Source organism: Mus musculus, chromosome 4, assembly GCF_000001635.26.
Source record: "Mus musculus strain C57BL/6J chromosome 4, GRCm38.p6 C57BL/6J".
In the NCBI taxonomy this organism is placed as follows: Eukaryota; Metazoa; Chordata; class Mammalia; order Rodentia; family Muridae; genus Mus; species Mus musculus.
The window spans coordinates 154835834-154974778 of NC_000070.6; the positions used below are offsets into that span (position 1 = coordinate 154835834).

The window sequence follows — 138945 nt, forward strand, 5'->3', positions numbered from 1 at the left end:
CTGCCCCTGTTCCCATGAGGCCAGGCACAGCCTCAGATACAAACCTATCACCACAGAGGAGTGGTCAGATGGTCAGAACTATTCTCATGGGTTGTTTAAGGGATGTCACTATGGAGCAGGGCTGACTCCTGCTCAGACATCCTAGATCCCCAACAAAGCAGGGTGTCTAGGGTAACTCATGGGTCCTATGTAGTGAACAGGGCTGAAATTCTGGTCACCACTAACTAGATTCGAGTCAGTCACAGCAGAAATCCTTTGGACCAGAGAGACTAAAGCCTTGCGATTGGTTCCCATGTCCGGATTCTGAAACTTGGACTCCCTACTCAACTCCAGCAGTCTGGATTTGTTTACCACAGTATCAGAGGTGTAAACACAATATAGAAGACACAGCGTGGACAGGTGGGTTCCAGCACCCAGGCATGCTGCTCTCAAATGGGAGTTACAGTCACAGCCCAATCCTAACCAGGAGATGGGCCATCTGGCCAGTGCCTGCATCCCCTCAGGCTCCATACACCCAGGCAGGGCACAGGGGACATATCAGGGCTAATGTAATTGCCATAGTCAGTGCCCCTCTGTGCCCCAGGCCCTTCCAACAGCCCCACAGGACAGCCCACTCCATTACAGAGCTCGCCTAATTAGGGTAATTAAAATGAAAGTAATCAAAGTAACATAATAGGAAATTTCTTAATAAGCCCTCACCACTGCCGACTGCAAGTTTTGTGCCTTTGTGAATGTCAAGGAGCTGAAGCGAAGGTGGGCTGTACAGGAAATCGAGCCTTGCTGGCTGCACCCACCTTGCTCCCTCAGACCCAGGCTCTCTATATCACAGCTCCATAGAGGGGTGTGTGCAGACTGTATCCCTGGAAGCTATCCCACCCACCCCCAGCAGCCTTGTATCCAGTCCCCAGGGCCCCCAGAGGAGCCAGTGCTCACCCATACCTGTACACTTTGGTGAGGCGAGTTGGGAGGGGCCGCCCAAAGCAGACCCCTCTGCAGTCATATGAAGCTGATTACCCAGCATGCCCTGTAGGGCAGCTGACAAAGCATGGACTGATTCTCAGGCCACAGCCTCTACTTCCTCCTTCTAAAACTGAACCGTATGCCCCCTCCTCAGTCTAGACCTAGCCATCCTCATCAAAGGGCTGGTAGAGCCAGGGCAACCCAGGAAACAGGCTGTGAGCACAGAACTAGATCCTAGCCTACTTGCCCAGTGGGGCCAAGGACTTGGGGCAAATTAGAAGACCATAGGACCCGCAGCGTGGACAGGGGCTGCAGGAAGGGGAGCGAGACCAGGCGTGGTATGGGGTGAAGAATCATCACCCTGTCCAAGGTTGAGTTCTGGGACTCAGAGACAAAGACTGAAACTGTGGGGCAGGGGCTAGCACAAAGCATGGGACAGTTCACCCAAAACCCAGGCACTGTACACTCCTGAGCCTCCCTCCTCCGAGACTTAGATTCTCTCCTCCAAGGCTGCCCCATGAAGCCCAGCGAAACCTTGCCTCCTTCCCTTGCCCTCCCCACTGCCTGAGCAGGTCTGGCCACTAGAGGGCATAGCTGAGCAGCCAGGCAGCTTTGGGATGTTGACACTCTCCCTGGAAACTGGCCTTGCCTGTTCTGTGTCTACTGTGTTGGGCCTGTGTCTCTAAAGGCCCAGAGCCCCTGGGGATGACCAGCAGCTTCACCCACCACCCCCAACCTGGGGCCTAATAAGGAATTTGAGTCATCAGAACCTTCCCATGTCCAGAGCCTTCCCATGTCCAGACCTGGCTGGTTCGGCTTGTGAGTGTGAGCAGGGTATTGCATGTGTATATGTGTCTGTCACGGAGGACTTGTTGGGGCCAAGAGTAGTTAACCTGGGGTCAGATGGCAGGGTTAGAAGACAGACTTGTTCTAGAGTCTTTCTCTGAGCTGATTATGGGTTGTTTGTGCTCCCCACCATGGGTTGTCTGGTAGTGCTCTCCAGTGTGGGTGGTCTGGTAGTGCTCCCCACCATAGGTTATCTGGTAGTGCTCCCCACCATGGGTTGTCTGGTTGTGCTCCCCAACATGGGTTGTCTGGCAGTGCTCTCCAGTGTGGGTTGTCTGGTAGTGCTCCCCACCATGGGTTGTCTGGTTGTGCTCCCCACCATGGGTTGTCTGGTAGTGCTCCCCACCATGGGTTGTCTGGTAGTGCTCCCCACCATGGGTTGTCTGGTAGTGCTCTCCAGTGTGGGTTGTCTGGTAGTGCTCTCCAGTGTGGGTTGTCTGGTAGTGCTCCCCACCATGGGTTGTCTGGTAGTGCTCCCCACCATGGGTTGTCTGGTAGTGCTCTCCACCATGGGTTGTCTGGTAGTGCTCCCCATCATGGGTTGTCTGGTAGTGCTCTCCAGTGTGGGTGGTCTGGTTGTGCTCCCCACCATGGGTTGTCTGGTAGTGCTCCCCACCATGGGTTGTCTGGTAGTGCTCCCCACCATAGGTTGTCTGGTAGTGCTCTCCACCCTGCTCCAGACCTGGCAGGCACTTCTTGACCTTAACCCTCAGCCTGCATCACCCAGGCATGAGCAGGTGGGGGTGTAGTGCTGGGTTGGAGTTCTGAGACACTTTTTTCCTGGAGGTAGATGGAGCCAGGTGTTCTAGAGCCTGCCCTGACCCCTGATCTCTTAAGCATTCAGTTCTCCCCCCACCCCCCAACTTGAACACCAAAACCCTCTTAGGCTGACCTGAGTAGGCGGGGTCCCATCCCACTCGACAGGGAAGGAAACCAAGGCTCAAGAGAAAAGTAACTTGAAACCCAACAGGTTCTAGCAGAGCCCACGCCCAGCTATGGAGACTGCCTGCTGAGAGAGTGCCACTAATATCTCTTCAGTGGCCAGGTCTCAGGTTCCACACAGCAGGGTCTGCACAGATTCTGAGGACTCCGGGGCCATGCTCAAGCTGAACGTGACAACTCAGACACTAACTTCAATTCCCTTCCTGCAGGTACCCAGGAAGACCGAACATGAGCCAGTGGGGACTGAGACCGTGATGTCAGCTCAGGAGCTCGTGGCCTGCCTCTGCCAGGAGGGGGACAAGCACCTGGCCCTGGAGGAGCTTCCCTTAGCCACAGCCTTCTATCTGGCCGCCTTCAGCTGCCATGCGCCTTCAGCCGTGCGGCATGTACGGGCTCTCCTGGCTGAGTCGCCAGGGGCACCTGTGGTGGCCACCCTGGAGTCCTGGTGTTGTGGGGACAGCCAAATCCCTGCTATCCACTGGGATGGCATGACGGTGGTCTCCCTGACTGGGCCACTGGCCTCTGCCTTCCTCGGTGCCATTTGCCCGGATCACCCTGCCACTGTCCTGTACCTTTTGGCTGGCCTGCTGGCCCAAGGACGTCATGTGGAAGTGGTGCAGCGCTGTAACACTCTGCTGGATGCACACTCCAAGCAGGCCCTGGAGCTTCAGCTGACACGTGCCCTGGCCTGGGTTCTGTCTGTGGACCAGGCCAGAGAGGGCATAGCTGCCTATCTTCAGAACTTTGCCTCCAGCGCAGCCCGGACAGTGGCCTTCATTCGTAGCCACCAGCAGCCCTACCTCCCCAGGTTGCTTGGCAGCCTCCAGAACTACCTCTCAGGACACCCGAAAACCAGTGCCAGCCAGCAAGAGACCAACTGCCGGGGACTACTGGAGGCCCTGGATCCCAGAGGCAGCTGGATGGGTGCCATGTCACCGGAAGCTCTGCTTCGCAGAGGCCGGTTTGAGGATTGCAGGGCGGCATGTAGCCGGGACCTTCAGCCTGACTCAACAGGGAGTAGACCCCAAGGTAGGAGAGTGACTCACAAGTCACATTCTCCAACAGCCACTCCAGCCACAGCTAAAACCTGCCTATGGTGGGACCAGAGCTAGGTCTGGGACTAGGGTTGGGGCGGGGCTGGGGCGGAGCTGGGGCGGAGCTGGGGACACCACAGTGAAAAGACAGAGCAAACAAAAGTCTTGCCCTACTAAATGCAAGGCGCAAATCTGGCTGTCAGTCAGGGAAGGCTTCCCAGGATAGGTGGTTTTTCAGAGTCCACGCATAAGAAACCATATACCAATGCCCTTGGGAAGAAAGCTTGAAATGTCCTTGCCACCAAATAGTCACGGTAGTTGAAGGGAAAGAGGTGGCCCCAGGCCAGGGCCTGGAAGTGTCTGGATCTTACTCTTAAAACCACAAGAGCGTTTTCAAACTGATGTGAGCGTGTTTCTTCCGCTGTCATGTATGGACTGTGAATCGGGAGCCAGAAGGGGGCTAGACCTGCTGGGACCTAGAAGGCCTGGGGGGAGACTGAGGGAGTGGGAAAGCAGAGACTGGAGGAACAGGACAGGAGCTGGAAAGGTTGGGAGGCTAAGAAACAAAGAGGAGGCTGGGAAGCTGGAGGGATGGTCCAGACTGGAGCCATCTATCAAGGGTCCTTGTACTCTCACCAGGAGACCATGGCCTTTACCTGGGAGGAAGCGTTGCAGTGTGAGAGCCCACTGAATCATTTGTAGCAGGACTGTGGACATAGTTAACTAACGGAGGACGGCGAGTGATTTAAAGAGTTAGCCTTGAAGACTTGACTGCAGAGGGGTTGGCTGGGGCAGTAACCCAGTGCTACCTGCTTCCTCTTACAATAGCAAAACACCTAAGATAACCATAAAGAGAAGGTTCCTTTCTGTTTGCCGGGTTTTGTGGACTTCAGTCTGTGGTCAGCTGTCCAGAGGGTCTCACAGGGCACCAAGGGGCCAGTACACAAAGCTCCTTTGTTGAGTTGTGGTAAGAGAGACAAAGTATCTGTTGAGTGGCAGGGTTCCCAGGGACCTGGACACCAGCAAGGTAAAAGGAGGAATCAGCTGGAGAGAACTGGAAAGTCCCAGGTCTTGACTCTGATACATCAGGCAGGCAAAAGTGCATTACATCATCATACAGGACAGCCAGGCAGGCAAAAGTGCATTACATCATATAGGACAGTAGGCAGGCAAAAGTGCATTACATCATCATACAGGACAGCCAGGCAGGCAAAAGTGCATTACATCATACAGGACAGCCAGGCAGGCAAAAGTGCATTACATCATCATACAAGACAGGCAGGAAGGCAAAAGTGCATTACATCATCATACAGGACAGCCAGGCAGGCAAAAGTGCATTACATCATACAGGACAGCCAGGCAGGCAAAAGTGCATTACATCATACAGGACAGCCAGGCAGGCAAAAGTGCATTACATCATATAGGACAGCCAGGCAGGCAAAAGTGCATTACATCATACAGGACAGCCAGGCAGGCAAAAGTGCATTACATCATACAGGACAGCCAGGCAGGCAAAAGTGCATTACATCATCATACAGGACAGGCAGGCAGGCAAAAGTGCATTACATCATCATACAGGACAGCCAGGCAGGCAAAAGTGCATTACATCATACAGGACAGCCAGGCAGGCAAAAGTGCATTACATCATCATACAGGACAGGCAGGCAGGCAGAAGTGCATTACATCATCATACAGGACAGCCAGGCAGGCAAAAGTGCATTACATCATACAGGACAGCCAGGCAGGCAAAAGTGCATTACATCATACAGGACAGCCAGGCAGGCAAAAGTGCATTACATCATACAGGACAGCCAGGCAGGCAAAAGTGCATTACATCATCATACAGGACAGGCAGGCAGGCAAAAGTGCATTACATCATACAGGACAGCCAGGCAGGCAAAAGTGCATTACATCATACAGGACAGCCGGGCAGGCAAAAGTGCATTACATCATACAGGACAGCCAGGCAGGCAAAAGTGCATTACATCATACAGGACAGCCAGGCAGGCAAAAGTGCATTACATCATACAGGACAGCCAGGCAGACAAAAGTGCATTACATCATACAGGACAGGCAGGCAGGCAAAAGTGCATTACATCATACAGGACAGCCAGGCAGGCAAAAGTGCGTTACATCATCATACAGGACAGGCAGGCAGGCAAAAGTGCATTACATCATACAGGACAGCCAGGCAGGCAAAAGTGCATTACATCATACAGGACAGCCAGGCAGGCAAAAGTGCATTACATCATACAGGACAGGCAGGCAGGCAAAAGTGCGTTACATCATACAGGACAGCCAGGCAGGCAAAAGTGCATTACGTCATCATACCGGACAGCCAGGCAGGCAAAAGTGCATTACATCATACAGGACAGCCAGGCAGGCAAAAGTGCATTACATCATACAGGACAGGCAGGCAGGCAAAAGTGCATTACATCATACAGGACAGCCAGGCAGGCAAAAGTGCATTACATCATACAGGACAGCCAGGCAGGCAAAAGTGCGTTACATCATACAGGACAGCCAGGCAGGCAAAAGTGCATTACATCATCATACAGGACAGCCAGGCAGGCAAAAGTGCATTACATCATCATAAAGGACAGGCAGGCAGGCAAAAGTGCATTACATCATACAGGACAGCCAGGCAGGCAAAAGTGCGTTACATCATACAGGACAGCCAGGCAGGCAAAAGTGCGTTACATCATACAGGACAGCCAGGCAGGCAAAAGTGCGTTACATCATACAGGACAGCCAGGCAGGCAAAAGTGCGTTACATCATACAGGACAGCCAGGCAGGCAAAAGTGCGTTACATCATACAGGACAGCCAGGCAGGCAAAAGTGCATTACATCATACAGGACAGCCATGCAGGCAAAAGTGCATTACATCATACAGGACAGCCAGGCAGGCAAAAGTGCATTACATCATACAGGACAGCCAGGCAGGCAAAAGTGCATTACATCATACAGGACAGCCAGGCAGGCAAAAGTGCATTACATCATCATACAGGACAGGCAGGCAGGCAAAAGTGCATTACATCATCATACAGGACAGCCAGGCAGGCAAAAGTGCATTACATCATACAGGACAGCCAGGCAGGCAAAAGTGCATTACATCATCATACAGGACAGGCAGGCAGGCAAAAGTGCATTACATCATCATACAGGACAGCCAGGCAGGCAAAAGTGCATTACATCATACAGGACAGCCAGGCAGGCAAAAGTGCATTACATCATACAGGACAGCCAGGCAGGCAAAAGTGCATTACATCATACAGGACAGCCAGGCAGGCAAAAGTGCATTACATCATCATACAGGACAGGCAGGCAGGCAAAAGTGCATTACATCATACAGGACAGCCAGGCAGGCAAAAGTGCATTACATCATACAGGACAGCCGGGCAGGCAAAAGTGCATTACATCATACAGGACAGCCAGGCAGGCAAAAGTGCATTACATCATACAGGACAGCCAGGCAGGCAAAAGTGCATTACATCATACAGGAGAGCCAGGCAGACAAAAGTGCATTACATCATACAGGACAGGCAGGCAGGCAAAAGTGCATTACATCATACAGGACAGCCAGGCAGGCAAAAGTGCGTTACATCATCATACAGGACAGGCAGGCAGGCAAAAGTGCATTACATCATACAGGACAGCCAGGCAGGCAAAAGTGCATTACATCATACAGGACAGCCAGGCAGGCAAAAGTGCATTACATCATACAGGACAGCCAGGCAGGCAAAAGTGCATTACATCATACAGGACAGGCAGGCAGGCAAAAGTGCGTTACATCATACAGGACAGCCAGGCAGGCAAAAGTGCATTACATCATCATACCGGACAGCCAGGCAGGCAAAAGTGCATTACATCATACAGGACAGCCAGGCAGGCAAAAGTGCGTTACATCATACAGGACAGCCAGGCAGGCAAAAGTGCATTACATCATACAGGACAGCCAGGCAGGCAAAAGTGCATTACATCATACAGGACAGCCAGGCAGGCAAAAGTGCATTACATCATACAGGACAGCCAGGCAGGCAAAAGTGCATTACATCATCATACAGGACAGCCAGGCAGGCAAAAGTGCATTACATCATCATACAGGACAGGCAGGCAGGCAAAAGTGCATTACATCATACAGGACAGCCAGGCAGGCTAAAGTGCGTTACATCATACAGGACAGCCAGGCAGGCAAAAGTGCGTTACATCATACAGGACAGCCAGGCAGGCAAAAGTGCGTTACATCATACAGGACAGCCAGGCAGGCAAAAGTGCGTTACATCATACAGGACAGCCAGGCAGGCAAAAGTGCGTTACATCATACAGGACAGCCAGGCAGGCAAAAGTGCATTACATCATACAGGACAGCCAGGCAGGCAAAAGTGCATTACATCATACAGGACAGCCAGGCAGGCAAAAGTGCATTACATCATACAGGACAGCCAGGCAGGCAAAAGTGCATTACATCATCATACAAGACAGGCAGGAAGGCAAAAGTGCATTACATCATCATACAGGACAGCCAGGCAGGCAAAAGTGCATTACATCATACAGGACAGCCAGGCAGGCAAAAGTGCATTACATCATACAGGACAGCCAGGCAGGCAAAAGTGCATTACATCATACAGGACAGCCAGGCAGGCAAAAGTGCATTACATCATCATACAGGACAGGCAGGCAGGCAAAAGTGCATTACATCATACAGGACAGCCAGGCAGGCAAAAGTGCATTACATCATACAGGACAGCCGGGCAGGCAAAAGTGCATTACATCATACAGGACAGCCAGGCAGGCAAAAGTGCATTACATCATACAGGACAGCCAGGCAGGCAAAAGTGCATTACATCATACAGGACAGCCAGGCAGACAAAAGTGCATTACATCATACAGGACAGGCAGGCAGGCAAAAGTGCATTACATCATACAGGACAGCCAGGCAGGCAAAAGTGCGTTACATCATCATACAGGACAGGCAGGCAGGCAAAAGTGCATTACATCATACAGGACAGCCAGGCAGGCAAAAGTGCATTACATCATACAGGACAGCCAGGCAGGCAAAAGTGCATTACATCATACAGGACAGGCAGGCAGGCAAAAGTGCGTTACATCATACAGGACAGCCAGGCAGGCAAAAGTGCATTACATCATCATACCGGACAGCCAGGCAGGCAAAAGTGCATTACATCATACAGGACAGCCAGGCAGGCAAAAGTGCATTACATCATACAGGACAGGCAGGCAGGCAAAAGTGCATTACATCATACAGGACAGCCAGGCAGGCAAAAGTGCATTACATCATACAGGACAGCCAGGCAGGCAAAAGTGCGTTACATCATACAGGACAGCCAGGCAGGCAAAAGTGCATTACATCATCATACAGGACAGCCAGGCAGGCAAAAGTGCATTACATCATCATAAAGGACAGGCAGGCAGGCAAAAGTGCATTACATCATACAGGACAGCCAGGCAGGCAAAAGTGCGTTACATCATACAGGACAGCCAGGCAGGCAAAAGTGCGTTACATCATACAGGACAGCCAGGCAGGCAAAAGTGCGTTACATCATACAGGACAGCCAGGCAGGCAAAAGTGCGTTACATCATACAGGACAGCCAGGCAGGCAAAAGTGCGTTACATCATACAGGACAGCCAGGCAGGCAAAAGTGCATTACATCATACAGGACAGCCATGCAGGCAAAAGTGCATTACATCATACAGGACAGCCAGGCAGGCAAAAGTGCATTACATCATACAGGACAGCCAGGCAGGCAAAAGTGCATTACATCATACAGGACAGCCAGGCAGGCAAAAGTGCATTACATCATCATACAGGACAGGCAGGCAGGCAAAAGTGCATTACATCATCATACAGGACAGCCAGGCAGGCAAAAGTGCATTACATCATACAGGACAGCCAGGCAGGCAAAAGTGCATTACATCATCATACAGGACAGGCAGGCAGGCAAAAGTGCATTACATCATCATACAGGACAGCCAGGCAGGCAAAAGTGCATTACATCATACAGGACAGCCAGGCAGGCAAAAGTGCATTACATCATACAGGACAGCCAGGCAGGCAAAAGTGCATTACATCATACAGGACAGCCAGGCAGGCAAAAGTGCATTACATCATCATACAGGACAGGCAGGCAGGCAAAAGTGCATTACATCATACAGGACAGCCAGGCAGGCAAAAGTGCATTACATCATACAGGACAGCCGGGCAGGCAAAAGTGCATTACATCATACAGGACAGCCGGGAAGGCAAAAGTGCATTACATCATACAGGACAGCCGGGCAGGCAAAAGTGCATTACATCATACAGGACAGCCAGGCAGACAAAAGTGCATTACATCATACAGGACAGGCAGGCAGGCAAAAGTGCATTACATCATACAGGACAGCCAGGCAGGCAAAAGTGCGTTACATCATCATACAGGACAGGCAGGCAGGCAAAAGTGCATTACATCATACAGGACAGCCAGGCAGGCAAAAGTGCATTACATCATACAGGACAGCCAGGCAGGCAAAAGTGCATTACATCATACAGGACAGCCAGGCAGGCAAAAGTGTGTTACATCATACAGGACAGCCAGGCAGGCAAAAGTGCGTTACATCATACAGGACAGCCAGGCAGGCAAAAGTGCATTACATCATCATACCGGACAGCCAGGCAGGCAAAAGTGCATTACATCATACAGGACAGCCAGGCAGGCAAAAGTGCGTTACATCATACAGGACAGCCAGGCAGGCAAAAGTGCATTACATCATACAGGACAGCCAGGCAGGCAAAAGTGCATTACATCATACAGGACAGCCAGGCAGGCAAAAGTGCGTTACATCATACAGGACAGCCAGGCAGGCAAAAGTGCATTACATCATCATACAGGACAGCCAGGCAGGCAAAAGTGCATTACATCATCATACAGGACAGGCAGGCAGGCAAAAGTGCATTACATCATACAGGACAGCTAGGCAGGCAAAAGTGCGTTACATCATACAGGACAGCCAGGCAGGCAAAAGTGCGTTACATCATACAGGACAGCCAGGCAGGCAAAAGTGCGTTACATCATACAGGACAACCAGGCAGGCAAAAGTGCGTTACATCATACAGGACAGCCAGGCAGGCAAAAGTGCATTACATCATACAGGACAGCCAGGCAGGCAAAAGTGCATTACATCATACAGGACAGCCAGGCAGGCAAAAGTGCATTACATCATACAGGACAGCCAGGCAGGCAAAAGTGCATTACATCATACAGGACAGCCAGGCAGGCAAAAGTGCATTACATCATACAGGACAGGCAGGCAGGCAAAAGTGCATTACATCATCATACCGGACAGGCAGGCAGGCAAAAGTGCATTACATCATCATACAGGACAACCAGGCAGGCAAAAGTGCATTACATCATACAGGACAGCCAGGCAGGCAAAAGTGCATTACATCATCATACAGGACAGGCAGGCAGGCAAAAGTGCATTACATCATCATACAGGACAGCCAGGCAGGCAAAAGTGCATTACATCATACAGGACAGCCAGGCAGGCAAAAGTGCGTTACATCATCATACAGGACAGGCAGGCAGGCAAAAGTGCATTACATCATACAGGACAGCCAGGCAGGCAAAAGTGCATTACATCATACAGGACAGCCAGGCAGGCAAAAGTGCATTACATCATACAGGACAGCCAGGCAGGCAAAAGTGTGTTACATCATACAGGACAGCCAGGCAGGCAAAAGTGCGTTACATCATACAGGACAGCCAGGCAGGCAAAAGTGCATTACATCATCATACCGGACAGCCAGGCAGGCAAAAGTGCATTACATCATACAGGACAGCCAGGCAGGCAAAAGTGCGTTACATCATACAGGACAGCCAGGCAGGCAAAAGTGCATTACATCATACAGGACAGCCAGGCAGGCAAAAGTGCATTACATCATACAGGACAGCCAGGCAGGCAAAAGTGCGTTACATCATACAGGACAGCCAGGCAGGCAAAAGTGCATTACATCATCATACAGGACAGCCAGGCAGGCAAAAGTGCATTACATCATCATACAGGACAGGCAGGCAGGCAAAAGTGCATTACATCATACAGGACAGCTAGGCAGGCAAAAGTGCGTTACATCATACAGGACAGCCAGGCAGGCAAAAGTGCGTTACATCATACAGGACAGCCAGGCAGGCAAAAGTGCGTTACATCATACAGGACAACCAGGCAGGCAAAAGTGCGTTACATCATACAGGACAGCCAGGCAGGCAAAAGTGCATTACATCATACAGGACAGCCAGGCAGGCAAAAGTGCATTACATCATACAGGACAGCCAGGCAGGCAAAAGTGCATTACATCATACAGGACAGCCAGGCAGGCAAAAGTGCATTACATCATACAGGACAGCCAGGCAGGCAAAAGTGCATTACATCATACAGGACAGGCAGGCAGGCAAAAGTGCATTACATCATCATACCGGACAGGCAGGCAGGCAAAAGTGCATTACATCATCATACAGGACAACCAGGCAGGCAAAAGTGCATTACATCATACAGGACAGCCAGGCAGGCAAAAGTGCATTACATCATCATACAGGACAGGCAGGCAGGCAAAAGTGCATTACATCATCATACAGGACAGCCAGGCAGGCAAAAGTGCATTACATCATACAGGACAGCCAGGCAGGCAAAAGTGCATTACATCATACAGGACAGCCAGGCAGGCAAAAGTGCATTACATCATACAGGACAGCCAGGCAGGCAAAAGTGCATTACATCATCATACAGGACAGGCAGGCAGGCAAAAGTGCATTACATCATACAGGACAGCCAGGCAGGCAAAAGTGCATTACATCATACAGGACAGCCGGGCAGGCAAAAGTGCATTACATCATACAGGACAGCCAGGCAGGCAAAAGTGCATTACATCATACAGGACAGCCAGGCAGGCAAAAGTGCATTACATCATACAGGAGAGCCAGGCAGACAAAAGTGCATTACATCATACAGGACAGGCAGGCAGGCAAAAGTGCATTACATCATACAGGACAGCCAGGCAGGCAAAAGTGCGTTACATCATCATACAGGACAGGCAGGCAGGCAAAAGTGCATTACATCATACAGGACAGCCAGGCAGGCAAAAGTGCATTACATCATACAGGACAGCCAGGCAGGCAAAAGTGCATTACATCATACAGGACAGCCAGGCAGGCAAAAGTGCATTACATCATACAGGACAGGCAGGCAGGCAAAAGTGCGTTACATCATACAGGACAGCCAGGCAGGCAAAAGTGCATTACATCATCATACCGGACAGCCAGGCAGGCAAAAGTGCATTACATCATACAGGACAGCCAGGCAGGCAAAAGTGCGTTACATCATACAGGACAGCCAGGCAGGCAAAAGTGCATTACATCATACAGGACAGCCAGGCAGGCAAAAGTGCATTACATCATACAGGACAGCCAGGCAGGCAAAAGTGCATTACATCATACAGGACAGCCAGGCAGGCAAAAGTGCATTACATCATCATACAGGACAGCCAGGCAGGCAAAAGTGCATTACATCATCATACAAGACAGGCAGGCAGGCAAAAGTGCATTACATCATACAGGACAGCCAGGCAGGCTAAAGTGCGTTACATCATACAGGACAGCCAGGCAGGCAAAAGTGCGTTACATCATACAGGACAGCCAGGCAGGCAAAAGTGCGTTACATCATACAGGACAGCCAGGCAGGCAAAAGTGCGTTACATCATACAGGACAGCCAGGCAGGCAAAAGTGCGTTACATCATACAGGACAGCCAGGCAGGCAAAAGTGCGTTACATCATACAGGACAGCCAGGCAGGCAAAAGTGCATTACATCATACAGGACAGCCAGGCAGGCAAAAGTGCATTACATCATACAGGACAGCCAGGCAGGCAAAAGTGCATTACATCATCATACAGGACAGGCAGGCAGGCAAAAGTGCATTACATCATCATACAGGACAGCCAGGCAGGCAAAAGTGCATTACATCATACAAGACAGCCAGGCAGGCAAAAGTGCATTACATCATCATACAGGACAGGCAGGCAGGCAAAAGTGCATTACATCATCTTACAGGACAGCCAGGCAGGCAAAAGTGCATTACATCATACAGGACAGCCAGGCAGGCAAAAGTGCATTACATCATCATACAGGACAGGCAGGCAGGCAAAAGTGCATTACATCATACAGGACAGCCAGGCAGGCAAAAGTGCGTTACATCATACAGGACAGCCGGGCAGGCAAAAGTGCATTACATCATACAGGACAGCCGGGAAGGCAAAAGTGCATTACATCATACAGGACAGCCAGGCAGGCAAAAGTGCATTACATCATACAGGACAGCCAGGCAGACAAAAGTGCATTACATCATACAGGACAGGCAGGCAGGCAAAAGTGCATTACATCATACAGGACAGCCAGGCAGGCAAAAGTGCGTTACATCATACAGGACAGCCGGGCAGGCAAAAGTGCATTACATCATACAGGACAGCCGGGAAGGCAAAAGTGCATTACATCATACAGGACAGCCAGGCAGGCAAAAGTGCATTACATCATACAGGACAGCCAGGCAGACAAAAGTGCATTACATCATACAGGACAGGCAGGCAGGCAAAAGTGCATTACATCATACAGGACAGCCAGGCAGGCAAAAGTGCGTTACATCATCATACAGGACAGGCAGGCAGGCAAAAGTGCATTACATCATACAGGACAGCCAGGCAGGCAAAAGTGCATTACATCATACAGGACAGCCAGGCAGGCAAAAGTGCATTACATCATACAGGACAGCCAGGCAGGCAAAAGTGCATTACATCATACAGGACAGGCAGGCAGGCAAAAGTGCGTTACATCATACAGGACAGCCAGGCAGGCAAAAGTGCATTACATCATCATACCGGACAGCCAGGCAGGCAAAAGTGCATTACATCATACAGGACAGCCAGGCAGGCAAAAGTGCGTTACATCATACAGGACAGCCAGGCAGGCAAAAGTGCATTACATCATACAGGACAGCCAGGCAGGCAAAAGTGCATTACATCATACAGGACAGCCAGGCAGGCAAAAGTGCGTTACATCATACAGGACAGGCAGGCAGGCAAAAGTGCATTACATCATCATACAGGACAGCCAGGCAGGCAAAAGTGCATTACATCATCATACAGGACAGGCAGGCAGGCAAAAGTGCATTACATCATACAGGACAGCCAGGCAGGCAAAAGTGCGTTACATCATACTGGACAGCCAGGCAGGCAAAAGTGCGTTACATCATACAGGACAGCCAGGCAGGCAAAAGTGCGTTACATCATACAGGACAGCCAGGCAGGCAAAAGTGTGTTACATCATACAGGACAGCCAGGCAGGCAAAAGTGCATTACATCAAACAGGACAGCCAGGCAGGCAAAAGTGCATTACATCATCATACAGGACAGGCAGGCAGGCAAAAGTGCATTACATCATCATACAGGACAGCCAGGCAGGCAAAAGTGCATTACATCATACAGGACAGCCAGGCAGGCAAAAGTGCATTACATCATACAGGACAGCCAGGCAGGCAAAAGTGCATTACATCATACAGGACAGCCAGGCAGGCAAAAGTGCATTACATCATCATACAGGACAGGCAGGCAGGCAAAAGTGCATTACATCATACAGGACAGCCAGGCAGGCAAAAGTGCATTACATCATACAGGACAGCCGGGCAGGCAAAAGTGCATTACATCATACAGGACAGCCAGGCAGGCAAAAGTGCATTACATCATACAGGACAGCCAGGCAGGCAAAAGTGCATTACCTCATACAGGACAGCCAGGCAGACAAAAGTGCATTACATCATACAGGACAGGCAGGCAGGCAAAAGTGCATTACATCATACAGGACAGCCAGGCAGGCAAAAGTGCGTTACATCATCATACAGGACAGGCAGGCAGGCAAAAGTGCATTACATCATACAGGACAGCCAGGCAGGCAAAAGTGCATTACATCATACAGGACAGCCAGGCAGGCAAAAGTGCATTACATCATACAGGACAGCCAGGCAGGCAAAAGTGCATTACATCATACAGGACAGGCAGGCAGGCAAAAGTGCGTTACATCATACAGGACAGCCAGGCAGGCAAAAGTGCATTACATCATCATACCGGACAGCCAGGCAGGCAAAAGTGCATTACATCATACAGGACAGCCAGGCAGGCAAAAGTGCGTTACATCATACAGGACAGCCAGGCAGGCAAAAGTGCATTACATCATACAGGACAGCCAGGCAGGCAAAAGTGCATTACATCATACAGGACAGCCAGGCAGGCAAAAGTGCGTTACATCATACAGGACAGCCAGGCAGGCAAAAGTGCATTACATCATCATACAGGACAGCCAGGCAGGCAAAAGTGCATTACATCATCATACAGGACAGGCAGGCAGGCAAAAGTGCATTACATCATACAGGACAGCCAGGCAGGCAAAAGTGCGTTACATCATACAGGACAGCCAGGCAGGCAAAAGTGCATTACATCATACAGGACAGCCAGGCAGGCAAAAGTGCGTTACATCATACAGGACAGCCAGGCAGGCAAAAGTGCATTACATCATACAGGACAGCCAGGCAGGCAAAAGTGCATTACATCATACAGGACAGCCAGGCAGGCAAAAGTGCATTACATCATACAGGACAGGCAGGCAGGCAAAAGTGCGTTACATCATACAGGACAGCCAGGCAGGCAAAAGTGCATTACATCATCATATAGGACAGCCAGGCAGGCAAAAGTGCATTACATCATACAGGACAGCCAGGCAGGCAAAAGTGCGTTACATCATACAGGACAGCCAGGCAGGCAAAAGTGCATTACATCATATAGGACAGCCAGGCAGGCAAAAGTGCGTTACATCATACAGGACAGCCAGGCAGGCAAAAGTGCATTACATCATATAGGACAGCCAGGCAGGCAAAAGTGCATTACATCATCATACAGGACAGCCAGGCAGGCAAAAGTGCATTACATCATCATATAGGACAGCCAGGCAGGCAAAAGTGCATTACACCATATAGGACAGCCAGGCAGGCAAAAGTGCATTACATCATCATATAGGACAGCCAGGCAGGCAAAAGTGCATTATATCATCATATAGGACAGCCAGGCAGGCAAAAGTGCATTACATCATCATATAGGACATCCAGGCAGGCAAAAGTGCATTACATCATATAGGACAGCTGAGCAGGGAAAAGTGCATTACATCATCATATAAGACAGCTGGGCAGGCAAAAGTGCATTACATCATACAGGACAGCTGGGCAGGCAAAAGTGCATTACATCATCATATAGGACAGCCAGGCAGGCAAAAGTGCATTACATCATCATATAGGACAGCTGGGCAGGGTGGTGCGCACCTTTAGGCCCAAGGCTTGGGAGGCAGAGGCAGGCATATCTCAGAGTTTGAGGCTATCCTGGTCTACAGAATGAGTGCCAGGACATCCAGAGCTGCATGTAGAAACCCCATCTCCCTCAAAATTAATAATAATAAATATTTTTAAAAGATACAGAGTTGGGGCTAAGTATTTTTTAATATACAAAAGTAGGGGCTGGAGAGATGGCTCAGCAGTTAAGAGGTCCTGAGTTCAATTTCCAGCAACCACATGGTTGCTCACAACCATCTATAACTGGATCTGATGCATTCCTGGTATGTCTGAAAACAGTTATAGCGTACTCGTATAAATAAAATAAATAAATATATTTATTTATTTTTAAAAGACACAAAAGTAGAGACAATGAGAAAATGTAATACATTTTATAAAATTAAATTTTGTTTTGTTTTGTTGTTTTTCGAGACAGGGTTTCTCTGCATAACCCTGGCTGTCCTGGAACTCACTTTGTAGACCAGGCTGGCCTCAAACTCAGAAATCTGCCTGCCTCTGCCTTCTGATAAAATTAAAATTTTAAAGTTTTTCCCACACACCTGTACAAAGATGAAAGGACAATTCTCAGAGAGGAGAATGTTTTTAAAACATACAATGGCAGAAAATACAACCATATGCAAAGTATTTGTGGAATTCCCACATATCAGCAAGGCAAATGAATAAAGGAAGTGGGGAGAAAGCTTTTCCCCAAAGAGAAAACACAGATAGCGAGCAAAAAACGTGGGAAATCGTCATCACCATGGTAACGCGATGGAGGCAAATTAACACAATGGAAAAGTATTTCCTTTGGACACAGCCGATTGGAAAGAAAATTAGTGAACCCCAGAAAAAAAATGAAAATTAAAACGGTGAGATAGCACTTTAGAAGACCCAGGCTGTCAAAACTGCTAAGGCTAACAGCAGATCTGGTCCTGGGAAAGATCAGCTGATCTGACAGGGCATCTGCCTCTCAGGCAACAACCTCCTAATTTGGACAAAATACCAAAAGCCAGTGCCTGAAAGTGTTGGATGGTCACTGCCTGAATGCATAAAACTGGGGCTACATGAGGTGAGACTGCAGGTTGGAGATTTTTCTTCTGTACAGTCATGTGTACAGTTGAAAGTCATGGTTTTCCTGGCTTGAGAAGATGTCAGAGTGTTCGGGGCTGAATAAAGTGAGAAGCTGGGAAGCAAAGTCCGGAACGGTTACAGAAGGGATGACTCCAAAATCTAAACATAAACCTATGGCTGACTGCTGGACTAACACAGACAGGAGAAACAAGGTGGTCTGTGTAAAGCATCAGGTGGCAGCTTCAGGAACTAAAAAGAGAATTTGCTTCTGAAGACAGAATTTGAAGTTTGAGTCTAGACAACGCTCACTTTGTAGACCAGGCTGGCCTCGAACTCATAAATCCGCCTGCCCCTGCCTCCCGAGTGCTGGGATTAAAGGCGTGCGCCACCGGTTACTATGATAAAGTTCAGCCCTCACCTGAAGCACAGAACTAAATCCAGAGTCTTTATGAAGCACCGCTCAAATGTCTGGGGTACAATATTATAAGTACCAGCTGGGATATATAACTCAGTGGCTAAGTGTTTGCCTAACATGTGCACAGAGCGGGGTTTGCTATCCAGCACCACCACCACCCCAAAATGGAAATTAGCTGAGAAGTAAAATAATAATGAAAAAAGTCAGCGTTGTAGAGGTTGGAGAAGAGCCAGCAAAATTTAAAATAAAATAGAGATTCTGTGATATGCAAAACTGAAGAAAAATGGCTACAGCCTTACTGGCTTGCGGGGACATTAAGAAATGTATTGTGTGGCTGTATTCTTGAACAGAGACATGGGTGTGACGTCAGCAGTTGCTGGGGGCCTCTGCTGCTTCCGGGGCAGACCTTTGGTTCACGTTTTGTGTCCACCCTTGGCTTCTGCCACCAGGACTGGGCAGGGAACACTGGTGGTGGTGGGTTTCTCAACCAGTCTGTGCAAACCGGTTACTTGTTGATGCGCTGGCCTCGGGGATGTGGCAGTGTGCTCCCCACACCCATCCTCAGACCCTGGGGAGTGTCCATAACTGTAACTCTCCACTTAACAATGTGGAGGGGGCAGACACCTAGTCCACCCACTCTTCGGGTAAGGACTTCAGATAACTGAAGCGCCTCCTTTCTGGACCCTCTAACTGTCTCTGTTTCCTACAGACAAGTGCTGAGTTCCAAGAAGGCAAAACAGCAAAAACGTCCAGGAATGGTGACCCTTAAAAGTCAGAGTCGGAACCCCAGCTTCACAGAATGGGCTGGGTGGGGCTACATCCCTGAAAAGGAAACTAAAGCCCATCACTAAAAGTCAGGGCAGAAAGGAATAGAAATAAACTTCCATTTGAGCTGAGAGGTGATGCCTACAAGAGTCACTCTGAGGGAGCAATGCTGGGTGGCACCGGGAGCTGCTGGCTGTGGTGCTGGCACAAGTCCTGTAGCATCACTCTCTGGGTGCCCATGGGCTCGGAGTCATCCTTGTGGTTCTCTGGAGCCCTGGATTCTAGCAGACTTTGGGGAGATGCCCTGAGCTGACATAGCGAGCTGTAGGAAGTCAGGCTCACACCTGTTTCTGTCCCTAGGTGAGCACCTGGCGGCCCTGCTGATCACCCGAGCGGCCGCCACCTTCTTCCAGGATGGACCAGCTGGGGACATGCTGCGGGACCTACAGGAGGCCTTCTGCGAGAGCCCCGCCGGCGCACGGAAGCAGTTCCAGGCCCTGCTGTCCGCGGAGGACCGCGAACGCCTGCAGGCACAGGCGCAGGAGGCCGCGGGCCTGGGCTTTGCCCGCTTCCTGGAGGCTGTGCGAAGCCGCGAGCTGCGCCGGGATGCGGACCGCGAGCTCTTGGTTCCCGTGACGCGCGCGCTCCGCGTCCTGCTTCGCGTGGCACCTGCCCGACGGCGACCAGCGCTGGGCATCCGCCTGGCCGAGTGCCTGCTGCTGGCCGGGGACGTGGCGGGGGCTCGCGCGCAGTGTGAGCGCCTCCTCCGTCCCAGGCGTCCGGGGGAGCGCGCGGGGGACCGCACCGGAGAGCACGCGCCGCTGCTAGCGCTGCGCGGCTTCTGCGCGCTGCACGCGGGCGATGCGCGGCGCGCGCGCGAGGACTTCCAGGCCGTGGTGGAGCGCGCGGCGCCACACGCGGGAGGCTGCGTGCGCGCGCTGTGCGGCCGAGGGCTGCTACGCGTGCTGGCGGGTAGCGCCTTCCTGGGCGCGCTGGACTATGTCACCGCCTGCCGGCTGCGACCAGAGGAGGCGCTGCTGATCGCCAAGGCCTACGTGCCCTGGAACCAGCGAGGGCTGCTGCTGACCGTGCTGCGGGAGGAGGGCCGCAAGATGCTGCTGCGCTCGCCGAGCTACGCGGGGAAGGCTGCGCAGGCGCAGGAGGGGTGAGAACCTGCGCCGCGCCGGAGGTGGGGAAGCTAGCAAGGAAAGTCTGATATTTGCGCTGGGATCCGCTAGATGGCTTCCCTATGCCAAGTTCGGGATCTGGATCCAGGGCTGAGATCTCAGGATCCCCGGTCTCAGAAAGTAGTGCCCTGCGGGCGTTCTCCGCTTAAAGTTAGGAACAAGCTGGAGGTGTTGGCTCACACCTGCAATACCAGCACTTGGGAGATTGGTACAGGAGGACAGCCTGAGCTCCACAGTGAATTGCAGGCCAACCTGGGCTACATACAGAGTGAGACTTTGTCTCAAAAACACAAAATGCAAACAAACCAGAAAGTCAAAATCGAAAGGGGCAGGGAGCAGGAGAAATGGCTTAACAGTTAAGCGTGAGTGCTGATAGCCTAGTTTCCAGCAGCCTGCCTTAGGTAGCTCACCTCAGCCTATAACTCCAGCTTCAGAGGAATTCCATGCCTCTGGCCTTCAAGGGCACTTGCCCTCATATACGTACATACTCACACATGCTCTCACACACAATGTTTAAAATAATTTTCTTGTTTTATTTTTTTAATTTTTTTATTTGCTGGACTGTATGTGTATCACGTGTGTGCAGTGCCAGCAAAAGCCAGAAGAGGGCGTCAGCTCTTGGGAATTACAATTGCGGTCACCAGGTGGATGCTGGGAATCGAACCCCAGTCTTCTGGGAAAGTGCTTTTAACCACTGAGGCGCCTCTCTGCCCTCTCCCCACCACTACCACACACACTTTTTCCTTTTTAAATGGAAAAAAACAAAATCCTTGAACATTAGTTCCCTGCCGTATATAGTTCTGGTTGTTTCTTTTTGTGCATAATGTCTCAAAATGCAGAGTTTTTGCTGAAGCTGAAGCTCGTCCCACCTGCAGTAGATAATGAGTTTTAAGTTTCTCTTTGTTGCTAAATGCATTTGTGACACCTTGTCTCCACAACTCTTTGTCTTAAAGGGGGGACAGGTGTAGCTCTGGCTCAGTGGGCAGCTCCAAGGAAGGGTCTTTGATTTCAATTGCTGCCTCCCCTCCCCTCCCAGACACACGTAACACACTGCTGCCTGGTGTGTGCACCTCCAGCTGCCTAGCCCTCCCCCACCACTGTCAGTCCACACCCCACACCTCCCCATGAGCTTCCTCTGCCCTGGTGTGAATTGCTATTATGTTTCTTTGTGATGAACCCAGCAAAGCTAAACCATGGATTCTTGTGTTTACAAAAAAAGGAAACCGAGGTGGAGTCTGCTGGGGTCCTCAGGCAGATTTGGTGCCTACTTCTGTGTAGTGTCTGCCCCACGGGATGGTAGGGGGAGCAGGGGGAGAGAGTGAAGGAACAGGTTAGGAACCTGGACAGAGGTGATGTGATGGTCCCTCTGCAGCTCAGTGGGAAAGGGGCTACCCAGACTATAGGCATGGATGGGAACAAGGTTCACCTGAGGCCTGGCCTCAGTGGAGGGGATGTAGAAAAAGGCCTGTCCCACACTGAGCCCCCCTCTTCATAGGGATGCCTATGGTGTTTACCAGCTGGCCACGCTGTTAATTGGGATGGATGCAGAGGACGAGACTTCCTGCCTCTTGGCGGCTGATGCCCTGTACCGCTTGGGCCGTCTGGATGATGCTCACAAATCCCTGCTGGTGGCTCTTTCCCAGAGGCCCCAGGCAGCCCCTGTGCTGGTGCGGCTGGCCCTACTTCAGCTGCGGAGGGGCTTCTGCTATGATGCCAACCAGGTGAGTTTGCCTAGGTGGACTGGTGCAGGGAGGAATGCACACAACATTGCAGGGGACACTATGTATCCTGTGGCCCCAGATACATGTGGCCTTGTGGAAAAGGTAGGACCCCCTTCACCACCTGTGTCCAGCCCTTGCCTCTCAGCTTCCTCATCTGTGCCTGCTTTTGTAAATTGTCTAGGGAATTGGCTGAGGTCCCTGGGACCTGGGAGGTTCCTGCTTACACTAGTTGCTTCTGATTTGCTTTGGCTGTGGTATAATGGAAAGTGCTTCATAGACTGAGTCCTTACTCAATCCTCCCAGATAAGCTGGACTTGAACATAACTTAGCCTGGGACAGAAGCATGGGTTTCACAAGACCCCTGACCCTGCTTGCCAGCCTCTGAGAACCCTCCCCTGGAATGGGGAGTTTAGAACCCGACTTAGGTGTAGTAGGGCTGTTTTCACTGAAGTCCTGTTTCTGGGGGATTTCGGGCCTCAAAGTCTGGGCTGAAGGACCAGCCAGCCTCTTTGTTCTGCTCTGCCCTAGCTGGAATCTTGATTCCCAGGGCAGACAGGTGGGCTGAAAGATCACCCTGGAACAACCAATCCTTTTCTATCAGGGATGGGAGTCTACACCAGGCCCATGGGAAACAATGTTTCATCTCCCAGACTGAAGTCATGGAGGGAGGAGATTGTGTCTGCCTGAGAACACCTGGCTAGAGCCTGTAAGACCCTTGGCTCTTGGTCTACACCTTCTGAGTTCTTGTCACATGCTGTTCTGAAGGTCCCTTGCACAGGCTTGTTGTTCGAGCCTTCCTTGGATCAGCATGTTGGAGTGGGGTCTCCACCCAGGGGACTCAGGGAAAGGAGAGTCCCACCCAACCTGGTCACTTTGCAGAGTGAGCTTTTGCTCTGCCCAGCGCTTCCTTGCTCCCCTCATCCCTGTCCTTGTTGGAGGAGGCACAGTAGATGGAGACAAACACACCTTCAAAGGCTTAAGTGGCTGGGGCTGCAATTCATGGAAAACCTTCTAGGGCTCAGAATAAACTCCAGGCTTGTAGAAACAGAGTCAGGCATGGATAGGAAGAAAAGGGGGCGGGCCCGTGAAGAGGACCGCAATGACTCTGATCTCACATCCACAGCTAGTAAAGAAGGTAGCCCAGTCTGGAGACACTGCCTGCCTCCAGCACATGCTGGACATCTTCCATCATGAGGACCTGCAGCTGCTGCAAGACCACTGCCATACACGGGCATTAAGCATTCTGCGGGCTCGGCCAGGTGGGTCAGACAGCGAGGCCCACACCAGGGAAGCCATCGCCTATCTCTCTTTGGCCATCTTTGCTGCAGGTAGGAACCCTCATCAGCCTCAGAGGTCCAATCCTGTGCCAGGTGCATGGGGCACGTGGGATTTGTGAACAAGCTTGCTTCAAAATATCCTGCACCCTGGAGCCTCCAGGGTGTGGACAAGATGGGACCATTCACCAAGAGTACCTAGTACTGGAACCCCTGGCTGTCCATAAACATACCAAGGCTTCAGAAGGGCCTGGGCTAACTGAGACACTGCCCTGCCCCTAGACTGCCCTCCACTGCATGCTCCATGCTGAGGTGTAGGCCAGACCTTGGCTCCCCTGAACCTTTCACAGTAGTGATAGTTTCTGTATGGTCACACCTGCCCTCCATACATTGCCAAGCCATCCCATCTGGGTTGCATCAGGCCTGCCCTGGGTGTGCTGGAGTGACTCAATGTGTGAGTGCCATGGTGCACATACAAGTCCCTGGGCAGTGACCTGGCCAGGGCTGGGGGTAGTGTGATCATGCAGATTGTGGTGACTTGCACTGGCATCTCTCTACTGCTCCTCCTCAGAGTAAGTGGAAGAGAGCCCATGGGAGGGAAGTGGTTAGTGAACTGATTCCTGAGTTCACTGTGTGGGTCCCCGGGGGAACACCATACAGTTGTACAGAAGGACTCTGGTGGAAGCATTCTGTTTGGTAGTCAAGCTGTGCCTGACCACATTTTCTTCCTTCAGAGTTCCTTCCCAGAGTTCACTGGGAACTGCAGCCCACTTTGAGCCTCATACTGTACCTACTCTGTGCTTCTAGCCTGGCCTAACATGTCCTACTCAACCCCTGCCTGCTCCCCCCAAAACAGTCATAGACTTTCCTTGAACACCCCAACTGTCTGCCAGTACTCCCAGGCGTCACCTGTCCTGGTTGGGTTTCTCTTGCCCTGTGGCCATTAACCCTGGCTACCTGGCTCTGGCTCTGTCCCCAGTGGGGTGGTTGCTCCCCAGGGTGGACCTTGTGTCCCCATGCCCACCAAGGTTGAGCACTAGATGGGACCCAGGACAAGAGAGCCAGCCAAACCTGTGCCTGACCACATTTTCTTCCTTCAGGGAGTGGAGGCAGTGAGTCCCTCCTCGTCCGAGCCCGCTGTTACGGGCTCCTGGGTCAGAAGAAGACAGCCATGTTTGATTTCAACGCCATACTTCGGGAGGAACCAGGAAATGTGAAAGCTCTGTGTGGACGAGCTCTCGTGCATCTGGCCCTGGACCAGCTGCAGGTGCCAGCCCATCCTCCCCACCTGGGGCTGGGCAAGCAGGAGTGAGGGAGACCATGGTGCTGCCCTCCTCCTCTCCTGAAGGAGGGTGAGCAAGATCAGGCCTTCCAGCCCTCAGGGTGTACATTGGGACTCCATGTTCTCCCACCCTCCACCCCGCTACAAGCACTTGCAGGGATCAAAAGCCACATTCCCACAGATCCACCTTTGAGTAATCCCGCCTTCCATGCTCCAATACCTCAGTGTGTGTGGATAGATGTGCAAGCCCTGGGGGCAGCTAGTGGATCTTAAATAATTCCACAGTGAATGTGGGTGGTGGGTAGGCCATGGATAGTCGGAGCAGAGAAGGTGGAAAGCTGGGTGGGACCGACTTTCTGAGTCTCCGGGGAGGGAATGGTCCCTCCCACTCCGACACTCTGGGCTCTCCTTCCTTGCAGGAAGCTGTGGATGACATGGTCTCCGCCCTGAAGCTTGACCCGGGCACTGTTATCCCAGAGATTCTCTCCCTGAAGACAGAAGTTCAGTTGCCCCTCACCCAGGGCCTGTACACGCGCTGCCGGGTCCTCCTGAACCAGTGTCTGCACACTGGGGTGCCCCTCAGGGAAGAGGACACTCAAGGCCTCCTTGCCATGGGGAAGGCACTGATTAGAATAAATGCTACACAGCCCAGTTGGCGCCTGCTTCTCACAGACATCCTTACAGGACTGGGTGTGTGTAAGGGCAGGGGACATGGGTCTCTGTGCCACATTCCCAACCCTTAGTGTTTCTCCCTGTGAAGTGGAGAAGGAACTCTGGACTATGGCTTCTAACACCCCAAATCCTCCAACCCCTGTGGGGCCTGTAGAATGGCAACTCTGGATTTCTGTTTGTTTGTTTCGCTGGTTGATATCAGGGTATATTTTTTGAGACGGGGTTTCTCTGTGTAGCTTTGGCTGTCTTGAAACTTGCTCTGTAGACCAGTCTGGCCTCAAACTTAGAAAATCACCTGTCCCTGCCTCCTGAATGCTGGGGTTAAAGGTGTGTCCTACCACTGCCTGGGTTTACCCTCTGGTTTTTCAAGTCACATCCCTCTGCTGGCAGAGGGAAGACCCCAAGAAGGATTTGTACATCCACTTGTGCCATGTGGGTCTCTGACGCCCTTGTTTGAAGGGCTCTCTGTAACCTTCCTTTGCCCTCCAAAGAATTCAGGGGGGCTGCCTCTCAGCTCTGCTATTACCTGAGCTAAGTCTGCACCCATCAACTGGACTCCACCCAAGACAGAGTAGGGGTCATCAGAGTAGCTCCCTGGAGCTAGATGCCTGCCTTCCTGGGCATGCCTCCATCCCAGCCACACCTACACTCATTGAACATCTTTCCCTGCTCCCCACAGGCAAGTATCAGGAGGCCGGCACCCATTTGCAAGAAGCGCTACACCTCACCCCATCATCAGAGGCTGCCCAGGCCCGGCAAGGCTTGCTCCAGCTTAAAAAAGGAGATGTGTCAGCTGCTGTCCATGGCTTGCAGTGCCTGGCAGAGAGAGATACTCAGGACCTCGGCTTCCTGTTATGCCTCCTTGACTCCCCAGAGCGGCAGAGTCTTGTGCAGGTATATATTAGTCCACAAGCCCTATGCTGACCTTGCCCCAGCACCAGGAGCCCCAGATCCACACTCACCCCAGGCTGCCCTTCCCTTCTTGCTGCCCTTCCCTTCTTGATGCCCTTCCCTTCTTGATGCCCTTCCCTTCTTGATGCCCTTCCCTTCTTGATGCCCTTCCCTTCTTGATGCCCTTCCCTTCTTGATGCCCTTCCCTTCTTGCTGCTAGCCGGCTTTCTTGGGTTTGGGATGAGGTAGAGTAAGAAGCCCGGACCTGGCCAAGGAAGATCTCTGGAAATACTATCCCTGCTTCTTTGCTGTGCATGCAAGCCACGGGTAACTGGGGCTGAGGAACCTTGTCCTGGTACAAGGCCCACCCCAGGACCCAGATCAGGGCATATAGGTCCTGTTGTGTTTTATAAAAAGAAAGAAAGAACCCGGATATGTTTATAGAGGCACGGTACTGGTGGAAGGGGGTACCTCTGGGGGCCCATGCGGAGACATCCCTTCCTCCTGAGGTACCAGCCATATGATGGGTATAGTATGAAACAGAGTTTATTTAGGAGATGGGGAGGGAAATTGAGGAGAGAGAAAGAGAGAGAGAGAGAGAGAGAGAGAGAGAGAAAGAGAGAGAGAGAGAGAGAGACCATGAAGACATGGAGGGGGGAGGGGAATGGAGACAGAAGGGACAGAGAAGGGAAGAGAGTAAGAGAGTGAGGAGGGGCAAACAGCTCTCTTTATACTGAGTCGGACACACCTGTATGTTGCCAGGTGTCTTAGTTAGGGTTTTACTGCTGTGAACAAACACCCTGACCAAGGCAACTTTTTTTTTTTAATGTGAGTACACTGTTGCTGTCTTCAGATATGCCAGAATAGGTCTTCTGATCCTATTTACAGATGGTTGTGAGCCACCATGTGGTTGCTGGGAATTGAACTCAGGACCTCTGAAAGGCAACCTCGTAAAAGACATTTAATTGGGGCAGACTTATAGATTCAGAGGTTCAGTCCATTATCATCAAGGCAGGAACATGGCAGCATCCAGGCAGGATCTACATCATCATCTGAAGGCTGCTAGCAGAATACTGGCTTCTAGACAGCTAGGATGAGGGTCTTCAAGTCCACCACCACAGTGACACACCTACTCCAACAGGGCCACACCTTCTAATAGTGCCACTCCCTGGGCCGAGCATATACAAACCATTATACCAGGTAACTGTGGGGTGGAGCCTAGAAGGAATGCTAACAAGTCCAGGCTTTAGGCCTTGGGGTCAGAGGGAACCAAGTCAAGAGTTGACATGGGGCAAGACAAGTGTCCTCCAAATGCCTTCCTCTGTCAATTGTTCTGAGTTCTGCCAGTCAAGTGACATGGAAAAGGGCCTATCAGAGAGTGGCTGAAACAGGAGTGTCAGCTGAACCGTGTTGAATGCTTCCCAAAGCAAAGGACCTGCTGCCTGGGAAAGGCAAACAGGACTGTGATGCTGGCTGGAGTTGAACCGAGGGGAATGTCTAGGCTGTAGGTTATGAACTCTATAGAATAGAGTTCTGTGATAGAGTTCTAAGGATTAAAGCCTCCAAGAAGGGAGGGCCAGGGACATGGCTTGTGAGCTAAGAGAAAGGAGTAAGATAAAGTGTCCAAACATCCAGGGAAGATGGGCAAGAGTCTCCAAGTTTACACAGGTTCAGGACCTGGGGAGTCCTGAGTGGGGCTAGGGTTGTCTTTGAGGTCCTGGTGCCAGATAGGAGTCCCAGAACTAGAGTGGGGTGGGGAAGTGAGATCCTGAAACTTCAAAACGGTCGGGAGGGGAATCCTGATCCCAAAGCTCTAGGACTGGAGAACCCTGAGTTCCTGAGGTCGGGGAGGGGGCAGTCCTGGAACTAAAGCAGGGAATGGGAACTTGAGGTGGAGCGCTTGGGAGGTTCCTGAGCTCCAAGAAGAGAATCAGGAAAACACTGGCGAAATCCAAAGGCCTAGGGGGTCTTAGACACCAGGGGCTGGATTTGGCAAGGCAGCTTTCGGTTGCCCAGCAACAGGGGCCAACCCGGAAGTGACCTTTCTGGCTTCCTGCCACGAGGCAGTCTCACTACCCGCCTCTCCTTATGCACTGCGCCTGCGTATGCAGGGCTGTTGCCCCTCCCCGAGCTGGGCGGAGCGGGGCGCGGAGCTTGAGAGGCTGAGTTTTGTGTTTTAAGCTTTTTTTTTTTTTTTTTAAGCTTTTGAATCCCTTCTATCTGTATCCAGCAGCCACGTGGACCATGCAGCAAGGAGGGCAAGAGGCTCTGGCAGGGTCACACAGCAGGGAACAAGAAAAGCGGGTGCTCATGTGCGAGCCTTCAGTCTAGTGTCGGGAGATGGCACTGCAATCCATGCTGGAAAGCAGGTCCTCTCCCTATAGGCCCCCAGAACCCTTCAGCCCTCCTAGCAAAAACATCTGTGGTGTTTATCCCCTATAGGAGTGACTCGGCCCGGGATGCTCGGAGCTTTACCTGCCTCTGAAGGCTTTAGAGTTTATGGTGTTGTATGCTGTGAGACTGGATGCAGTTAAAAGGGGGAGGGAGGGACCCAGAGGCCCATCTCAGGTTCTGTGGAACCGTTGTAGGTTATTGAGCAGAGGAGGAATTCTGTGAGTCTAACGAATTTATGATGAGATGAAGTTGCCTGCCTTCATAGTGGCCTAGAGAAACAGGATCAGGGAGGGGAGATGAAGATGCTTAGCAACTTCGGGTGCAAACCTGCCTCTGCTCGGGAAACAACGTTGCCTTCAGGGACTATGGGGAGGTGGACATGCTGGGCCAGCCGCAGCCCTCAGTCACAGGAGGAAACCAGTCCCTTACCCCTACCCATGACCAGGCCTCCAGAGTGTGGGTGTCTTCTGCACAGGGCGAGGACCAGACACCAGCAGAGGCTGACTATGTCCACAGACTTCACTCTGCGCTCTTTTTCCCTGTGTCCCCTTCACAGACCGCTGCCAAGGAAGCAAGCAACATCTTGGATTTAGGGAATCCGGGGCAGGCACTAAGCTACTGTTCTTTGGCCATCCTGGCTGGGGGCAACAATCCTTACCATCTGCGTCTCCGGGTGGCCTGCTTGACCCAGCTGCAGGAGTATGACAGGGCACTCAGGGACCTGGACCGGGTGCTGCAGCACCCTGCAGAGGACAGCGACCTGCCAAGACAGTCGGAAGATTTCTGCACCCGGGGTCGACTGCTTCTGAGCCTGGGGGATAAGGATGGAGCCGCAGGGGCCTTTACCCAGGCTTTGGCCCTGGCACCAGCCCAGGCTCAAAACAGCCTGTTGGAGCAACCAGGCCAGGCCATGACAGCCAGTGTGTTCCTGATCCATGGCCAGCGCTGTCTAGAGGAGGAGCACTTTGAGGAGGCCTGGACAGCAGTCCAGAATGGACTCCTAGTGGACCCCAGCCACAGTGGGCTAAAGAAACTGAAGCTGAGAACTCGCAAGGTGGCCACCTCTGGCTGCAGACTACACTAACCTGCTTGACTCCTCCAGGGACCCAGTGCCCATGCCAGCAAGCACAGCCCAGGCAGCCCCTTCCCTCATAAGGCCGAGAGACCTCAGGCTTCCACTCAGCCTACTGTCCAAAGTGTCAGCGTGTGATTTGGTGCATCTGAGCTGAGACAGCTTTATGTGGGCAAACTTCCCATCCAGTCTCGATCTCTGCCAGTGGGCTCCAGCCTGTCACCTTCACTACCACCATCACCAAAGCTGTCACCAAAGCTGTCACAGGGGCCAGGCTGGAGCACTTCATGCACTCACAATGGACAGGACTGCTTGGCATGACATGGCAAACCTCTTCCTTAGCTTCTACTGTGAGGAGAGTGGGGTCTGAGACTTCCCTTTGCCCTGGGCTGCCTTCTCCGCACCTTCCTCCTGCAGTCCTTTTAGCACCGTTGAAAGCCACCGTCTGACCTACACAAACCAACCCCCCAACTCAGATACAGGATTCCTGAGCCTGCCCACCCCCAGGCAGTGATGAAGTGACTGGATAGGATTAGCAATCCCTTCTTATGAAAGCCTCACCTGCCCTGACATCCTTTCATGGTCCGGGAGCCCTCCTCCCTACTGCTGTAATACCTGAGACCTGCCAAGCTATGCCTCCGTGTGTTCCATAGGAGGTCCCAGAAAGGCTCTTCTGTGAGGCACACCCTGGTTCCTGCCACCCTTCCCCACCATGATCTCTAGGATAGTCTGGTGCACATCTCCACCGGGTTACCCTTTCACCCACCTCATGTCCATCTCTCCACCTGGGTGTCCCTTGGCACTGCAGACACCTGCGTTCATCCAGCAGCACCAAGGTCAAGCAGTTGTCACCTGGGTGTGCCCTCGCATCCTGTGCCTTTGCTGGCTTTCAGCCTAAGGTACCCTGTCATGCCCATTCCCTCCAGAACACCTCAGCCTTTACATTCTAAACATGAAGGAACTCAGATCTGGCAGAGCTCCTCCCGGCTACCAGGGGCATCACTCAGCACCTCATGGTCTCCTGAGGTCTTAGCTCGCTCTCTCTCTGCCACTGATCTGGCACCTTGCTGTGGTCTGAATGGGTTCCCAGAAATCCATGCATTGAGACCCCACCACTGATGGGGTGTTGCCAGAATGTGGGTCTTGTGGGTGGGGAGGAGTTAGGTTGTGATGATGGAGCCCTAAAGATTGGGGTCTGTGGCTTTGAAGGCACTTCAGCCCACCCATGTATGAGTACTGAGTCGGGGAGTGCCACCTACAAACCAGGCTGCAGGCCTGTCCCCACATACCTACCAGGGCTCCTCCTTGGAGTTCTCCTTCCACAGCCATGAGAAATAAATCTCACTTGATAAGGTTCCCAGCCTGTAGGATTTTGTCGCAGTGAAGTGCACTGTCTCTTCACCACCACCTCTGTCCTGACCACAGACCTCTAATCCCTGAAGATGGGGATGAGTCTTAGCTGGCCAGGCCCCTCAGCCTACACACTGTCTCATGGAAGAATCCCAGGCTAGACCAGGTACCCAGCAGCCTGGAGACTGTGGTGGAGGGTTCTAGAAGCTGTGCATTCACCCAAGCTGAGGTATATGCCTACAGGACATGTCCAGGGCTGCTGGCCCCCGCCATCTAGAGCTCACACTCTGCAAACGCATCTACCTCCTTGCAGCCCCCCAAAGCCTACCCACAACCATCCAGTTCCTCCTTCCATGCTTGGCTGGAGTGGAAACAACCCAAGCTGTGTGTCCCAAGGGCAGGTGTCCAGCTTTTGCGTAGTCCCAGTGTCTCTAGTGTATTGTCGACCATGGAGTGCAGCTTTCACAAAGCAAACTGTGGGTCACTTCCAGCAGAGTCATCGGATACAACAGAGTCGTCATCAGGAGATCTGTGTGCCCAGTTGGCTATGACCCTAGTCTCTGCTCCCACTTGCCATCCCAGAACTCCTGGAGGTGTCACAGTGTGTGACCCACAGCCTTGAGGGCCCAACTTGGTCTTCATTCATACTCAGGGATCCCCAAAAACTTACCTGCTAAGGGCCTAAAGTCAGGTCTTTTAGCACTGACTGACCATGGCATTTTCAAGCGAGAAAGGCTAGTGTCCCCAAATGCACTTGAAGGAGTAGGGGTCCTCACCTCAGCCCATTCAGATGTGCCCATTCCAAGTTTCAGAGTCCAGTTCTTGTTCAGTGCCCTAGTTTTTCTTGTAAGAACTCAGTAACTGGGCAGAGTAACACTTCAGTCAGTAAAGTGATTCTTGTACAAGCACAGGACCTGAGCTCAAACCTAGGAACTGGAATAGAAAACAAAGAAAAAGCTCACGAGGCCAGAATATCCCACACACAGAATCTCCATGCCGGGCAAGTCAGGGACAAGAGCGTCCCTGAGGCTAACTGACCAGACAGCCTTCCTACTTGTGTAGGCAGGAGGAGACATCTACAAAGGCGGCAGCAGAAGCCGTGCCGTAGCATCAGTTTATACAGAGAGCTATTCACTATTAGGGAGTTAGTGTGTCTGCTGTAGTGCTAACTCATACACCACAGACTGCAAAGTTCTAAGGCATCCACCAGACGTCAGCTGCCCCTCTCTGCTCAGGAAACGGCTCCCCGACTCAAGCTGCCCAGCCACTCTCCGGAGAAGCTTAACCACTTCTTATGCCTGGCATTGAGCGTGCATAATTTTCATGACAAATCCCTCTTTGCTGGTAAATCGGTATCAACTTGCCTGGATTTGGGATCACCTCGGACGGAGATGCGTCTCTGAGGGTGTTGGCAAGAGTGTTTCCAGAAAGGTTCAACGAAAGACGGAGGAACCACCCTGGATGTGGGCGGCACCATTCCGTGGGCTGGCATCCTGGACTGAAGAAAAAGGAGAAAATGAGCTGGGTGCCAGCGTCCGTCATTCTGACTGCAGATGTAAGGAGGTCAGCTGCCTCCCCACCGTGATGCACTGAACCTTCTGACGGCTCAATTAAATTCTTCCTTAAATTGCTTTTGTTAAGCACTCGGCCATACCTAAAGAAAAGTAACTCCTAATCCTATGCCAAACCCCAGGTGATAAACCCAAGGTCTGATCCCAGCTCTGAGCTGCAGCTGGAGACTGCTCTTCTTCAGGGCCATGGGCCACCCTCAGAAGCCATCAGAGCACAGACCCAATGTATCTAACAGTCCCGTTTGGAGATTGTTCTCATGGGACCCAAGCTTTGCGGTCCAGCCCTTCCTGATGCCCTTGGAGGCCAGGAGAACTGTTTGAAGGTCACCCAGGCCTGATCAGCTCTTGCTTAGAGCCCTATTCCTTTCTTTGAGCACGTTCCCGGCTCATATTTGAAAATCTGGAGTACAGACCCTGAGTCCAAAGCCCCTATTTCCAGCTCCCTAGCCAGGCTCCCTCCCTGGCTCTAGAGGCTCCCTGGTTGGAGACAGAACTGACGAGCAGTGCAGCCTCTCACCATCATCTCCTGTGAGGACCCTTCCAACTGCTGTGCCCGTCCATCACGATGGGCAGGTTCTCCCTTACATGGGTAAGCCCCCAATAACCAACCCCCTTACCCCACCCAGTGACTGCAAGGAAGAACACCCAGGGAGGAGCCACTCATACCAGCCCATAGAAACCTACCAGGGTCAGGCTAGCAGACCCTGGGTCGCTTTGGGCTAGAGTCAAGAGACAGAAATGAGACAGAGATGGGGTTGGGGGGGGAGGGGGCAGAACACTCAGCAGGGTCCCTATACTAGAAAGCACACCCGCCCCTCCCCCACATGAAAGCCCACGGAATGCACTGGTATATCATCATCTCCAAGGAGTTCACATCATCACAAAGGTGGGCCGGGAGCCAGCACCGTGTGACCTCACACCCAGCTCAGCTGCTCTACTCCACCCGGAGCCCACCTTGGCCAGCTCACCCCAGCTCTGAGACATCCCAACCTAGCCTTTAAGGACTTGCCTAGCAGTGACTGAGAGCACCAGGTAGGATTCACTGAGAGGGGCCTGCCCGGCTGCTTTACCCGGTGGTAACTTGTTTTTGTTTTCTATTTGTTTGTTTGTTTGTTTGTTTTGGTTTCCTTTTGTTTGAGACAGTCTTGAGTTCACAGCCATCCTCCTGCCTCAGCCTCCCAAATGCTGATCCTAGGCATGTGCCACCGTACTGACACCTAAGCTTTGCCATGACAGCCTCTAAGACCCAGGCACTTCACTCAGAGAGCCCAGTGAGCACCTCATCACCTACACCTTTGATACCACTTCCTACCTGGGGTGTCCCTGCCTCCTCCTCATGACAGCCCAGAGAGTCCCTTCTCTAGAGAGAGGAAGACTCACTTTGGGGGTCTCACTGACTCTTTTCCCCCTTACCCAGCACAATCACCCCACACCTGACCCAGGCCACTTGGCTGTGGGTTTTGTTTTTTTTGTTTTTTGTTTTTGTTTGTTTTTTGTTTTTTTTCTGTGTTGGACTTGTCAGCCGGAAGTGAAGTTTGCAGGCCATGAAGTGAGCCAACAGAATGCAGAAGAGAATCAGCTAATGCATTCGGAGTCAGAACATGCTGGAACATGAGCTGCAAAGGCCAGGCTTGTCCTGCAAGGCTGACATACACACCCACTCACCCACTCACTCAATTGATGTTGTGGGTGCCCCCACATGAAGACACAGGAGCCCCAGCCCTGGGGGAGCTGATATTCTCCTAGGGATGACATGAATAAGAACACTCAGGGTTACAGAACTGTATGTTAGGGTAACTCAGAACAGGAGCGGCTAAGGTTTGCTCAGTTGAACTTGAAAGCCAAGTAGGGGAAAGGACCCTGAAAAAATGGTGCCTTCTTCATTTTTTCCTTAGTTAGGGACCTGGAAGATGGGCGTCCTGACAAAGGGGCTTGAGGAGACAGGGAGATATAAGGGAAGGCTAGAGAGTGACATCTTTTGACTCTCCACTGAGGGATCCTCTCTGGGTGGAAAGGGAGATACACCCTCAGGTCTGGCTGCAACTCAAGGTGATGGCAGCCTGGAGCAAATAGAGTATAGGAGGGAGGCAAGGTCAGACTCCAGCGGAACTAAAGGCCTGGGATCAGAAAAGTGTGATTCCAAAGCTTGGCTTCAATAAGGGGACGGAGGACAGCAGAGGTCTTGTGAGGATGTGAAGGACCAGACAGCCACTGACTGAGCATCCAGAGAAATGCAGGGCATGTGAACACCAAGAGACAGGCAGCAGCTGACTGACAGCCAGGAAGCGGGGAGTGAGCATCTAAACCCCTCCCCAGGCTGGGCCACTTGGAAGATGATGTACAGAGACGCCTAAGCCCTATGGATAATGGGGCCCTGCTTTAAGCTGCTAACCCTCTTGTTATGTATTGTTCCTACACACATTGTCCTTCCAACCCCACTGACCCTCAAAATTCATCGATTCCTACAGAAACAGAAAAAGGGCAAGCAAGGATCTCAGGGCCTGAGCAATCTCCCTAACTACATTCCTGATCCAGTTTCCAAGCCCCCAAACTCCTGGAGCCTCTGGGCACAGGCAAGCCAAGCAGGCTCCACCGTAGAGGCCAGTGGACACTTAGACTGAGCCTCCTGCATTTATTGGGCAGAGTAACCTCAGGCCTAGTTAGTCCTTGCCTAGTTAGTCCTTGCCATGTCAGACAATGGAACAAGAGAGAAACTTTTGAGAAGCAATGGACATGAGGACTAGTTGGTCCGGTTTCCCTTCTACACAGGGTCCCCTGGGCACTTGGGGCACAGCTTACAGCATTGAGAGCAGAGACCAGGACAGTGCACCAGCTTCAGTGTGTCCTAGGCATCCGATCCGGGCTCCAGCTGCCTCTCTCCTAGCCCTGGCTTGGGGGGCTTAGCGGTGTGCCTTCCACCCAGAACCGGCTGATAGGGAAAGTCTGAGAGCCCAGTGGGGATGGTGGAGAGAGCAGGCTGGTGTCGGAAGAAGTCCCCAGGCTTCGTGGAGTATGGGCTGATGGTGCTGCTGCTGCTGCTGTTGCTGGGAGCCATAGTGACTCTGGGTGTCTTCTACAGCATAGGTGAGCAAGGATACCCTACTCCCTTACCTTCCCCCAACCCATCCCTGCCCAGGGCTTTGCATGTCCCTGAGAGAAACCAACCCTGTAGAGTGGGGCAAAGGGGTGGGGATCTGCTAGCCCCCACCCCGCCCCACCAGCTCCTACGGCCACACTGCTGACTCCAGAGGTGCCACGGAAGGGACACTGACCTGCACGGGCCCAGCGACCCCATCCAGAAAGCTCTGTCTGTCCCGGCTTGCTGGTGCGGCAGCTTCTGCAGGCTCTGCCTCCGCCCCCTCTGCCTCAGCAGGACTCTAGGATGCTGCAGACAGCTCACAGGTCCCCCGCCCCACGGTCCAGCCCCCTTCTAGTCCGAAGCCCAGCCCAGCAGAGTGACTGCTGCAGTTCCCAGGTGGCCCAGCAGCAGGAGCCCAAGCCCCTGAATCAAGGGGGTCCCTCCAGCTGTCTCACCTGGCGCTCGCTAGTCAGGATGACCTAGTGGCTTCTGATACAGTCTCTTGTTTATTGCACGTTGGAAGGAAGGGGTTAGCCTGAGAACCCACGAGAGTGGGGGTGTGGCTAGGATTGCCCTTTGGGTAGACCTCAGGTGTCTTAGGAACGGCTTCACATGCTGACCCCTCCCCAAAAGACCACATGTAGGACTAGGGTGCTCCCCTTCGCATGGGGCATCTAGACACCCAGCAGCCCTGCACCCTGTACCTTCCAATCTCTCAGCCCCTTTGAGCCAGGGGGGAAGGAAGGGAGGAAGGAAGGAAGGAAGGAAACGAAGGAAGGAAGGAAGGAAGGAGAAGGGAAGGGAAGGAAAGGAAGGAAGGAAGGAAGGAAGGAAGGAAGGAAGGAAGGAAGGAAGGAAGGAAAGGAAAGGAAGGAAGGAAAGAAGGAAGGAAGGAAGGAAGGAAGGAAGGAAGGAAGGAAGGAAGGAAGGAAGGAAACGAAGGAAGGAAGGAAACGAAGGAAGGAAGGAAGGAAAGGAAGGAAGGAAGGAAAGGAAGGAAGGAAGGAAAGGAAGGAAGGAAGGAAGGAAACGAAGGAAGGAAGGAAAGGAAGGAAGGAAGGAAAGAAACGAAGGAAGGAAGGAAGGAAAGGAAGGAAGGAAGGAAGGAAAGGAAGAAAGGAAGGAAGGAAGGAAACGAAGGAAGGAAGGAAACGAAGGAAGGAAGGAAGGAAGGAAGGAAGGAAGGAAGGAAGTAAACGAAGGAAGGAAGGAAGGAAGGAAACGAAGGAAGGAAGGAAGGAAACGAAGGAAGGAAGGAAGGAAGGAAACGAAGGAAGGAAGGAAGGAAACGAAGGAAGGAAGGAAGGAAGGAAGGAAGGAAGGAAGGAAGGAAGGAAGGAAGGAAGAAGACCCACATGCAGCATATAGATATATACATACAGCATCAGTCTACTACACTACTCTACTCTGGCCATGTCTCTGCAGTGATGCACTAACCCGGTTCTGGCTCTCACACCAGGGCACCAGAGCCTGGAAGTTCCCTCAGGGGACTACGGATGAGGGACAGCTGGAAAACACAAGTGGGTTCTGCCTAAGGAGGAGGTGGGTATCCCCCACCCAAGGGCTGCCTTCAAGGGCCCACGTAGTGTGACTTCTGCCCATGTGTTTCTCAGGCAAGTGTTGTCAGGAGCAACCAACTCCAGGTAGGGACAGGAATGACAGGGTCCACGCTCTAGCGGAGCCCAGGGACCTTTGTTTGAAGTTTACTGGTCTCAAAACACCTGTTTTGAGGCCTCCAGAGACCAGACCCGATAGGCTCACAGCCAGCCATGAGGTACAGGACTGGGGGATGGGAGTGGGACTCTCCTGCTCTGTCCCCCACCCCCATGTGTCTTCTCCCTTTATCCTTTGAGCAGCCTGACTTCTGCCACAGCCAGGATCTCTTTGACTCTGCCAGGGCCCCACAGTCTCTGCTTCCTGAGTCCCTGGAGTGACCCTACAGCTAACATCAGCTTCCTTCCAGGATTTCAGTCAGGACTGAAAAGATAGAAAATTTTGTATTTACCCATTTTAAAGTATTTTTCTTCTCCTTTCTGTTCTGATGCTTTCTTATAGTTTCTGATTTGTGAGCTATCGTTTTACTCTTTCGTTTCTGGGTCGTGTGGCCTTATGCCGCCATTTTAAATTCCACTAACTTCTGGGTCAGCTGTACCACGGTCAGAAGCTCAGTGGGAGCTGGTTGGTGAGACCTCTGGTGCTTGCCTGAGGTTAACCTTGGGTGTGTTCCTGTTGCTGTGATAAAAACACATCCTGACACAGCAAGGTAAGAGAGAGAGCATTTTTCAGAAGTCAAGGCAGCAGGAACTTGAAGCCGTCAGGAATGCAATGAACACTACCAATGTTCAGCTCCTTGTTTTAATTCTGTTCAACCCTGGGATACCCACAGTAGGCATCTCTGACACTCAGTTCAGTCAAGGTAATTCCCTTCTAGCATGCAGGAGAGGCCTTTGTCCCAGGTGACTCTGGATCCTATCTAGTTGATAACGCTGACTCATCTCACTAGCCTAAGCCAAGTAAGGCTTAGTCAATTAAAAAAAAAAAGGGGGGGGGGTAAAATAGGCCAGGTACTTTTGTGGGCCATGCCAGCCCCAACCTGAGGAGAGTCCATAGGTTCCTGTGAGCTCAGTCAAGGTCCCTTGAGATATTGGCTTCCTTCATTCACTTGGTTGTTGATGTTAGGCCCTGGTTCTGTCTCACAGCCCCATGCTTCCAGAAATAAGATCCAGACACCAATTATATTTACAAATACCTTGTACATAGAGCTAGGCTCTACTCTGACTAGATCATAACTAAAGACAACCCGTTTACTGTAGCCTACATTGTGTCATGTGGCTGGTGACCTGTGCTCAGGCACCGTGCGTCCCTCTCCTCGCCTCTTTTTGGCCTCCTCTCCCTGCCTCTTCTCTCCCAGAATCTTTTCTCCTCCTGATGTCCCACCTCTATTTCCTGCCTAAGCCATTGGCCACAGGCTTTGTAATTGACAGGTGCTGCATCTGTATAATATACAGGACGATCTCTCTACAATTTCCCCCTTTCAGTCCAATAAGAGGCTCTTTTAAAATATATATATAAGTGGAATACAGTTATAACAATTATGAAAACTATAAGGTATGGTTACACATTTGTAATATCTAGTCTGTTGATATTTGGCAACTCAGTTAAAGTATTTAAAAAAAAAAGACCCGACTCTCTCTGTCTCTCAACAATTTATTTATTTATTCATTTTTTATGTATGTGAGTACACTGTCGCTGTCTTTAGACACACCAGAAGAGGGCCTGGGATCTCATTACAGGTGATTGTGAGCCACCACGTGGTTGCTGGGAATTGCACTCATGACCCCTGGAAGAGCAGTCAGTGTTCCTAACCGCTGAGCCATCTCTCACACCCCAGATTTTATCACTTAGTCTTCCAGTTGTTCAAAGGAGTGCCTCTGAAAACCTTGCACTAAAGACTTGTCGTTTTCCCTGAGTGGAACCAAGGATTAATTTGTCTATATTTTGTTTGTTTGTTTGTTTGTTTTTTGAGGCAGGGTTTCTCTATGTAGCTCTGGCAGTCCTGGAACTCACTCTGTAGACCAGGCTGGCCTTGAACTCAGAAATCCGTCTGCCTCTGCCTCCCAAGTGCTGGGGTTAAAGGTGTGCACTACCACTGCCCATCAACTTGTCTATAATTTAAGACTAGTGAATGAACATAAATTCAACCATCAGTGGCTGGAGAGGTGTCTCAGCAGTTAAGAGCACTGGCTGTTCTTCCAGAGGCCAGGAGTGCGACTCCTAGCATCCACATGGCAGCTCACAACTGTGTTTAATTCTAGTTCCAGAGGACCTGATATCTTCTTCTGGCTTCTACAGGCATCAGACACACATGTGGCACGCAGGCATACATATATACAAGCAAAAACACCCATATACATAAAAATAAAACCAATTTATTTGCAGTTTTTCTGTTACATTTACTTGAGGTAGAGCATGTCAAAACACACACACACACACACATACGAAGGTCAGAGGACAATTTGTAGGGTCAGTTTTTCCTGCTACCACTTGGATCCAGAGAATTGTTGTTGTTGTTGTTGTTTTTCTGTTTGGTTACGTTTGATTTGGCTTGGTTTTTTCAAGACAGGGTTTCTCTGTATATCCCTGGCTGTCCTGGAACTCACTGTGCAGACCAGGCTGGCCTCGAACTCAGAGACCCACCTGCCTCTGTGCTGGGATTAAAGGCGTGCGCCACTACTCTCCCACTTCGTGCAGAAAATTGAATAGGAGTACTTCTCTTCTTTTATCTGAGCATTCCGTGTACCGCTCCTCTGTTTCTTCTGCAGCCATGCCAGGCTGGGGTTTGAGTTTGTCCTTTGCTGGGAGGATTTTCCTTATTTGCATTCCCTGAATCTCCAGAATCTGTCTTTTGTCTGCCATGATTGTGTTTCTGATGCATCTTCAGCCTTTCCTGCCTGTGTTCAATCTGAGCTATTCCCCCCACCCCCACCCCACCCCCGCAACTTACTTGAAATTCTTTTTTTATCCTTTTGATAGTTGCTTTTTCTTTTAATTATTTGCTAGTTTAAAATTAGATGCAAATCCTTTTCCTCCCGAAGGCCTATTTTATTATGTGTTCTTTGTGGTGGGGTGTGTGGTGGCATGGTATGGAGGTCAGAGACTACCTTTTGGAGTTGATTCAATCCTTCCACCTTTACATGGATTCTGGGGATCAGCCTCAGGTCCCAGTCTTTCTGGAAAAGTGTTTTTGTCCTTGAGCTATCAGGTAGGCTCTTGATGTCAAGTATTTTCATAAATAGCTGGGCACTCCACTTTCATTCATGGTCATCGGGAATTCTGTTCACAAGCAACCATATTCATTGTTCAGGTTAGCTGACCACAGCCTCTGCCTGTTCTTGTAAACAAAGCTTTAGTGGCACGCTGCCTTGCCCACTGTGTGCGCCTATGCTTCTCTTCCGGCCAAGCAGCAGAGCTGCGTAGGTGAGACTGAGCCTGCCAGCAACCCTTCTTGCAGGGAGATGTCACCAGCCTGGACCTGAGCTGTGTCCTCGGAGTCGGCAGCTCATCCTTGGGCTTTTCTGTCTGTTACTCGGTGAGGAAAGGAGGGACCTGAGGTGGTATGCACACCACTGCCCAGCTATACAGCCTGGCGGGCAGGGCATTCCAGCTCCCGTCCCTGCTGTGTGACATCAGACCACTTCCATGATCTCTCTGTGCTTCAGCCTGCAAAACAGAATTGATAGGGGGGTGTGTCTTAAAGGCTCGCATGAGGGTTTGAAAACTTGATGCAACAGGAATGCTTAGAAAAAAGGCCACCACACTGGTCATTATCAGATTTAGTAACAAGAAGTCAGTCTTGCTATTGACCCTATCAATCTTGACATTTCGTCCTGTGTGAAGGTAAATTAGCTTGTGAGACAACATGCTTGCACATTCCAATAGAGATGTCTCCAAATTTTTTGCTTAAACCCACCCTTGTCAGTTATATATCTTATGCTGTATTTTTAAATACTTATTATTTTGAATTACACATATATGGAGGGATGTGTGCACACATGAGTGTGAGTACTCTCAGAGGTCAACTCTGGAAACTTAGAGTTGCAAACGACTCAACAGTTATGTGGGTGCTGGGACCTGGACTCGATTCCTCTGCAAGAGCAGAAAGTGCTTTCAGCCACTGAGCCCTCTCTCCAGCCCCTGGTCTCTCTACTTTTTTTTTTTTAACACCTGAGCTATGAAAAGCTCGAGTTGCATTTTCTTTCCTTGCTATTGTCTGGATTTCATCAGTTCATAGCTCTCTCGACAGGTCCTTTTTCTGTCTAGTGATTGTTATGCAAAGTTTGTCTTTAGCATTTCAAAAGGCAGTTTGTGCCTTTTGTGTATTTGATGTGTGAGCACACGTGTGTGTGTGTGTGTGTGTGTGTGTGTGTGTGTGTGTGTGTGAGAGAGAGAGAGAGCGAGCGAGAGAGAGAGAGAGAGAGAATCTCATGTAGCCGAGGCTAGCCTCCATCTTACTATATATAGTCAAGGATGACTCTCAACTTCTGACCCTTTTGTCCGTACCTAGCAAGCGCTGGGATTATACCTCCACACCCGTTTTCAACCAGTACCTTTAAAACAGTTTGTTGGTATGGGGCAGCTTGATTATCAGGTTGGTCATTACAGGTCTTTGAACGAAAATGCCTAGCGTGGGATCCCGTGTTCGATCACTTGGTCTCCGCCTGGTGGCGCTGTTGGAAAGGTTATGGAACTCTTAGCGGGTGGAGCCTTGCTGACGGAAGTACGTCACTGAGGGTGGGTCACTGGGGGTGGGCGTTATAGCTCGGCTCCACTTCCTGCTCTGTTTCCATGCTTTCCCTGGTGCGGATTAAGTGTGATCAAGCTGCTTCTCGAGAGAGAGAGAGAGAGAGAGAGAGAGAGAGAGAGAGAGAGAGAGAGAGAGAGAGAGAGAGAGAGAGAGAATCTCTACTCCTAAAGTTCAGCTAACGGCTGTGGAGAGAGCTCAGTCAGCCAAGTGCTTGCTGTGCAAGCAAAGCCCTGAGTTCAGTCCCCAGATTCCAGTGAGAAATTCCAACCCAAAAGATAAGGTGGAGCATGCCTGAGAAGACTGACCGCTGACCTCCCACACACTGAGAAACAATACCAAGACTGACTTCCGACTTCCACACACATGTACATGTATCCATTCCCCTCACACAAACAAGAAATACAACATTAATGAAAGAAAATTCTGGTTGCTTATAGACGCCTTTTCTCGGTCTGTCCTTTCTGATGCTCAATTTTTCTGTGGTCATTTCTGTCCCTGGCTTTGCTCTGCATTCCTGGTAAATTCCATAGAATATCGTTCTAGTGCTAAGTCTTTCTTCAGACACCTCAGTGATGCCCACCTGGAAATGAGCTGTTGTAAATCGTTAGTTGACTCCATCCATTCTGGGTCTGCAGTTGTTCGTAAGCTTCAGCAACTGCATGCTTTTCTTTTTAAAAATATGTGTTATTGTATTTGTTATTTGTGTAGAGGTGAAAATGCATGGGTGTGTGTGAGAAGGAGAGGGACAGAGACAGAGAGGTAGAAGCAGAGAGGAAGACAGAGACAGAAAGAGGGAGACAGAGAGATGGAAGCAGAGAAAGGGAGACAGAGAGAAACAGAGTGCCCAAAACAACAGTTACCTAATATCTGTCCTTGGCTGAGGTCAAGCTGGCCCAAGCCAGACACAGCTTGAGCACCTCTGTGGCAGGGGAACCTCATCCAGGCACAGAGACCTAGCTGGCCATTTTCCTCTCCTGGAGAGAAGAAATTCAAGGGGACACATGAAAGTACTCAGGTCGCATGGCACATAAATATACACTCACATCCCTGTGGCCTTTGTTTTGGCCTCCTGTATGATGTAAGTGGGGAAGGTTTACCTCTGAGACTGTGTTTGTTTCCATCTGGTGTCTCCATTTGGGAGAGCTTCCTGTTGACTGTCAGGATCTGTTCCCTTGGCCACACCACAGACATCTGCCTCCCAGCCCTGCCCGGAAGCGTTCTCTCTCTCTCTTTCTCTCCCTCTCCCTCTCCCTCTCCCTCTCTCTCTCTCTCTCTCTCTCTCTCTCTCTCTCTCTCATGTGTGATGTGTGTGTGTGAGAGAGTGTGTGTGATGTATATGTGAGTGTTTAATGTGTCTATGTGATGTGTGTATGATGTGTGATGTGTGTCTGTGTGATGTGTATTTGATGTGTGTGTGTGTGTGTGTGTGTGGTGTGTAAAAGATGTGTGTGAACTGAATTCTGTCTGACCCACCACAAGAACAGTACATGCTTTTTATTCCGAGCCATCTGTCTCTCCAGGCACTCCACCTTATTTTTTTGAGAAAGGGTTTGTCACTGAACCTGGGACTCACTTGTTCAGCAAGGATCTCACTGACTGGAGTGGTCGGTCTTCCCAGAGAGAGGCTGAGAAGGAGGGGAAAACCTTAAGTCATTTAAGTTAAGGTCTTCCTTAGGGACTGGAGAAGATAGTTCAGTGGTTTAAGACTTTTTCTTTTCTTTTTTAAATATTTATTTATTATATATAAGTGCACTGTAGCTGTCTTCAGACACTCCAGAAGAGGGCATCAGATCTCGTTACAGATGGTTGTGAGCCACTATGTGGTTGCTGGGATTTGAATTCAGGACCTTAGGTAGAGCAGTCAGTACTCTTAACCACTGAGCCATCTCTCCAGTCCCGAGGAACCAGTTTCAATACCCAGCAACTACATAGCAGCTCACAGCTATAATAAATTTTATAAAATTAAGGTCTTAGCCAAGTTGAGGAGTTTTTAATGTTTTGAAAAACAAAATTTTAGAAAAACAAAGTTTCAGAGGGATTGCGAAGACTATTCTTTTATGAATGTATGTGTAGCACACACAGAGATATATGTTTGTATGTGTGGAGGTATACATGTGTATGGGAGTGTGTGTGTATAGGGCTGAGGTTGGCACTGATGTCTTCGATCATTCTCTATGTTATGTGTGAGGTGGTCTCTCACTTGAACCCAGAGCTTACAGATTCACTTAATCTAGGTGGCCAGCTTGTTCCAGAGACTCCATGTCTCCACATACAAAGCACTGGGATTACAGATGGGGTCATCATGCCTGCTGGCCTTTACTTGGGTACTGGGGATCCAAACTCAGGTCCCCACACTTGCATGGCCCCTGAGCCATCGCAGGACTATTTTGGGAGGTTGGCATATTGTAGAAGTTACCTAAACAAGCACCAGAGGTGCCAAAGGAACTTGATCCTTCCTGGAATCCCACCCCCTGTAGCCATTCACATCCTGTGGTTTTAGCTCCAGGGCGTCGTCTTGTCTCCATTTCTGTCTGAGTTCAGGTCTCATTGGCCTAGGCCATCCCTGAGCTTCAGTCTTTCCATCTCTGCTTCCTCGTGTATCCTTAAATTGGCTATGTTGAGAGGCTGGTCTTGAACTCCTAGTCCTCCCATGTCTATCTCCTGGGTGGCCTTGGGTATCTCCAGTGACCTCATTTCCATATTTCTTTTGCTTGTTGCCGGCCATGTCTCAGGCTATGACTCCCTCCTCTGTATCCTCTTGCAGCCAGGGTGGCAGTCGGTTGTCCTCTGGTTAGAGAGCCAACACCACTGTGACAGTCTTCACTGTGCCAGCATCATGGTCTCTGCTTGTCTGCTATGAGCCTCTGCTTTTATTAGCTACATCATTCCATTACATCACTTTCTATTACTTCATTCTTATCAGTTATACACAGAGCTGGCAGGAGCTGGCGGGGGATGGCTGCTCATCCAACGCTCGTCTACTCCAGGCAGCTGACATGAGCTAGCTGCTCCTCGCTGTAACATCCACCTCAGTTTTGTTCTAATTTCTTATTAGCTCTAAACCTGCTCTTTCCCAGACCCCCATCCAGGTCCTGAAGACTCCCATGCTAAACAGAGTCTCTCCCCACATGTAGTGGAGGGACAGGGTCAAGGGGGGTAGGTAGCCTTGAACCTTCAGCAGGCGGTGAGAATACAAAAGTTGCAAGGGTGAAGGTTGCCACTAGGGAAGCCCCCTGCCTACAAGACCCAATTTTCCTAAATTAACCTATTTATTCCTGTGGTGGGGCTGCAAGAGCAGCCTTCTGTAGGCACATCCCGGGAAGGCAGTCAGAGCCTGGGTAGTTCAGGAAGGACAAGAAAATAGGAATAGCAAGCTAGGGGGAAACTTCCCTTTTCCCACTCAATCCTAGCAGAAAGTAGGAAGAGGAGGAAGAAAAGAAGACGAGTAAGACACAGTCCCCCTGCCTCCGTTCCCTGGTGTATGGTGAACACTATAGCCCTGAGCGCTGACATGCAATGATCCCCGAGGCTCTGAGGGTGACTGGGGGCTGAGCACTATGTTTCTCCCCAGGGAAGCAGCTGCCCCTCTTAACTAGCCTGCTACACTTCTCCTGGGATGAGAGGACGGTTGTAAAACGAGGTAGCCTTTACCTTCCCTGCCAGGCAGCCCTGAGGAGGTGGGCTTGGAATCTGGACCTGCCATGGGTGGGGGAGGTCACATGGATGGGCAGGGAGCACAGGAGGGATGGGGAAGAAAGGATATTGGCAGGGACACCAATCGCCAGTGGTTGCTGTATGTGGGATGTCTGGGGACAGCTGGGTACCACCCGTGGGGTTGGCTTGATACCATCTATGGATGTGCTAACCACAGGGTAAGGATAGGGTGGGATAGTATAGGACCTTAGAGCTGGTGGGACAACAAGGTAGCAGGGCATGAGCCGCCTCAAGCCCTGAGGGTCCTGGGCCACAGAAGGGGTCCACAGAGGCAGAGAATTTGAAGGGGATCCCAGGTCACTGCAGCAAGACTACACTTCAAACCTATCTTGGAGGTGTCGATGAAGGGTGGGAAAAATAGAGGCCCTCCCCATCTACCCTGCCACGCCCACCCAGCCTTGCCACGCCCACCCAGCCTTGCCACGCCCACCCAAGCCCTCTGACTCTGCACACCTCACGCTCCCCGTTCTGTTCCTCCAGCCCTCAGGGATTCATCACTGAAAAGTGACATCTGCACCACCCCAAGCTGTGTGATAGCAGGTGAGCTTCTCCCCGGGGTGGCCATTCAGGGTGGGGGCGGGGAAGGGGGAGGGGCGGCGGGGGAGGGGTGCTGCCTGAAGCCAAGCTGAGATTTTTTTTTTTTTGTCTTAAAACTGGGTGCTATGGGCAGCCCTCTGCAGGAGGCAGAAAGAAAAAATCTTGTGGGGAAGCGAAAGGGGAGAGAAAAAAAAAGCCTACAGAGACACACAGAATATGGTTTTATCTGGGTGGATCCTGGAGTCCCACAGTGATGCTTTTTAATGAAATCTCCAACTGCAAGAGACCAAGATAAACAGCTGGGCAAGATTCTAGGGGTTCCCGGGCAGAGCGCCGAGCATGTAAGCTCAGGCTCCTGTCACCAACATACGCCAGATTCTGGGAAATAGCTGTCCCATCTGTTAAGTAAGAAACCTCAAGGACATGGAGTGAGAAGCCACCGAGACTACAAGAGGCAGAGGGCTATGGAGACATCCAGGAGTCTGGGACCAGTTTAGAGGGCAAGGTCACCCACTGGGGCCTTCCTCAGGGCAGGAACCATATTCCAAATCAGGTCCTCAGATGGGAGAAGACAGGAGGGTTCAAGGTCCTGTGGTTTATCAGTGGCAACCGTAGCCCTTGAAGCTACTTGGGCAATTCCTCCCATGTTTCTAGACTCCCCGTGGCTCAGGGAAAGTGACTAACATACTCATGAGCAGATCAGTAGCTGCCAGCGAGCTGATAGTTGAAATAAGTCTCAAACAAACCGTCCCCGGAGGGGTGCCGCTGTCTCTCAGACTCAAAGACAGTGTCAAGGTGTCCACAATCCAGTCTCCTCTCCTCCCTCCACCCCCTTGGAATACAAAGCTGCCAGAATCCTCGAAAACATGGACCAATCGAGGAACCCCTGTGAAAACTTCTACCAGTACGCTTGCGGAGGCTGGCTGAGGCACCACGTGATCCCAGAGACCAACTCCAGATACAGCGTCTTTGACATCCTTCGGGACGAGCTGGAGGTTATCCTCAAAGGTGAAGAGTGGCCACCACCAGAGGACAGGGGGTGACACTGACCCTTGGGTGGGCTCCTGCCCAACATCTTGGTCAGCAGGGTCAGTGGAGAAATCGCTGCTCAGGAGTTGAACTGAGCCGTCACTGCGGTGTCTCTGCCCAGCCTGATGAAGCCCCTTGTCTGTCAGGGGGAACCCTGGGATGCTTGCCCAGGGCCAGACGGGACCAAGGGCTACAGGAGACTTAAGTTGTTGACCTAGGCCCTCAACAGTCACCTCAACCTCTGTTCAGCTTTCTCCTCTGCCCACAGGGGTGCTGGAGGATTCCACTTCCCAGCATCGCCCGGCCGTGGAGAAGGCCAAGACACTATATCGCTCCTGCATGAACCAAAGTGAGTAGAGCCGCCCCCTTCTAGGGCCCATGTAGCTCCAGTACCAAGGCACACACTGAACGCCATGAGATGGGAGAGGGCACCCTGCAGAGCACATACATTAAAGCATCTATGTGCTGTGCCCAGACCGGCCTGACTCACTACCAGATGCCCTGTGTACTGGGCTTTGAAGTCCCAGCCTGTGTTACAGTGCCCAAAATCACCACTTCTGAGCAGCAGGGATGGGTCCAGCTCAGCTGGGCATCTCCTAGAGGTTTGAGGTTGAGTCCAGTGTATCACCAATGGGAGTCAGTGGGACTGTGGTTTTTATGAGGTCATCTCCATTGGAATCCCTGCCTGGGCTTGTCTAGGGCTATCTTATCTCCCCAAATCATGTGGCCAATACCTACCAGATTGAAAACTTCCTTTGGATTCTCATCTTTACTAAATTTCTAGCCTTACCTCTTGCCTTCCACCCATGGCATCTTGGGCTAGTACCCTCCATCGGAGCCATGTGGCTCCCCCTTTTCTGCCAGACCTTTGTCCCTTCCCTATGTCCCCTCAACCTTTGCCACATGCCTTGACATGGACATCAGCCCCTTCTTGTTGCCAGCTCTGAAGTTCTGCTTCTGTCATCTGAGAGTCCTCCTCTGTGTCTGTGGTGACTTCTGGATGTGCCCTGTCTACTTAGTCTTTGCCTGGAGTTCTTCCAAGTTTCCCGTCAGAAAAAAAAACCACTTCCTTAGAGGGACCCTCCTTAGCCCAAGTCTTTTTTTTTTTTTTTTTTTAAAGATTTTTTTTTTTAGATTTATTTATTTATTATATGTAAGTACACTGTAGCTGTCTTCAGACACTCCAGAAGAGGGAGCGTCAGATCTTGTTACAGATGGCTGTGAGCCACCATGTGGTTGCTGGGATTTGAACTCTGGACCTTCGGAAGAGCAGTCGGGTGCTCTTACCCACTGAGCCATCTCACCAGCCCAGCCCAAGTCTTTAGACTGCCATTGTGCTGCAGACGCAAGTCACATGGGCCCCGTGTGACCTTCTGTCTCTGGGCCTCCCTCCTGGCCACAACTCCTTTCCTAGGCTTGCTCACCAGCTGCCAGCTAGTTCCCAGCCTCCTTGGCCCCATGGAAGTGTGTACTTCACCAGCAACCTCTGAACTAAAGCTGAGCCCACAAGGGGGTCATGCTCAGGGTTTGTGTCATGGCGCCTGAGCCAGTGGAGTCTACGTGAGCACACATCTCCCCTCCCCTTCCCAGGTGTGATCGAGAAGAGAGACTCTGAGCCCCTGCTGAGCGTCTTAAAAATGGTAGGAGGTTGGCCTGTGGCCATGGATAAGTGGAACGAGACCATGGGTGAGTATCGGCCTGTTTGCAGACTTCAGGGAGAGGTCTACTCAACCCCAAAGCTGCCCACAAGCTAACCACCTGCTCTTGGGAAGCCCCGAGGGCTCATTTCTTCCAGAGCCAATTTAGGATCCCAAAAGCTGGCTTAGGCTCCACATTGGGGGAAGTCGGTGACAGCTGGTTCCCCGAACCTCTGTTCTAAACCCAGGCTTCATACCCCTCTGCTCATCCCTTAGACAGCATCACACACACACACACACACACACACACACACACACGATTGTTTCAGAACCTATCTCCCTACGGAATACTTGGAGAATAGTCCCTCAGTCCCCAAAGTGCCACAGTGAGTTTCCTACCTAAGCCAGACAGGGCTCCCTACACCCCCAGAATGCTCTGTGCTTAGGAGGCAGTTAGTTCCCTGTCTGGAGATGGGCTAGCTGGTCTCCAGCATGGGTGCTAACTCCTCAGGCCTCAAGTGGGAACTGGAGCGACAGTTGGCTGTGTTGAACTCGCAGTTCAACAGGCGGGTCCTCATCGACCTCTTCATCTGGAATGACGACCAGAACTCCAGCCGGCATGTCATCTACGTATGCAATGCCCTCGGGGAATGGCGGGTGTGGAACTGGGTCAGCAGGCTCCTGGTGCCTGACTCTGGACTTTGGCAGCAAAGCAGGGAGATAGACCAGGACGATGGCTGGGGAGACCTGTGAGCTCAGTGCATGTTTTCCCTGCCACGGCTGTGATGTGAATTGTGCTGAGCAGAGAGGCTGGCCTTGTGCTTAGCCTGTTTCTTGCCCATTGTGAGGGTTTTGGCACCTGGGCAGGAAGCCTGCAGGAGCCATAGCTGGAAGGTCAGAGAAGCATACTTTGGGTAGAATGTGAGTTCTTCCCATGGGGACCTGTGCCCTATCCATCCCCTCTCTGGCCTCCTTGCAAGTCCCAGCCTGCAACCCCCTCTCTATGTCAGGGAGAGGCTTGGGTTTGGAAGCATCTGACTTCCACAGGGAGCCGGTGTTCTACCAGGCACAGTCCTGGGGGAGGGGACCAGTGCCCACCTCAGCCAGGCTACAGGGATCCCCACTCTGCCAGGAGTCACACCCTCTGTGTGTTTCCAGATAGACCAGCCCACCTTGGGCATGCCATCCCGGGAGTACTATTTCCAGGAGGACAACAACCACAAGGTAAGCAGGGAGCCTTGAGGGCTCATGTCAGATACCGTTGTGTGCATGTCACAGGCCTTGGGCCCACCTGGGACTCAGCACTCCCGTTTATCCACTAGCCTTGCTTCCCAAACCAGCCTGTATAAGCACTTGTGGGAATGTGGCCAGGTACTAAGTGCTGGGGACAAAAACATGGACACTCAATTTCCACACTTATGTCAGTCCTGAGGTGGGTGAGTTCATCCAGGCAGGCAATCCATTATTTTAAAGATTGATTGATTGATTGATTGATTGATGTGTATACACTGTAGCTGTCTTCAGACACACCAGAAGAGGGCATCAGAACCCATTACAGATGGTTGTGAGCCACCATGTGATTGCTGGGAATTGAACTCAGAACCTCTGAAAGAGCAGTCAGTATTTCTAACCACTGAGCCATCTCTCCAGCCCCAGGCAATCCATTTAACTTGACCCTCCCGTGCAGAATGATGTCCAGTGTCTGGGAGGCCCAGAACTCAGCCTAGGATGGGCAGAGACCCCGAGACTGCTAGGTAGAGTCGGCTCCTGCATCTGTGGAGAGAAGCCAACTATTAAGTAGCCCAGGGTGGGAGGGAGAGCTGGGATGGACAGAAAGAAGACAGGCACAGCAAGGACACCCAGGAACAGGGTGGGAAGGGGCAGGAGGCAGGAGTGACCCACACTGCAGGGCTGGAAGGGCTCATGGGTATCAAGTTGCCGGGATCTGACAGATGGTTGGGACCAGGAGGAAGGACCACGTGGTCAAAGATGGGGGCTGGGAGAAGGTCGCAGGATACAGACAATTGGGATCTGGAATCTCCCAAAAGCTTGAGTGTGTGGCCAGCAATCTGGCAGCTGGCAGAGCTAAGCACTAGTGGAGGGGGTAGTCTCCAGCCTCAGCTAGAGCGAGGGCAGTCCCTGCAAGAATGGGCATGAAGGCAGAAGGATGTCAGGTGGATAGACAAACAGCCTGAAGAAGCAATACCCCCACCACCCCATGGTCGAATCATGGCCAGGGCAGCCTCAGCCAGGCACCGACAGCTGAGAACACACTGAGCTCCTGCGGAGGCCAATCTGGCACTGTGTGTCTCTGAAAAACCGTCCTCACCCACAGAGGCATGGGCATGGTGAGAAGGAACAGGGGCTGGCTGGCTGGCCCAAACCACAGAACACAAAGGCTGTCGTGCAGGCTTGTCCCGGGAGGGGGATCAGGGTGGCAGTGACAGCTGGGTGTGCTGTGGACAGTCCCCACATGTTCCCTTCTGTGCTGGAGCCTGTTGAGGAGGCTAGAAAGGCAAGCTTCCAGGGGCCGCTCCATGTCACACCCCGCCCCTGCCCCCCCCCCCCCAGAGTGCTCCGTGATGGCCCAGGTGACCAAAGCCACCTAGGTCCATCCATCATCCTTTGGCCCAGGTACGGAAAGCCTACCTGGAGTTCATGACGTCAGTGGCCACTATGCTTAGGAAAGACCAGAACCTGTCCAAGGAGAGCGCCATGGTGCGGGAGGAGATGGCGGAGGTGCTGGAACTGGAGACGCATCTGGCCAACGTGAGGCGGGGCAGTGCTGGGAGGCTCGGGCTAGGTGCTGAGTACCACACCGTGTGACCCTTGGTCCCCACACAGGCCACAGTCCCCCAGGAGAAAAGGCATGATGTCACTGCCCTGTACCACCGAATGGACCTGATGGAGCTACAGGAAAGGTTTGGTCTGAAGGTGAGACCCAGGCACCCACCCACTGGCCCAGCCCCTACCCATCTGGGTACTCATTTCCCAGATAGCTACTCCTGGCTCTAATATGGCTGGCACTCGGGCAGAAAGTACCTTTAAATGAGCACAGTGGAAAAATCCCAGCAGAGCAGCCATTGTTGCTCTGGAACAGGCTTCCTTCCTAGGGTGAGATACAGCTGCTCTAAAGGGTCACGTCAGAGAGAGGGCAGGGCTGGGACAGGGCCCGGGTCAGAAGTAAGTGATTGGGCCTTCAGCCCCTCCCTACTGACTGGAGCGTCTCAATAAACACTTGGATCTATATTTCTCTGTCCAAGGACAGGACAGGAAAAGCCTAAGAGAGCCCGGGACCCAGCTCATTACATCCAGTGTTTCACATCTCATGTCCCTGGATTTGAAGGTCGTTGCTATAGACAGTGCTCAGGAGTTAAGAACTTGCACTTTCAGAGGACCAGCGTTCAGTTTCCAGTACCCACATCAGGCAGCTAATGACCACCTGCAACTCCAGCTCCAGGAATCCAATGTTCTCTTCTTATTTCCATGGGCACCCACAGACACCCACAGATACGCAAGCACACCACACACACATAGGAAAAATTAAAATAAATCTTCAGTTAAGCAATAACCTCAAGCCAGGCATGGTGGCGCAGGCCTTTAATCCCAGCACTTGGGATGGAGAGGCAGGTGGATCTCTGAATTCCAGGACAGCCAGGGCTACACAGAGAAGTCCTGACTCAAACAAACAAACAAACAAACAAACAAAACACACACACACACACACACACACACACACACCACACACACACACACACACACACACACACACACACCACACACACACACACACACACACACACACACACACACACACACAGAGTAAGCTCCTCAAGAGCAGTTCTAGGCCAGCCTGACTAGAGTCCATGTCTCAACACATTTTTTCCAAAGTAGTTAAAGTTTCGCCATTAAAAGCTCAGCACTGTGGAGTATTTATTAAGAGTAGATATGACCATAGGAATGGGAGAGTTTAGTAATGGAGCTCTGCCCTAGCCTGTATGATGTCCTGTGTTCAGTTCTCAGCATGAGTACTAAAAAAATGTTTAAAAATAAATATCCCGCTTATGTAGTATGTAAGACTATCATATTTCCTACTTTGGTCATTTTTGTAAGTCACTCAGCATTTTTCCCCAACTACACTTAATTTTTCAAATATTCTACATAGACTGTTTTGTTTTGTTTTGTTTTGTTTTGTTTTTCAAGACAGGGTTTCTCTGTGTAGCCCTGGATGTCCTGGAACTCACTCTGTAGACCAGGCTGGCCTCAAACTCAGAAATCCCCCTGCCTCTGACTCCCGAGTGCTGGGATTAAAGGTGTGCACCACCACCGCCCGGCCTACATAGACTCTTGACAGTTCCACAGCCCACAGGCTCTGGAGAAATGTCACCCTTGGTCCTGATTCCTATTGACAGTTCTTTCTCCCCTGGCCTGTTTCCCAAAAGTTCTTCAGCTGGAGCTGAGTTTCCTAGATGTATGGGCTGCCAGCCCCTCTCTCCCTCCCCACCCCTCTACAGGGGTTTAACTGGACTCTCTTCATACAAAACGTGTTGTCTTCTGTGGAAGTCGAGCTGTTCCCAGATGAGGAGGTGGTGGTCTACGGCATCCCCTACCTGGAGAATCTGGAGGATATCATTGATAGCTACTCAGCACGGTGAGCCCAGGGGTAGTTTCCACAGGGCCTCAGCATCTTTGTCCCTGGTCCACCACACACACACACACACACACACACACGGTTTCTACTTCCCGGAGAAGATCCCATCCAGCACTTTTCCTCCAGCGTGAGGAACACAGAGGTTCAATTTTGGTGTCCACAGCACCTCATGTCAAGCATGAGGGATAAGCAGGTTAATTCTTGGAGAATCTAGAACCATGCAGGGTGTGGAACCTGCTGGCTAACCCATGTCCCCTGTCTCATTTAACCTCTGCTACCTCTAGGACCATGCAGAACTACCTGGTATGGCGCCTGGTGCTAGATCGAATTGGCAGCCTGAGCCAGAGATTCAAAGAGGCGCGTGTGGACTACCGCAAGGTGAGCGCATCCTGGAGATGAAGCTCCTGCCCAGGCAAGGGTTCCAGGGTCCATTTCAGCCTGTAAAGCTGAGGGCCATGCGCTGTCTGTCATCCCCTGGGTCTGAGACTGGAACCTGGTAGACAAGGGCCCCTGCTCTACTGGGGCAGTCAATGGCCAGCAGCCGACAAAGCCAAGTGTGGCCAGAGGAGGGACCAGGACATCTAAGGAGTTGCTCTATAGAAGTCGTGAGATTAGGACAAAGAGGTCCAGGGGTAAACAGCCAGTAGAGACACTAGAAAAGGCAAGTGGCTAGACAAGAGAAACAGCCACAAGGCCTCCATATGAGCAGGACACTCCACTTCAAGGATACAGAGTTCTCAATGGCCTGGCTTGGGCTCAGGGACCAAGTCTGAACAGGGACACACCTTGTGCTTTCGCATCTCTGGGGACGGAGAGGAAGGCAATCCTACAGACACTACAGCCACGGGAACCAGGATCTAGAGAGCTGGTAGCCAAAGCCGTACACATTTCCATGCTCTTGCTCCAGGGTCAGTGCTAGCCCTGAGCTTTGGGAAAAGTCCAGGAAGACCACAGCACCCAGAGGATGAGAGCAGAGTCTGAGTGGGAAAGACAAGTCCCTTCAAAATAGCACAATGACCTTCTCAAGTCCAGGGGCAGCATCTGGTGTCCCCCTCTGGGTACCCTGAAGCCCATGGTGGGAGAGACCTGCCTGCCTCACAAGCTCAGGGCCCCATACCTGACCTGGGAAAGTTAGCCTTGGCACACGGGAAACAGTGAGTGGGTGAGCAAGCCAGTGAATAAAGAAACACACCAGGCGCTGTACGGCACGACCGTGGAGGAGGTACGCTGGCGAGAGTGTGTCAGCTATGTCAACAGTAACATGGAGAGCGCCGTGGGCTCCCTCTACATCAAGCGGGCCTTCTCCAAGGACAGCAAGAGCACGGTGCGTATCCTTGACTCCAAACGGGCACCGCCCATGGTACCTGAGGCTCACTGTGGGTCAGCCGCCTGGCAAGGATACCAGTCCCCGTCATCAGCGCCCCACCCAGTGACTCCATCTCCACTCTACTTGAGCACAGCCGGCTCAACCCCTATTCTCTCCCTGAAGTCGGTGACTCCTAAAGGAATATGCATTAATGCCAGGGCCCACAAAAAAACAGAGGAAGACCCAGAGAAACAAACCCCACCCCAGGTGCTTCTGACCCTGGGCTCCAGCCCTGGACCCTATTAGGCTCCCCGGGAAGGCACGGGCTGTATGGGTTCTGAGCCAAGTGTAAGCAAGCTTCCAAAAAGCTAGTGAGGCTACAACCCTGAGCCAGAACAGTGGCCCACATTAATGTCACTCTTCTAGGAGGTCAGGGCCAGGGTGGCACTGGCCTCCTCCTAAAAGGTATCCTAGACCAAGCCTGTAGCAAGAATCGTGCCCTCTAGGACATGAGCATGCGCATTCCCCCAGGTCAGAGAGCTGATTGAGAAGATAAGGTCCGTGTTTGTGGATAACCTGGATGAGCTGAACTGGATGGACGAGGAATCCAAGAAGAAGGCCCAGGAAAAGGTGGGCAAGCCACAACCAGTGTGATATCCCCAGGGGAGTTCCTACGGTCAGGACCCCCTGCTGGAGGTCCAGCCCTAGTGGGAGGGAAGCTGGAACAGGTGCCACACCTGGGTAATCCCCAGGGAGCAGAAGGAGGTTCTGCGGTCTGAGGCTAGGACCTATCCAAGTTCCTCTGACAAGGCAGTCACTCCCGAGCCTAGAGAACTATGTACATAGAGAACCACTTACATGCCTGGTTCTGCAAGCTGGTGGAGGGAACTTGTCTGTTACTCCCTTGCTGACATAGCAGGGAGCAGAGCCAGCAGTGGGGCTGGGGGATCGATCGCCCATGGCAGATGACTCTAGCAGCCCTTCCTCCACTCAGGCCATGAATATACGGGAACAGATTGGCTACCCTGACTACATTTTGGAAGATAACAATAAACACCTGGATGAGGAATACTCCAGTGTGCGTACCTTCAGTGCTCCGCCCGCCCGCCCGCCCGCCCCCCAGTCCCCTGTTCTGAGTCAACCTCCCCCACCCCACCCCGGAGAGGGGGGCATTCCGTGTAAAGCACTCTTCTGCTCTCCTAAGTCATTCAGCCACACCCTACACCCTGGAGAGACTCTAACCTCACCCTGTTCACAGATGGGGAAACTGAGGCCCAGAGAAACTGAATTTTCTGACAGTCACATAAATGCTTGGAGTTGGGGTACCCTCCCCATGTACCTCCTCCAGGAGTCAGCCCAGCTGACCTTTGAGTCTTGAGACCCTTCCCCAACCCTTAGCCCCTCCTCTCTCACTCTCGAGAACCCAGGCTGAGTGCCAGCCACACGAAGCTCTTTTCTTCTCATAGTTGACTTTCTATGAGGACCTGTATTTTGAGAACGGACTTCAGAACCTCAAGAACAATGCCCAGAGGAGCCTCAAGAAGCTTCGGGAAAAGGTGGACCAGAATCTGTGAGTAGGATGGCTACATGGGCTAGCCTGGCACACAGGACTTACCTACTAGGGTGGCTACACCAGTCTGTCCTGATGCCAGCCAAAGAGGACACTAGACCTAAGTCCTCCTCCTCCCCAGCATCCTCTGCTTTGGGGACCTCAGAGAGGAACCAGACCTTGGGGTTGGCTTAGGATACTGCAGTAGTAGCTGGCCACTCTGCCACAGAGCTCTTAAGGGCAGGATCTGGCCAGCCAGGGCACAGGGACCATAGAGAGCATTCTGGCAGATGTGGACTCCAAGTGACCGGTGTATTTACCACAGCTGGATCATCGGGGCTGCAGTGGTCAATGCATTCTACTCCCCAAACAGAAACCAGATCGGTAAGTCCACCTTGCCTCTCCAGTACAGCCCCTCACCCTTGTCCAGGAAACTGTCTATTCTCAGAAGGGGAATGGGTTCCAGGTGATGTCAGTCACCCTATGGTCCACCTCAAGGGTCGTAGGTCGGGAGGGACACAAAGGAAACAGCAGGGAGCACTTTTCAGAAGGCAGCAGTAGGCAGGAAGAAATTGGGCATGGGTCCTCATCCAACACTCCTGCTTTGGTGTCTGAGCGTTTCCTTATCTGTACATTGGGCGGGAGTCCTAGCTTCAGATGACAGGGCCCAGTGGAGGCACTCACCTGAGCCTGGCACACACAGGCTCATCTTTGTCATCTTTGTGGGGGACAGTCTTTCCAGCAGGGATTCTCCAGCCGCCCTTCTTCAGCAAGGACCAACCACAGTCCTTGAATTTTGGGGGCATCGGGATGGTGATTGGGCACGAGATCACACACGGCTTTGATGATAATGGTAAAGCAGCATTCGGGAGTGCCCCAACCCCACTGAGCAGGCTGGGGTCATCCATTTAGTTTCTTAACGGGTTAGTTGGACAGAGGCCTCACCTAGTCTCCATCCCTGAAGGGGCTGCCCCATTGACTCTTAGGGCCTGACACCATCAATGATGTCTTAGCTTTTTCTCCCACGTGGTTTAGCCAGGGGGATCATATGAGGGTAGCCATGTGCTCCTCCATGTGGGGTTGGATCAGCTGAATTTGGGACTCCTGGCCCTAATTTCAGGGGCAAGGATGGGGTGGCATGGAAACTCTCCTAAGCAGCCCCCAAACATGGTGCTATGTGCTTGGAACCCCTGAACTCTAGCTGCTGGAGAAAGTTCATAAACATCCGAGCACTGAGCTGGCCTTGCTAGAGGGTGCAGTGGGGCAGTGAAAAAAGGGCCTTGGGGACAGTATGCACATCTCCAAGTGTGCAGGTCCTCTGCTCCTGCACAGGTCGTAACTTTGACAAGAACGGCAACATGCTGGACTGGTGGAGTAACTTCTCGGCCCGGCACTTCCAACAGCAGTCGCAATGCATGATCTATCAGTACGGCAACTTCTCTTGGGAACTAGCAGACAACCAGAATGTAAGCATGTCACCAGCATTGTGGTGGCTCTGCAACTGTACCCAGCCCTGGCCCCATGGGACGAGAGGGGGCCAGGGCCAGCTAGCCTCCATCCTGTCTTTTTTATGCAGGTGAACGGATTCAGTACCCTCGGGGAGAACATTGCCGACAACGGAGGTGTGCGACAGGCATACAAGGTGGGCCCTAGCAGGACCCTTGGAGAAACTGGTATTGTCCTAACAAAGCAGGGCCATGCCCAAACTGGGGCTGTGTCCTAAAACCCCTCCAGTTGAACTGGGGAGGAAGCTGTATCCCATGGCCGTATACCTGGAGTCTTCCCACACTCCAGCTGGTACAGGGACCATTTTTGTCTCCTAGCGAGTATACGCAACAGAGATGACATAACCATGGGTGTCAACAGCCCACATGGACAGCCTCGGGATAGAGGTGTAGGTGGAGTCCAGGAGGCAGCTCTCTGGCCGAGGGTCTCACGGAGCCCTGTTGGATAGGGAGGACTGCAGAGAAATCAGCTGCCTTATGCACATCAGCCCTAAGCTTGGGAGGCAGGGCACCTACCTGGGCAGGTCCTGGATTATTCTGCATGTGGCTCTCTGGAAGCCTGGCTGGACCCAGACCCACTTTGGTGCTCGCAGGCTTACCTACGGTGGCTGGCTGATGGCGGCAAAGATCAGCGACTGCCGGGACTGAACCTGACCTATGCCCAGCTTTTCTTCATCAACTATGCCCAGGTAATCCCTAGGAGGGACCTAGTCCTTGGTCTCCTCTCTCACGGCTTTGGAGAGTCCTCTCTAGAGTACTTCCAAGGGCATCATGAGCTTGCCACACCCCAAAAACACCAGCTGGGGGGAAGGCAGCAGATGTGGAGGGAGGGAAGGGACCTGTTGGCCTCCATATCCTCATCTTACAAACAGCTGTTTAGGGAAATAGGAACTCCCTAGTGCAAGGGGTGCTGCTCTGGCCCTCAGGCCAGTAACCAGACCACCCATGCATCTCCAGGTGTGGTGTGGGTCCTATAGGCCGGAGTTCGCCGTCCAGTCCATCAAGACGGACGTCCACAGTCCTCTTAAGTACAGGCAAGTGTGCAGTCCCCAAGCTAGCATGCTTACCCCGCCTCTGTCCTGGGCTCCTCCCAACATCTCAGACCTCCTTGCTGGTCTACAGGGTGCTGGGCTCACTACAGAACCTGCCAGGCTTCTCTGAGGCATTCCACTGCCCACGAGGCAGCCCCATGCACCCCATGAAGCGATGTCGCATCTGGTAGCCAAGGCTGAGCTATGCTGCGGCCCACGCCCCGCCACCCAGAGGCTTCGCGAATGGTGTAGCTGGCAGAGATGTGCAGGTCTTTGCCTGAAGGCCACCGGAGCCACCAGCCAGCCCTCCGCGCCCAGCCTAGAGTGTAGCCACCCGCCCACACCCGGGATGAGTGGTGCCGGTCCTGCGCCCCCTCAGGCCAGTGAGGGTCAGCAGCCCAGGAAGAGCAGTCAGCTGCCTTCCACCCTCTCCATAGTGTGTGGCTAAATGTTCTCGAGCTTCAGACTTGAGCTAAGTAAACGCTTCAAAGAAGACTTTGTTTTGTACATGTTGGAGTTGGGGGAGGGGGGCGGAAGGCCTGGGTAAACTGTGGCCAGACCAACCTCTGAGAATCTTGGCGCTGGGAACCGTGAGGAGACCAGGATGCCCCTGGAGGCCACAACCACAGTTCAGTGGATTGGGCTTCCAGGGCTGGACCAGATCTACATTCTGGTGACTCACGTCAGTACCTGGCAGGGACACCCAGAGACCTGGGGAGCAAGGGGTGGAATCTGGAAGCCAGAGATGGTCTAGATTGTAAAGGGGACATCACCTGCTGTTTACAAAATGTCACTGGATAGAGGGAGGACATCAAGGTGGACATTGTAGTCACCCTGGCTTGGATTTAGAAAGAGCTAATCTGGCCATTAGGGCCCCACCTCGAGGGAAGATCCCTTGACAAGGGGAGCCCTGAAATGGTGGGGTGTCTGGAGTTCTGCTTGGACCTTAGGACCCTGGGGACACAGACATGCTTAGCCTGACCCAGGCTTCTCCCAGGACATACCAGCCATTCAGATCAGGGAAGGGTTCCTCGGTCTTCATCTGTCATCTCTTCCCTGAACCCCATTAGCCTCCAGTCTTCCACCATAGACACAAGCAGACACCTGCCTCCCCAGTCCCCACAACTGGGCTCCATTTGGGGGCTGGGGCCAAAGTCCTACTGAAGAACTCTGTCCTCCGTATCCTCAGCCTGACTCTCTGTCCTCAAACAAAGTGAGCTACAGCGTTAGGTCACCTTGGAAGGAAATGACACGGTTGTCCCCAGGGTCCCATAACCAAGGCCTGAAGTCTGTCCTCTAGGAAGATGACACTTCGACACCCCTCCTGCCTGTAGGGAACAACAGTGCTGTGGGAAGGACGGGGGTGCACTGTGGAAGCAGTGAGACGCTCACTGCCCAGGACCTGCACTTTAATGGCTCATTGCTGTTGAAAGATGAACAAGGTCCAACGTCCTGGCTCAGTGGCTCCACAGGGATTCTTTGTGTTCCAAACACATCCAAGGTTACAGATGCCTCCGGGTCCTCAGGCTGTGCGTGTCACCTCCCACACACCTCTTCATCACACTGTGGAGACCACAGGGGCCATCAGCCTGGTCGCACTCCTCAGAGGCTAGTGGCGCCCACCACCCAAATTGTGAAGGAGGCACACTGGACATGGGAAGCATCCTAACGCGCGTGTTACTCTCTTCCACGGGAGAACGGGAGGCAGGACATCATGGCCATACTAAGGCCTGACAGACACACCTAGGTAACAGCCCACCCTTTCTCAACCCACAGTGGGGCCCTGCTTTGCCTGCCCACTGGCCTCTCTACTGCTCAGCCTATCCCCCTCTGCAAGCAGAGTCATAGAGACTCAACTACCTCCCAAGGCTGCCAACGCAGAGAAAATTACGTAAATCCTAAGAGGCTATAGCTCAGCGCCTGGCTACACCAAGCACCGTCCCAAAGCGAGCGATAGATACTTAAGGGTTGGTAACAAGCAGTGTTCCCCAAGGCCTCTGCTCACCTGGGGTGGCTTGCTGGAGCAAACCTCTGCAGAGATACCCAAGGCCTGCAGGATGTTCTCCTGGGGAACATAGTCACCCGGGGACTTCTGGATGAAGTGCAACAGTACCTTGTCGCCACCTGTAACCACAGGCAGGGAGTCAGTTGTGTGCATCTTGCATCTCTGTGCCGGGAAGTGAGAGTAAAATCCGCTGACCAAGCCAAGCAGCCCAATCCCTCACCCAGGTACCCAAGACCAGAGAGGGAGCATGAAGACATGACACGAGCCACCAAGATGGGCAAGATGGGGCTCTATCTTGCCCTGACCCACCCTTGCTGACCACCAGCAGCCCTCCACTTTGCAGCAGGTCACCAGACAGGTTCCCCTGGATACCAACAGCTTTAGCCTGCAAAGACAGGAACGGGACTCAGGTCAGTCCCGGAGGGAATGCTGCAGGGATTCCCACCAATGCTCTCAAACCACAAACCTTGGAGGCTACATCACGAACAGGTTTTCCCAGGGCAGCTGGTAGGATGCTTAAGCTGTTGTACCTACAAAGACATAGATAGGGTCCCTAGTCCAGATTCTGGTGGAACACAAGTATCCACACCTGTTCCCAGTGTCCTGCCCCACCCACTTATCTAACCCAGGGCTCAGGCAGATCAGCAACCAGTCTAACTAGGCTCTACACAAGCCCTGAGAGCCCCCAGGTTGAATACAGCTAGCCTTGGGGGCCCTGGAGAGGTGGTGTGGAGTGTGGGGAATGAGCTCCAAGCTGGGTGTGCCCAGGGATCTCGCTTAGCCGGCACTGCCTATCATGACAGGCAGTCTGTGGCAACAGAGGACTGCAATGAGCCATGGCTAAGGCACTGGGCTCCAAGGTCCCTCCTGTTTATGAAATAGCAGACTTCTGAGGACAGGCCTGCCTTGGACCAACACCCATTAGAAGACTCAAAGAAGGGCTGGCTGAAGCACCAGTGTCAGTTTCCATGAGACAAACTGGAGAGCAGAGCAGATGGCAGTAGCAAGAAGGTACATAAGAGAGCGGTGGCCACTCTGTCCTCCTGTTGTCCCTGGTTAGACTCATGCCCACAAACAGTCACACTTACCGCTTGAAGCCCAGCTCCTTATAGATTTGCTTGCTCTCATCAAGGTAGAGTTCTAGAAAGGAAAGCCACAGCTATGTGCCCCAGGCTTCCTACAGTCTGTCCCCTCCACTTACTGTATCCAGCTCCACCCACCCAAGCCATGAGTAGCAAGGCAGGATTGAATGTCACCACTGCTTAAACGGGAAGGGCAAGAGTCACTGGGACTTTGCCACTAGGTCTGGGCACCAGCCAGGGCACAGGCTGAAGGCAGGGCAGGGAAGAGCTGCATATGCTGACACATGAATATGTTCTTGTTGGGCCTAGAAAGGGAGAGGTCAGCCCAGGCTCTGAGTCCGGGAAGAGTCGCACCTCCTGAGAAGTAACCACCATCCAGAAACTCCTGCAGGCCCAGGGCCTCAGGCCCCACGCCCACCAGGCGCACATCGTGTTGGTCCAGGATGCTCCGGAGGTTGCTGAGGTCCTGGGCGATCCAGCGGCACACCATGCAGCCGAAGCGTCGCAGACCGGCCACCACACAAGCTTTCTCCTGCCATAGGCTCCGCAGCTCCACAGCCTACAGAATGGATCGGTCAGGGGACATGGGCTCACCAACCCCCTATGCCCGGCAGCCTCACATGTCCCGCAGCGTGCTGCTCCAAGATTCGCAGCTGACTGGTCCTCCTGATGGTTCCTCTGTGGACCATGAGCTGTACCCACGCCCAGTACGCGAACTCATAGGACCCCTCAGGACCTCCACTCCAACCCATGTGAGTTGCCAAGGCTCTGGGCCAGGTATTAGGGGAGGCGTTCTCCGCCCTGCGCGAGCCAAATCTCACCTCCCCAGTCACTGCATGTTTCAAGACACACGCTCCTACGCGACCAAGGTCCACCACATTCATGGCCTCCTCCGTCCCTTTCTGCTCCACGGTCCCTTCTCGCAGCCTGGGGAGGCTCACTCTGTCCTGCGCAGCCTCTTCAGCCAGCCTATGCCCCGCCCATAATCCCGCCCCAGTCCTGGTGGGCACCACCTCCAGGGGGTTCAGGTCACATGACTGTGCGCTTGTCTCGCCCCAGGCTCCGCCCCTGATATTAGTATACAGGCACACCCTCTCTCCAAAGAGACAATCACTGCAGATCTCTTTGCCTAAGCCTAGGTTGTTCTCATATGTATAAGCTTATTAGCCAATGGCGTAGCAGGTAAAGCTCAATGGACAGTCTGCAAGCGGTGCGCCTGCGCAGAATGCGTTTGCGTGGCTCTCTAGCGTTTGCGTAGCTCTCCACTAGCATCAGGTGGTCCCTAGTAGTGCAGCAGGGTGGTAGAATTAGAGCCAAAAAGTTGAAACGGGGAATCGAACTCACAAATCACTAGTGTGAGGAACAGTAGGGCAGCCGGCACTTACAGTAGTGAAAGGACCAGCCTTTCCAAGTCTAAGTTCCTGCTTTGCATTTTCGCGAAATCCTATTAACTTCCATCGTAAAGTACCATTTCCTGCTGTGTGGATGTCAGTTTTTAAACTACGGGCTCTCATGTACAACAATCCAAAGGAGATAAACAGGAGCTCGCAGTGGTGTGTCCCTAGGAAGAGTAGAAGGCTCAGGAATCCACGTGTTCTGTCCTTTCCTCACTAAGTAAGCCCTGTGATGCTTTCTAGGGCCATGTTCAAGCATCTGACAGATGTAGAGGCTAGGAAAGGAAGAGAGCCACCACAAGATACCTAGCTGAGGCTGAACAGCCAGGCAGGAAGTTAGGAACCATACATATCACTGTGTCAAAAGGAGAAGCTAGAGAGATGGCTCAGTGGTTAAGAGCACTAGCTGCTCTTGCAGAGGGCCCACGGTTTGGTTCCCAGCATCCCTACAGCGACTCACAATCCTCTGCAAGTCCAGCTTGAGGGCATCTGATGCTCCCTTACGGTCTCTTCAGGCACCAGGCACTCACATTGGGCCCAAACCTATGCAAGCAAGAGTAGGCTGGGGAGGTGACTCGGTAAAATGACAGAGACCTGTAATCCCATGTCCTGGGGGAAGCAAAGGCATGAGAATCAGCAATAGACCTTGTCTCAAGAAATACGATTGAGAGGCACTGAGTAAAACACTCAACCGCTGGACTCCCCGGGCACACACAAGTGCACACAGGTGTGCAAAGGTACATTTTAAAAAAGGAAAGAAAATAAAGTTGCAGAATCAGGAGGAGCTGGTCCTGTAGAGCAACTGGTCCTGGAAGCACCACCAGAAGAAATCCAGAGATGGGGCTTCCTCTGCTTCCTGTTAAGTGTTGAGGGGTACAATGCGAGGGTCCCAGGAGCATGGGAAGATGTCTGCAGAAAGTGCTGCATGTTGAACAGGAAGAGCCAGCAGGCCCTTCCCTGAGGCTGCTCACTCACATATGCCTACACAGTGTGACAGAACCCACCTCGTCTTCATGGAGCCCCAGGTAAGACAGGTCATCAGGAGCAGAGGATTGTAGAGTCTTTGTTCCAAGTTTTATAGGTTAGAGGTACCTAGTCCAAGGACCTGAAAACACTTGTGGCCATTCCTTTCCCAGCTCAAGGACCTGAAAACACTCGTGGCCATTCCTTTCCTGTATTTCCAGAATCCTTCCAGGGATGTTGATTTCCTATGCTTTGGGGTAGGGTTGTTGTGGTTTTCCTCCAGTGCCTCTCTTGCGTGATCATTTTAGTTTCTGCTTTTATTGGTTCTTATGCCAAACCAGTAAAATTGGACTGGCATAATCTTGACTATCTCATATCAATGACATGTGTGGTGGTTGGAATAGGCTTAGCTGTCATAGACTCCATGGGTTTGAATGCTTGGCCCATGGGCGGTGGCACTGTTAGGAGGTGTGGCCCTTGTTGGAAGAAGTGTGAAACTGTGGGTATGGGCTTTGAGGTCTCCTATGCTCAAGCTCTGCCCAGTGTGGAACAGTCACCGTCACTGCCTGCTGATCAAGATATACAACTCTCAGCATCTTCTCCAGCCCCAGTCTACTAGAATGCTGCCTTGCTTCCCGCCATGGTGATAATGGACTAAGCCTCTGAAACTGTAAGCCAGCCCCAATTAAATGTTTTCTTTCAAAAGAGTTGCCTTGGTCATGGTGTCTCTTCATAACATTGTAATCCAAACTAAGACACCTGTGGAACTAAACATTTAAGCAGAGAAGTGCCAACCTCAGAGGACAGCTGGGTTTATCGTCTGTAAGTTTTAATATGTCATCTTGTGTCAGCTTTCTTTGGGTTGTGCTACAGTAACAACCTCAAGCCTCAGCTGAAGACTGCAACTAAGTTACACCTCCTGCTCCTGTGAGTGTCAGAAGGTAGGGCTCTGTACTCCTGGTGCTTGCTTATTCTGAGAGCCAGGCTACGAGAAAGAGCTATAGCACGCTGGAACTTGCCTTCTCCTGGCAGATCAGAACTGGGACACGTTGTTATGCTCATATGACATTGGCCAGAGCTCAGCAATGGCCAGGTGGATTCTGGGGACAGGAAAGTACATGTCTTCTACAAAGCATTTTCTAGTCTGGAGCTGAGCAAGCTAGCTATCACCCATCACTATTATCAGAAAATATGAGACTCCGAGCATAAATGCTAGGCTGATTTCCTGGGGTATGACTATGTGTGACACAGCAGACTGGGGGACCTGTGTGTGTGTTGCCCACAAGCAGGGTAATGTAGAGATCCCTTGAGAGGTGCCAGAGGGGCATACACAACCCTGAGCAATATCTTTGATCAGTAGTTGGGTAGAAGGGAATTTCACCTATCTTAGTCACTGTTCTAAGGACACCATGACTGTCTCAGTTGGGGTCTCTATTGCTGTGAACAGACTCCATAACCAAGGCAAGTTTTATAAAGGACATCATTTAATTGGGGCTGGCTTACAGGTTCAGAGGTTCAGTTCATTATAATCATGGCAGGGAGCATGGCAGCATCCGGGCAGACATGGTCCTGAAGAAGGAACTGAGAGGTCTACATCTTGATACAAAGGCAGCCAGAAAGAGACTGTCTTCTGCAGGCAGCTAGGAGGACATACTGGGTGGAGCTTGAGGATAGAGATTTCATAGCCTACCCTCACAGCAACACACTTCCTCTAACAAAGCCACACGTCCTAATCCTTCTAATCCTTTCAAAGAGTGTCACTCCCCGGTGACTAAGCATGCAGATATCTATCCTATAGGGCCATTCTTACTGAAACCAACACACCATCCTTGGCACACAGTGCAGATACAGAGGGAGAGGCCAATAGGAGCCTGGCTATCCTACCTGGAGGTCCTGAACATGTAAGAGACCAAACAGGCCTCACAGGTGATCCCTTCTGGGTCACTGTCTCAGACTGCCATTTCTGACCACACACCCTGGAAGTATGGCTGATCTGTAGGGGTCCCTGCAGGCACTACAATCGGTAGCAAAAAATGATCTGCAAAGAGGTGAGTCAAACTTTCCAAAATATTTAAACACAGTCCAGTTTGAGAAAGTTTCCCTTTGTAATATAATCCCCAGGGCACAAGAAGATATAATTACATTGAAACTCAAAGTAGATGTCATTTCTTCCAAGAAGATAGGTTCCACAGATAGGCTATCCCTAGGGAAGGATCTGCCATGGTCTTGGTCATACAAGTAACATAGAGGTCATTCGAGCTATTATCCCCCTCTAGTCCTGGTTGTGGGAGCTTGGGGGAATCCCTGACTACACAGATTATTTAAGGGTCATGTAAACTACTTGCTATCTCTGGTCCTGGTTGTGGGATTTGATATGGTCTGGCCCTGAAGATCATTAGGCTGTTAATCATATCTAATTCCCACCCTTCTGGATAAAAATCAGCTTGCCTGTGAAAATATTTGGCTTGTTGATGTTCTTTAGTTTAAAAGTAGATTCAAGGGGCAGGGGGTAATAGGACTAAAGCCCTGAGGGACAGCAGAGAGAATGCAAACAGGCAATATCGGGATGTAGGAGGTGGGGGGACTCTCTGGAATATACCAAAGACTTGGAAGGTGACAGACTCAAAGGGTAGAAACTTGAATGAAGTGCTCTACAGTGGGGAAGGGGGACTTGTAGATTCCACCTCCAGTAGAGGGACAGGACATCAAGTAGAGGGATGGGGCTGCCATCTTACAGTCAAAAGCTCTGACCCAGAATTGTTCCTGTCTGAAGGAACTGCAGGGGCAAAAATGGAGGAGAGCATGAGGGAAAGGAGATCCAGTGACAAGCCCAAATTAGGATCCAACTCAAAGGGAGGCACAGGGCCCTGGCACTGTTAGTGATGCTGTGCTGTGCTTATAGACAGGAGCCTGGCATAGCTGCCCTCTGAGAGGTCCAACAAGCAGCTGAAAGAGTCAGATGCAGATGCTTACACCCAACCAACAAATGGACAGAAGCGTGGGACCCCTGTGGTTAAATTGGGGGAAAGCTGGAAGAAGCTGAGGAGGAAGGCGGCCCCATGGGAAGACCAGCAGTCTCAACTGACCTGGACCCCTAAGATCTCTCAGACACTAAGCCACCAACCAGACAGCATACACCAGCTGATATGAGGCCCTCGAAACATATAGGGCACAGGACTGCCTGGTCTGGCCTCAGTGAGAGAAAATGCACCTAATTCTCAAGAGACTTGAGGCCCCAGGGAGTGGGGAGGTCTGGGGAGGTGGGGGTGGGGATATCCTCTTGGAGACGGGGTTGGGGTGGAGGAGAGGAGGTGTGGAATGGGGAGCGGTGGGGGGGGGGGCAGACTGGGAGGGGGATGAAGACTGGACTGTAAAAAAGGATTAAAGAATAAACAACAAGCTGGGCGTGGTGCACGCCTTTAATCCCAGCACCCGAGAGGCAGAGGCTGGCAGATTTCTGAGTTCGAGGACAGTCTGGTCTACAAAGTGAGTTCCAGGACAGCCAGGGCTATACAGAAAAACCCTGTCTCGAAAAATCAAAACAAAAACAAAAACAAAAAGGGAAAAGAAAGAGAGAAAGAAAGGAAGGAAGGAAGGAAAAGAGTAAACAACAAATGAATAAATAAATAAATAAATACCACCTTAAATGCCCAGAAAATCCAGAGTGAAAAAGGAAAAAAAAGTAGATTCAATAATCTACCCTCTTATCCTATCATTTCTGTATCTCCCCCTTTTCTTTTCATCCCTTCTCCACCCTTTTCCCCTAACATTTGAGAGGAAAGAAAAAGAAAGAGAAAAATCCCTGACTCTAGCCTTCTATACCTTGTTTCTCCCCTGATCAAGAACATTAACAAACTGTAACCAATCCCCCTTAAACAATGACAAGCATGCATCACCAAACTCCACCCACCCCGTCTCTTGGGAAGGGGACATCGGTCTCTTAAAATTGCTTCCTCCTGTGTTGAGGGCCCTAAGGAAACTGGGATATTGTTCAAGTCCTAAGAAATCTCGCTGCAACATTTGCTCCAGCCTCTGTGTAATTTGAACATACAGGACGTAATTGAAGTCCTGGCGGCATTTTCAAGTTGTTCTGGAGGTAGATCTTTGAGGAAATGGCATTTGAGGCAGCCAATGAGGCTGGATCACCTGTGTAGGGGCGGGTCAGACGCTGAGATCCTGTTCCCCAATTTGGTTCTTGATCTGTCAGTAAAGAAGCCATGGGCCAATTGCTGGGCAGAAGGAATAGGCGGAACTTCTGGGTCCTTGGAGGCGAGGGAGAGATGCAAAGAGAGGAGAGACAGAGTTCTCCAGGCTTTAGAGAGAAAAAGGCCAAGCAGCTATGTGAGATCTTGGGAGGAGTGGAGTCCTGTGGCCGCTCCTATAAGGCAGAAGGTTGGAAATGTTTAGCAGGGACTGGATGCAACTGAGCAACTAAACGTTTGGGCAAGTGGAGAGGTACAGATACGCATTTTTGATAAGGGCACACTTTTCCACGTGGGAGATAGTAGCGCCCAGCAATTGTGTCAGAAGGCAAGTTGAAAACGAGCAACCTGTGTGTGTCTCTTTTATCCGTGGATTCATGGGAAGCTGGGGTGGGGGTTGGTAACACATCCCATCCCCGGAGCTTAGGCGGGATGGCAAAGCTACAGGCGACACCTGGGCTTTTGTTCGTCTGTTTGGGTGTCTGGTCCCTTTGCGCTGTAGATGTATAAACTTTCAAAGACGATATACATTTGCGCATTGGCATATATATGGAATGTGCAGTGATCACCATTCGGCCAAGGATTCTCTGCTGTCTGTCAGAGCGGGTGAGGCATCTGTCCTTATACGTTGGTTTGGATTGTTTAACCAAACCGTAATATAAATTTCATCTATGCCATTTGGAAGGATGGCATGATAAGAACTGAGGACTCTGTAGCCACCAGGATTTGTTGACTTTGCTTAGCTGAAGTCCTGCTGGAGATATTTTCATGACCCAGCCGGTCTCAGAACTGTCCCCACGCAGAGGAATCAACATTACCTGTTTTATTTGTTCTTGCTTTTCCCCCTTCATGTCTGCAGCCAAAATTCTCAGGAGATCTCCCCTAGTCAAATCTAATCTTTATTAATTTTGATGGAATCCATAGCTTTTCTTCTCCCAGTGAAACAAAGACAGAACCTCTTCCCCAATGCAACCTATTTCCTTCCTTCCATCCTGAAGTTAACACATATATGGGCTAAACACATAGATGTTTCTAAACTCCAGGGCTTTCTATGCTATCTGTCTCCTTGACATTTAAAAAATTTAAAATCAATAAAGCATTGTTTAATCGATCTCTGGGAGATCCCATATCCCCTTTCTGTTCCATGAGAATTTTCTTTAAAGCATAGTTAGAACTTCTTACAATTACCTGACCTGTAGGATTGTCAGATACATTTGTAACATATTTTATGCCATAATGTCTAAAAAAATTGTTGTACTCTAATGGATACACATGTCAGAGCATCATCAGCTCAGATCTGTGACCAAGCCCGCTCAGTCAGTCAACAAGTTCTCCAGCAGGGGAGTGAGGATTAAAAAGAAAAAAGACAGTTAGACAACACTGTAGTGTGACCCCAGTCAATTCTGAGACTGAAGGCAATTTTTTATTTTCCAGTCCACTTTCTATACCATTTTAATTACATGCAAATATTTTGGTCAAGAAGTACAATAAGGAGCTAACAAAGCAGCAAGTTAAGTCCTGAGATTACTCCCATGACAGTTGTTTAAAAGGGCTTGTCATAATGACCGAAATACTTGAGCCCACTTCCTCGTCCAAGCCCAAAATCTTGCCTGAAGCCTAGTTCTTCTGTTCCACCCTAAGACTAAAATTCCTGCCTTACCTTACTTCTCTTACAGCCTAAAGTTAGATTCTTGCCGAAACTTACTTCCTTATTATGCCCTAATGTCAGAGTCCTTCCTGCCTGAGCTTACTTCCAATGTCAGGTTCCTGCCTGAAGCTCATTTCCTTGGCCAGTGTCAGACTCCTGCCAAGCGGTGCCCCAAAAGGCTTTCCACAGATCTGCAAAGGCATTTTCAAGATAGCTATTACCTCTAATAAATGTGCAATCTAAGAATCATCCTTTTCAGAACTTAAGGCGGGAGCCCCTTGGAATTCTGAACATGTATCAATAGTATGATGTACCAACATATGTATATATTTTAAATTTTCAAATTCTATGAAATGAAACATGTAAGCTATTGAATGACATTGCTCTAAGGTGACTTTGTATCTCAGAATCTGTATTTTTAACTCAGTATACTGTATCTCTGTGGCTTTTCATTCATTTCCTCAAGCCTTTATGGATTTTTCTTATCTGGAACTACCTTTTCTTGCTGTCATTGCTGGTCCCAGATTGGACTCTTTTGAAGATTCTTTTTTCTTTTCTTTTTGTTTTTGGTTTTTTTTGTTTGTTTGTTTGTTTTGTTTTGTTTTGTTTTTGAGACAGGGTTTCTCTGCGTAGCCTTGGCTGTCCTGGAACTCACTTTGTAGACCAGGCCGGCCTCAAACTCAGAAACCAGCTTGCCTCTGCCTCCCAAGTGCTGGGATTAAAGACGTGCACCACCACACCTGGCTCTTTTGAAGATTCTTTATCCTGATTGAAAAATCCTCTGATCTCTGTTCTGTGATGTCCGTTCCAGCATCTACTACTTTAGTCTTCTCTTTTTCTAAGTCTGTTTTATTTTGATCTCTCTTAAAGAGAATATATAAGGCCAGGCGGTGGTGGCGCACGCCTTTAATCCCAGCACTTGGGAGGCAGAGGCAGGCGGATTTCTGAGTTCGAGGCCAGCCTGATCTACAGAGTGAGTTCCAGGACAGTCAGGGTTACACAGAGAAACCCTGTCTCAAAAAAAAAAAAAAAAACAAAAAAAAAAAAAAAAAAAGAGAGAGAGAGAATATATAAAATTGTAATTATTACTGAACATACAATTATTTTCATGCTGACACTCAAAACAAAATTATATGGGGTCCAAACCTTCTTCTACAGTGTTTTTCCGTTTTTTAACATGGAAAATATTTTCTTCTCTAATTTCTCTAACTCTCTTTCTTTGGAGACTTTATCTTTTATATTTAAACTTGGTATTTATGACTGTCTGTGTTCAGTTTCTTTAGCCTCTGTGTGCCCTTTAAAACATTTCTATGTATTTCTTTTTCTCTCCTTCAGGGACTTTATCTTTTATGTGTATTTATTTCTCTTACTGCTTTCTAAACTTAATTATCTTTTCTTTTTGGATTTATTTTTCTTCTAAACTCTTTCCAGCCTTATGTGGCTTATTTTTAATTTTGTTCATTTCAAATTATTTATCTCTGTCTATGATATTTTAACAGCCAGTTTCCTTTTTTCTTCTGCATTTAAGCGCAATTCCAGTTTTACCTGATCAGATCCGTGCTCTCTCTGTCTCCCTCTGCTGTTCGGTTCACCACCCAGCTGTGGCTAGCCCCGCCCAGCCCTTCTGCTCACAGAAAAGAGGCCCTGTTGCAAGCTGTTTGCTAGCTGGGGAATGTGCTTCTCAGCTACAGGCAAAAACATAGCCTCCCCCATGGCACTGTGGTTCGACCGCATAGCTGCACACTCGTGAGAGACCGTGGAAGCATACATGCAAAGTAAGCGCCCCCACCCACCCGGCTCGGCACCCATGTGTACCACGTAGCTCTCTCTAGCACGTGCTCTGACCCTTCCCCAGAACCACGTAGCGCTTGGGAGAAGCTGCCCGTTCTGATCCCTGTTCACGCCAAGCCTTCTTCACCTGAGGACACGGGCTGTTTCCCTGGCTCTTGTGGCCAGCCGGACTTCATCTTGTGGCTCTTGTGGCCAGCCGGACTTCATCTTGTGGCTCTTGTGGCCAGCCGGACTTCATCTGCTCTACTCACAGGCTCTAAGCCTGGTTCTGTATAAGTCTGAATATCTAAGTTTGGATTCTGTGCCTACCAATGTACCATTGCAGTTACCATTGCAATCCAGTTCTGTTGGGTACCAATGTGAAAGTACGGGGCTTTTCCATGCCTGCCCTAGCTCTGAAATAATGACTGGGAGACCTGGTATCTCTCTCTTTTTTTTTTTTTTTTTTCTTCTTTCTTTTTGGTTTTTCGAGACTAGGGTTTCTCTGTATAGCCCTGGCTGTCCTGGAACTCACTTTGTAGACCAGGCTGGCCTCGAACTCAGAAATCCACCTGACTCTGCCTCCAAAGTGCTGGGATTACAGGTGTGAGCCACCACGCCCTGCCTGGTGTCTTTTTAAAAACGCTTCTTGCACTATTTCTGGGCAGGGTTCTTATCTATGCTAACCCGACCACACTAGCTTGACTACTGGTTAGCTGCCATCTTGGTCTCTCTTTGGCTACTCCTGTTCCATCTGTCCTATCCTCATGGAGACTTCTCTCCTCCTCTTCTCCTGCCCAGCTATTGGTTGATCAGATCTTTATTAACCAGCCAGAGATGGTGGAAAACAATTTTATAAGGTGCTGAGACAGGGGATTCTCCATGATGCCAGTGTGTACTGCAACCAGATCTCTGGACACAGCAATTAGCATTTGAATGAATACACAACGCACAAAATCAACCTCCAAGGGAGACTCAAGCCTTTGCAGCTACGTAAGAATCATAGCTTCGGGTTAAAAAGCATGTTTTGTTTTGTTTTGATTTGTTTTTTTGGTCTAGAAAGCCAGGTATATAGATTTGACAGAGATATTTTAGCCTGATTGTGGGAAGCCACATGTGCCGTTGCAGAGTGGCACTGACTACTGCTGGCCACCACGCATAAGTTTGGACAAACAACCAATGTGTACATATGCAGTAAAGTTTTTTGCAAAGACACTGCCTGGCCCCGGCATGATAATGAGGCTTTGAGAGTATAACCAATCAGATGTCAGACATGCAAATGAGGTATGATAATGAGGCTCTGTGAGGTACAGAGAGAGAGAGAGTAGCCAATCAGATGAGGAACATGCAAATGAGGCGTAGTGCATAACCAATCTGGGTGTGAGACACGCCTCTCCTAGGCCTATATAAGTAGTACCAGTTCTGGGTTCGGGGTCTCTTTGCCTCTGCAATCAAGCTCTCCCAATAAACGTGTGCAGAAGGATCCTGTTGCAGCGTCATTACTGCTGGCCAGTCCGGCGTGCAAGACCTGATGAAAGACATCTCTAAGTCTATATCTAGAAGACAGCCGAAGAAACTTCAAAATCCTTGTGACTGAGTAGCAAGCACTCAGAGCACCATCAAATCTTGAACCACCAAAATCACAGCAGTACTGTCAGAGGTCAGAGGTCAACACAGATCCCGTGGCTCAGCCTTGCCACCAGCTGTACCTGGGCAGGAAGTGGGGCCGCACAGGCAGCACCTGCCTTATAGGGACCATTGTGTGGCGGTGATACGGCCCCAAATCAGAACACATAAATATGGACCAGATACACAAGACAAGACACATAAAGCCAAAGCAAAACCAGAGAAACAAGGCAACAACATTTAACAACTGGGATTCTTTGCTTTAGAAGTCCACCAATCCTTTTCATTGACAGCCAAAGTCAAAGTCTGGCATCTCAGAGTGTGAAACTTCCACATTTTTCAAAACTTTTGAAACTTCATAATTCAGCTCCTGGTCCCAGCAGGGGATCTGCAGGACTCCAAACTCAATTAACCAGAAATAAAAATAGCCAGAAATAACTAGGGGCTGGGGAATGCCTCCCTGTGCCCAAATGGGCATGACAGGTCCTTCCCACTCGTCAGATATGACTGCTTTGAACTGACTATTGGCATCCTTCTGTAAGCCCCTTTGTGTAACATTCTATCTATGAGGTAATTTTCTAGAGAACCTTTGTCTAAGAAAATATAAGAGAGGCTGAGCAAAGGAATAAAGTGTGTGGCGTGTGGGGCTGAGCCCCATCCACCAAATGTATATATGCATATGTCTGTCTATATGTGTGTACATACATACTCGTGTAGGTGTGTGTATGTAAGTTTGCATGAATTCTTGTGGATTTGTTGAGACAGGTAGTCGGGCCCAGCCAAAGTGTAAGTGTGTGTGTATGTATGTGTGTATGTGTGTGTGTGCATGTGTGTGTTTGTGTGTGCATGTGTGTGTTTGTGTGTCTATGTGTGTTTGTGTGTGTGTGCATGTGTGTGTTTGTGTGTCTGTGTGTGTTTGTGTGTGTGTTCATGTGTGTCTCTGTGTGTGCTTGAATTCTCTTTCTTCCTTTTCTTTTCTCTCTGGCTCATGAAGAGTTAACAAACTCCAAGTCTCTCCTCTGCCCAGCAGGGGCCCTTGACCCAGAGAGAAACTAAGACTTCTTTCTTAAATCCCCTGCAGTATCAGCATGGTGTTAAGTTAGCAGAAGTCAGTGGCTTTTGGCCACAGAATAGCAGAGTTAAAGACAGAAAACTGCCCAAAAAAAGAAAAGAAAAGTAAGCAGCTTTTGGCCATGCAATCGCTGACAGAATTGCCAAAGGTAAAGCAGTTTTGACCCCGATCGATCAATCGATCGATCCATTGCTGACTCCGACTCCATACCCCTTTGCTGCCTCGGTGAACCCGGTACAGGGATAAGCCCGGGTCAGCGGGCAGTCTTGTTAACCTGATGACCACAGAGCCATTCTCCAGGAGTTTGGACATGATGGAACATTCCAAGGGATTGAATATGTACAGCAGTAAACAGTGTCCGTATTCAAGGCAGCTGGGGCCAGGGAGGTTCTTAAAGATAAAGTGAGCACTGTTACAGCCCATGAAGCCATAATCTCTGCCCACAAGGATTACTAATGAGGGGGACACCAGCCTGAGCCTGAACACGCAGGACTGGGCCGGCTTCTCACAGCAGTGTTTCCATACAAGGCTCTGTGGTTCTGGCCAAGCGCTTGTGGTCATTGCTCTGAGGCAATGCGGAGTGAGGGGAGAGCCACTCTTTCTCAACCTACTTGACACTGCTGACTCTGGATTCTGACAACTTCCACACTCAAGGGACTGTCTAAGAAATGGGAAGCAAAGACTGGCAGCTATCAGATGATGGTGGCAGAGTTCCTCTTCCATCCAAGAGTTCAGGTGACAGGCTGCAGTCCTCCCTCTGTCCCCATCCCTCCCAGCCTCCACCTCAAACTTCTCCCTAGGTCCCACGGCCTTGTCTGGCTTTCCAGCTCATGGAGAAAAACCCTATGCACTTCTATCTCGAGCTTTCCCAGGCTCTACTTCATGGTCCTATCTCTGGAGGAAAAGGGTTGGGGGAAGCCAGCCCCACTGAGAAGGCCCCTGCCTGTGACCCTCATTTAGAAGCAGTGGAGGTAGCACCATGATGGTTGCAGCTCTGGCAGGGCAAGGGGCTGGGCACCTGCACCCTTCTCTGCTGATAAGGGTGTTTGTACAGTAGAGATGGAGTTGGGGTGGGGCTGGGTGGGACTGGGCACAGTGTTATCAATAGTGCCAGCCAGAGATCACAGGACAACTTGAAGGAGTATTATATTTATGTGAGCCTGTGTGTCTGTGTACGTGTGAGCCTGTGTGTCTGTGTACATGTGAGGCTGTGTGTCTGTGTACATGTGGGCCTGTGTGTCTGTGTACGTGTGAGGCTGTGTGTCTGTGTACGTGTGAGCCTGTGTGTCTGTGTACGTGTGAGCCTGTGTGTCTGTGTACATGTGAGCCTGTGTGTCTGTGTACATGTGAGGCTGTGTGTCTGTGTACATGTGAGCCTGTGTGTCTGTGTACGTGTGAGCCTGTGTGTCTGTGTACATGTGAGCCTGTGTGTCTGTGTACTTGTGAGCCTGTGTGTCTGTGTACTTGTGAGGCTGTGTGTCTGTGTACGTGTGAGCCTGTGTGTCTGTGTACGTGTGAGCCTGTGTGTCTGTGTACGTGTGAGCCTGTGTGTCTGTGTACGTGTGAGCCTGTGTGTCTGTGTACGTGTGAGCCTGTGTGTCTGTGTACATGTGAGCCTGTGTGTCTGTGTACATGTGAGCCTGTGTGTCTGTGTATTTGTGAGCCTGTGTGTCTGTGTACATGTGAGCATGGGCCACAGCTCACATGCAGAGATCACAGGACAAGTTGGAGAAATTGGTTTTTGCCTTAAATCATGTGGGTTCCAGGGATTAAACTCAGGCCACCAGCTTGGAGCAAGAGCCTTTTCCTCCCTAAACCAGCTCACCAGCCCCACCCCTTTCCCTGTATTTATGATAAAATGGAGTCAGAAGACACCTCAGGCTGGGAACATCTTCCTTCTCTTCCTTCTCACCCACTTTTGCCCTTCATGGTTGTCCAAATTCTGCGCTTTTTTTTTTTTTAATGGCTGGGGAGGGGTAGCAAAGATTCTGGCCTCCTTTTTAGTGAAGCTAGTCATCTACTGCAGCAAAACACTCTCTTTCTTCCAGTTCCTAATGCATTGCCCGGGGCTTCTCACTGTAGTCAAGTGCTTTGATCCTGGCTGTTGTTATTAATTTATGTTCTGTTGTTCCCAGTTTGTCCGGTGTGAACTCTGTGTGTGTGTGTGTGTGTGTGTGTGTGTGTGTTTACTAGAAGCCCTACTTCATGTGCACAGCCTCTCCAGACACCTGACAGGATACCCAGGTCTCAGTAATCCATTCATTTATCCTGTGTAGATGATGAATCCTCACAGAAGAGGGTAAGGCTGTTTATGGGGGAATTCCAAGGGGAAACCTTGGAATGGGATGAGGAGCCTGAAGCCTACTGTCCCATCCTGGGTGTCTCCCCTGCAGCTACCTGTACCCCTCCACTTCCACTTTGCTTTATAGACCCCTAAGCCTTCAGGGCTGATGCTGACCTACCACCACTACAGTAGTTACCTTGGCAGACTGGGCTCAGGCACTCTGCAGAGATGCTAAGCAGCTGAGTTGCTGGGGCTCATAGGCTAGGAACAAACCAAGAGTCAGTCTCTTGCACAGGCCCAGTCTCTGGAGCTGATGCCCTAGGCCTCAGTCATGGCATTCTGCAGACTCCACACACTCTGGTGAGTCCTGCCCAGGCCTCAGGTGAGGCTCCCCGCTTTCCTTCCCTCTTGCCTCCCTGTTGACCTCTGGCACCAGGCGCCGGTTCCTTGCCCCATTCCTACCAGCTTCTGTGGGCCACACCACACTCCCAAAACATTTCCAAGACAGGTCTCTTCAGAGGCCCCACAGCAGGTGGGACCCACAGGGGCTGCCTGGAGCGGAAACCTGTTATGGGGAGGCTTCAGCCCGGCCCCAAGTGCTTCACACACAGCCCTGAGATCCAGGGTTAGGGATCCTGGCAGCTGAGAGGAGCGACTTCCATCCAGTTACCTAAGCTAGACCTAGGTAGTATCTTCTTTTTGGTTTGTCTTCAGTGCCCTATCTAGGGCTCATGTTTTCTACACAAAGCTCACACAATACATGAAGAAGAGAAGCTAGGCTGAAGACCCAGCCCTATGGCCCTAAGGTTGTTCTATCTCTCTAGCCATCCACTGTGGCTAAGACAGCATAGTCTTGCCCTGTGACCTGTCTCACAGTGCAGGTATTACCATGGTGCAGGCTGCAAAGGCTGCAGATCAGGGGAAACCACCACCACCTAGATGCAGGCTTGTTATAACCCTTCCTCCATGCCACCAAGGCCACCCGGGGAAGCCCCAGAAATTATCAGTAAGCAGAAGGACCAAGGTCCCTGCAGGTGAGAGCCTTCATGTAGTTTCCATGGGAAAGGCCAGACAAGGTCAATGAGCAGGCATAGGCTAGGTTTGTACAGATGATAGTTTTCCAGATTCTGAGGTACAGGGACCAATCGTGGTTGACCGTCATGAACTCTGGGGTCACAAGCTGAAGACATGGTGTGGGTTGGTTGATGTAGGTGATTTTACAGATTCTGGACTATAGGGTCCAATCTTAGCTCTGGGGCTCTAGGGACCATTGGTCTGGGGTATAAGGGCCTCAGAGGACACCTCTAGGTGGTGTGACAGAGAAGACGACATTCTAAAGACTCATTTGTTCCTCTCATTGACTCTCAGACTATTGAAATAGTAGACCCCAGGGGACTGGAATTACCTCAGAATTCTCATCCCTTGAGAGAAGAAAGCCTAGAGCATGGACCAGCAAGAAGAGAAACTGTTCTAGAAAGAGACTTCCAATTTGTCATGCGACTTCACAGGAGAGGCGGTGATGGGTGGGACCGCACCTTACCCAGGGCTGCTGAATAATTTTGCTTCAAAGTTATGCATAACTTTGGCTTCTGCTTTAACCTCAACTTCAAATCACGACTAGAAAGATGGACTTGCTGGGGTCACTGGATATCTGTCCCCTTTCCCAGTGTGGCCATCTGCAGACTCCATTCTAGTGAGTCCAGCCCTCACCACTTCCTAGGCCTCAGATGAACCTTGGCACCTTCCTTCCCACCTGCCATCCCTTAGCCCATCCCTGAAGCTCCTGTGGACACACCTCATTCCTGGGACACTTCTGAGGCGGCACCTCAGAGGCCCCAGGGGCAGGACCTGCAAGGCAAAGGTCTTCAACACCCAATCTGGGGTAATTAGACATTCGCTCCTATCTCTCAGGGAAAGTTACATATCAGACGAAGCTGGGCTGGAAACACAGCATGGTGGCCTAGTGTTGCCTGGTTGCCCTAGATATACACCTGAAGAGACAATGCAGCCTTGTCCTGTGGCTCACGATGCAGACACTACCATGATTCAGGCAAGCAATTTAGCTTTTCAAAAAATTAAAAATTAAAAAAAAAAAACTTAAATCGCCTCCTCAGGGGCTGGAGTCCAAACTGAGCTTGTTGGGCACAGGCTCTGGCTCTAAGTCCAACAGTGCAATTTGATTAACAGTGATTATTAACGTGATGGGATTTAGAATCATCATGGAAATGAACCGGGTTGAGGTGGGTAAACCCAGCCTAATTCGAGGGAGCATCCTCCCACCGGCAAGGGTCTGAATAAAGCTCAGGAAGGAAGCTGAGCGCCAGCGTCCGTTGCTGAGTGTCCTCACTGCACACGCCAGCCAGCTCACACATCCGTCTTTCCCACCATGATGGACCTGAAACCAGGAACAAAAATAACCCCTTCTTCCTCACATGGTTTCCTGTCAGGTGTTTGAGCCAAGCACTGAGAAATGTCACTCATGCCGGTGGACTTCAGACTGGCCAGTCTGAACATAAATTGCAAACTCCCAGGTCACCGGTTCCTGAATAAGAGTTGGCTCCTCCCAAAAGGATAAGAGAGCCTCCAGATGTCAAGCTATCAGAATGAAACCATGTTCAGGATAGACATCTATTGTGGGCCGCTGGCTACAAAGAACAGGCTGCCTTAAGGGTCCCACTGCCCCTCTCAGGTAAGTGTGGCTTGAAGGTACTGGTCCTGGTGACCCCTGGCTCCAGTGCTGATGCAGACCGGGCAGCCCCAGGGTCCTCTGCACCCTCAGATAACCATCTCAAGGAACAGTGGAACAGGGCTCCATGCAGCTGCCCAGGCACCCATTTATTCGGTGTGTGTGTGGGGGGGGAGGGACAAACATGGACTCTGCCTGTGCTTGGCTGAGCATGCACACCCTGTATTGCTGAAGGAGAGCAGAACACAGAGAAGAGAGACCTGCAGTGGCAGAGAAGGTGGCAGTATCCCAGGCCCTGCTCATGTCCCTGCTCCGAATGTCCACCCACTCTGTCAGCAGCAAGAAGAGCATCTCTCAGGCCCACTCTGCCCAAATCTTGTTTAACAACCGCTCTGACATCTCCCAGTAATTCTAGCATCTCATTTTAAAATTCACAGCTCCATTATCGATGTTATTCCAAGGCAACCTGGGCCTTGTGTTTGAAGACCAGGCCCTAGATGTAGTCAGAGCAAAGTCAGAGGCCAACAGATCGAGAACAATACAATGGGCATTTTACTGGAGACTTACAGGCAAAGTATGTATGGGGCTGGGTGGCAGAAAACTGACCCCTGCAATTTCATCAGAATGAAGGGTTTAGAAAGTGACCAGAGAAAAAGCAATGCCAGTCAAGACCTGATTTATCTCAAATGGACTCCAGGGTCATCAAGCAAGTTCTGAGTGCTGATAGCAGAGTCTCCCCACATAAGGCTCCATGCCACCCTGAATGGTTTTGCCTCCGTTTGTTTGCTGGGAGACTATCTGAAGAAAACAGACCAGGTAGGTCGGTGCCTGCTGTGTGGTTAAGGCTCAGGAAGGCTACATCAGGCCAAGTTGTATTCATGCATGTGAACGCTCACCCAAAGTTTGTATGGTTCCTTGGTGGACAGAGCCCTCTGTGTTTCTGGAGGCCCTGTTCGTGATCACGGGTTCAAGTGCTGATATCTTCTTTGTGAGTCATGAATGCAGTATCATTCATACTGTAATTACAATCAACCAGAGACAGCAAACATCAGGCACACGTACAACCTGCCCACTTCTGCCTCCTAACTCAACTTCCTTAACCACTAGCATTAACATACAGGTTCCTCTCTGTGTTCCATGGGCTAATGAGAGTGTGAGTCACATGATTACATGGTGTAAAGAAGATAGACACGTGGAAGATAAGAAAAGATAGGTGGAGGCTAGAGAGATGGCTCAGTGGTTAAGAGCATTGACTGCTCTTCTGAAGGTCATGAGTTCAAACTCCAGCAACCACATGGTGGCTCACAACCATCCCTAAGGAGATCTGACTCCCTCTTCTGGAGTGTCTGAAGACAGCTACAGTGTACTTACATATAATAAATAAATAACTCTTTTAAAAAAAGAAAAGATAAGCCGGGCATGGTGGCACACGCCTTTAATCCCAGCACTCGGGAGGCAGAGGCAGGTGGATCTCTGAGTTCGAGGGCAGCCTGGTCTACAAAGTGAGTTCCAGGACAGCCAGGGCTATACAGAGAAACCCTGTCTCGAAAAACCAAAAAAAGAAAAGAAAAGAAAAGATAGATGATAAAGAGAAGATGGATGGATAATCTACAAACAGATGAGAAAGATAAATAGAAATTGTGGTGGTTTGAACGAAAATCCCCATAAGGTCATATGTTTGAATGCTTAGCTGTCAGGTAGTGGAACTGTTTGGGAAGGATTAGGAGGCATGGCCTTACAGGAGAAGGTGTATCGCTGGGGGTGGGCTTTGAGGTTTCAAAAGACCACATCAGGACCGGTCCCCCCTCCCTCTGTGTGTGGGTGTGTGTATGTGTGTGTGTGAGAGAGAGAGAGAGAGCTGCTGTCTGTAGATGAGGATATAAAGTTCTCAGCTATTACTCCAATACCATACCTTTCTCCTTCCTGCCAAGATGACAGCCCTCTGAAACTGTGAGCAAGCCCATGATAAAATGGTTGTTTGTTTGTTTGTTTGTTTGTTTGTAATATTTAAGAGTTGTCTTGTTCATGGTGTCTCTTCACGACACAACAGTGACTAAGAAGGAGATAAAATGACAGATATACAGAGGGGTGACATGTAGCTTAATGAGGCTTTCCACTACTGTGGCAAACACCTGAGAGGAATAGTTCAAGGAGGAAGGCTGTGTTTCCACTCACAGTTGTAGCAGTTTATGGTCGCTGGCTTCAAACAGTTCTTGGGAGATGCCAGACAGGTGTAGAGGAACAGGTGAGCCTGAAACACAGCATTTGGCCTGACGGGCAGTCACTCCCATGAGGTGATGGGAGATATTCAAAGAATCCTATTGGAAAGGATGCCCACAGAAACACCGGAGCCAGAAAATAAGGCAATAATGAAACCAATCACCAAGCAGGATGAAAAAACCTGTGGTTGCTGTGATATTATCAAGGGTGACTGCACCTCCTGCCAGTGGAAGCCCCTCACCAAGTGACTATGTGGCATGCATGAGAACATAGTTAACTTGGAGCAATCACTATCACTCTCACAGGACAGACAAATGTTTAATAAGACACAAGACAGAGACAGAACATATAACAAAAATATTTATTTTCAGGTTTTTTGTTTGTTTTTGTTTTTGTTTTTGTTTTTTTTGAACAGGGTTTCTCTGTGTAGCCCTGGCTGTCCAGGAACTCACTTTGTAGACCAGGCAGGCCTTGAACTCAGAAATCTGCCGGCATCTGCCTCCCGAGTGCTGGGATTAAAGGCATGTGCCACCACGCCCAGCAAATATTTATTTTCTATAAGTTATAAATTCATGCAAAGCCAGGGGGATAGTTCAATCGCTACAGTACATGCTCCGCAGCATAAGGACCTGTGTTCTTGAAGCTAAGTTTATCCACAGGATCCACTTTAAACGCTTGGCATAGTACCTTAATCCCAACACCAAGAAGACAGAGCCAAGGAGATATCCGGGGCTCAGGGCTCAATGGTAGGCTAATGTAGCCAAATTGGTGAAGTCCAGATTAGCTCAAGATGGCTAGCTACTAAGGGACAAGTGTCAAAGGCCAGCTCGGACTGGTCAGGTACACTGAGGAGAGGTGTAGAGTCAGAGATTGATCAATCCCTCCGCAGACTTTTCTCTGAGCATGTAAATCCTCTGGGGCAGGTGAAACAGTGAGAGGGTAAAACTTGATTTTCCCTAGGCTGATAGAAAAATGGGGTAAACACACACACACGAGAAGAATAGAAAGCACTGGAGCCCCACTCCCCACCCCTCAGTTTGCAGGATCATGTAGGTAATCACAGTGTTATTTGGAAAGCAGAGGTAGAAGGGTCAACATCCAGGACACAGTGAGAAGACCAAACCTAAGGATAATAGATGAGAAGAATGAAGATTTTCAACTTAAAGGGCCAATAAATATCTTCAATAAAATTATAGAAGAAAACTTCCCATACCTAAAGAAAGAGATGCCCATGAACATACGAGAAGCCTACAGAACTCCAAGCAGATGGACTAGAAAAGAAATTCCTCCCGACACATAATAATCAGAACAACAAATGCACTAAATAAAGATAGAATGTTAAAAGCAGTAAGGGAGAAAGGTCAAGTAACATATAAAGGCAGGCCTATTAGAATTACACCAAACTTCTCACCAGAGACTATGAAAGCCAGAAGAGCCTGGACAGATGTTATATAGACACTAAAAGAACACAAATGCCAGCCCAGGCTTATACCCAGCAAAACTCTCAATTACCATAGATGGAGAAACCAAAGTATTCCATGACAAAACCAAATTCACACAATATCTTTCCACAAATCCAGCCCTTCAAAAGGATAATAAATGGAAAACACCAACACAAGGAGGGGAATTACACCCTAGAAAAAGCAAGAAAGTAAATCAAGAAACCTAAAAGAAGATAGCCGCACCAGGCAGTGGTGGCGCACACCTTTACTCCCAGAACTTTGGAGGCAGAGGCAGGCGGATTTCTGAGTTTGAGGCCAGCCTGGTCTACAGAGTGAGTTCCAGGACAGCCAGGGCTACACAGAGAAACCCTGTCTTGAAAAAAAGAAGAGAAAGAGAGAGAGAGAGAGAGAGAGAGAGAGAGAGAGAGAGAGAGAGAGAGAGAGAGAGAGAGAGAGAGAGAGAAAATTAAAGAGAAAAGAAAAGAGAGAGAAAAAAAGAAAATAGCCACAAGAACAGAATCCCAACTCTAACAACAAAAATAACAGGAAGCAACAATTACTTTTCCGTAATACAAATGGGACCTCATAAAATTGCAAAGCTTCTATAAAGCAAAAGACACTGTCAAGACAAAAAGACCACCAACAGATTGGGAAAGGATCTTTACCAATCCTAAATCTGATAGGGGACTAATATCCAATATATACAAAAAATTCAAGAAGGTGGACTCCAGAAAATCAAATAACCCTATTAAAAAATGGGTACAGAGCTAAACAAAGAATTCTCAACTGAGGAATACCAAATGCTGAGAAGCACCTAAAAAAATGTTCAACATCCTTAATCATCAGGAAAATGCAAGTGAAAACAACCCCGAGATTCCACCTCATACCCATCAGAATGGCTAAAATAAAAAATTCAGGTGACAGCAGATGCTCGCAAGGATGTGGAGAAAGAGGAACACTCTTCCACTGCTGGTGGGATTGCAAGCTGGTACAATCACTCTGGAAATCAGTCTGGTGGTTCCTCAGAAATTGGACATAGATTGGACCGGAAGATCCAGCAATACCTCTCTTGGGCACATTCCCAGAAGAGGTTCCAACTGGTAAGAAGGACACATGCTCCACTATGTTCATAGCAGCCTTATTTATGATAGCCAGAAGCTGGAAAGAACCCAGATGTCCCTCAACAGAGGAATGGATACAGAAAATGTGGTACATTTACACAATGGAGTACTACTCAACTATTAAAAAAACAATGAATTTATGAAATTCTTAGGCAAATGGATGAATCTGGAGGATATCATCCTGAGTGAGGTAACCCAGTCACAAAAGAACACACATGATATGCACTCACTGATAAGTGGATATTAGCCCAGAAACCTAGGATACTCAAGATACAATTTGCAAAACACATGAAACTCAAGAAGAAGGAAGACCAAAGTGTGGATACTTCATTCCTTCTTAGAATGGGGAACAAAATGCCCATGGAAGGAGTTACAGAGTCAAAGTTTGGAGCTGAGATGGAAGGAAGGACCATCCAAAGACTGCCCCACCTGGGGATCCATCCCATAAACAACCACCAAACCCAGACACTATTGCATATCCCAGCAAGATTTTGTTGACAGGACCCTGATATAGCTGTCTCTTATGAGGCTATGACAGTGTCTGGCAAATACAGAAGTGGATGCTTAGTCATCTATTGGATGGAACACAGGGCCCCCAATGAAAGAGCTAGAGAAAGTACCCAAGGAGCTGAAGGGGTCTGCAACCCTATAAGAGGAACAACAATATGAACTAACCAGTAACCCCCAGAGCTGTGTCTCTAGTTGCATATGTAGCAGAAGATGGCCTAGTCGGCCAACAGTGGGAGGAGAGGCCCTTGGTCTTGCGAATATTATATGCCCCAGTACAAAGGAATGCCAGGGCCAGGAAGCAGGAGTGGGTGGGTTGGGGAGCAGGGCAGGGGTAGTGTACAGGGACTTTTAGGATAGCATTTGAAATGTAAATGAAAAAATATCTAATAAAAAAAAGAAGGGTCAAGTTTAAGGCTTACCCAAGATACAGAAGGAGTCCACAGTTGGCCCAGATGATCATGTGACTTTGCCTCAGGTAAAAGAATCTTGAGAATACAGCTCAGAAATAAAAGCACTTGCCTGACACAGGCAAGATTCCAGCCCCAGAAATGTCAAAGTAAAGTCTATAATAATGCCATGTTCATGACTCCTCACATGTACCCCGGCCCCAGGAGGCAGTGCTCAGCAGCCCTCTGACTAAGCAGGCCTAGGTTTAACATTTCCAGGACAGGCAGAGGCCTAGGTTATAGGCTGAGCTGGTTAGGCTAGGTTACAGGCCTAGGCAGAGCTGTTATAAGCTGACTGGAAGAGCTGGGAAGTAAGACATAGGGTCAGTGGTAGCTGTCACTAGTATAGACTTTGGATCACCACCTCTTAGTGTTTGGTTGGGAGAAGATGCACCCATTTAACACTAAGAATGGCAAAGCAGCTGGGCATATTGGTGCATGCCTTTAATCCCAGCACTCAGGAGGCAGAGGCAGGAGGATTTCTGAGTTCGAGGCCAGCCTGGTCTACAAAGTGAGTTCCAGGACAGCCAGGGTTACACAGAGAAACCCTGTCTCGAAAAAACAAAAAAAAAAAAAAAAAAAAAAAAAAAGAATGGCAAAGCAACTCCTAGACCCTGGGCCATGACCACATATCCACTGTTGTGTGATGATGAACCAGCCAGGGCATCTGCCATGTCCCAATAGCATATGGAAACTTCCCACCAACGTCTCCTCGGTGTCTTGTCACCCAGAATTTGTTCAGTTGGAGGCTGTCTCCTCCTCGGTCTCAGCAAACCCAACCTCGGTGACTGGAAACCTGATGGTGTTCTCCTGTTGTTCCTGCTGCCAAAGAAACGCAAGGTAAACTCCTGCCTCTCAGACACCAAGCAGGGGACTACATGGCTCTTGGGAACATGTAACGCTTAGCTGTAGACTATGGAGTTGGCTTCCATAAGCATATGCCAGTTGGAACTTCCTCCCCGACCCAGTTATACCTGGAAAGGCTCCAGCTCCTTGGCCACTGAGCCTGTAACACAAGAACATCAAGTCATGGGAGAGGCTGAAGCAAGAGGGGAGGGAGACGGGCACACAGCAATGAAAAACCCACATTCTGGGATTCCAGCTGTGTGATCTACCTCCCAAGTCTGACCCTCTCTAACAGAAGAAGTGAGCTTTGGACATGTGTCAAAACCCACAGGAGGCCCACCAGGTAAAAGAACAGATCCCTGCCCACATTCCTGGAGGCCAAAGAGTTGGGGAACCTGCTCACTACCATGAGCGGGGGCTTAACTTGGGCAGAAAGGGGCATAGGCTACCTGGCCCACCTGCAGAGCCTAGGAAAGAGGCCTCCTGCGCTAGGAGCACCCAGGGTTGAGCACACAGAGGTATGCTTCCTCACTGGCAGAGAGTAGCCTGCCTGGCCATTGTTTTTTGACTCCCTAAAGCATAGACCAGAGCTTCCCAGGTCTGATTTGGTCTACAAGCTGGTCTCTAGAGCTCAGCTCAGCAGGACACAGATGAGACTGGACAATGAAAGGAAGGAAAGAAGGGAGAGAGGGAGGGGAGAGGGAAGAATGGAGGGTCCTCGGGAGGCCACCTGAGAGCTGGGCTCTGAGGAAGGGCTCTACCACTAGCCACTGTAGATCCAGACTCTACAAAGACCCTGGGACCCCTCCTGGAGTCCTGAGCCCCAGAAGATGGGTTGTTGCTCACTGGTGTGCAGGTGTCTTCGCGTGCAGATGAGGAATCCAGCTATCCCAGCTCCCACTATCACAAGTGGCAAAAGGATGGACACAACGTAGTAGACGACCTGGGAGGAGCAGGTGGTGTCTGTGCTGTTGGTCCCACGTCTTACTTCCTGTTGAAATGCACTGCAGCTAGGAGAGAGCAGCCATGGGACAGGGTGGGAAACCTACGCCGTGGAGACAGGTCAGCAGACTGGGCAATGTCGGGGAGCGAGGCAGGGTCCATGCAACTCAGAGCCTATCGGCTGGTACAACAGCTCTGAGATAGGACTCAGGTCTGTTACAGATTTCAAAGCCTTTATGGGGAAATGGAGAAAGGAGGGGGGCTGAAGGAGCAGGGTAGAAATGGAAGCCAAAAAGAAGAGGAGGAGGGAAGGAGGGAGTGAGAAAGGGAGGGGTGCTGGTGTCAAAGCTGGGGACTGACTGACCTCAGTGAAGAGAGATGAGATAGAGAAGATGAGCTGATGTCCTTCTCTGGGCATCACCCAAGGAAACCTAGCTATCTTCAGAGATCCCAAGCTCTCAGGTTAGCTCTAAGGTCTGAGATCCATACTGAAGGGATCCTGGCTCAGGTGGAGAAGGGGCCTCACCAGAGAACATCATGATGGTGGTTTGAATGAAAATGGCCCCCCACAGGCTCATAGGGAGTGGCACTATTAGGAACATCTCCTTGTTGGGGTAGATGCGGACTTTTGGAGGAAATGTGTCATGGGACTTTGGGGTTTCAGATGCTCAAGCCAGCCCCAGTGTCACTCTCTCTTCTTGCTGCCTGCCGATCCAGATGTAGAACTCCCAACTGCATCTCTAGCACCATGTCTTCCTGTGTGTCACCATGCTTCCCTCCATGATGACAATGGGCTAACCCTCTGAACTGTAAGCCAGTCCCAATTAAATGTTTTCCTCTGTAAGAGTTGCTGTGGTCATGGTGTCTCTTCACAGCCATAGAAACCCTGACTAAGACAGCCCTTACAATCAGCACCCCAGCCCCAACTACAGAAATGTAGGGAAGTCCCATACCCTTGACTTCTTGGTCCTACAGTCATAGAGTGGGAACTGGCCACAGCCTGTGGAATCCTAGCTAAGGCTCCATATTGCTCTGCCTACCCAGGATGCAGCTCAGCTGGGTTTGGCTACTCATCTTCCAGAGGGAGAGTAGTCCTTTCCCCAGCATGCTAGTCACCTACTTGGTCCAGGGCAGGCATTCCTCCTGAGTCCCTCCAAGTGAGAAGGTCCCTGTTAGGCAGTCAGCACATACAGTGTCCTGGTCGTGAGTCCCTGGGAAGTGAAGAGGGGCAAACAGAGGAGTACTGGGTTCAGGCTTGCAGGAATCTGGGCTTCCCTGGAGTGGGGCCTGGGAGCTGTCTGTTCTGGAGCCTCACAACCCATAATACTCTGTAGCTGGTAGAGGGAGCTGTGGTGGTAGATGGCACTGTGAGACTGTGTGAGAAGGGGCTGGGTAGTTTTAGGGCATCCTGGACATGGAAAGGGCCTGATGTAATAACCCAGGGGTCTTCAACCCACACACCCTTTGGGTAGCCTGGCCAGATGCCAGGCAGAAGGCAAAGGCAGCCCTCACATTTAGGTGAATAGTGGGGTTGGGCAGAGTTTACAAGTCTGGCTCCCGTGAAGCATTGGAGCTGAGGTGGAATAGCTGAGGTTAGACCCGATGTTGGATAGCTGAGGTTAGACCAGAAGTGGGAGCCAACGGAGAGGTTCCAGCTCCCCTTTGTTTTCTCTGCCCTCTGTCCTCTTCCTGACTCTTACCAGAAAACCTTTCTGGATCTTCCAGATTCTTTGAGTTCAGCTTTTCCCTGCCCCCCTGTGCTCCCCTCTCCCCTCCTGTCATGCCAACCTATAGCACTCTTTCCTCTCTTGCTGCCAGGACTGGTCTGGGGTGGGTGCCCTAGGGTTGGCCAAGATTTCTCCTCTGCTCCTTTCTGAAATCCTGAAGCTGGAGGTTTTCTAGACCCTAGGCAGCGGGCTTACTGGAACAAGGGTGGCCTCCGAAAAGAACCTTCAGTTAGACAGCTCACCTCTCTTCTCTACCCTCTGCCCTGGAGGGCAGGTGGTGTGCTGCAAGCATGTGGAACAGTGGCTCCCATCCTGGTTCTCACAGAAGTAGCCTGGGATGCATCTGCACACAGTGTCCTTCCAGCTGGAGCACTCCTGCCAGGTCAGCAGGCCCATGTCTGCCATCAGAGACAAGGCCATGGGAGCACCAGCACGGGATTTGGGGGAGCACCCTTCCTCCAGTCGTCCCAGTGTACCCGGGTCGGATTCTGCACAGCTTCACTTGCCAGAGGCTACCTACCACCTGCACATGTGGTACCAGGTTTGTCCTATAGGGGGAGCCAGGCATAGCACAATGGCTCTGAGCAGGGGGCTTGGTTGAGGGCTGATAGGGTCACAGAGTGGTTTGATGCCCAGGACCTGGGTTTTGACCAAGTCTGAATTGTCCTTGCCTCTGTTTTCTCCCACTCCAGGAAGCAGGACTTCCAATCTATGTGCCCATAGCCCTGGAAGTGTGGAGTTGGTAGGCTCTGCCATCCAGCAGAGTGCCCTGGTGACTCTTGGGATCTCAGTATCCCGTCCATGGGAATCAGCAGTCTTCGGCCTCCAGGTCTGAGCCGACTGTGTATGGGAATTGTGCGAATAGGTACAGAGTCACTCTGACCCCATGAGGGCACTCTGTGTGAGTATAGAGGTTCCCCTTCTATAAGGGTGAGGTCATCTCCATTTGCACACTGTGATAGACACGGGGTCACCCTCAGTAAGGGGTGAGGACAACCCTCCTCACACACTATGAGTAAGTACGGGGTTATCCTTGTGGGGAGTGTGAGGCCGCCCGATTTATTGCGGGCACTGTAATAAATCCAGAGTCACCCAAGGCTAGTGTATGGAGAGCGTGGGGCTATGGTGGGAACAGAAGCGCTGGCTACCTTACAGCTTCGAATATTCCAGGACCTGTGTCCCCATCCAAATCTGCCCAGGCCCAGGCAGCCATCAGTCTACGAGTGAGCTTTTCCTGGGTTCCTTCATATGAAGGGAAAAATATATATATATAATGGCCACATTGATCCCCAGTGATGTCCCAACGCATGTAAGAGTTCCTTCACGGGCAGGGAAACTGAAGCAGGAAAGAACCTCTCATTACCCACATGAACCAGATAGACAGGGAGAAAAAGAAGCAGGCAATAGAATCTCAGTGATGGGGATGGGGGGGGGGAGGGGAGACACACCCTGAGAACCTGCCCACAATAGCAGGAAGGTCAGGCTGCGGTTCCCTCCATGAGTTGCCCTCTTCTAGAACCAATGCCTGAGCCTAAGTGCTCCAGCAGACCCCACCTCCACCTCCTCAGGTGCTCCTACCTGGATCACAGACTCCGCAGGGCAGACACTTGCTCAGGCCATTTGCATGGGCGGTATATGTCTGTGGGGGACAGGGGGCACACACTGTGCCTGTATGCTCACTGCAGACCTGCTTCACATGGTAACCTGCAGCCAGGACCCACAGTTCCTCAGCAGGGTTGGGGGTTAATCCACAGAAACCTTCCCTTCCCTGTACCCTCACATGGGTCTAGCAAGTATGGCACCAACCACAACTAAAGCCCCACAGGACTTGTTGGCCTTCTGTCTGCCCTCTATGAACAATTCAGAAACACAGAGATGGGGCTTCCTAAATCCCTTAGAACTGGCTCTGACCCCAGCCCACTTTCAGTCTCAGTCTCTGGTTATAAAGCCTGCCCTACCCCCCGGGCCCACCCCAGGCAGTGAACTTCAAAGGTTCCAGACACCGAGGACTATCCCTGAACTGAACACTGTACAGCCGTTGGACTGAGGACCCAGAGGCCCAGAGGCTCAGGACAGGAGTTCCTCCCTGGCACAGCACTTCCTCCTGGGAACTCCCACCTGGGTTGCACATGGGGCAGCACTCGTCTCCCACAAGGAACTCCTCCTGTCTGCATGAGGGCTGGGCAGAGATGCGCTGCAGCAAGTTCAAAAGGAAGACACAAGGCACCTGGGAGAGGAGATGAGTGCTGGAGGAGAGGACTACCTCCATCGCTATGGCTCTCCCTCCCCAACCCCCCCACCAGGCTGGTCCAGGCCCTCAGTGCATGCTCTGCTTCTTGAAGTGAGGAAACAGCACAACTTCAGTGTCTCTGTAGGAGGGGCTCGGGCCCAGGCCTGCTTAACCTACCTTCTGCCTTCATTGCCTGACAGTGTAAGACCTGAGAGGCAGCAGGGTCAGCTGGGGCTGGGAACAGGCTCTTCAGAATCCTAGGGACAGCTGACTGATGGTTAGTATATCCTACTTGAGCAAACAGGATAGACACTCTGTCTGGCTCCTGCTAGCCTGCCCTGATCTCTGTCTCCACTCTGTGAGGGTGCTTATCCTCAGGGACAGAGATACCTATGGTTGGCCTCTTGCTACAGGGCCTGTCCAGAGACAGCCAGGGTTCTGCCAAGGGCTACTATGCTCATAGCACCACCTCCTGCCCTTTAAAGAGAGCCATAGTAGGTGTCTGTGAGTGGAGGCCCGGGAGTGGAGGGGCAGAGGCCTGCCTTCCTGTAGCCTCCCAACCTGAGGTTGTTATCAATTATCTCCAGAGATTTGCAGATCCAAGCAGCATAAAGCCCCGTGAGCTAGCTGCCCAGACAGAGCTAAGGGACAGGAAATGTCTGGGGTGGGCTGTGGCTGGAGTTGGGCCGGAAGGAGCTTGGAGGCTGTAAAGGGCTCGGGAACTCACCAGCCTGAAGGTGTTGTCTGTAGGGGCCTGGCTCCAGGGTGCCGACCCCCATCCTGGGAGAGGTTCCATTTTCTTGATCAAGAAACTTCAGGCCAAGAGCCCCATGGGCTCTGAACCTCCTCACACACTCTCATGAGCCTTGGCAAGGAAAAGTGAAAATGAAAGAAAAAATAGTCTCTCTGACTGAAGTCTGTTAGAGGCAGATGGAGCACATTAAGTACACACGGGGCGTGGTGCTGGGAGGGCCCTAAAGTCCAAACAGAGCCTCAGCTTCAGACTCCATACAGGGACACTAGCAAGTTTTCCCAGCCTGTATATATACCCTCTGGAAGTATGTCTGTCTCCCAGGTCACTACAAACACCTCGGTGCTTACCTTGAATTTTCTGACAGACAAACTGAAATAGGAACCTCTCAGCCTCAGGGAACTGGGAACTTGATCTTTTGACCTACCTCCCAACTCACCCCTCTCACCGGACCCTCCCCCTTTAAGCTTCCAGTCACTTCCCAGACACCACGTCAGGGTTATCCCCATTACCAATTTATCACTGCCCGCTTCTTCAGCCTATACGCTTCTGAGCACATTCGGCGCTAGGAACAGGAGCCAGCCTTCTTTATCTTCTAAGGGTGAAGCAGGGTTTCTTATCATCTTTGAGCAGGCTATGGGCTTCTCTAACTGGCCCCTGAGCGGGACTAGGCGGAGCAGACTAATTTTCCTTTTGCAGATGAGGATGGGGGCTTTGAGTAGGACTACAGGGTAGTATGCTGGGCTTCCTCAGCCCACAGACTGGCTGAGGTCATGGGGTGGGGGCCTACTACAGACCTAGGCTGTTGAGAGCTTTTGGTGCTTCTAGGAATCTGGCATCTGTCACTGGGCTCAGACAAAGAAGTCGGCATGTCAGAAACAATGACCACGGGGCTTTGTTTACTGCTTTGCTGACCACTTAACGTTAGCCTTGTGTCATCCTTGCGCTTACTACTTGTCACATCCTTGGTCACTCTCTTGTGTGGTCTCCTTGTTTACTACTTGTTTACTTGGTTGCTTTGTCTTTGATCTAAGAACTGACCATGGGTTTTGTTTGTTTGTTTTTGTTTTGTTTTGTTGCATAAACCTAGAATGATATAAAAGCAGGCGGGAGAGAAACAGCTGCTTCAGCCGCGGTACGGGCTGGAGTCAGGTTATAGTGTTGTCTGTTTTCTTTTTCAATACTCACTCCCTCCCTTGAGACCCTGTTGACTGGCTGAGCTGGCTTGGTCACGAGGCTCCAAAGAGAAATAAGGAACCCCAAAGGCGCACAGAACATGAAGCTCCTCCAAGATTCTTTGACCAGGGCTACTGTGCGTCTCTCAACCCCTCGACTGACCGTTAAAACTAACCACAAATTATTGCTCCAGCTGAATCGGTCACCACCCTCATAGGTTTGGCTGGCCCTGGACTGATTTCCCTCATAGCTGGGACCTGCCCACACCCAGAACAACACACCCTGTTCCAATGAACCCTGTGAGCCAGGCTAGAGGACACCTGGCCCTGACCCAACGACAGCTCTCTCTGGGTTTTGACTCTGAGTTTTGGTTACTATTGTAGTGATGAAACACCATAACCAAAAGCAACATGAGGAAGCGAGGGTTGGTTGGGTTACACTTCCACATTGTAAGTTACCAGAGGAAGTCAGGAAAGGAACTCAAAAAGGGCTGATGCCTAGAGACAGAAACTGATGCAGAGGCTATGGAGGGATGCTCCTTACTGGCTTGTTATCCATGACTTATTCAGCCTGCTTTCTTATAAAATTCAGGACCACAAGCCCAGGGATGGCACCACTCACAATGAGCTGAACCCTCCCCATCAGTCACTAATTAGAAAATGCCTTACAGCCTGATCTTACGGGCTGTAAGTCCCTCCTTTCAGATGAGTCTAGCTTGTGTCAAGTTGACATGAAACTAGCCAATGTTCTAGTCCACAGTCCTCCAGAATCCCACCCCAAAGGGACACAGAAGAGTATGCCGTATGTTACAGAGGCTGTTCCACACAGCCATCTGTGTGCCTCTGTAGTAGACAATGCAGAGTGGACAGCCTCTGACAGTCCAACACAGTGATGTGGGGGTATCTAGTGAGGAGGCAGATATTTTACCCCATCCCACAGATGAATACTGGGAAATGGCCAAAGCCCCACAGCTCATAGGTACCTCAGAACACACAGAAGGCTCTGGACTGCAAGCATGTTTCCATATCTGTGGGCTCTCAGAGACATGCCCCAGGGTGGGAAGCCAGAGGATTCTGATGAGGTAGGTGAGATCCCTGAGCCTGGTACAGCCCCACAAGACCTCCACTAGGCTCCCAAGCCACCATTCCCAGTGATGCACAATCCAAGATCATCATCCTCTTGGGAAATCAGGAGCAAGATACAGGACTTACAGACATCATGTAGTGCATGGCTGAGTGGGAAATACCCAGTTGTCCATCTGTACTGGCTAGTTTTGTGTCAACTTGACACCGCTGGAGTTACCACAGAGAAAGGAGCTTCAGTTGAGGAAATGCCTCCATGAGATCCAGCTGTAAGGCATCTTCTCAATTAGTGATCAAGGGGGAAAGGCCCCTTGTGGGTGGTGCCATCTCTGGGTTGGTAGTCTTGGGATCTATAAGAGAGCAGGCTGAGCAAGCCAGTAAAGAACATCCCTCCATGACCTCTGCATCAGCTCCTGCTCCCTGACCTGCTTGAGTTCCAGTTTTGACTTCCTTTGGTGATGAACAGCAGCATGGAAGTGTAAGCCGAATAAACCCTTTCCTCTCCAACTTGCTTCTTGGTCATGATGTTTGTGCAGGAATAGAGACCCTGACTAAGACAAATTGGTACCAGCAGAATGGGGTATTCCTGTGACAACCTGACCATGTTTTGGGGAGGACTGTGGAAGGACTTTGGAACTTTGGGCTTGAAGATCCATTCGCTGTTAAGAGCTCTGTCAGATGTTGTATAGGAGCTCGGAAGATAATGTTGAGAACAGTGTAGAAGATGGAGGTCTGGTTTGTGAAATTTCAGAGGGAAAATTAAAGACTCTTTTCAGGGCCATTTCTGTTTTGATTATGAAGATTCTGTGGTTCTGGTTAGCTGGAGCTGAAGAATCAGCTGTGATTAACAAGATACCAGAACTACTAAAGCAAAAACTTTGCATTACTGGAACAATTGAGGCTGGTTAGCTGGAGCTAAGAAATTAGCGGTGATTAAGAAGAGACCAGCATCGTTGAGGTGACGTCTTCTGGGAAGTGTTTTCTGAAAGCACAAAGAGGCTGTGTTCCAGAGATGGCCAAGGTTGTACTCCTGCTGCAGCGGGACTTGGTAATATGTAAGGGTCACCCAGGTGGTACTGGTTTTGAAGGCATGAAGGGGTCACAAAGAGCAGCTGAGGCTCGACACTGTGAGAGGCCATGGAAGGCCATTGGTGAAGGTGCAGCCGCAGTTGCAATTGAAGGCCCAGGACTGAAGGGGTCATGCAGTGTTTTGGAGATGCCAGTACCATGAGATGACCACCAAGAGCAGCAGCAGCAGTGGAGTACAGGCATCTGGAGCCTAGAGGACGACACGTGTGCTAAAAAGGGCATGGCTGGAGAAGTGACCCAAGCCCTTGGAGGAGTCCAGAAGATTGTGAGTTGGATCCCAGACATTGGACGGTTGGAGATTGATTTTTGCTTTTGATTGTGTCTGTGCCCTGATATTTTCCCTCTTGAAGGTAGAAACTATTTTAGTAGAGCCCACAGTTAAGAGACTTTTAATTGTAAAAAGACTTTGGATTTTAAAAGAGATGGATATTTTAAAGAGATTGAAATTTTAAGAATATGTAAAGACTGTGGGATGTTTAAAGTTGTTTAGACCTTGGGGATGAATAAGAATGTAAGGGTTGAGGCTTACTAGTGATGTGTTTGTGTGTCAAGTTGACAAGGGGTCAATTGTACTGGCTAGTTTTGTGTCAACTTGACACAGCTGGAGTTACCACAGAGAAAGGAGCTTCAGTTGAGGAAATGCCTCCATGAGATCCAGCTGTAAGGCATCTTCTCAATTAGTGATCAAGGGGGAAAGGCCCCTTGTGGGTGGTGCCATCTCTGGGCTGGTAGTCTTGGGATCTATAAGAGAGCAGGCTGAGCAAGCCAGGAGAGGCAAGCCAGTAAAGAACATCCCTCCATGACCTCTGCATCAGCTCCTGCTCCCTGACCTGCTTGAGTTCCAGTCTTGACTTCCTTTGGTGATGAACAGCAGCATGGAAGTGTAAGCCGAATAAACCCTTTCCACCCCAACTTGCTTCTTGGTCATGATGTTTGTGCAGGAATAGAAACCCTGACTAAGACACCATCCCTCCACCACCGGACACAAGCATATAAGCCTTGGGTCTGTGTCCCCTAGATGTTATCCATGGTGAATATGGACCTAAACAGAGTGTCTTCATTGAGATGTTCTCTGAGGCCCATTTCTACTCCTTATAACTCTTCAACCTCTGAAAGATTACTGTGTAGGACTACCTCATAGCCTCTTGAATAAAAACTGGGGTGACTGGTTCAACCCAGGCTGTCCCATGCCTATCACCAGATGGCTCTGTTCAGGCCCCCAGTGACAAAACCAGACAGCAGAGACTGGCTCTGGGTCTTACCCACCACCAAAGCATTCTCTACTGGCTATCACCTGCTGGCTTCACCCTCTTATTTCTGCCACCTGACAGATAGAGGGATGCCAACATGCCTGGGCTTTTGCCTTCTGTCTCCATTTACAACCACCCTGATCCCTTTGGCTGTACCCAGACCCTGAGCCCAGAGGCCCCGAGGCCAATCTCCTGCCAGGTGCCCACCTGATCCAGGGGTTGTGGAGGGTACCCTGGGTGCAACGCTTCTCCATGCTGCAGATGGGAAGCTAAGGCAGAGGAGATCTGATCACAGACACAATTGCCCATGCAAAGCCTCTGACCCCCATAGGGGCAGAAGATCCAAAACAGAGCGTTTCCCCAAATCCTATCCCTGTCACCCAGCCATCCTCTGGAGGACTTCCCCTAGTCCCACCCTGATCTCTGTAGTGTGATGTCACCCTGGTGTGCTGACCCTCATCAGGACGGCCTCCAGCATCTGGAATTTCCCCCATGGTATTTCTTCTTTCTTTTGTAGTGAGCATGAGTAGTAACTTGGAAGAAACAGATTTAACCTCCGTCCTAGAAGAAGGTCCTAGTGTTCTCCTCACCTCGGGCGTCCCTAGGACCCATCCTAAGAGCCAGATTGCCATGGTTGGGTTATGGGCTGTACATGGCAAATGGGCTTCTGAAGGATGAGGAAGAGGAGGGAAGAGCATTCTCTGTTAATGGCACAAGTTGAATCATCGGGCTCAGTGTTAGTCATGCATGCCGGGAGTCATTAGTGCCAGCCATGAACACAGACACTCTGTACTGAGAGCTGTGTATTGTGTGGAGAGTGGATAGAGTAGCTAGCTCTGAGGAATGGACTCTAAGGTCATCCAGGAGGGAACCGTTGAGAGGTAAGAATGGAGGAAGTCAACCACCAGAGATGGAGCAGTGCTGGGAAGGATGAGACCCGGGAGGGGGCTTCTGCTCCAGCTGTCCTGATGGAGGTGGACTGGAAAAGGAGGCCAGGACCTACAAAGAAGACAAAGATCTGGCGTCTGCCAATCGATCGTCAGGAAGCTGTGACAGAGATCAGCAGCCTGGGGCTTTCCAGGATTCAGAGGCTGAAACAGCAGGAGCGAGCACGTGACAGCCGCCCTTGATCTCTGGATCAGACTCCCGCTCCAAGCTCTGGGCTGCTGCCTCGGACAGACACCTTGACACATCTCAGTCTGGTGTTCACAGTAGCCCTCTTCTCTACCTAGCCCCTGCTTATTTTTGGCTACGTTCCTCTGGGACTACCTAGAGTCAGGGACCAGGGCAGAAGCCAACTGTCCACACATGACCTTTCTGGCTACTTCCTATGGGCTCTGGGTTCCCGGAACCCACCTCGGTAGAAGTCTTTGAATCCACTCTCTCCTGCCATGCTGTCTTGTCCTGGGCCCATAAATACACCCTCCATCCACACCGGTGTCCAGGCAGTGCTTAGGGGTACATTACAAGCTATGAGAACACCACAGCCTCCCCTCTCCTTCATCCTTGGATGCTTCTCACCCACCCCTGCTGCTTGCCCAGCCACAGTCTGTGACTACTCCTCCAGTGCCTCTTTGGGTTCAGTTCCACCCTCATATCCCCCTGCTGTTCCTGTTTATCTTGTCTTATTGCTATCCCAGAGACTTTACTTGCCTCTCTAGCATCTCTGTGCCTTCCTCCTTAGAGCTTCCCTGGCCCTGTAGTAGCAAAACCAACCTGTCTACATTCTCCAGCCTTCACAATATCCCTGGGTTCCTCCAGTCCCCCACCTCACACAGAGGCACCCTAAACCAAGACATGTTGGCAGAGCTGAGCCTCTGCCAGATCTTACTCCTAGGACAGCTCAAGGAGAAGCCCTAGAAGAGGGACCAGTCAAGAGGGTCCTCTTGCCATGGACCCCTGACATTCTGGTGGAAATTGGACCTAGAAAAGAGCCATGTGTCGTTGATACATGGAAGTTTCTGGGAACTGCAAAAGACCCTGGGGTCCAAATTAGGCAGGTGTGGGCAGCATCTGCCTTCTGCAGAGAGGCAAAGGTATCTGGGAAGGTGGGGAGGAGGAAGGCAAGGGTGGTCATCTTGGGAAGGAGAGGCAGAGCAGTCCCTGGAAAGAGCATCCAGTGGTCAACACTGGCCACCCCATGAAGGCTAAGAGGACAGTGCATTACAGCTCCATGGACAGCCCTATCCCGTTAGAACTGCCCTGCAAGGAAACCTGTCTGGAAAATTGTTTATAAGTAGGTAAGCTATATGTTTAAATCAGCTCCTAGCATGAGGAGTGCCAGTGCAGTGATGCATGTGGCTGCCCTGAGAGTGGTGGGCATGCTAGAAACAACATGTCTGCCCTGAGACCGGTGGGCATGCTAGAAACAGTGCACAAACCCATCAAAAGAGAACTGGTAGAGTCTAGCATGTTGGCACATACCCATCCCAGTACTCTGGGTGCAGACAGGAGGATTTTGAGTTCAGGGCCAGGCTGGACTACATAGAGAAGTCCCCAATCCCAACACAAAGGCATCCTGTCTCCAAAAAAAAAAAAAAAGGAAGGAAGGGCGGGGAGTGTAAGTGGTTGTTTCTTTAAAACTGAAAATGCATGAATCAACTGTTTTTAAAAATTGAGCAATATGAAAAACCATGAACTTTAAGAGAAGAGTCTCAAGTCAAGAGTCATGGGTTAGTGTCAGCGAGGCTCATGGCCTCTGCACAGAGTTAAGAGTCAGGGTTAGTGTTAGTGGGGGCTCATGGCCTCTGCACAGAGTTAAGAGTCAGGGTTAGTGTTAGTGGGGGCTCATGGCCTCTGCACAGAGTTAAGAGTCAGGGTTAGTGTTAGTGGGGGCTCATGGCCTCTGCACAGAGTTAAGAGTCAGGGTTAGTGTTAGTGGGGGCTCATGGCCTCTGCACAGAGTTAAGAGTCAGGGTTAGTGTTAGTGGGGGCTCATGGCCTCTGCACAGAGTTAAGAGTCAGGGTTAGTGTTAGTGGGGGCTCATGGTGTCTACACAGAGGCTGGGAGCTGGGAAGAGCTTAACAGGTCATGAGGCCTTGCTGGGTTGACAAGGCAGGGCTCAGTGATACTTAAACAATGCTCAGAAAGGAGGTAGCAAGAACACACAGGTGGTCAACTGTGTGTGCTGAGTGTATTCCCGAAGCCTGGACAGCAAGCCACTGTATAACTGTGGGATGTAGGTACTCACAGAGCTTCCAAGAACCAGTGTAGGACTACTTTAGGAGTAACTTTGGAAGCCGGCGAGCCCTGGGAAGGCTGGGCTCAGTAGAAAGTCAGAGTGCAGCTTTACCACAGAGGGCGCTGTAGGGAGAGCAATGTGAGCATCAAGCTGCTGGCTGTGCTCTAGCACAAGGCATAGCCTCCCTCAGAGGATGCATCGCCTACCCCACAGAATGCGGCTCATCAAGTAGCCAAAGTGGTGTCTAGCATTTGGCTGGAAACTACCAGTCACCTCCAGAGCAGAAAAGTGTGACTAGATCCGGAATATTACACCTCACACAGCCTGTCACCATAAAGGCCCATGTACAGAGACAGGAAGTTACGCTTTATCCAGAGAGCTGGCTGTCTGAGAAGGTGGGCTTCTAAGACTGGAAAGATGGCTCAGCATTTAAGAGCACTTACTTGCTGGTCTTGCAGCAGACCAGAGCTCAGTCTCAGCACCCACACTGGACGGCTCGAACCACCTGTAACTCCAACTCCAGGGGATCTGATGCTCACTTCTGGCTTCCATGGGCACTTGCACTCAGGTTCACACACACACACACACACACACACACACACACACACACACACAAATGATAAAATAAATCTCTTAAAAAATAGCAAACTGGGTTTATAATCTCACCACTTTGGGGAGGAGCTTATAAAAGAAGGTTTTAGGCCAGCCTGAGCTCCACAGTGGGACTTCATATGAAAAACAATAGCAACAAAATAGCATTAAAAGCATAGACATCAACAGCGTGTTCTGACATCTGTAGCTACTGCAGTGAAATCCAGTAGGCGGATGAAGCATAGCTATAACTGTAAATGCCCCAACCTACAAAAGCCAGAGGAAACACAGGAAAACATGGTTGTGACCTTGAGCAGGTAACAGTCTTTGAGTGGGTAGAAACCACAGAAGCAGGGAAGAAAACAAGAGAAGCCGTGCTTGTGAAGACAGAGGATGTCTGCAGTCTGCACTCAAGAGTGCGTTGCTAAGGCAATGAGAGCTGAGCCACACAGCAGGGGGAAAAAAAAACCCTCACAGAGTGCAAATCTCATGGCCAAAACACCTTTTAACTCAGATAATTTAGTGAGAAGGCAAACATGTTACTCAGTTTTCTATGATGGAAACAAAATAACTGAGATCATCAACTTTTAAAAAGAAAGCATAACACCACATCCCTACAGCTCTGAAGTTACTATAGTGAGCCTGAGGGTCGAGGCTGAACCACCTGATGGCGGAGGCTGCTCACCCAGCACAAATGAGAAGCAAAGAGAAAGGGGGGAGGCTGGGGTCCCACACAGTGACCTCACTTCCTCCCACTAAGCTCCGTCTTCTCCAGGTCCCACCACTCCCCAGGACTGCCCTAAGCTGTGCCTTTGGGTGGCATTTAGACTCTAAACTGTAACAACACACAACGTAGTTTTTCTTTGTTTTGTTGATTTTTTTTTAGGGTTTTTTTTTGAGATCTTATTTATTTTTATTTTATATGTATGGATATTTTGCCTGCATGTATGAATGTGCACCACTTGAGTGATTGATGCCCACAGAGGTAAGAAAAGGGTACCAATTCCCCAGGGCAATCATAGATGGTTGTGGGCCATTATGTGGGTGCTGGGATTTGAACCCCAGTCCTCTGAAAGAGAAGGCAGTACTCTTAACAGCTTCAACCATCTCTTAAGCCCCAATAACCTAGTCTGTCTGTCTGCCTTTCCTTCTTTCCTTCTTTCTTTCTTTCTTTCTTTCTTTCTTTCTTTCTTTCTTTCTTTCTTTCCTTCTCCCTTCCTTCCTTCCTTTCTTCCTTTCTTTTGTTCTTTCTTTCTTTTTCTTTTCTGTCCTGGAACTTGCTAGACCAGGCTAATCTCATATTCAGAGTCCTACTTGTCTCTGCCTCCCAAGTGCTGGGATTAAAGGTGTGAACCATCATCTGGCTCAAGCTAGTTTTTCTTAACATAAGAAAAAATAATCTGACTTCACCAAAGAATACAAAGGAGACTCTATACATCATTGCCATTAGGAAATTCAAGTTAAAACCACAATAGGGACCTCCCCACCATTAGAAGACTACTGTCCCAGTCAAGCACCATAAAGACCTGGGGGCAATGAGAGCTCAGAAGGATGTGGGGCAATGAGAGCTCACAAGGATGTGGGGCAATGAGAACTCTTGTGAGGCTGTGGATGGTGCAACCATTTTGGACAAGGGTGTGATCAGATCTTATAGTTAGCCCCACACCATCCGTGTCACCCAGCCTTTCAATCCCCAGCTACATAACCAACTTAAACACAGGTCTGTACACAAACACAGACACACACTTACAGATGTCAGGAGAGGAACAGGGCTGGGGAGATGGCTCACTGGGTAAAGTGTTGGCTGGATCTAGCCATGGTGGTGTGTGTCTGTAATTCTTGTACCAAAGGGTCAGAAATTAACAGATACTGGGGCTCAACGGCCAGACATTCTAGCTAGAAAAGCAACCTCCTGGTTCAGTGAGACACCTTGTCTCAAAAAAGAAAAAAAAAAAAAAGGTAGAAAGTGATGAAGGAAAAATTCAGTGTCAACCTTTGTCCTCCATATATAGGCACACAGGCATGTGAACACATGTGAGAAAAGTTGGCAGTAACTCAGTTCAGACCCCCTTAGAATGGGAAATAGCATCAGAATCTCCGTCTCAGCAGACGGACAACAAGCTGAGGTTCTGCTCTGCAAGAAGGGCAGGATAAACGGGGGGCACACATCACATGTGTCCTGAGCCCAGACTTCACGCAGGAGGCATGAAGGTCAAGCAGAACCATCTGGAGGGACTGAAAGATCCAGGAAGTATGTGCCTGGGTTTTGGGCATCTGAGCTGGTCTGGAGGCCATGACAAGACAGCACAGATGGGACTTAACAAGCACTCAAGCTGGGTTGTGGCTATCCCAGCCCTTGAAGGTAGAGACAGAAGAATCAGAATCTCAGGGTCACCGTGGAAGTAAAGACACGTAAATGTCTGAGTTGAGGCCAGCCTGGTCTCCATATGGAGTTCTAGGATAGCCAGAGCTACACAGTAAGACCCTATCTCAAAAGAAAAAGAAATGTTCAAAATCACCGTTGCCTACATAGGAAGGTTGAGGCCAGTCTGGTCTACATGAGACTTTGACTCAATTATCTACTGCAATGGCAAAAGAGAAGAAATAGTCACACCTTCCTGGTCTCACGGGGTATGGACTTGGCTCAAAGATGTGGCAAGGCTAGCCCCTCCCATGCATTCTTCCTAGCCACAGATGGCACCTTCTGTATGCCCACTGGCATCCTTGGTGCCACTGAGCATATCTTCAAGGTCACTCTAATGACCTCACTTAACATTAGTCACCTAAAGTCCCATCTTCACAGTCTGGACATTGGGCTCAGAGTACGAACTCAGAAGCCCTGTCCCCAGGAGCTAGAGAAATAGATAGCTCAGTCAGTAACAGGGAAGTGCTCATTGCATAGGAATGAGGATCTAAGTTTGATTCCCTCCAAACACCCACATCCATTCACACACACAAATACACACATACACACACACACATACACACACACTCCCCTTATATACAAACACACACACACACAACACACACAACACACATTCAAACAAATATATACACAGACACACTCACAGAGAGACACACACTTACACACACATAAAAACACATACAGACACTCACACACAGTCTTTCTTTACACATACACACACACATACACACATATAAACACATACACACAGACAAGTATGTACTCACACAACTAGACAAACACACACTCATACACACTCACACAGAGAGACACACACACCACATACACCCACACACATACACTCACATACACACACCACACACACACAGACCCACATACACACCCACTCATGCCCACTCACACAACACACATATCCTACACATATACTCATATATATACACTCACACACACAGTCTCCCTCTCTCACATACACATACACACACATACATACTGTACTGGCTAGTTTTGTGTCAACTTGACACAGCTGGAGTTATCACAGAGAAAGGAGCTTCAGTTGAGGAAATGCCTCCATGAGATCCAGCTGTAAGGCATTTTCTCAATTAGTGATCATGGGGGAAAGGCCCCTTGTGGGTGGGACCATCTCTGGGCTGGTAGTCTTGGGTTCTATAAGAGAGCAGACTGAGCAAGCCAGGAGAAGCAAGCCAGTAAAGAACATTCTTCCATGGCCTCTGCATCGGCTCCTGCTTCCTGACCTGCTTGAGTTCCAGTCCTGACTTCCTTGGTGATGAACAGCAGTATGGAAGTGTAAGCCGAATACACCCTTTCCTCCCCAACTTGTTTCTTGGTCATGATGTTTGTGCAGGAATAGAAACCCTGACTAAGACACATACCCTACACATACACAGCCTCTCTCTCTCTCTCTCTCTCTCTCTCTCACACACACACACACACACACACACACACACACAAGGATGTGACACTCCATGTTTGACATCTATGAGAGCGAATGAATGTGTGTCTTCTCATCTGTGTCCTGAAAAGTGCTAGACATGTCCCCCAGGAGTTGATAGAGTGCACCACAGTCCACTGTTCCTACTTTCGCTTCTGCCATGGCTTGAACATCTCTGCCAAATATTGCCCCTTTTACCAGAAAGGTATTTGCAAGCAATAGATGAATGCTTACAGCCCTGTGAGTCTTGGGCCACCAGGCAGTACCAAGAGGCCATGCTTTTCCCAGGAAGGGTCTAGTCAGGCATTAGGACCAGTTGTGTAGCCCATCTGCACAGACAGGCAGACTTCCCCCCCCCCCTTTAGCCTTGAACTTGGGGGTTCGGGTCTAGCCCTTATTCCCAGAGGTCACTCCAGGACAGGTCCATGGACATTCATATCTCATGATTCCCAGCAGCTGAAAAGTGGAAGCAACCGAGTATCTGTCCTCTGGCAAGTAGAGAACAAAACCCTACTGTGAAATGTTACTCACCCACCAAGAATAAATGGAGCATTGATATCTGCTTACAACACGGATGGGCTCTGAGGATCCTGTGCTGAGAGGGAGAAGCCAGACACAGAACAGTTGATACTGTGAGATCTGTGCAAAGGAAGACATGGGGGCCCGGAGAAGGGCGTCCACGAAGACAATGAAAATGTGTTCTGCTTGTGGAAAGTGCTGATGGCTATAAAAAATGGGGTCTGGAGAGAAGAGGTTAAGAGCATGCAGTGTTTCCAAGACCTGTGTGAGTGCGTGTGTTTGTGTGCCTGTGTGGGCTACTTACAACTGTAACTCCAGCTCCAGAGAATCCGGTACCCTCTTCCCACCTCCACAGGTACCGCCATGTTCATGCATAGACACAAACACACAAAATTTAAAATAATAAAGACAGGAGCTGGAGAGATGGCTCAGGACCTAGTCTCAGTTTCCAGCACCCACATGGGCTCTCACCGCTATCTGTAAGTCCAGTTCCAGGGAAATCGACACCCTCTTTTGAGCTCTTCAGATACTACAAGCGTATGATGCACATGCATGCATGCAGGTAAACAAGTACACACAAAATAAAACTAAATAAAATCTCTTGAAAATAAAATAGTAATGATGAATCTTTTTGAAAAGAACAAGAAGTGTGCTTTACATTAGTGTATCAAGAACTTAAGAATGGCTAAAATAGAAGACCTTATCTCATGTACATTTTACTATCATTTGTTTTGTTTGAGATAGGGCTTCCCTGTGTAGCCCTGGCTGCTCTGGAATTCACTATGTAAACCAAGGTGACCTCAGATTCATAGAGATCCACCTGCCTCTGCATCTCAAATGATGGGATTAATACATTCCTGGCTCACTGTATTTCTTTAAAATGCATTTCTATGGTCCCATCCCTCAGGAGTCTGAGTCAGGAAGACTAAGAATTCCAGGCCAGGCTGGGCTATATAGCAAGATTCTATCTCAAAATACAAAATTACAAGTCCTATATTTCTTTTTTTTAAGCCCTACATTTCTTAAGGATGTATTATTTTATTTTCATGTGTGTGCATGAGTGTGCATGTTGTGGACTTAGAGATCAGAAGAGGGCTTTAGATCTCCTGGAGCTGGCGTAAAGGTAGCCATGAGCTGCCCAATGTGGTGGTGTGAACAGAACTCAGGCCCTCTGCTGTAATAGAACTCTACCCTTAACAGCTGTGCCATCTCACCAGGAGAAACCTTTATATCTCCACTATGACCCAGTCGACACTGGAAAGACTTCCTTCTCAAGAGCTTCTGACAGTTGTCCACACTGTCTCACGATTTACCAGCAAAGAGGAAAGAGAGGAAAAGGAAGGTGTGCCAAAGGGAGAGCAGGAATTTGCACTTTGCCTATAAAGTTACTGAGCTTAGCCGCAGCCCAAGACCTGGGCCGCCTCTGCCTCTGCCTCTGCCTCTGCCTCTGCCTCTGCCTCTGCCTCTGCCTCTGCCTCTGCCTCTGCCTCTGCCTCTGCCTCTGCCTCTGCCTCTGCCTCTGCCTCTGCCTCTGCCTCTGCCTCTGCCTCTGCCTCTGCCTCTGCCTCTGCCTCTGCCTCTGCCTCTGCCTCTGCCTCTGCCTCTGCCTCTGCCTCTGCCTCTGCCTCTGCCTCTGCCTCTGCCTCTGCCTCTGCCTCTGCCTCTGCCTCTGCCTCTGCCTCTGCCTCTGCCTCTGCCTCTGCCTCTGCCTCTGCCTCTGCCTCTGCCTCTGCCTCTGCCTCTGCCTCTGCCTCTGCCTCTGCCTCTGCCTCTGCCTCTGCCTCTGCCTCTGCCTCTGCCTCTGCCTCTGCCTCTGCCTCTGCCTCTGCCTCTGCCTCTGCCTCTGCCTCTGCCTCTGCCTCGTGCACAAGTTTCTGCAGGCACAAAAGGGAAATCAGGAGGTATGGTCAAAACCTCCAATAGCTGCATTTCCTGCCGCCTGCTAAGCTAAGGTTTCTTCTTAAAGCAAAACATGAGCTTAGTTTCCATCGAGTCACCACAGTAAAAAAGAAGAGGTTCTCAAATGACGCCCCCTTTTTTACATAAAGAGGAGGATCATAGAACATAAATTTACAGAGAAAATATGTAAAGTATTGATGTGTAGCAAGACTCTAGCCTCGACTCTGTAAGGGACTTTCCCAGGTCATGGGAAATTATCCCCCCCTTACTTGTTAAATGCACCGCCCACCACCACAACTCTTTTGGTCATTCACTCGAACAACTTCTCGTGCATGAATTCACTTTATCCCATCCCCGCTCATTTCCCCATCCTCTCAAACATTCAGTTAGAATTTAGGGGGCAGCCCAGAGGTTCTGGCAACATGCCAGCTGATTCTGAACCCTCATGGGGACATACTGTCCAGACCTCCCTGGTCTGGGAGCAGCAAAATCAAGGATCAACACACCTGTAGAAGGGTCTTGGAGCTAGGGCAATGCAGGGATAGAAGACAACCAGTGTCCCAGGAGAGGAGAATCCTAGGGCACAATGGACTGGGTCAGAGGTGGCCAAGGTGCTCACACCGAGGTTGAGCACGCAGTCCAGCTGTAGGCAGCCTCAAAGTCTCTCAACACTCCTCTCTGCAGAGTGGGCTCTGGTCTTCGAAATTGTCAAGATAAGCCATGCTGACCCTGTCGCCTATGGACGGAGATACCTTAGAGTTCCTGATGAGAGGCTACAGAGAGTGACAGTTGCTCATCGGGGCCTGCCAGCTCTTTCCCCTGTCCACCTGTGCTCTGAGAAAATAAGTCCCATGAGTGTGGCCAGCACTTTCAGAATGAGGGACAGCAGTCCCTGGCAGGAGCATCTGAACACAAAGGTCCCAAGAGGGGTGGACTTCACATGGAAGGTCTGGATGCCAAGCAGGCGTGGCTCCTGGCTATCTCTTAGTGATCAGTGATGGACTCTAGCCCTGAATCCTGTGACACCCAAAAGTCCTCAGATTGTGCCCAAACAAGAAGTGCTGTCAAGTCTTGCCCCCAACACACAGGCATGCATGCATGTAAGCACACATGCACACACATGTAAATGACAGACAGGCTCTGGGGACCATGAACCACCCATGTAACCTGATGCCAAGTTATACAGAGATTGCTTCTCTATCTGTCTACATAGCTAGGAAAGCCCCATCCTCAGGCAGAAGCCTCAGCTAGGTTGGGCAGGCCCCTGTCTCAGGCATTGCCCATTATGAGGAAATGGCAGGTTCGGAGCCAGCTGGGCCTCACCTGAGTCCTGGGATCCTTGGGTACCAAGAGTCTTCCTCTGTTTTAGAAGCTGTTTAAGAAGCTGAGACACAGGAGGTCTCAGGCTAGCCTCTCCCTGAACACAGACTTGCTGATAGGTGAAGTAGCCAATGTAGACGTGAAGTGAAAGTACCCAGGGGAGCAGTTCAGTCCACATAGACAAAGAAGCCTCATTAACAAGATAGTCAGAGACTGCTCAAGGTCTCCATCCCCTGCTCAGCCTATGAGCCTCTGCCAGGTCATGCTGGGTGCTGCGAAAGTCTCACCAGGGACAGAAAATCCCCCAGAGAGGTGACTTCCCATCTGAGTCTTTACCAGAGCCAGAACCAACTTTACCAGAACTTGGGAAAGAACCATTCAGGTCTCCTCCCTCCTCAGCCTAGTGCTGAAGTGTGACCTCTGGTGGCTGCTGAGAACACCAAGATGTCCACTTGGGAGCCTAGAGCCTAGCATTTGTATGCAAACCCCTGCTTACTCTTCTTCCTTTGAGCCACTAGAGGGCAGCAAAATCCAGGCCTGACTGATCCCTGCACCTCAGGCTCATAGTCAGGCATCCCTCCCCAGAAGGTTCTGGGCTGTGTTTACTTAAGAAAGTCACATCCCACCGGGCATGGTGGCCCACGCCTTTAATCCCAGCACTTGGGAGGCAGAGGCAGGCGGATTTCTGAGTTCGAGGCCAGCTTGGTCTACAAAGTGAGTTCCAAGACAGCCAGGGCAATACAGAGAAACCCTGTCTTGAAAAACCAAAAAAAGAAAAAGAGAGAGAGAGAGAGAGAGAGAGAGAGAGAGAGAGAGAAGGAGGGAGGGAGAGAGGGAGGGAGGGAGGGAGGGAGGAAGGAAGGAAGGAAGGAAGAAAGAAAGAAAGAAAGAAAGAAAGAAAGAAAGAAAAGAAAGTCACATCCCTAGTTGAGAGGTGGTGGACTTTAATCCCAGAACCTAGAGGTAGAGGGTGACGGATTTCTGAGTTCTAGACCAGTCTGGTCTATAGAGCAAGCTCATGTCCATGGATCATCATCAATGAGGGAGTCAGGGAATTGAGAGAAATTTGCATTTCCAAGGAATAAAAAAGAGCGGGAAGGAGGCAGAGAGTGCATCACCAGCCCCACTTGACTTCCTAATGTCTCATGGCCCTATGGATGGATGGCTGCTCCTCTCTGCAATGGGCATGGTCTGCTTTACCCCTGGGACTGAGCAGCAGGTGACTGCACGAGCAGCTCATACCATGGCTCTTGGGGTGCTGGTAAGTTGGCCTCTTCAGCCAACCAGGGAGAGGAGCCAGCATAGCTGAAGGCATCCCTGACGGTCTCTCCAGTCATTTGGACCCAAAGTGGCCTCTGGGTTAGCCACAGAATCAGGGACAAAGCCAGCAGGACAGACAAGGGCCCAACCCGGGAAACCCTCAACATAGGACCAGCCTGGGTGGTACCCAGGACCTCAGGGTTGCAGTCAGCCTCAGAGTGGGTGACAGACTCAGAGTGACAGACTCAGAGTGACAGACTCGGAGTGACAGACTCAGAGTCTGGAGACTGCTGGCCAGTGCCTTTATTCAAAGCCTGTGCTGTTCCCTCTCTGAAGTATATATGCACGGTGTGCACTCTTCCACATGCCTGCCATTGCCCCAGGGATACCCAAGCAGCCTCATACTGCTACAGCATTTGTCCATCCAGCCTTATTCTGATATAAAACATGGAGCCCCCTACACAGCCTGGGAGGAACAGGATCCAGCTCTGGTCTGGCTAGAAAGGTCACGAAGGTACTCCCTATAAATCTGTCCTCCGTGGTGTGTTGGTCCAGACCTCTCTGCCACGAGCAAGTCAGACAGTGTACAGCCTTTGCAATACACAAATCCTGTGCCCCCCGCACCCTTTCTCCAAAATGAAGACAGACATGAGGGCAGGTAACCCCTCACCTGTCCACAGCTCAGTCTCTGCTCTGGAGAAAAGTAGGAGGGACACAAGAGTCTCAACTGCAGGAAGAGCCACGTCAGCAACCCTGGACTTCACCCCTGTTTCCAAGGGCCTGGAACCATGGCCACCAGGTCTCCATCCTGCTTCCTATGGGCAGGGGCTGCTCCAGCATGCCGCACTTGGGTGGCAGTATGGATCTCTTGTCACCTAGGTTACCACTTGATGTAGAAAGTAGGCTGGAGAGGCACTCTCCTTCCCAATTCCCTCTGGTATGTTTCTTTGCTTCAGAGTGTAAGGGGAAGAGGCCAGAGGCATATAAACCAAGGCAGGGTCATACGTCAGCCACGGTCTCCCACCAGGCCAAGGTTATCCAGGGATGCTGCCTCCTTGTTCCCAGCTCTGGCAGGGCTTCTGCCTGCCCCGACCCACAAACCTCCAACAGGAGAGTCCAGGCTGCCTCCAGGTCCCTGCTGGACCCACACTGTAAGTGCCGGACTCATTCTTCACTCCTAGAGCTGGGGACTCTGAAAAGCAGCCAGACCAGAGGTCACCGTGCCTTTATGGCACAGGGGGAACGGAAGGGTTGGTGTAGTCTCTAGCGTTTTCCCACGCCCAGGAGCCAATGGAGAGGCGGGATTGGACAACAGAGCATGAGCCCTCCCACAGAGGGGCTGGGCTACTATCCATTAGGAGTGAGGGGTGGAGATCTGCTACAACCAGGTCCTGGAACTCACAGGACTCTCTGGCTGGTAGGTTCCTCGCCCTTAGATCTTAACCCTCCAGTCCCTGAGAATGTTGTCACTGCCTAGCACACTGCAGCCAGGATCTAGAAATCAGTGTCATTAGCAGCTTCTGCCCTGGCCACAGCTTCCTACGGGAAAGGCACAGGACTGGTGCTCTCCTTGCCTTCCATCTTGTTATTCAAGTTGTCTGAGAGCACGTGCGCGTGCACACACAGACCCGCGCGCGTGCACACACAAACAGACGCGCGCGCGCGCACACACACACACACACACACACACACACACACACACACACACACACACACACACACACACACACACACACACACACACACACACACACACACACACACACACACACACACACACACACACACACACACACACACACACACACACACACACACACACACACACACACACACACACACACACACACACACACACACACACACACACACACACACACACACACACACACACACACACACACACACACACACACACACACACACACACACACACACACACACACACACCTGGCTGATCTCTACCTTCCACCTGCAGGACTGCAGCCCAGTCCCAGGACACACTGGGCTTGGTAGTTTTAGGGAGTGACTGAAGTTTGGTCAGGGTGCTGCATAAAGATGCTTGCTGCCAAACCTGATGATGACCAAAGTTCAGTCCCAGAAATCTGCATTATAGAAAGAGAGCCTGATCCTACAGGCTGTCCTCTGCCCCCCCCCCCCGCGTTTGTGTGTGTGTGTGTGTGTGTGTGTGTGTGTGCACGCGCGCGTGAGATTGATCAGGGTTTTTAAAAATAACTTCAGGAGCAGCCCTAAAAATGTTAAGACCATCATTCCCAGAGGTCCCCAGCTGCCTTCAACCCAATATGCAATGATCCAGTATTCACCTTCTCCAAGAAGCCCCACATACCTCTCTCTCAGGCTAGTCCTTACCTCAGTGCTGGTACAGGTATCTAACTTCCAGGGGAAGAGGACCCACGCCCCCCCCCCCATCCCCCCAGCAGCTCTAAGACTTGATAAATTCTTCCCTTTTCTTTCTTTCTTCTTTCTTTCTTTCTATTTTTCTTTCTTTCTTTCTTTCTTTTGGTTTTTTGTTTTTGGTTTGGTTTGGTTTTTGCTTTTGGTTTTGGCCACATAAGCTGAGCTAGCTTTGAACTCGCTGTGCTGCCAAGGCTAACTAACGGTAGACTCCTGATATCTCTGCCTCTGCCTGCCTCTCAGATGCTGGAATTACAGGTTCACCACTCTATCCAGACTGCTATTTCTTTTTTTTTTTTTTTTAAGATTTATTTATTGATTATATGTAAGTACACTGTAGCTGTCTTCAGACACTCCAGAAGAGGGAGTCAGATCTCGTTACGGATGGTTGTGAGCCACCATGTGGTTGCTGGGATTTGAACTCTGGACCTTCGGAAGAGCAGTCGGGTGCTCTTACCCACTGAGCCATCTCGCCAGCCCCAGACTGCTATTTCTAATCAGCTAAAATTGTTGCTCCTCACATCAGATAAGGTGACTGAGGTATGTGGAGAAGTCCTTGTCCTGATAAGGTGATCGCCACGCCCCTCTTTTCCCTCAGGTTGAGTGGCAGGCTGGGTTGCTGAGTGGGCAAGGTAGAAATGAATGCTGGGAGAGAGAACATCATGGGCAAGCCAGGGAGCAAGGAAGTGTGCCAGCCAGTGTGACTCTGGGCAGGACGTGTGGCAGGAGGAAAGGAGACAGGGCAGTCTAACGATGGCAGAGGCAGCAGCAGAGGCACTGTGCCAGGCATAATGGCAAGAGCGTGCAGGGACTTCCAGGGAGTCCTTTGCCCAGACCCTGGGACTGAGTGATGGAGCCCAGGAATGGTGCCAGCCTTAGGCAAAAGGGAGGGGTACCTACCCCAGGGAACTTTATAAAACTGCACCTTGGTCTCCAGTTCTGGGGACATCTTGGCCTCTCATTGGTCAACAGGGAGGAGGAACCTCCTTGTATTCTTGGTCTGGCTTGAGGGTGGCCAGGTAGGCTGTGGTAGCTGCTCTGCTGGCCCCGCCTGCCTGGGGGCCCTGAATGGCCTGGCGTCTTTTGTGGGAGAGCAGCTGGCGCCCAGCCCTTTATGTGGGGCTGTGGGAAAGTCCCCGGGCCAGCCTCTCACAGCCTCTCAAAAGCCGGGATTATCTCTCTGAGCCTGCAGGACACCCTCTCAAGGACCCCCTCCCCAGCAAAGTTGGGGGCAGGGACACCCCCGGAGAGGGTCTGTCCACCAGGCTCTGGCCCCAGGAGCCCTTTGGCCAGGAAATATTCTTAAGTGGAAAGACCTTTGAATACTCCAGCTCCCGCCTTACCAGCCCAGCTGCCCAGACTTAGAGATGCCCACTACACAAGCAGGGCTGCAGAAGGCTTTGCACCCACCTGAGTCTCTTTTCTCTCCACCCTATGTGCCCTAGGCAGGGCCACAGTCAGAGGCTTGGCAGGGAGACACACACTTATTTAACACCACAGCATAGAAGCTGAGTAGACATTCTCCTCCTAGCTCAGAGCTGGGGGCACGGGAGGGCTACACCTAGCTGCCGGTCCATCACTTTGGACTCCCATGCGAATGTTCCCACCAGAAAACCAGATGTAGAGTTTGAGAGTTCTTGGGGATTCAGGAATGGGGACATCCAGCAGCTTTGAGTCCAAGGCCACTCTGAAGTCTCCTCTCTGTTCATTGTGCTCCTCAGTGAACACCTGAGTGGGACCACCATCAGCCCCATTCTATAGATAGGAAAACTGAGACCCACATAGTCCAGCTTCTATATAGTGGATACTCACGGTTTTGAACCCTATGCTCACAACCCTTTTTGAGTCATGGCTAAAGCAGCAGGTGAATCTCTGGAGAGTGTCCTTCTCATACCTAGTGTAACATAAGAGGAGGCAACTCCAGGGGCGCTCTCCAGGGGTGCTCTCCAGGGGCGCTCTCCAGGGGTGCTCTCCAGGGGCGCTTGAGGCCAGATGTGCTGACCTCCAACGAGGTTACCAGGGAGCTGCTGCTGATGCTCAGGGCCTCAAAGGCTGCCTAGAGGGAAGCCCCCACCCTGCCCGCGCGGAGGACTGCTCCCCAGATGGCCTCTGGGGCCAGGAGCTTGGCTCACAAAGCACAGGCGGCCCCGTGGCGAATGAGTTTGTTGCCGCGCACGCGCCTTTTGTGGGGATGAATGTATAAGGCAGGGGTGGGGTGTGGGAACCCACCCGGAGCGGGCCTCCCGCCCAAATTATTTATTCAACCTCTCTCCTCCTCCTCCTCCTCCTCCTCCTCCTCTTTCTTCACTCTCTCTTCTCTCTCTCCTCTCTTCCTTCTTTCTTTCTCTCTCTCCTCCTCCTTCTCTCTCCTCCTCCTTCTCTCTCCCCTCCTCTTCCTTCTTCTCTTTCTCTCTCTTCCTTCTTCTTCTTCTTCTTCTTCTTCTTCTTCTTCTTCTTCTTCTTCTTCTTCTTCTTCTTCTTCTTCTTCTCTCTCTCCTCCTCTTCCTTCTTCTCTCTCCTCTTTCTTTTCTCTCCTCCTCCTCCTCTCTCTCCTCTCTTTCCCCTCCCTCTTTCTCCTTCTTCTCCTCCTTCTTTCTTTCTCTCTCTCCTCCCCTCTCCTTTCTTCCCTTTCTTTCTCTCTCTTCCTCCTCTCCCTTCTTCTCCTTCTCTCTCCTCCTCTTCCTTCTTCTCCCTCGTTCCCTCCTCCTCCTCCTCGTGCTCATCCTCCTCCTTCTCCTCCTCCTCCCCTCTCTCCTCTCTCCTCTCTGGCTGATACTGCCTGGAAAGAAGGCAGAACTGCCTTGCCACCCCTAGGCCCCACCAAGTGGCCTCAGGCAAACATGGGGCTCTGTGCAACCCAGAAATGTTTGGCTTCCTCCTTTCCATTTCATGAGGAGAAGCAGGAGGTGGAAATGGGGCTGGCAGGGGCTACTTGCTCTTCTGAGGGAATGACTTTAGGGTGGAGATGCCAAAGGCTGTCCAGGGCACCTATGAAAAGAGCAGAGGACTCTGGGACCTACTAGAGCATTTCTAAGTAGAGTCTTGGTCCTGGGAGAGGGGTAGAAAGTTGACATTCTTGAAGATTTGAGGAGCATCTAGAGGCCCCTCTTTTGCCTCACCTCTTTGTCCACTCACTCCAGAGCCTGACACATATTGGGCATATCAAAGCATCAGGAGATGGGCAGTTTGACCTGCCTCTTCCTAAGCTGAAGCCATAGGATCCGACAAAACCTCCCTGTAGTCTCTTCACCTGTGAAGAGTCCCAGGGGATGCCCACTCACCCACTGCTGTAGGAGTGCCAAATGTGGCTGGGACCATGGGGTATGGATCCTCCCTGCTGGTCATTGCGAGTCTCACTGGGAGCCTCCATGCTGGGCTAGAAGCACCCATTGATCCTGGCTGGCCAGTCGTCATGGGAGGGTACCATGAGGTGGCATCCACAATGCATGTCAGGTCCCAAAGAGACAGCTGATGAGGTGAGCATCCTATGCTGGCGTTGGAGTTGGACAGCAAGAGAGGGACCAGGAGTCAATGGTAGCGCACACCTTTAATCCCAACACTCAGGAGGCAGAGGCAGGTGGATCCTTGAGTTCGAGGCCAGCCTGGTCTACAGAGCAAGTTCCAGGACAGCCAGGGCTATACAGAGAAACCCTGTCTCAGGAAAAAAAAAAGACAGACAGGCAGGCAGGCAAACAGACAGACAGGCAGGCAGACAGACAGACAGAGCAAACAGGCATTAAGGGATCATGATGAAGTTTTCTCTGGGTTATGGATCTGAGACCCATCTGTATTCTCCCTAAATGTTAGGGTCTCTTAGAGGCACGGTATGACTGCACTTGCAGAGTTTGGTTTCTGTCTATTTCAAACATTACCAGCAGGGTGGGATGATCAATATTCCACTAGCTAATGTGGTAAGAGAAGGGACCTCCAGCCAGAGTCCCAGGGTCCCCAATCTCGGGCATCCTGTGATCTGCTACAGAGGTCATCCCAGGCATTGTCCCTACAGGGCTCTTGGTCTTCTCCTCATGTTCAGGTGCAACCATTCGTGGGTCCCTATGACCCTGAAAATCTGAGGAGCTCCTTAACACAAGCCAAGCCAAACACTACTCATACTGCAGCTGGGGAAGGCAAGAGGCACCTTTGGGGGGGGGGGTCAAGACAGGGTTTCTCTGTGTAGCCCTGGCTCTCCTGGAACTCACTCTGTAGACCGGGCTGGCCTCAAACTCAGAGATCCGCCTGCCTCTACCTCCCAAGTGCTGGGATTAAAGGAGTGCGCCACCACTGCCTGGCTGCAGTCTGGAGACATCAGCAGACCCTGGGAGAAATATGTGTGATCATCAAGGGTTCAGGACCCACCTGTGTCCTTTCTGCCAGAACCTAAAGCCCCCCTCCCTGCCTCAACCCCAGGTCCTGCACTCTGACCTAAGCCACCATTTGCAACTTGCCCTTGAATTTTTTTTTCTGTGCCTTAGTTTGTCTACCTGTCCATTGGGTATGATGATGCTGGGTATCCGGAGGTAATTCTGCTTTGCGAAAACCAGCTTGGTCCCCCCAATGGAAGCTCTCATGTCAGCCTCAGACATGGGGGGGGGGGAGTAAGAATCCCTTGGGATGGGACTGGGGACAGCTGTTTCCTGTAAAGGGCTGCATGATAACTATTCTAGTCTGGGTGGAGGGCACCTCGCTGATCGTCCTCTGGAACTGTGTCAAGATAGACATAGGTAAGGGATGGCTGTACAGCAACAAGATTTCATTTTAACCTCATGCCATGTCTCACACCATGGAACACACAGTCTTTTTTGGATGTTGGTTTGCTTTAGAATGTAAATATCATTCTTGGGGAGCAAGGAAGCCCTGGTGTTCCCTACTTGCCAGCTACCTGCCTCTGACCTCTGATACCAACTGAGGGTCCCTACCCATTGCCCCCACTTTGCAGATAAGAAAACTGAGGCAGAAATGGGTTTAAATGTGTTGCCATGGGCCACACAGCAGGGGAGGCAGGAGGATGGTGTCTGGGGATGGATCTGTATCCTCTCTCAGGATTGAGAGCCAAGGATGAGGGCAACCAGCGTCTGGCTCAGGCTGGGACAGCCTCCCCTGTCCATGTCATCGTGATCCTCGCTCTAGGCGGCGGTTCCCACACTTTGGTGGCGGCGGTAGCGCGGGAAGCGTGCCCAGCCCCTCGGCATTAGTGCCGGGGCCTGCTTCTGAATGAATGAGGGCGGCGGTGGGGGGCATGAGGAGGGTAGCTCCCAAAAGACCATCTGGCTCCGTGTTATAATAGAGCAATAAAGGGCTCGTCTGCTTTTCAGGGGTTGGGAAGGGGCTGCTCTCTGACACCACAGAGTTTTTAAGCAGCTTGGGACTGTGACCCCGGCACTACCCTGGCCCACCGGGGGCTGGTGGACAGAGCGTGGCCACGTGGGCTGGATCGACCTAATCCCTTCGCTGCCTTGAGAGCATCCCCGCCCCCGGTTTTCCCACCACCCACCTCTGTTGTCCTGAGCCGGCCCCGCCCTTTCCCCAACTAAGGAGGCTTGTAGTGGAGGCAACCTGTTCCAAAGCTCTGGGGTGTGGAGCCCTGCAGTGCGCAAAGCTCCTGGAGCCTCAGGAGGATGGTCCCCACCTCACAGACACCCAAATGTCTCTCAAGCAGAGCGCCCACCCAGTAGGACCGCGGGACCGTGAAACATAGCTCGCCAGACCTGGAGTCTCCAGACCCAGAGGGAACAGAGGGCGTGGACTTGTGTCCTCACTGTGTCTCCCAGTCCCAGGTCCTACCTCAATCAGATGAGAAAGGAAGTTTTGGAGATGGGATATCTCGAGGCCGGCCACCATCACGAGCCTGGGTGGGGTGGGGGTGGGGCACTGGTAAGCAAAAGAGATTGGGGCAGAGGGAGGTGCAAAATAGAGGGGACAGTCCACGAGTAGCCTTTAGAAGAGCCTGAGGCTGCCTGAGTCGCAGCAGGGGACCAGGTTCGTGACCTTAAGTGCTAGGTCACCTTTAGACCCACTTTGAAGATAATGACTGCAGCTCTGGGTTCTGGAACTCAGCCCCTTCAGGGACATTCCTGGGGGAATTGGCATATTCAACGCCCCCACTCTGCCCTTCTATGGATACTCTTACCCTCTCAGGTCAGGTTGAGATGTGAGAGCAAGAAGTGGGTAGGGTGGCCTTGCCTCCTGATTTGGTGGCTCCGGCTATGTACAGTACAGATGTCCAGGCACCTGTTATTTGGGCACAGGTGGCAGGCAGCCCTGGCTGCAGATGCTCCTTCTGGGCTGGGGCCCAGTAGAGGTACATTTCAGCAAAGCCCTTGTGTGGGGGAAGGGGGGGGAGAGGCGGGTGGCTCCCTACAACCCGGAGTCAATTCCTCAAGTCTCAGGTGAGCCTATAAGCCCATCTTACAGACAGGTAAACTGAGGCTCTAGATTGATCAAGATGTGTTCACATGTGTGAGAAAGCCAAGGGGCAGAGCCAGGCCTTGATGTTTCAGCCCCTGTCAGCCCATCCAGCCTGCTCTTTGGAACTCCCTTGAATTAATCCTGCTGTGGAGAAAGCTGGCAGTCAGTCTGTAAGGCAAGGTTGGTGCAGACCCAATGAGCTATGAACCTCAGGATCAGACTGTGGAGTCTAACCTGACGAGCAGTATGCATATCAGACCCTCTCATCCACTGGAACAGGGTGGGGCTGCCTGTGGCTCTCAAGGCTCTGGAAGTTCAAGGCAGGTGTGGAAAGGAGAAGTAGATGCCCCAGGAAGGTAATTTCAGCAGCTGTCTGAGACCCACACCTAGAGAACACCCAGTAGAAAGGCTGATAGACAGAAGCGGGGGAGGGGCTGGCCCAGTGGGGGGCCCCCGAAGTCACCCAGTCCCCAAACCTCAGGAAGGTTTGATTTCCTCCTCTGTGCAATGGGTCCAAAGCTAACAAACCGTAGCCCACAGAGCCACTGCTGGGGGTACCCATCCTTCCCTGTGCTCTGCATGCAGGAGACCCCCAAGCTGCTGACTTCACCTCGGCAGGTGTAAAGAGGGTCTGCCCAGTGTCCACTCGGGATGAAGATGTCCCACCCACTCTCTCATAGAGAAGACCACCCCGTGTCAGAGGAGCAGAGGATAGCCCGGCTGTGTCTAGGATGGGCCGTTCTCTTCCAGGTCACCCTCTGGGGCTGGGACAGCAGCAGCACCTCAGGTAGACTGGCCCACAGGCAAACTGCTTCCTCCTGAGAGCCCCAGCTTCCTCACCTGCAACAGAGGCGTACACGTTCCTGCTGCTTCTGAGGGTTCCTGAGGGCCTGACCCAGTCTTGTGTCACAGGATGGAGGGCAATGGTGGCCACACAGTGCCCCCCTCTATCACACCACCCAGGTGTGCTGTGATACTATTCCAAGGAAGGGTAGTAGAGAGAAATGCTTGGCTGACCAGGGCATTCTGAGAGGTGAGAGCAGCAGGGCCAGGCTGGGGACAGTGGCCCTGAGAGCACCTAAACGTGGCACACGTAAATGACCACACAGGCATGGGCATCTGTGCATAGACACACACAGGCACCAGCACACACAGATGTACATGTGCAGAGGTACATGCCAGCGTGCTCCCTGGGCCTGCAGGAGCATGAGTGTGTGCGTGCGTGCGTGCGTGCGTGCGTGCGTGTGTGTGTGTGTGTGTGTGTGTGTGTGTGTGTGTGTGTGCAGAAGCCCTTTATACATTACACAGTGGTAAATGTCCGTGTAAGAAAATGTTGACAGGACTGGAGAGATGGCTCAGTAGGTGAAAGCCCTCGCTGCCAAGCCTGTCTGTCCTGTTTACTTGAGTTTAATCTTTGGAAACCATGTATTGGGAGAAAACTGACTTCTGCAAGATGTCTTGTGACCTCTATACACACACACACACACACACACACACACACACACAACAGACAAACAATTAAATAAACATAAGACAAAAGTGCCAATAAGAAAACCCGTGCTTCAAGCCATGCTAACACTTGGTGTTCTTGCATGTGTCCCTCCATGTCCTGTGGGCCTCCCAGCCAATAGTTACCTGCCTTCACTATAACTCCAACCCACAGCCCCCAAGTCACCCCCTGCACATTAGGATCTCTTACCTCACTTTCACAACTCCTCTACCCACAGTGCAAGGCCAAGTTTGCCCTCTGTTCAGCCCCTGTGCTCTGGTCTCCACTGACCACGGGAAGAGATGCAGTTGGCAGGGGGAAAGAACCCTGCCATCTTGGATGCAGTTCCTTAGTCTGGTTCTTAGAGAAGGGGAAGATTTAGGGCGCTGGCCAGGGAGAGCTCTAAGACTTCTTTCCTAGCCCCATAGAGAATCCATAAGCCAAAGGACTCACAAAAGGCATTGGCTCCAACACCTTACTGGCAGCCTTTTGCAGCCCATTGACCCTGCACCAGTTATCTGGTTACTTACCATCCAAAGCTTTGTTTCCATTGATAGGTTTGTAACTTTCCTCACACTTGGAGTATATGCCCAAAAGTCAGACTGAGCACTATAGCATCTCTTCACCCCACCCCACCCCACCCCCAAACACCTATCCATTCCTAGAGACTGTCCCCCACAGCCACCATTCACTCACTTTAGTACCTGACCCTCTCTGCCCTGTACACTTCTCTGCTGGGGCTATCCCCACCTGCCTTGATGACCCAGGAAAGCAAGCAAGCAAATATTGAGGGGCTTAGAATCCCAGCCTCAGCTAGGTGTGGTGGCACAAGTCTGTGATCTCTACTCTCAGGAGGGTGAGGCAGGAGAACCTCCGATATGAGGTCAGCCAGGGCTACATGGTAATTCCCCTTCTCAGTTAATCAAGAAAAAAAAATCCACTTGAGGGGCAGAGGCAGGCAGATTTCTGAGTTCGAGGCCAGCCTGGTCTACAGAGTGAGTTCCAGGACAGTCAGGGCTACACAGAGAAACCCTGTCTTGAAAAAAAAAAAAAAAAAAAAAAAAAACCAGCTTGACTGTCTAAATTGCTCTGTGCTGGTAAGTGCTCAAGTAGAAGAAGGTGGCTTTCTTTCGGGTGGGTGCCTTGGAGTCGAATGGGAAGTCATGACAAACTACAGAGTGTTTGGCATTTTTGATGCAGAGGGGTTTACTGACTCACAGTTCCCATGCCTTGACAAGTCTCTTGACTTCTGCTGCTGGCCAGCGAACTGAAGACAAAAGCTCTCGCGCCTCACTGCCCGTCTAGGAAGTCACTGTCCTGTGCTCAGCAGGTGTACCATTAGTCATGTACACCGCCACCACCACCCCGCCCCCCTGCCGATCCTGCCTGCAGGACCCAAGAGAGCCCACCCAAGGCCCAGTCAGCAACCACTAAGTATCCCTCTCTGCCACAGGGCTGACTTCCTCCATGGTCAGCTGTCCTTCCTGGCGGTCTGTCCAGGGAAAAGAAGACGTCTCCTTACAGCAGAAATCTGAGGACTGAGGGCTGGTTAGAACCAGGACAGGGCTCAGCAGAGGACAACCCCGGTGTGGTCGTGACTTGGGGAGACTCTGTCCCCACAATCCTAGATAAAGTCTTGCCTCACATTCTCAGGAGAGGGGGTGGAAGGGAGCAGCAGGCTGCCCCTCCACTTCCTGGCCCATCCTCATTCCAACCCTCTCTATCTCGGATCTCATCCACTGTAAATGTTCTGGAACCAGGGACAGCAGGCTGGGGATGCTGGCATGCTCCTAGGGCCCAACATCTCCCGGCAGTCACACAAGCACGATCATGTCTATGGCTCTTCTCTAGACAAACTCCCAACTGTGGCCAAATATACATAAAAATTCACCCACTTCTGTTCACACTTGTTAAATATACTCACGATGTGACACAGCTGTCACCACCACCCATGTTCATCTTTCCCAACCCAGAACTGTCCCCAGTAAACACTGCCACCCCATCTTCCTCCCGCCCCAGCTCTTGACAGTCACTGTTCCACTTTCTGCCCACAGATTTGATGGCCCTAGGTCCTTCCCATAACTGCAGTCACACAGGATCTGTCCTTTCAGGGCTGGTTTGTCTCCTTAGCATAACAGCCTCGAGGTTCACCCATTCTGTGTACGAATGAGCGATCTTCCACTCTACGGATGGGATGCGTCTGCTCTTTATCTGTCCATTGGTCGGAGAACACTTGGGTGGCCCTGGCTCCTTGCCTCCTGTGAATGGTACAGTTGTGGGCGCCGGTACAGAAAAGCTTGAGTCTGCTTATAACGTTTATGAGCATAGACATGGAGGCAGAATTTCTGAGTTATAAAATAATTGTTTTAATTTTTTGTTTGTCCTCCAAACTGTTTATCACAGGGCTGCACTCCCACCCATAATGAGCCTTCCTTCAGAGACTGGGAGCAGAGTTCTTTCTCATCCAACTCAGCCAGCTTACTAAAGAAGGGATTGGGTTGTGACTTTCAGAGTAACCAGGCAGACTCAGTTTACAGGATCCCCACTTCCACCCCAATGTACAAAATAGCGTGAGCACCCCCCACAGAGGGGTCTTGCCCCTCCAGGCCCTGCCCCCTCAACTACTGTCCCTTCGCCCAGACCCATTGAGCGCTCAGGTGGGATGCTCTGAAAGGTACAGGAAAGGCAAACTAGAGGACTCCAATCCTGCCCTATGTGGCTGCCGCGGCAGGAGGAGCCCAGCGCCCCTCCCCCACCCCGCAGTGCTTCTGCCGGGCAAAGCCCGCCAGCCAGAGGCAGCCTTTACCCCTCCCCCTTTGCAGCTACTCAAGTCGGATGGTGTGAGCCAGGAGCCCAGAGAGTTTCCCACACTTTGGCCCCATTCACAGTGTTAAACGGCCCACAAAGGCCAGGCGTGTGCCTCAGAGGCCGCCTGGGCTGCCATCTGGCCCGCACTCGGGGAGGCAACCAGCCTTTCATCCGGCTGGGATTTAACACCATTCATTTCATATTTCCCACAACTGAAAATTGGATCAAAGCTGCTAGGGGGAGAGGGAGGGGGAGGGGGTTGAGGAGGGGCAGGGGAGGGGGTGGCCCTCCCCATGGCCCACCCACCACCCTCACCTCTGGAAGGCCGGCTCTCCTAACCCACCGCGGGTGGGCGGGAGGTTGGGGTGGGATGGAGGTTGGACCATATCTCCTGGCACGCGTCTCATTTGGGTGAGGAGCTGGCTCAGGGGAAGGTACTTACTGGAAGTACAGAACACAAGCCTTAGCCAACTGTTCCCACCAGAGTGTTGGGAAGCAAGTCTGTGCCTAGATGACCCCCATATCCAGGTACAGTCTTGGGTCCTTGCTGCCAGCAGCCAGGAGCAATGGTCAGAGCATATAGACTCAGACTCTGTTTCCGGTTGGTGGGCTTCACGCCCTCCCTGGTCTGTTTGTATTCCCTAGGACCTTTGAATGCCTAATCAGGCTCCTGAGCCCTTCCTGCAGGGCATACAGGACAGGCACACAGGTGACCAGATTTTCCTGCCCTCCCCACTCCCAGGAGTCCGAGATCCACGACATGGCTAAATTTGACTACCATGTGGTGTGAACTTCTTGTTGGCTGCAAACAAGATTTCACTGAGAACCACCAGACTCCTCTTCCTTGTAGTTTGAGGGGGCTGCTTGACCACCACACAGTGCCAACCACTGCTAGATCTCAGGGCTGTAGAAGCAGAAGCCCAGACATACAGCCCCGAGCCTCCCTTCTGCACTTACAGGGTACCTCTGTCAGAGCTCGGGTGAGGGTTGTGGCAGGGACTAAGGGAGGTGAATTCTGCACTTATATCTTGCACTGGACAGACCATCCTGTGCTGCCTCAAAGCCAAGCCTTCCCCTCTGTCCCAGATGCTTCCATCCATGGTAACCCAACAACCCCTTGTGCTAAGAGCTTCTGGAGCAAGACCTTCGGAATAGATCATTTACAGCAGTGGGTCACTACCATAGCAGGAGGGCGTTTCCCTAGTGGGCACTGTGAAGGCCCTTCAGTTCCTGAGCTCAGACATGGCTGACATCCATCCAGAGAACCTGGTTTCATTCCACACTGGCTATTGTGCTCTGATGCCAGCCTCCTGGTTTGGGCCTGGCTAGGTCTTAGGTTGACCCTAGGAGGAAGCACGGGGCCTTATCTCCTCCCTCAGCCCCTGCAGAGTATTGGGGAAATAGTACAGGTTCCAGATGGAGGGACGCTCCTACATGGCCATCCCCTAGGTGTCTAGGGTGTGACTAGTAAGGTCACCTGGTTAGGAACCACGGTTATCAGTTCTTACAAAGAGGCCCATCCACACTGGCACAGCATTCATATGGGGGCTTATTTTTAGGTCTCCCACCTTCTACCTGCCAACACAAAATGCTGAATGAAACTGGAACACACACACAGAGGCATGCACGCGCGCGCCCGCACGAGCTGAGGGGGATGTCATGAGAGGAGTTAAGGGCAGCCATGGTTTCCTAAAAGCCACGCGGGAGTAGTGATCACGGACAGCATGAAGGAGGCACGGTCCTCCTGTTTCAGAGATGCATGTGGCACCTGGTGACACAAGAGCAGTCCAGATACCCTGTGGGTTCAGGGGTTCCTGAGGGCTTCCTAGGTATGGGGCTTTGTGCTAGGCATTATCCAAAGCAAATTCAGCTAGCCTAGAAGTACGCTTGGCAGGCTCCGCGCGTGGCCATTTCTAGCTGCGGAGAAGTCACTCCTCTCAACTGACAGAACTGGCAATAAAGCGCCTAAATTCTAAATACATGAGTCCCTCTCTCATCCTGTACCTGCGAATGGCATGGCGGCAGCATCTGTTTGAGAGAATGTGGCCCACTTTAACCCACTGTGCCTGTGGGCAACAGGTCCCAGCTGGGGAGGGTGCCCACTCCTCTGGAAGTCGCTGTCTGTTCATTGTAAAACTCTCATTTCTCTGCGCCTGTGGCCTCTGCCAGCCAGCGGTGGGGAGCCTCTGGGGAGTGGGAGGGAAGAAGGGAGAGAAGGGGGGGGGAGAGCACTCCTTCCTGCCCTCCCCACCTCCCCGCGGCCTGGGAAAAGGCAGCATATTGAGGCGCGGGGCTCTCAGCATCAGGCCCCGGGATGCTAATGAGGGCGAGCGCGTTCCCACAGCCCGGACATTGTGCCGCGCGGCCCACCTGCTCCTCGGGGAGCGACCATTGTGCCCGCGCCAATTCACAGGCAATTTAGCGTGCGCTAATGGGCCGGCGCCTTTGTGCGGCCGGCGCCGCCATTGGCCGCCGAGTGTGGGAACGGCCGCGGCGCCCGGACCCCAGGCGCCGGGCCGCTGCCCGCGCCTATATAGGGCTGGCGTGCTGGGGTCCAGGTCGCGCCAGTCCGGGACGCCTGGCTCTGTCCGCTCCGCTCCGCTCCGCTCGCTAATCGCCTCCAGAGCTCCAGGCATGGCCCCAAGTACCGTGGCGGTGGAGATGCTCAGTCCCAAGGAGAAAAACCGAGTAAGTGCAACTCGCCCGGCGCGCGCCGTCCGGTTCCCCCGGGGCCTCCGGCGTCCGCCGCCCACCTGACGCCTCTCCTCCCGCAGCTGCGGAAGCCGGTGGTGGAGAAGATGCGTCGGGACCGCATCAACAGCAGCATAGAGCAGCTGAAGCTGCTGCTGGAGCAGGAGTTCGCGCGGCACCAGCCCAACTCCAAGCTGGAGAAGGCCGACATCCTGGAGATGGCCGTCAGCTACCTGAAACACAGCAAAGGTGAGCCCGGCGCCTGCGCCCGCCTCCTGCTCCCGGCCGATGTGGCTCCCACCGCGCGCGCCCCACTCATGCCGCTTCGTCTCCCCACAGCCTTCGCCGCGGCCGCCGGCCCCAAGAGCCTGCACCAGGACTACAGCGAGGGCTACTCCTGGTGCCTGCAGGAGGCGGTACAGTTCCTGACCCTGCACGCCGCCAGCGACACGCAGATGAAGCTGCTTTACCACTTCCAGCGGCCCCCAGCTCCCGCCGCTCCTGCCAAGGAGCCCCCGGCGCCCGGAGCTGCGCCCCAACCGGCCCGCTCCTCCGCTAAGGCTGCTGCTGCTGCGGTCTCCACCTCGCGCCAACCCGCCTGCGGCCTCTGGCGGCCCTGGTGACCCAGCGGCCGACCGGTGCCTGGAGCGGACCAGAGGATGAGCTCGTTCCTCTGGATGTGGGAAGACATTCCCCAGCCGCAGTTCAGCCCCAGGTTGGCCGCTACCTTCTTCCGAAGGCTCCCTCCTCCGGCTGGCTGGCCAGCAGGAGGGTCATTCTTAGAGAATGTGTGTGCAGAGTTGTCATTTGGGGATAATCAGGGCCCACCCTCTGCCGCCCGTCCGACCCCGTGGGGTTGTTTTGTGTTTGCATTTCAGCAAGTGACTTCTGCGAAGTTCCTGGTCACCACCGGGGGTTCTATGATATTTGTAGAGTCGGGGGTTGGCTCACCCCAGCCCGTAGAGGACTTTCTTCAGGGCCCGTTGCTGCTGGGCAAGCACCCTGCAGGCGGGCTGTGCCCTGGGCACATTTGCCTTTTGTGAAGGCGGAACTGCAGGTGTTTCCTCATAGGAAAGCACTCAGCCTGCGTGGGCGTAGGGCCCATGGGGCCTCACCTCAAGGTCCACATGGCCTTGGCTGTCTGATGCGCGCTCACAGTGGGCTGTCTGGGAGGGTGGGGTCTCCACGATGATCCTTAAAGGATTCCTTTGTATGGGTGGGTGCATGTGGGCACGATTTTGTACTTAGAATTTGAACTCTTGGTCATGTGGGAGAACACAGGCTGTTCTGAAGGCTTCTAATAAAATATCAAGCCCTCCATGTCTGTGCCTCTCGTCTGTCCTTAGCAGCCTAGGGGCAGCCTGCCCGGTGACCGGAGGTGGAACAGTGGGATCTACCATGTTCACAGTGAAACCGGGATCAGGAGGAGTGCTTGCTGGTGGTCCTCTGCCATAGAGGAAAAAGGGAGGGCAGGAGGTGGAGAGGAGAGGGGCATACAGAGCTGTTGTTGCTCTCATGGTGAACAAGACCTGGGTGGCCGCTGGGGGTTTCTGCTAGCTCCCAGGTCAGGGTAGGGGAAGAGATCCTAACAACTGTAGACTCTCTGCTTTGTCCACTGAGAGGAAGCTGAGGGCCTCAGTGGACCTCTTGCTGCAGCAAGAGGCTCGGCTGTGCCGAACCTGAGAAAGTATCTGTTCTAGCTCCCGCTTCCCCTTAGTTCACCTGCTTAGGCGATTCATAAATGCCCTCCCTTCCACAGAGCGACCAGGGCCAGGACTGACCCATTCCATTCAAACTATGAGCCTGGTAGGTATGGGCTATTGTCTAAGACAGGGTGTCCGCTTTAAGGCAGGCTATAGGTTAGTCAAGTTCACAGGGCTCTCCAAAGGCAAAACCCATGGAGCAAGAAGTGGGAAGGTGTGTCTACATGTCTTCTGAAGGACAAAGTCATAGATGTGGCTCCCATCCCGACTTGGATCTTTCCCATCTAGAAGTTCATTAGCCACCACCCCCCTCTTATTCCTATCCACTCTGCCAGGGACCACCTGAGGACCCTTCTGTGACCCACGTATAGTAAGCAAGGACAGAGAACCTCATCTGCACTCATTTAGCTTACCACAGGAGCAGCAGAACTTCTACAGATGGGGAGGAGGCCAGTGCCCTTGTGGAGTGTCCTACACACAGGCCGGGCATACTCCACTTACAGGGACTGAAGTTGCTGGGTCACCTCACTCTCAGGAGCCCTGCCACTCTGGAGCAGGCTCTCCCATTCAGAGTACACCCACTCTGTTGGCAGGCACATACAAGGTTGCCTCCTCTCGGAATCAATGTAGATAGATATATGGCAGCTGAGCCTGCGCACTGCCTCAGTCCTGTGCTCCAGGAGCCTGGCAAGTCAGTGAGCAACTGCCTGCAGACAGAACCTTGCAGAGAGCGAGGTATTAAGTTACACGATGGCCCTCTTGGAGGACACAGTGCTCTCTCTCAAGGGACTTAAATCAACAGGAACTCCAGATCACCTCCACTTTGAAGCCCGGTCCCCTCTTCCATGCGCCCTCTCCCTTTCCCTCCTATACTTTGCAAAGATTGCTGTTAAACTGCCGATCTTCCCCAGCTGCAGACGCACGACCCTATTCATATCCCTTCCCCCTGGCTGGGCATTTCTCGAATGTAGGGTCTTTAAAACTACTCCAATTAACATGGGAGTTTTAGAATTGAAGGTCCCACTTCTTTGGGAAACCAGGATGGTGGGTCACCCTAGCAGAAATTACAGCAGCTTGCAGGGCCAGCCTCACAGCAAGGAGATATGAAAGCACGATCGCCAAAATCAACCCAAGTTAGCATCTAGCCAGCTCAGCGAAAGAACAATATTCCAAAAGCTTCATATTGGTAGTTTGGAAAATAACGGCCCTCCCTTCCCAGTCCTGGCCTCTGGGACACTTGCTTGTCTAGGACGGTCGGGTGGCCTGGCCTCCAGCACAGGCGGACGGGGGGCGGAGACTCATTAGCATAATTTATGCACGCGGTCGTTTAGCAGTCAATTATATGCGCATATATTTCCATGGCTGATGAGGCTGGCCGGGCACTTTCAAAATGGCGGAGCGTGGAGCGAGTGGCGGCGGGAGCGGCGGGGACAGTCTGGACAAGAGCATCACGCTGCCCCCCGACGAGATCTTCCGCAACCTGGAGAACGCCAAGCGCTTCGCCATTGATATAGGTAGACACGGACCGGGTACTCAAGAAAGTGGCCGGAGCAGTGGGCGCGGGCGGCCAGCCAGCGGGGGCGGCGGGAAGGACGAAGGGCGGGGGCGCGGGCCATGCGCACAGCCTCACGGGTCGCCGCACAGCCTCTCGGGACTCATAGTGTGCGCGGCGTCAAGGTGCGGGACCGAGCGGGCTGTGGGACTCCAGCTCCCGGTAGGCGCTGCGCGGTTGGAGCGGGGCACGTCGGGCCTCGTAGTCCGCGCAGCGCCGGTGGCTCAGTGGAGGGACGGGCGGGGCGGGTGGCCTCGGGGGTCCTCATCTGCTCAGAGTCCCCCGGGATGAGGCTGGCCATGGCCCCGCGGCGCACTCCGCCGGAGTTCCGGCTTCCCAGTGAGCTGTGGAGACGTTGGGCCTGGACACTTGTCGAGCGCTGCAGCGTGGACCGTGGCTACGGCCGCCGCCTCCTGCGCGCCTAGGAGTTCACCTTCCTGCCGACCCGCTACAGGCCCACCTTAGATCCCCTTCGCGCGTTGGGCAGCCTCATGCCCACTAACAAGTCCTCGGGGGAGGTTCTTTCATCGCCCTGGTGTGCAGATGCGGAGACCAAGGCACAGAAGAAGGCTAGCTTTCTCCGTGGTCTCTCTATTCGTAGATCCAGGATGGGAGCCGGCCAACGCTCCCCCTCCCCCTCCCCCACCCCTACCCCTGTCCCCCAAGCTCTCTGCTCTGCATCCTGTTATTGAGGAGCTTTGTACCCAATTGCTTGCAGGCGTTTCCCCGCGTATCTCTTGATGCCAGCATTGTCAGTGAGGCCCCACACAGCCGGGCAGCATCCGCAGTCTTGGACTTATCTCCGTGAATCAATGGGTGTGCTGCTGGCTCTTAGCCTCCTTGGAAAGCCTAGGTTGTTAAGAGACTGTGAAGAATCTCGTTACTTCTGGAATATTGAATAAGTCCCCCACCCTCTTGCTTTTGGGTTGTCTCTCTGACGTGTTCTTCCTTGGGAGGAATGAGGAATGGAAGAGAAAGTAAAGATGGCCTGCTGGCTTGTCCTGTGTTCCAGCTTTATCAAGGGCTCAGGAGGGTGGTGGAGTGGGCCAAGATTCTACTAGCACCTGAGATAACTCGGTGACTGGCTGTATATTAGTTTAGAAGTGATGAGCTTGCAGCCCCAGCAGAGGGGACTGTCCACAACCTGACCTCTCCAAAGGCCCCAAGGCAGCTGTTCCAGGATCCTGAAACCTTCACTCCAGGGCTGGGTTTTATGCTTTGCCCTGTGGTCTTATACTTATTCATTAGGAAGGAGGCAAAATTAAATAACTGTGTCTGGAAAGCAGGTGAAAATGAATTCAAACATCATCAGGCAGTTAAGAAAATAGGGTTCACCTCAGATAATCTATTTGGTACCTAGAGACCATCTAACCAACAGCCAATAAAGCATGAGCTGTAGTAGAGAGGTGCCTTCGAGCTGAAGGCCTGAGGCCAGACCAGGGCTGTCTGGACAGAAGGACATTGCAAGGGATGTTCAGTGTTGGGTTTTGCTTCCATCGTCGTCTGGGTCCTGAATCTGAGATTGGAAAGTCATGTGTTCCTGAAAACAGACCTTTTTTCTTTTGTTCTTTCTTTCTTTTTTTTTCTGCAACTGATGGGAGGTCACAGCTCAGGATGGGGTTGACAGCTTAGGCACCTACAAAACATCTTGTCGCAGTGTTGTTTAAAAACAGCCTTCTCCTGTTTCCTCCTTCCTCACTGTGTCCCTGGATCCAGGAAGGCTCAGCTGCTCTGTGTTCTTGGCAAGCCCTTTTTCTTTCTTGGATGGGACACCGATGTCAGCTGAGTTGGAAACCCAGGCAGTAGGAAGGACATACAGGCAGGAAGAGACTCTGGGGTAGTAAATGCAAGGCTGTCCTGCCCTTCTTGGTGCCGTGGTGAAAGTCAAAGGACAACTTGGTGGGATTCTCTTCTTTCACCATGTGGGTCCTGGGAATCAAACTCCAGACAGCAAGCTCCTTTACTCCCGGATCCATCACTGGGTAAAGTACACCTCCATCCATTTGCGCAGCTTTGTCTTTTAGGAAACAGTGTCCTCGGAGTGAGTTACAAAAGCATGTAGGATCAGACAAGCCTGAGGACAGGCTCGGATTGGGGGCAGGAGAGCGAGATCAGGAGGCTTAGGACTGTGGCCGGGGATGAGATTAAGCACATGATACACTCACTAAACCAAAAATGGGCCTCTCCGTGCCCTGCTTGGACAGGACAGACTGCATTGTGTCAGTTTCACTGAGGGGAGAACTCTGGCCTCCAAACACCTTGGTCCTGCACGTCTGTGAATTTGAGCATCTGCTCTCCTGTAGTCCCTGAGTATTTCCTCAAAGCCAACACTTACAGATATCTTAGCCTATTTACTTTGCCACTGAGAAACCTTTGCCTGGTCAGGCCTCTGAGAGATGGAGCTGCAGTAGGGTGCAGACACTCCCGTTTTCCCCCTGTGTCACCTGGGGGCCTGTGAATCTGCAGGTGCTTCTACAAACTGGAAAGTGTCTTTTCTGCCTACAGGGGCTTGTCCTTGATATGTCCTTCTCTGGAACTCTGGGGAACTCTCCCCGGAGTGTGTGGCTCAAGTGGACAGAGGTCTTGTGCTTTTTCTGGAGCCCAGAGGTTGGCAGTGTGCAGTATTCCATGGTGACAGGGCTCTGTGAAGATGTGGAAAGCCTGCCTGACTCCAGGTGTGGTGATTGGTGCACACCTTTAATCCCAGCACTTGGGAGGCAGAAGCAGATGGAACGCCATAGGTTCAAGGCCAGCTCGGTCTATATTACAGAGACCCTGCCTCACAAACTGAAGAAAATGGATAAGCAGTAGGAAAAAAAACACTGACTTTTTTTTTTTTTTTTTTTTTTTTTGGTTTTTCGAGACAGGGTTTCTCTGTGTAGCCCTGGCTTTCCTGGAACTCACTCTATAGTCCAGGCTGGCCTTGAACTCAGAAATCCGCCTGTCTCTGTCTCCCGGGTGCTGGGATCAAAGGTGTGCGCCACCACTCCTGATGATTCTTTAAGAGGACTCTCCTGTTCCATTCCCAACAACCACCTGTAACTCCATTTACAGGGGAACCGACGCCCTCTTCTGGCCTTCTCAGGCACTTCATGGACATGGTGCTCAGGCATTTATTTAGGCAAGACATCCATACACATGAAATAAAAATAAACTCCCCCCAAATTAAAAAATATATAAAAATGAAATCTTTAAAAACAGCAAACAAAAGAGCCTGGGGCCTGTGAAGGCTGTTTACTTTCTTCCTTTGCCTACTTGTGGGTCCTGGGCTGCTCCATGGGCTCAAAGTCCTAAAGGCTGTGGCCGTTCCTGACCCTCAGTCCCTGTAGGTAAGCCCTCCCTGCTGACCCCGTGCATCTCAGAGGTGCTGTGTGTTACCCACCGTGACCTCTTAAGATGAGAGGTCAGGTGTGGCAGACAGCTCTGCTTATTTGGGGCCTGCATGTGCAGGCACGTGTCTACCACTGAGCTACATCCCATCCCTCTCTTTGTAGGATGTTTTTTTAACAACTCATACATGTGTCATGTGTCATGTATGCAGGGGATATTTCTGCTCAAGTTCTCTGCTTGTGCCCGTCCTTCTCCTCATTTTGTCTCCCCAGACATCTTACTTCTCTCGTGTCTCACACGTGTGCGCACATGCACGCACACACACACACACACACACACACACACACACACACACACACACACGTATAAAGTCCAGGAAGCACAAATAAGAGGAATGTGCATTCGTCTTTCTGAGACTGGCTTGGTTCACCAAATCTGATCATCTGATCATTTCCCCTTTTCTGCTAATTACATGATGTCATTCGTTTATGGCTGGAAGAAAACATTCCATGTACAGTAGACCACACTTGCATCATGTCCTCTGCCCTCAGCCCACGTCTTATGTTTTATCGTGAGACAGGATCTCACTAAGCGGCCTGGGCTGGCCTTGAGCTTGTGATCCTCCTGTCTCTGCCTCCACCTCCGCCTCCCAGTTAGCTGGGGTTACAGGCCTGCTGCACCTCCAGGCCTGGCTTTGTAACCGAGTGTTTAGAGAGGGATGGTCAGAGTCCCACGTCAGTCTGCACCTCAGACCTTTCTTCCCCTTTTTATCTCTAGCTGGCTTGGAGCTTTACCAAGTAGGCTGGAGTAGCTGGCCAGCAAGCCCTAGGAGTTTGTCTGGTTTTTTTCCTCTTCCATTTTGTGATTGCGGGATTATAAGCGCACACCACCATCCTATGGGTTCTGGGCATCTGGGCTCAGCCCCTCATGGTGGCAAGGCTGAGGCTTTATCAACAGAGCCTTTCCCCAGCTCTTGAAAAGTAAATTTCTTTAGAACCCAGGACAGCCGAGTGCTCTCCAAGGCAAACTGGCTCTGGCTCTGCCTTGGGGCTTTGTGAGGGTGGGAGGGAAGCCTTGAACCCAGATTCGTTAAGAACAGCGATTGGGGAGCTAGAGAGATGGCTCAGCGGTTAAGAGCACCGACTGCTCTTCCGAAGGTCCTGAATTCAAATCCCAGCAACCACATGGTGGCTCACAACCATCTGTAATGAGATCTGACTCCCTCTTCTGGTGTGTCTGAAGTCAGCTACAGTGTACTTAGATATAATAATAAATAAATCTTAAAAAAAAAAAAGAACAGCGATCGGTACTCTCTCCTCTCATCTATGACTTCAAGTTCATAAAGCACTAAGGTCCTTATCCACAGACTCTGGTGTTCATGGAAGAGGCTGCTGAAACCCCAGAGCATCCGAGAGCCTGAGGAAGGAGGTGGATCTCAGGGTCTCCTTTTCTCTGTTCTGAATTTTTCGTGGTTTTTGTCTTGTCCGTGCAGGTGGATCATTGACCAAGTTGGCATACTATTCCACCGTACAGCACAAAGTGGCCAAAGTGAGATCTTTTGACCACCCGGGAAAGGTAGGCAAGTATATCAGTGGAGCCGGACGGGGTGCTGCTTCCCGCTGGTCTTGGACTTCATAGTGTCATTTTTGTTTGTTGTCCCTTGCTGTTTACATATGTTAACACTATGGTCCTGGAGTTGATTGCTCTTCCCTGACTCCTTGTGAGGTGTCCTTTCCTACCCTTTGTGAGAATTCCTCCCCTTCCCCTGCTCCTTGTCTGAAGGTACGCAGGCCTCTTACCTGTCTATGCTGTCTATGCCTTGGCCTAAGGTAACATCAAGTATTTTGTGTATCACAGTTGAGTAAATGCCTAATGTGCTGGGGCAGGGTGCTCGGGGCTATCCTTGCCTCTTGAAGACTTCTTAACTCTTTCCAGGACGTGGAGCAGGATCATGAGCCACCCTATGAGATCTCAGTCCAGGAGGAGATCACAGCTCGCCTGCATTTCATCAAGTTTGAGAATACCTACATGGAAGCCTGCCTGGACTTCATCAGAGACCACCTAGTCAACACTGAGACCAAGGTCATCCAGGCCACTGGGGGTGGAGCCTACAAGTTCAAGGACCTCATCGAGGAGAAGCTGCGTCTGAAGTGAGTTGGGGCCGTACTAGTGGTGCCTGCGGTACGGTGGGGGGCCCTGAACTTCTGTGCTGATTGTGGTGCCGAGTGCGGGTGCTGCCTAGGTGGCCTTGCCGGCTGCAGACCTAGGGCCCTTGTGGCACAGTCTGGCTGCCCTATGCTGCCTCCTAACAAGTGCACCATGGTTGACTCTTGTGACTAGGTTCTTTTCTTTCCAGGGTGGACAAAGAGGATGTAATGACCTGCTTGATTAAAGGGTGCAACTTCGTGCTGAAGAACATCCCGCATGAGGCCTTCATGTACCAGAAAGACTCAGACCCAGAGTTTCGATTTCAGACAAATCACCCCAACATCTTCCCCTACCTCCTAGTCAACATTGGCTCTGGCGTCTCCATCGTGAAGGTAAGAGTCCACAAAATGACAGCTGAATGTCTCAGCGCCTGCTGACTGTGTGTGCTGTGTCACAGCCTTCACTGGGCTTGGGCAGGTTTGACCCTTCACAGAGCCATCCTCGGCGTGATCGTTGAGCACCTACCATTTGCGTCGGTGCCACCGAGGGTTCACTTGGAAAAGTATGGCAGAAACTCTTGAGGAAGGACATGGCAGCCCTGACCCCAGCATCCTAGCAGCCTGTGTGGCCTGCAGCCCAGTGCATGCCTTTTCTTCCTCAGGTGGAGACAGAGGACCGGTTTGAGTGGATTGGTGGAAGCTCCATTGGAGGAGGCACCTTCTGGGGCCTCGGGGCTCTGCTCACCAAAACAAAGGTATTCCCTGCAGACCGTCCACCCTGTGGCCCTTAGAGGGGCCGTGGCGCATGTCTGCAGAAGCCACTCCCAAGACTCTCTCCTGGCTCTAGTGAGAGGTCTTGGATCCCCGTGACTGAGCTCTTTGTACTCTGAAGGGCAAGGGCTTTGAACTGCCGGAGCTCTGCCAGCTCAGTGGTCCAGCATCTAGCTTTCCAGGCCTGCCCTTGCCCCTTATGCTGGGGAGGGCCATTCACGTCTGACTGTGCAGTCTCCTCTCTGCTATCCAGGGTGGTGAGGGTGCCCTGGCTGCTAGACCCTCACCACCCCGCGGTGCTCTGCTTTGCCTCCACAGAAGTTTGATGAGCTGCTGCAGCTGGCTTCCAGAGGCCGGCATGCCAACGTTGACATGCTGGTCCAGGACATCTATGGTGGGGCCCACCAGACCCTGGGCCTGAGTGGCAATCTCATCGCAAGCAGTTTTGGGAAGTCAGCCACTGCTGACAGAGGTACCTGCCGGGATCCACCCTTCATGACCCAGCCACAGCCAGCTTCAGTGCCCAGGACATCACTCTGCCCACTAGTGTGGAGAGGCAGAGCTCACAGATTCCCCCGAGACTGTTCTTGTTGGGCCTCCAGGGCTCACCTTCCCAGAATCCTGCTCTAGCTCGTTAGAACATTGCCAGATGGCTACCTCAGCCTCTGTTTCCAGGAAAATACAAGCTAGGAAAAGCAGTTAGGATATTTGTTTTTTCTTGAAAATGAAGCCTTGTTCCTGCCCTCTTCCCTCCAGCTGTCTGTCACCCGGTGACACTGACCTCACACTCTGGGTTCTGTTTTCATTCCCCTCTCAGAGTTCTCCAAAGAAGACATGGCCAAGAGCCTGCTGCACATGATCAGCAATGACATCGGGCAGCTCGCCTGTCTGTACGCCAAGCTCCACGGCTTGGACAGGGTCTACTTTGGGGGCTTCTTCATCCGGGGTCACCCCGTGACCATGCGCACAATCACCTACAGCATTAACTTCTTCTCCAAGGTGACTGCACCCAGTTTCCTGCCCCTGTACTGGTGTGGGCTCAGCTCATCCTGGTTGCTCCAGTGTACCCCTGAAAGTCTCCCCAAATGGCAGCATGCTGACCACAACCCATACCCAAGGGGCACATTGCAACACTCTGAGCTGGGACACAGTCACAGTTCCTTGCCAGCAGGCTCCTTGGGAAGATAAGTCCCTACAGGCCGACAGCCCTCCCAGGCACCCAGACCTTCTGGTCAACTGCACCTTCCTCCTGGCCAGTTTGGCATTCTGTGTATTGAGTGTAAGCCTGTTACAATGAAGGGCAGTCAGAGACTGTTCTTTAGTGAGGTAACCCCATGTGGGGCCGGGGTATCTGGGCCAGCAAAGTGCTACAGATTGGCGCTCAGGAATAGGCAGTAGCAAGCTCAAGGTGGCCTTGTGGAGGCTGTCTTCCTGTCAGGTTCCACAGTGGACAGGCTAGCCAGTGGCATGCAGGTACTCTCTGTTGGCAGGGTCTATCAGGCAACCTTGAAGACACTGGTGTACTAGTGTGGTGGGTACACAGTGGATCTGACTGGACACTGACCAGTTATGTGTGGGCTTGGGCTGGGGCAGGGTGAAGTCCAGGCACTCTTCCTGAGACATGAAGGCTACCTGGGAGCCATCGGGGCATTTTTAAAAGGAGCCGAGCAAGACAGTGAGTAGAGTCACTGCTGTGAGCAGTGGCTGGCTGTGCAGGACGTGGCCTGTGCCCTGGCTGGGCATCTGGGTGGGAGAGCGGGGACCAGGGGGTGGGCACGAGGCTGGAAGAAGCCACAGAAAGGGGTAATCCGTAGCGTGTAAATAGACCAATGATTTTATCCCTTTTCCTCCTCTACTTTCCCCTTTGAATCAAGGGCGAGGCTGACACGGTGACCAGCTTCTCGTTTTTCCAGATCCTAACCAGTACAGCTGGGGTGAGAACTACGCAGCCAGCTCCGGGCTGATGAGCACGTCGCCCGAGCTGTGCCCGACACAGCGGGCAAGGAGCGGCACAGTGAGTAGCAGGCCCTTCCGGAGCAGCCTGCCCAGCCGTCTCCACTGTGGCCTCTCAGCACACAGGCTGCTTTTATGTTGATGACAAGTTAGACTTGAGGGCAGGAGGCATGGAGGCTTCCGGAGCCCTCGGGAGCCTGAGAGACCTGGTGTTCCTTGCAGAGCACCCTGGCTGGCAGCTGCCGCGATGTTTGCGGCAAGAGCGGAGAGTAGGCCTGCCTCTGTCTGAGCTCGCAGCCAGCAGCTTTGTGTTTCTGGGGAAGTCTGCTCTCCCTGGAATGTTCTAGATCCATTCCTCATGTCTCCATGAGGATGAAATCCACTGTGGCTGCAGACACTGGCCTCACCTGGCCAGAGGCAGGCTGAGCACTGCGGAGCTGGTGGGTTGGGAGGCTCCTTAGCACATGCCTCCTTTGAGCCCTTGTGATGCGGGCTCCTGCAGGTCAGATGCCGCTATGGTGTGGTAGCTATTTTGCGAGCTGTTTGGGCGTCTGACAATTGGCTGTGGAGCTTTTGTAGCTCAGACACCATATAAGTCTGGGAAGAGCAGCTGGAGTAAAAGGCTACTTCTAGAAGCAGGACGTAATCCACCACCTCGCACACAGCTGCAGGCATGGTGTCGACCCAGCTGCAGGCATGGTGTCGACCCAGCAGCCCTTGGTAGTGAGCCCGGGCCTCTGCAGTGAGAGCGCTCCACGTGCCCCTGGGCATTTGTCTGTGGACCAGGCCGGGTGGGGAACGGTTGCTCTGAAATGGGCATCTCCCACCCTTGGTTTTTAATTCAAGTGGCCCTGCTGAGGCCCGCCACATGGCTCCCAAGATGGAGACAACAGCAAGCAAAGTTGTCCTTCTGTCTGAACTGAAAGGAGGCCCATGCTTCCTCAGTAGAACACGGCAGGGTGAGTGGCACTGCCTAGCTCTGTCCCACACCTTGGAGCCTGCAGAGCCTGTAGTGCTGTGCTGGGATGTTGTGTCACAGAGACACAGCTGACACAGCCCAGGTGCTGAGCAGTCATTAGAGGCATATATTGCCAAGAGAGACAGAACTAAGCCACCGAGACCCTGGCAATGGCAAGACCTTCAGAACAGGAAACTTGGTAGCATAGTAACTAGTGACGTGAAGCTGGAGAGCTATGTGTTCTCGTGCGTAGAGGGCTCTGAGGCTGGGACGCTCAGTGGTGAGCCAGTGGTTATGTAGATAACCCCTGCCCATTTTTGGTCAGCTTGGGAGTTTCTCAGACCTTTCATGCTAACCTTGCCACCGGTATGTGTTCCTAGGGTTTGCAAGCATTTACCCCTGTGGCTCTGTCCAAGCTGTGAGTCTTAACCCAGAGTTCATGTTCAGTCATTGCAGTTGAAATCCCCTGGCTGAAGGGGCTTGAGTTCAGGAGTGTGGTGTGGCAGATAGACACTCAAGATCAAAAAGAGGCGGCCTTGGAGCAGAGGTCACACTTCTCTGGGGCGAGAGCCACTGCTGGGCACGAACAGCATAGCACGGCTCACCTCACTGCGGTGCACTGCCGTTAGCTAGGCGGTCCATGTGGCCACCTAAGTATCTGGTCTTCCTGACTGCGTCTCGGGGCCAGGGTATGAGGAGCAGCCCCGTAGTGCTTTGCAGACAGCACATCAGCTGGACAAGACAGAAGCCAAGGCATGTACCAGCAGCGAGTCTGCCAGAACTCACGCAGACGAGACCGAGAGCCAAAGGGCTGCTGGGACTTAGCCCTGCAACTCCCCAGCACTGTTGAGAACCAGAGCTGGAACTCAGGCTGAGTGCTGGGAGGGAGGCAGCGTGAGCCGGTGTACGAGCAGCCAGGGCCAGCTTAGGAACCACAGGCTGCTGTGGGGTTAAGGGGCGGTAGTTTAGGGAGCTACCCTGATCTGAAGCTTTCAAGTGTAGACACACTCCACAGCCAAGCCGTGGACAGAATCCAGGAAGTCTGGCCGGTGCTGCAGGAAGAAGGGTGGAGCTGCTGCATTCATGTTGAAAGCCAGAGCTTAAGTTAGGGTTGTGACCTTTCTGACAGTAGCCTCTCCACTGACCTCTTCTTGTCCTCCTAGTTTGACCTGCTGGAAATGGACCGGCTGGAGAGGCCCCTGGTCAACCTGCCCCTCCTCCTGGACCCGTCCTCCTATGTGCCTGACACAGTAGACCTCACTGATGATGCTCTGGCCCGTCAGTACTGGCTCACGTGCTTTGAGGAGGCCCT

General features: G+C 51.4%; 6 protein-coding genes and 3 long non-coding RNA genes across 22 annotated transcripts in view; 6 read left to right on the forward strand and 3 right to left on the reverse strand.

Annotated features, from left to right (window-relative positions):
* Positions 1 to 1474: 1474 nt before the first annotated feature.
* Ttc34 (tetratricopeptide repeat domain 34) lies at positions 1475 to 31292 on the forward strand. Of its 2 annotated transcripts, NM_172878.4 has the most exons (9): positions 1583 to 1779; positions 2958 to 3777; positions 19806 to 20610; positions 22128 to 22353; positions 23477 to 23681; positions 24728 to 24894; positions 25329 to 25599; positions 26261 to 26475; positions 29423 to 31292. In NM_172878.4, exons 2-9 carry the CDS (start codon positions 3003 to 3005, stop codon positions 29948 to 29950), a joined length of 3192 nt encoding a protein of 1063 aa, NP_766466.4. In that variant the 5' UTR covers positions 1583 to 1779; positions 2958 to 3002; the 3' UTR covers positions 29951 to 31292. The 2 variants fall into 2 exon arrangements, with proteins under 2 accessions (XP_017175716.1, NP_766466.4); XM_017320227.2 differs by lacking the exons at positions 26261 to 26475; positions 29423 to 31292 and having other exon boundaries at positions 1475 to 1779; positions 24728 to 24979; positions 25329 to 25645.
* Gm13112 (predicted gene 13112) lies at positions 27001 to 36170 on the reverse strand. The gene is made up of 5 exons (NR_154548.1): positions 36132 to 36170; positions 32653 to 32786; positions 32065 to 32221; positions 29525 to 29626; positions 27001 to 29426 (listed from the first exon to the last, which is right to left on the reverse strand). It is a non-coding gene; the product is annotated as a predicted gene 13112 (long non-coding RNA).
* Mmel1 (membrane metallo-endopeptidase-like 1) lies at positions 33752 to 59697 on the forward strand. The gene is made up of 24 exons (NM_013783.2): positions 33752 to 33891; positions 35629 to 35943; positions 45814 to 45882; positions 46437 to 46496; positions 47340 to 47501; positions 47791 to 47871; positions 49113 to 49208; positions 49671 to 49789; positions 50318 to 50383; positions 51794 to 51928; positions 52004 to 52093; positions 53674 to 53810; positions 54095 to 54188; positions 55006 to 55134; positions 55648 to 55746; positions 56111 to 56194; positions 56583 to 56686; positions 56991 to 57049; positions 57399 to 57518; positions 57998 to 58131; positions 58242 to 58307; positions 58764 to 58859; positions 59128 to 59204; positions 59293 to 59697. Exons 2-24 carry the CDS (start codon positions 35820 to 35822, stop codon positions 59390 to 59392), a joined length of 2301 nt encoding a protein of 766 aa, NP_038811.2. The 5' UTR covers positions 33752 to 33891; positions 35629 to 35819; the 3' UTR covers positions 59393 to 59697.
* An 899-nt stretch (positions 59698 to 60596) lies between these two features.
* Prxl2b (peroxiredoxin like 2B) lies at positions 60597 to 63210 on the reverse strand. The gene is made up of 7 exons (NM_025582.3): positions 63110 to 63210; positions 62643 to 62847; positions 62295 to 62346; positions 61673 to 61736; positions 61516 to 61591; positions 61207 to 61325; positions 60597 to 60764 (listed from the first exon to the last, which is right to left on the reverse strand). Exons 1-7 carry the CDS (start codon positions 63170 to 63172, stop codon positions 60738 to 60740), a joined length of 606 nt encoding a protein of 201 aa, NP_079858.2. The 5' UTR covers positions 63173 to 63210; the 3' UTR covers positions 60597 to 60737.
* Positions 61587 to 65352, forward strand: Gm52690. The gene is made up of 2 exons (XR_003955190.1): positions 61587 to 62217; positions 62598 to 65352. It is a non-coding gene; the product is annotated as a predicted gene, 52690 (long non-coding RNA).
* A 17301-nt stretch (positions 65353 to 82653) lies between these two features.
* Positions 82654 to 92787, reverse strand: Tnfrsf14 (tumor necrosis factor receptor superfamily, member 14 (herpesvirus entry mediator)). 7 transcript variants are annotated; one of them, XM_006538831.4, is made up of 9 exons: positions 92681 to 92787; positions 92145 to 92282; positions 91306 to 91414; positions 90766 to 90891; positions 89430 to 89585; positions 88581 to 88671; positions 87365 to 87528; positions 86647 to 86678; positions 82654 to 86491 (listed from the first exon to the last, which is right to left on the reverse strand). In XM_006538831.4, exons 2-9 carry the CDS (start codon positions 92211 to 92213, stop codon positions 86411 to 86413), a joined length of 828 nt encoding a protein of 275 aa, XP_006538894.1. In that variant the 5' UTR covers positions 92214 to 92282; positions 92681 to 92787; the 3' UTR covers positions 82654 to 86410. The 7 variants fall into 7 exon arrangements, with proteins under 7 accessions (XP_006538894.1, XP_006538893.1, XP_011248546.1 ...); XM_006538830.2 differs by having other exon boundaries at positions 82654 to 86494; XM_011250244.2 differs by lacking the exon at positions 92681 to 92787 and adding an exon at positions 92519 to 92614 and having other exon boundaries at positions 82654 to 86494.
* A 32005-nt stretch (positions 92788 to 124792) lies between these two features.
* Positions 124793 to 126539, forward strand: Hes5 (hes family bHLH transcription factor 5). 3 transcript variants are annotated; one of them, NM_010419.4, is made up of 3 exons: positions 125090 to 125216; positions 125303 to 125468; positions 125559 to 126538. In NM_010419.4, exons 1-3 carry the CDS (start codon positions 125163 to 125165, stop codon positions 125840 to 125842), a joined length of 504 nt encoding a protein of 167 aa, NP_034549.1. In that variant the 5' UTR covers positions 125090 to 125162; the 3' UTR covers positions 125843 to 126538. The 3 variants fall into 3 exon arrangements, with proteins under 3 accessions (XP_006538625.2, NP_034549.1, NP_001357684.1); NM_001370755.1 differs by having other exon boundaries at positions 125090 to 125160; XM_006538562.4 differs by having other exon boundaries at positions 124793 to 125216; positions 125303 to 126539.
* A 1750-nt stretch (positions 126540 to 128289) lies between these two features.
* Positions 128290 to 138945, forward strand: part of Pank4 (pantothenate kinase 4) — a 16818-nt gene continuing 6162 nt past the window's right edge. For 3 of the 4 annotated variants that reach the window (NR_131230.1, NM_001305804.1, NM_172990.5), the window contains exons 1-10: positions 128290 to 128436; positions 133297 to 133379; positions 133740 to 133954; positions 134161 to 134344; positions 134614 to 134706; positions 135041 to 135194; positions 135540 to 135721; positions 136316 to 136397; positions 136636 to 136736; positions 138797 to 138945. The exon at positions 138797 to 138945 is cut by the window's right edge and continues 7 nt beyond it. Coding sequence is in view for 3 of the 4 variants with exons in the window: in NM_001305804.1 (NP_001292733.1) it covers positions 128313 to 128436; positions 133297 to 133379; positions 133740 to 133954; positions 134161 to 134344; positions 134614 to 134706; positions 135041 to 135194; positions 135540 to 135721; positions 136316 to 136397; positions 136636 to 136736; positions 138797 to 138945 (1367 nt within the window). In the remaining variant the exon portion in view is untranslated. Of the gene's footprint in view, positions 128437 to 133296; positions 133380 to 133739; positions 133955 to 134160; positions 134345 to 134613; positions 134707 to 135040; positions 135195 to 135539; positions 135722 to 136315; positions 136398 to 136596; positions 136737 to 138796 lie in introns of all 4 variants that reach the window. The other variant, XM_017320246.2, reaches the window with a different exon arrangement.
* On the forward strand, positions 128444 to 129480 carry Gm42363. Of its 2 annotated transcripts, none has more exons than XR_881640.3 (2): positions 128444 to 128636; positions 129193 to 129480. It is a non-coding gene; the product is annotated as a predicted gene, 42363 (long non-coding RNA). The 2 variants fall into 2 exon arrangements; XR_001784519.2 differs by having other exon boundaries at positions 128444 to 128599.

Bases quoted from the DNA above. Each gene is read 5' to 3' on its own strand.
- Hes5 (XM_006538562.4), top strand. From the start codon at position 125,163: ATGGCCCCAAGTACCGTGGCGGTGGAGATGCTCAGTCCCAAGGAGAAA. The intron at 125,217-125,302 runs GTAAGTGCAACT...CTCCTCCCGCAG, and splicing joins GTCCCAAGGAGAAAAACCGA to CTGCGGAAGCCGGTGGTGGA.
- Ttc34 (NM_172878.4), top strand. From the start codon at position 3,003: ATGTCAGCTCAGGAGCTCGTGGCCTGCCTCTGCCAGGAGGGGGACAAG. The intron at 23,682-24,727 runs GTAGGAACCCTC...TTCTTCCTTCAG, and splicing joins TTTGGCCATCTTTGCTGCAG to GGAGTGGAGGCAGTGAGTCC. The intron at 25,600-26,260 runs GTGTGTGTAAGG...TGCTCCCCACAG, and splicing joins AGACATCCTTACAGGACTGG to GCAAGTATCAGGAGGCCGGC.
- Prxl2b (NM_025582.3), bottom strand. From the start codon at position 63,172: ATGAATGTGGTGGACCTTGGTCGCGTAGGAGCGTGTGTCTTGAAACAT. The intron at 62,848-63,109 runs GTGAGATTTGGC...TCCATTCTGTAG, and splicing joins AACATGCAGTGACTGGGGAG to GCTGTGGAGCTGCGGAGCCT. The intron at 61,737-62,294 runs GTAAGTGTGACT...ATGTCTTTGTAG, and splicing joins AAGGAGCTGGGCTTCAAGCG to GTACAACAGCTTAAGCATCC.
- Mmel1 (NM_013783.2), top strand. From the start codon at position 35,820: ATGGTGGAGAGAGCAGGCTGGTGTCGGAAGAAGTCCCCAGGCTTCGTG. The intron at 58,132-58,241 runs GTAAGCATGTCA...TTTTTTATGCAG, and splicing joins AACTAGCAGACAACCAGAAT to GTGAACGGATTCAGTACCCT. The intron at 58,860-59,127 runs GTAATCCCTAGG...ATGCATCTCCAG, and splicing joins TCTTCATCAACTATGCCCAG to GTGTGGTGTGGGTCCTATAG.
- Tnfrsf14 (XM_006538830.2), bottom strand. From the start codon at position 92,213: ATGGAACCTCTCCCAGGATGGGGGTCGGCACCCTGGAGCCAGGCCCCT. The intron at 91,415-92,144 runs GTGAGTTCCCGA...CTCCTCTCCCAG, and splicing joins CAGACAACACCTTCAGGCTG to GTGCCTTGTGTCTTCCTTTT. The intron at 86,679-87,364 runs GTGAGCAACAAC...CTTGTGTTACAG, and splicing joins GCGAAGACACCTGCACACCA to GCTCAGTGGCCAAGGAGCTG.